This window comes from Megalops cyprinoides, chromosome 25 (assembly GCF_013368585.1).
Source record: "Megalops cyprinoides isolate fMegCyp1 chromosome 25, fMegCyp1.pri, whole genome shotgun sequence".
NCBI classification, from domain to species: domain Eukaryota; kingdom Metazoa; phylum Chordata; class Actinopteri; order Elopiformes; family Megalopidae; genus Megalops; species Megalops cyprinoides.
The window spans coordinates 20280974-20413686 of NC_050607.1; the positions used below are offsets into that span (position 1 = coordinate 20280974).

The window sequence follows — 132713 nt, forward strand, 5'->3', positions numbered from 1 at the left end:
TTCCCTTCTGCACTGGACTGGAACTTTTCAATTTTCTATGTCACTTTTTACAAGCTTCCTGAAAAAGTTCTTTTACAATTATAACATATGAATACACATGCACAATCCAAATATATACACTTAATAAACACAATACATACATTATAATTCTTAATGCATGAATGTAAGATGTATCTATTTTAGGTGTTAACAATGTTAACATCTGGGCTAATTGTCGATTTCAGCCTCTCATCTTCAGCTCCTTGTTGTCTCTTTGGACAGAAGCCACCAGGTTGTCAACATTGTCCTCATGATTTTCATGTTGTTTCATCTAAGATGTAAAGGCAAAAGAAACCAGACAATCTAAGGTGTTCCCAATAACTCCATTTAGAGGAAACAGACTTACTTTTTCTTTAAGCTGTAAAATCCTCATTACAGCCTCATTCTTCTCCTCCATCGGTGTATTTATTCTCTTTGCCAATTCCTTTTCTTTGGCTAGAAATAAATAAATAACTAAATAAATAAATAAATGGAAATCAAAACACAACAAAGCAAACTTGTCTTCCTCTTTTTATTAAATATGGTGTTATAACACGATAAGCAGCCATGAATCTGGTTAGATGACTTTTGAACCCATGCTTCAGAGACTTGCACTTTTCTCCATGTTTACATACGTTTGCATAACATGATATATTAACAATTCAAATGACAATTTGAGCCAGACCTTACAGAGTGCATTTGAGGAAGAAAATCATCAACCATTTATATCCGTTAATACGGCCGACAGCAGTAGTGAGAATAGTTTAAAAAGTTAAAAGTCTTTTTTTAATAAACCTTGAAATTTTGCCATTCCCAGACTACGTACTATTACGGTAGCCATTCGCAAATGGGTTTCAAGTGAAAACTAATTCCAGAGCATAAGGAATTTCCGTACAGTGTACGACAAAACTGATAAACTAAAACGCATAGCTGCAGGGTCGCCTGCAGGATGTCAACCTAGGGTACACACAGACACCTGTTCCGCACACACGTCGAGAGAGCTGAGAGAGAGAAACGCTAATGAATCATTAAATCTGGCCTACCTATTTACTCTCCTTCTCTCTCATAAAATTGTTTGAGAACTTCCTCACAGACCAGACATTGATCACATAGTCTAACTGAAGAGTGTTTACTCGGAGGAGAAATATGAAGTGAATTTGCACTAGGGTTGCCAACTTCCTGAAATGGAAATAAGGAACGTGGGGGGGTTGTTGGACTGAGGAGCTCCGACGACTGTGGACCTATAACAAATATAACGGGTCTTACACCTGCATTACCTGCATTACCCGCATTACCCATCAGTAGTAGACTTACTGTATTTAACGATATAACATAAAATACCCACATATTTGGTTGTGAGAAGTCCTAACCATACCATACATAATCACATCAAGGAAACTAACGGCTTCAACCATTTACCAGGCATCTATAAGCCCATGTATTAAGACAAGCAAACACACAAACCTGAATTTGATCATTTTTGTATTTTTGAGCGATAGGAATACCTATGTAACAGATTATCATTCATGAATTTTATTTGGGCTGTGTAAAACAACAGTTTAACATATATTGTTTTCTCATTTGTTAGAATGAAACAAAACTGTATTTTAAGAAAAGCAATATATATATATAAACTACGTTTGAATGACTCTGAAAAGCTTCTTGAATCCGTCATTTTCGACAGTGCTAATGGGAAAATGATGATACGATCGTTTGCTGCTGGGTAGTCGCACTGGGTACTGGCTGGGTGCTTGTCGAGGGTGCAGTAACAACACTCGCTTGGTAATGTGTAATTTCTTACTTTCTGCGCGTTCTAACGGGTGACATTGCTGGCGCAATAATGCGCTGATCTACATCAGAGACATTATAGCCTATAGGACGTTTGCTTGGTACCTAATATTACTACTCATTTTGTAGATTTGCCCCGTTTGTGTGCTGCATACCTATAATTGTGACAGTAGAGTGGGCTGTGGGTATTCATTTTCGCTTTAAGAATATGATAGGCCTGCCTTTTTCCAGGTTACGCCTTTACCAACAAAGCGATTGGCCGTTTGGTGTAAAAGCGGGACTTCTCTTAATGCAACCACACTGAGCGTTACGGCCAATGCCATTCATGTTTCAACGAGTGGTCTGTCTCCTCCTTTTTAATGTCTGACACCTCTCTCTCTCAATCTCAATTTTAAATTTCAAAATTCAGTTCCAAAGAGCTTTATAGGCATGACAAATATACACAATACACGTCTTACTCTCTCGTGGAGCGCTCAAAAATCGGCAATCTCGTGGTACTGTGCGTACAGCCGTACAGCTGCAGGCGCCCGTGCATAGCTGTCATATTATATATGCGTCAAATACTTCATGATCACAAAGTTAACACGATGAAAGCAGTGGTAAGCGCTGGTAATTGCAATATGTCTCCGAAGTGAAGTGAAAAACGGTATCATGCATGGAGATATATATATATAGCTTAGGCCAGCAACCTCAGTAAACCGCAGCAACCGCAGCAAAGAACCTCATTTATTTCGTGAATCCTCATTCTCATGTGAGGTGCGATGCAGTTGCAAAGTAATGTGGTCCAAAAGCTATGATCCTGGGCTCATAACACAGCAAATCCCATATATAAAAACATTTTACTTCTCCTGTTTCACATTTCCCATTTATCTTGTTCAGATACAATTCAATTTTGTTTTTTGCTTTAAGATTTTTTTTTTAATGTAATAAATAATTTCACCAGAAACTGGTATTCAAATACAGGTGGCAAAGTAACGGATTACAAGTATCTTACTGTCGTTACGTCTACTGTACCTACTTGAGTAGGTTTTTCCGCATAGATAGGCTATAGAAACGTACATACCGTGTTTGCGATTTAACATGTGTCTGCGTGGTCGCCATATTGGGGCGGTCAACAGTCATAGATAGGCTAATAGTATCGATGATAGTCATAGTTATTGTCCAAGACAGGGAACTACTTTGACTCTTACCTACTTGCGCTAGAGCCCAATGATTTTATGTTTACATATGACTGCACTCAGTGACGGCTGGTGGTGATATTGGGTGGGTGGGCTAACAAATGCATTATGCCCATCAATATTTCATGCTGCAGCAACAGCAGCATCACATCCGAGATACCAAGTTACAGCAACAACACTATATACCTTGTTATACCAAGTGCTCTACAGTAACGCTATAGAGAAGTACCCACAAGAATGGCCTGATGCCAAAAAACTCTCTCTGTATCTTTCTCTTTCTCTCTCTCTCTCTCTCTCTCTCTCTCACACACACACACACACACACACACACACACATATCATTTGACTATTTTTCTCTGTACACATTAGCACATGCCATTTTTAACAAAAACAAAATATGCAAGAACGATGGAATGACAGGCTACATGGTAGAACAGAATGCTCTGTCATGTAGCCTACAATGTCAGAAAAGGGTCCACCTAGGGATGCACTACACAATGTGTTCCAACTGTAACGACTGCCAGTAGATACTGCAACTGTTTTTTTCACAACCGTTTTGCAAGACATTGTGTCAAACATTATGTCCCGAACAAAACAATTTGGTAACCACAGCAAAAATAACGGTCATTATAGAAGAGAGACAGGCAATATGTAGACAGGAAAATAAAGGAAACGTGTGTGATCGTCTTTTAAGAGGTCTGTAGGCTTGATCCTACCTTATTTGAAGAGATCCTACCTTATTTGAAGAGAAGGAACTATTCGAAGGCTCGAATAGTTCCTAATAGTGGCTAGTCACAAGCAGCGTTGGCTGTTCTTCGAGGTATAATAACAAAAAATATTCAGTAACAATGTAAAAAGTTGAATCATTCTGATTTTTTAATGTTCAACTTGCTAGATTTGCTAAATAAAAAGCTAAATTTGAAGAACAGTCAGGGATTCCTTTAACAGAGTATTTCCCGTCATTTAGCTACCGTTTTAAAAGCTTTGAGGGATAGGTTCAAAATCACCTCTTATTTTAACCAACAAACTAAGCCTTCAATATATCATCACTGTATTAGATTGACTGATAGCTATTTGACAATACTAGCTGGCTAACATTGATTGACAAATAGTGAAAAGGTTATCTAGCTAGAGAGCTAGTGATAGCTAACTAGCTACCTATTGACAGCCGCTCTTTTTTTAGCCACTCTACTTTTCCGTGATCATGTGATTATTAGAAGAAATGTGCAAAACATACAGTCAATAGGCGTCAGTTACTTGTATTCTAGATGAAAAGTATATAGTCTGATACAGTAAATGATCTAGTTTCGCCGGACTTTCTCGGTTCTATTTCAGTCCTTACGGACCGCCAGAGGCAGTCAATAGACTAATGGAAATCCTCATGTGCTCGCGCATTGGTCTAGAAATGTATAAACGTCTGTCACCACATGATCATGACAAACGCGAGGTATATATACACCTGCTCACGAGTCATGACTTCCTCTTTCTCATTCTCGCCGTGATCTTGAGATTTGGATTGTTTGGATTACTTCAATCATCTGAGACCAATGCAGCCCCTCTGGAGCCGTGGCTTCTGCCCTCCCCGGCTGTGTCTCAGAAGGTTTAGATACTCCGTTTGGATTTCCTCCCTTACGTGAGTATATTGAGTTGAGTGCCCGTACACTGGCCGGCTCCGCTCACTCAAGCCATTGCTTCTGCCTACGTGAATTGAGTGTCCATGTGTTGATCGGCTCCACTCGCTATTCTGTCTAGGTGAGTATTTGAGCTGAGTGTCCGCGTTTGAACGGCTCCACTCACTCAATCCATAGGCTTCTCCCTAAGTGAATTGAGCTGAGTGTCCATGTGTTGATCGGCTCCACTAGCTATTGTGTTGTCTAGGCGACTATTTGAGTTTGAGTTGACTCCACTCATACTTCTTTCTCCAACGATTCGGAGAATATTGAGTCGAGTGCCCGTGTACTGATCAGCTCCACTCGCTTTGCACCGGGACACCGCTGACAGCTGTCGCCCGAGTTGACAGCCTGAGGAACTGCTTATATTGGCATTGCAGCCGAACACCTGCTAAACCCGGGCTTGTCGGTTTGCTTTGTTTACCTCTCCGTGAGCACCCACACAGACGGTGAGCTTACTGGATAACTGACACATCGCTAACCGGATAACGCTGGAATCTTGGTAAGTGTGCTTGCTAGTCAACGCATTGAGTGCCCGTGTTTGAACGGCTCCACTCTAAATTTCCAGGAGATGCACCCTGTTGTGCACCCTGTCTGGGTATCAACCACCTACATGAGGCACTGATTGACTCATGCCCAGCCTGTAGCGTAATGCCTTTGGAGCTGCGCCGTTTGCCCTTAGCTGGGCTGGACCCAGGGTCAGACACCACCCTTCCCCCTCCAGGTGTGTGCGCTGGTGATGGTAAGAAGAGGAAATCTGGAGATATATCAGGCTCAAAAGTGAAAAAAAGAAAATTGTCTGCTGAATTAGCTTGTTAAATATCTGAGCTATCCTCCAGTGTTGAGCTCACCTCGTGAGCTTCGCATGCCGCAGTGCCCAGACTTCACTGGTGTTCTCACTGAAGCATACCAATCAGCTATGTCATCCAGACCGGAGCGGACCATTCGCGCACTGGTAGCAATGGTGGAGCCTGCCAGTGTGGGGCTCAGGAGAATGCCTACAGTGGAGCCCAGTGTTGCCTCCCTTATAATTTCTCCTGATGAAGCCCTACGTCAGGTCATTTGCTGCCCAAATGCAGAGTGCCGCCATACGGATGACCTGCTGGGTAGAGCTTACAGTGCCACAGCATCACTGGGCAGAGTTGGTAATTCATTGGCTCACCTGTTGCTGGCCATGCAAACATCACTCACATCCACTGTGGATACAACAATGAATGAGCTAATGGGCGCCTCTCTTCAGACATTTGGTGCCATTGCTAATGAATGTGGTCGTACACTAGGGCTGTTAGTTCAAGCCAGGAAGCAAATGTGGTTGGCTCAGTCCCCACTGCCAGAGCCATGTCGTAATAGCCTAAGGGCTTTGCTCCTAATTCCTGGACAGATCTTTGGTCCTGCGGCTCAGGAGGCCCTAGAACGGCATGTACTTGTCTCTGAGACTTGTAACCACCACATTAGCCCTCAACCAGCACTTAAGCATCCCAACCAGGCTCCTCCGTCACGGCGCCGTGACCACACCTCTCGCTTTCATGCTGCCCCCTATCGTGGCCCAGCTCCACACCCTGTTCAACATCATCCCACCAACGAGCGTGGACACACTCAAGCCCACGGGCAGCCAGCTGGCCGCCAAGGGCAACACTTCTCTAGGCCTTTGAGTGCTCCACTTTGTTGGTGCCCCCCCCAAGGACACACAAACCACTGCCCCGCGCCGTTGACTCCTTTGGGTCAACGGCAGGCCAGTTCACAACCCCCCAACTCAACCGGTGACAAGAAATCACCTCCAATTGTTCCTATGCACGCTTTCGGAGGGATATCATCTCCAGTTCTGCCATCGACCCCCTCTACATACAGTGGTACGACCCACAGTGCAACCCCAAACAGGGACACGTTCTTCACTTAGAAATCCTGGAGCTTTTACAGAAGGGTGCAATAGAACATGTAGACCCACATATTCACCCAGACAGGTTTTATTCAACCTATTTCCTTGTGAAAAAAAGGGATGGCGGATACAGGCCCATCCTGGACTTGAGAGGACTGAACCGCTATCTCAAACACTTACACTTTCGCATGCTTTGCATAAAGGATGTATCACAGGAAATTATGCAGGACGCTTGGTTCACTACAGTTGACCTAAAGGATGCATATTTTCATGTGCCTATTGCCCAAGAACATCGGCGCTTTCTTCGGTTTGTGTTCCAAGGGAACACGTACCAGTACTGTGTTCTTCCTTTCGGCCTCTCCCTAGCCCCACGCGTGTTCACACATTGCGTGCGGGTCGCTCTCGATCCTCTGCAGCGTCAAGGGCTACTGGTGCTGCCATATCTCGATGACTGGCTCCTCATGGCACCTCCTCCACAGCAGGCAGTAGTGCAAACCCAGCAACTGTTGCAGCATGTGACAGCCCTGGGGTTTACAATCAACTGGGAAAAGAGTTCCCTCAATCCCTCTCAGTCTGTGGAGTTCATAGGCATGAGTCTGAACTCTAGGAAAATGCTGGCCTCGCTCACCCCAGCCAGACAGCTTGCCATCAGGAGGAGCCTTGCCTTGGTCCGCAGGGGCCGTTACTTGCCTTACTTGACCCTGCTTCACCTTGCAGGGCTTCTAGCAGCAGCAACATCAGTTGTGAAATTCGACCTCCTTCATCTGCGTCCATTCCAGCAGTGGCTGATATCCAAACACCTGTCCCCGACACTGCACAGGTATACCCCCATATGGATTTCACAGAGTTGCGTCAGGGCGCTAATGTCATGGCGTCAACAGAGTCTTTTTCAATGTGGGGTGCCCTTGGGACCCCCTCTGGCATGAAGAGGTCGTAACAACGGATGCCTCACTGTCAGGATGGGGAGGGGTCTGGAACACCACCGGGGTGTTCAGGGCAGCTGAGGGTCAGAATTTCGCTCACAGCACATAAATCTGCTATAACTAATGGCAGTTTGGCTGACATTTCGTCACTTCAAAGCAGAGCTGACGGGAAGGCACGTGTTGATTCGGACTGACAACACATCAATGGTGTTCTTTATAAACCATCAAGGAGGCACCAGGTCCAGGCAGTGTTTGGCTCTGACGCGGAAGCTTCTCCTCTGGGCGGACATGCACCTCCTACCTCTGAGAGCAGCTCATATCCCAGGGATCACAAAGTGCACAGCGGACACCCACTCGGGGGGTGTACATGCAAGGGACTGGTGCCTCAACAAAGAGGTAGCTCAGGCATTGTGGAGGACTTATGGCAGAGCAGAGATAGATCTGTTCGCCACTCAGCAGTCGTCACTGTGCCCATTTTGGTTTGCGGAGACAAACAAGCCGGGTTCTCTGGGTCAGGACGCCCTAGCTCACGAATGGCCCAACCGCCTGCTTTATGCTTTCCCTCCCCCCTCTCTCATCCGGATGACTCTGAGCCGCATCCAGCAGACAAACTGTCAGGTGTTGTTAATTGCTCCTCACCAGCCGTCCAGGCCATGGTTTCCCCTGCTACTGTCCCTGCTAACAGCTCATTCATGTCCTCTGCCACCCAGATGAGACCTGCTGTCTCAGATGCAAGGGACCCTCTGGCATCCCCATCCGGAGAGGCTGAACCCCTGGGCGTGGCCCCTGGGGGGACACAACAGCTCATGGATTGTTCACAGGGGGTCCGGGACACTGTTCTGAATGTGTGTGCACCATCAACATGCAGAATGTACAACAGGTGGAAACTCTTTTCTACATGGTGTTCAGAGCAGTCTCTGGATCCACAGACCTGTTATGTTTCTCAGGTGCTTGAATTTCTTCAGAACTTGTTAGATTCTGGCCGGTCCCCATCTACAATAAAAGTCTATGTGGCAGCTGTTGCTGCTCAATGTGAATTACAGGATGGAATGTCATTGGGTTCTCATAGGCTAATTACAGCCTTTCTTACAGGTGCTTTTCGTTTACGCCCACCAATTACACCCTCATTGTATGCGTTGGGGCCCTGAGGATAGCCATGTCACCTTGTGGCCTAACCCGACTTTTCTACCCAAGGTTCTGTCGCCCCAGTTTATAAACAGGCCTTTTTATTTGCTTGCGTTTGATTCAGCAGCTGACCCTAGGCATCAGGCCCTGTGTCCTGTTTGTGCGCACTATGGCACTATGTTTCTGTTACCTCACCCTGGCGGGCTTCGGGCCAACTGTTTGTTTGCTTTGCTGGGAGACACAAGGGGTCTCTCTTTCTAAACAAACACTTTCTCATTGGCTCACTGAGACTATTTCTTTTGCTTATCAGCAGCAGGGGCATGCTGCTCCTGGATCGTTAAGAGCACACTCAACTTGAGCTATGGCAACGTCTTGGGCAGCTTTGCGTGATGCCCCCTTATCTGATATTTGCTCAGCTGGAACATGGTCTTGTTCGAGCATGTTCAACAGGTTCTACAATTTGAATGTTGCATCAGTTCCATCAACACATGTGGACATGCTGTCAACTGTTTTAAATAAAGATAAATAAAATGTCTTACCGGATCCTGAGTGTGTTTCCTCGTGATATAGTTAACATACGTCTTCCACTAGTCTATTGACTGCCTCTGGCCTTCTGTAAGGACTGAAATAGAACGCTGGTTACATATGTAACCGTGGTTCTATGAAGGAGTGGAAGAGCCTCTGGTCACTCGGAAGGGCAAGAATGGCCATTGAGGAAGTCATGACTCACGAGCAGGTGTATATTTACCTCGCGTTGGTCATGGTCAAGTGGTGACAGAAGTTTGTACATTTCTCGGCCAATGCACGAGCGCATGAGGATTTCCACTAGTCTATTGACTGTCTCTGGTGATCTTCCACTCCTTCATAGAACCATGGTTACATACGTAACCAGCAATACTTCTCAATAGTTTCCGATGGAAAACAGCGTTTAAATTAACGGGCACGTGACCGCCTGAGACTTCCGGGTACTGGACTGGATGAATTTAGCCCAAATGATCAGCAAATCAAGGGGGCATGCCACAACAAATGTCACTCACTTGACACAGAAGATGAATGGAAGCTGATGCCACTGTGCTTGGGCTGTAAATATATATCCTGTGTTTTTTTGTGACTATTTGGTGCTGTTGCTGCTCTAGGTTCCACCAAAATTTAAAAAAATCTGTTCTAAGGTTTTTTAACAATAATTTTCTCATCTTTATTGTAAAACATAGGGAGGGCTTAGCCCTGTTAGCCCATTTATACCAGCCGTCCCTGACTGCACTCTATGTCTGAACATTGGTCTCAAACACTTGATGCACTACATTGTATGCAGCATTGTATTATTATATTATATTATAGTATTGTACTGTAGTAGTATTATATTGTATGTGTCAGTGTCTAAAGTAAATTAATGAAGATTAAAATAAAATATTTGAAATGAACAATATTTGTGACATTGTGTAATGGCAGCTGTCTAGCCTGCAGAAGTGGACTTATCATATGTGTTTCAGGGTGTACGGATGAACTGACTGGCCTTCAGCCTTATGCGTGTTCATCTGTCCACGAATTAGATTAAAAAACAAGCTGTCTTTCGGATCATGGTAGCCTAAATTCACAGTGATACTGCTATTCTTACAGACTGTGCTCTCCCATCATAGGTTGCAATGACAATGTTTAACTTACTTCATCAGTGATTCCTGAGCGCTGTATAATGTTTGTTAAGTAGGCTGGCTACTCGGGGAAAAAAAACATGGTGAATTTTCTTGGTCAGTACAGCTACCAGTAACTTGCAGAAGCCTGAGGGCTTTAGGTGAAATAGACGCAGGTCTCTTATTATCGCCGAGACTCCAATAAACACCGGTAAAGTTAAGTAATTAAAGCAAATAAACGACGAGGCGTTTATTGGAAGTTTTACAGTATTCATTTTTGACTCTGTTACACCCACCCCCACTGAATTTCACCGATTTTGCATAACATGTAGGGTGGTCAAAGTACCTGGGTATCTTTCAACACATAGCTGAAATGCTTGTGTGGACATAGGCTTGAGTTAGACAAACACAAATAATATACTTGATTGACATGGAGAGAAAAAGAAAGCAGTCCTGGCAAGGTGCAGTCTGCACCCCACAGTGGCCCAGTCCCTAGTGAAAACGTCCCCACCATCACTTAAACATAGTGGTATAATTCAGATAGCAAAGGTACATATCCACATACTTTTACAATACATTGGGAATAATAGACTTGTCTTATAGCTCTATTGCATTTGCTGCCTAATTGATTGCAGAATTAAGCAATGTCTTCCTCCCAGGTCACTAAGAGTAACCATTTTGATCTGATTTGGCCAAAACATTTTTCTTTCATGCCTCTCCCCCTCCTTTGACCTCCTCAGGTTCACAGCCCATTCGCCACCTCTGCTGTATGTTAACAGTACAGGGAAAGGCCTAAAATATGAATATACAAAGTTCCATACTGATTAGCTAGCCATGTTCAAAAGCAATTATTTCCAAGGGTCAAGCAATATATTTGAGTTTATCATATGGTGCTTTGAAGAATGGACTGTTCTGTAGAATATCATTGTCTTTGAACATGGACAGGAACATTATTTTATTCTTGCATACTCTCAATCTAGATTTACATTTACATTTTTTTCTTTTGGCAGATGCTGAAGTGTGAAAATTCAGAAAAATAAATGAACTTCCACTTTGAACACATTCAGAACAAGTTTTACTAAACTATCCTTCAAGTCTGGGCATTTCATATGTGTATTTCTCATGAAAGCAGAATGCTGTTAGTCAGGAGCACAGGAGCACTTAGCAATGCAGCTCTGGTTCAGACTTTTCTCAGACTATCAGTCAGGCTACGACCCCTGTATTTCCCGATGCCTCCAGAAGCACAGTGAGGGCTGTGGTTGGAAACCAGGTGCAGCTTAATTGTGTTCGATGTGGACAGTCAGCAGAAGCTGTAAAGCTGAGATGCTTACCTCCCGTTGGGGCGTTGAAAGCTGATGGGTACAGGTCTGCATGGGGGACCTCTGACATAAAATGTTTGGTTTTAAATTGCTACTTAATAAACACACATAAACACAGGGAGCCTCCTTAAAAATCCCTTTAAGGTCAATTTGAAAAGCATGTGAAAAAATGTTTGAATATAGTTTGTTCTTGTTTTTGTAGAATACAGCCTTAATCTACAGTGCCTAACTGCTTCATTAACACCCTAAGGATGGGTTATTTCCCCAAAAATATCCAGTAATTGCAATCCTTATTTATTCATGCTTTGTGATGCTTGTTATGTTGCAGAAAGGACGATTCTGTGACATTAACATATTGTAGTTAATAAGGTGGCTGTAAGAACCAATCAATTTTCCTCTAGATGTGGAGGATGGCCGTGTGAGTCCACCTACGCCTGTGCATTTCTTTAAATAAAAATGACAAATGAATGTAGGAAAAGCTGCTAGGGTATGCAGTACCCTGGAGTATATGGCACTCTGTAAGGAGCAGTGCACAGTGTGTTCAAGACAGTACAGAGCAGCTGAAAGGCCAGAATGAACACAGTGTGCCCTTGCTAAATGCAGCCCTCCTAATCTCAGGCAATCTGGTTTTGGGTACCTATCTGGGTCTGAAGTTTATTTTCCATGTCTTAGAGGGTTCTGGGCAAGACCTAAAAAGAACTACAGATGAAAAGTTTGGTTTGAAATTTCAGTATTTCAGGTTTGTAGCCAGCATATGCCCATGCATATGCAATAGCCAGCTGTTAAATAAAGCAATCTGTCAGTGTTGTGGACGCATTTTCCAGCCAGAGCTAAATAGTTGTGGTCATTTGTGCTTCAAAAAAAAAGAAAAGAAATAAAAGTTAAACCTGCCTTTCACATCTTTGGCAGTGCTGCATTCAAAGCCTGCCAAGGAGGCAGTGCGGAAAGGATGGGGAACTTCAGTATGACATCAGGCAGTCTACAGTTGCATTTATCGTCACTGGGCTTAGAGACTAGGGATGGGGTATTATAATGTATTCCTGAAAAATGCAGGGCGGATAGATGCTTTCATCTGAAACCCCTCTGTCATACACATTTTGCAGGCCTAAGCACTTTCATTTTCCCTTTCCCAGCAGAGAGATAGCTTTGACCTTCACAGAGCAAGCAGAATAACACAGTAACCCTGTAAACCATGTAATCCTAGTGTAATGTTTGAGGAAATCAGAATGAATAACTAATAAGACGTTTTCATTCAAAGGCACGTTAGTGAAGGTGATATCAGAGCCATTTCCATTCCTAAAATGCGCCGTGAGCTGGATCAGCTCACACATGGAGCATAAATTATTCACCATGAAGAGAGAAACACTTGGAAAATTATGTTCTGGGAGCATTGTTTTGGATGGCCGCCCACTTCCATACCAGGACAGCCCCTCATCTAGGTGATGAAATTTTGTGACGCACTTCTTGCTTAGCTGGAATGAGTGATTCAGAAGAACGGGGGCAGGGGGTCAGTTGTCAGTTTTTCCAGGAAAATTAAAATCTCCCTATCAGATGTGGTGATGACCTCAGCCAAGAAGGAGCCAGTCCCAGGACGTGGATGACATCATGACCGTGGGCAGGAATGGACCCCTAAACACAGCCTTGGGTAGTAGGCGGTCAGGGAACAGGTGTGTCACATTAAATCGGCTTAAAGTGGAAATCGCACGGCTTTTGGTGGGTAATCTCTCGGATTTAATTAATGTTCAGTCATGGGCAAAATTTTGCTTGCCTGTGGTTAATGAAGAGAAAAAGTAATTAACTGCAGGTCCGCAGTGTTCACAAGCGGACACTCTTGGCAGCACAGTGCGGAGTAGTGTAGTGTGAGATCAAGGTTACTCACTCACAGAAATGTCAAAAACTTCATCAACTGTACATTACTTCTGAATAAATTTCTTCAATGTAGGACGCCCAGTTATCATCAAATCTTGCAGCGTCTGTAGTTTGTGATTTGAAGTGTCTTTCCTTTGATATGACTTGATGTAGTCTTTCATCACAGACTAAAGACCCACTCTTGACCCCAGTGTGATCTTTCGTCTCCTCTTATGCACAATTACAGTGTAATTCAGACTTTTATATAACCAGGTATGTGGAGCTTTACTTGCATGCGTAGCATGTGTTAGTATTATATTTGTCGTACATATTGCTTTACACTTGCATGTTAATCTTGATACACATTTGTGTCCCAGCATTATATTTGGCACTGATGCTCATTCACGTCTGGTTAGAGGTGTTCTGTCTGTACAACTATTCGTGCCACTTCATTAGACGCACTGTGTAAGTTGACAAAGGACAATACTGTAATGTAATGTAATGTAAACTGTGCAGGTTATGATGTAATGTAATGATCTGTAACTGAATTGATAAATCACTTCTGGCAGTCAGATCCTTCAGTTTGGAATCTGCCTCAGAGGCTGGGTATAGGTCACATTTTGGATGTAAGGCCTTTACACTCCTAAATATGTTGGATCGAGGTGCCTGATCTGTAGTAACATGGCAGAGATGGGGGTGCTGATGGTCGACTCCAGCAGACAGCCCTGCTTATGTTTCCAGGAGACATGAGCCTCCAGGACCTCACTGAGATCCTGGCCTCGTCTGTGGGCATGGCCCAGACTCCACTGTCTTGCCATCTCCACAGCCGCCTGCACCTGCGCTCTTACCCTGAGGCCCCCTAAGGCCACAAGTCGACTCTCACCAATAGTGTTCTTACCCGGGGAATGTCCAGTCATGCACATGTCCAGTCTGAAGGCAAGATCCACAATGCCTGCCTCCTGACCCCTACCTTGGCATCGCTTGATGTCCAGCTCCATGAGGAACCACCCCTCCTCACCTGAGGCCCTGCAACCTGGGCAGAGGGGCAGAGGGGCAGAGGTAGGCCCAGCCTGCAGAGGCAGGGTGAACATAAAGGCACTTTGAGGTGCTCAACGTTGGGTCCTCAGAGTTATCAGCTAATGCTACAGAAGGCACAGAGTACTGAAAAGTCTGCTGTGTTTCTGCTATCATGTATTAATAAATTACTGTGCGTGTGCAATCTGTGCATGGGCGTCACTTTGTTTTGAAAAGTGCTGGGTTCAACTTGTTCAGGCTTTCAAAAAGTGCTGGGGACGAAATGGGCCATGACAAAAAGTGGTGGGGACATGTCCCCAGTGTCCCCAGGGCAAATGACACCTATGAATCTGTGTCATGTTTCCCACAGGACCTGTCTACAAAACTACATACTCTTGCTTTCATTATTAGATTCAGGTGCCCCACTGGGGGACATTTTCAATGGAGGTCTTCACAGGAGGGTAGAAGCATGATTCTAAACACAGTATAAGGAGTCTTTTAAACGCTGAGTGGTACTCTCATAGTAGGAAGTGTTACACGTGATGAAACAGCTTTAAAATGTTGAGTGGTGCTCACAGAAGGAAGTGTTACATGTATTACCACTGTTTTAAAATGCTGAGTGGTGCTCTCACAGAAGGAAGTGTTACAAGATACATACTGAATAAAGGTAATTCTCCAAACATTTATTTTGCGTTGATGATACAGGAGGTGTATCCTGAGCAGAGCCTTTCAGACTCAAACTAAAGGGAATCGTTGTATTCAGGTGGCCAGGCACTAAGTATTCCTCTGGACTGACTGACTGTTAAATTTGTTAATTCACTTACAAACATGCAGCACATGCAAGTTTCTTTATTTGAGCTCAAACAATGCTGTGTATGATCAAACAAAACACATACAAATATTTTGAAAAATGTTCTGCAGAAGATAGCATAAATGAAAAGGTAGACTTTTCAGATAATTAGTTCTGAGGTTTTAAAGTTTGCTTATTGCAGTGAAGTGTTTGCTTTGTGTGACACTGGACCGAGTGCTGTTATATTCAGGGATGTGTCTATAATAATGTTACCTGGTTTCTCATGTGCTGTAAAGAAAGTTGTTTTCAATAATTTGTGTTGTGGAATGTAAAGTCCTTTCAACACACCTGCTTATCATGGTAGAGGTATCACGTGTGTTTGTTTACTTGTGAGACAAGAAGTTTCGGTCAGCCATTTTGTTGCATGTCAGGAGAGGCTCCATTTTAATCATTTCAGTGTTTTTGAGTAGGAGAGATGTACCTGCTGGCTTTTCACGCGGTGAATCTTGACTGCATCCATTGATGGGTTAGTTGGGTCTCAGCCTAGTGTTTTGTATGCATCACTTGTTTCAAAGGAGAAATTTTCCCAAATCATTGGCCATTCCCCTTATGATTATAATTTAAATAAAATTTCAGCTTTAAATGAATTCCAAAAGTCTTTAAGTGATTGTAAAATGTTTAGTTGGACATAGCAAGCACATACCAATTAAAGATCTCTTTTATGGCAGTTTTTGGTATATTCAAATAAGCACTACTCTTGGGTGGCATTGGCTAAGCTTTTAAACTTTTAAATATTATCAGACTTCTCTCAGCTTTGATGTATTCCATCCAATTGGGTTGTACAGTGTGACTGCATCATTCCCCTTTTTTACTACCTGAAGTCTGCTTTCCACTCAGTATTACAATATGCCACTCTCTGTAAACCATAAAATATCTATTGATCTATTTTCATCATTATTAAGATTTACTCAACTTGCATACAGTTAATACATGTTAACAAAACCGCACTTTAGCGTTTAATGTCAGTTTATGCATTTATGTAACATACCAAAATAAATGCAAAAATGTGACTGATTTCTTTGGAGCACTGTAAAAAGGACAGGATACTAACACACCACATGGGGGTTGTGTCTTTTTTGTTTTTGGCTTTACTGTAATAATTGAGGAACAGTTACACATTATTACAGTGGCATTCGAACTTGTCTCATGGCTACCGGCAAGCAGATGGCAGTGTGGAGAGAGAGACCAGTGGTCCTGCCCAGCTGAGATAACAGAGCTGGGGTGGAGGCTGAAGGCGTCCCCCATCACATGGATCTCGGGAGGTGCGCCGCTGTCCCAGTGCTTTCTCCAGTCACACACACACACGCACACACACGCACAGACACGCGCGCACAGTCCCTGAGCCAGCCTTAAACACTGCGCTGACAGATAAATGCGCCATGCCGCACAAAGTATTCTCTCCCCTCCTGCATTTTTTATACAGAAGTGTTGTGCGGGCCGTGGCTGTGTGAGTGGCGTGCTATTTCGGGCTGGATGTATTATTTGTGACTGTGTGAAAGTGCTCTCCCCTGCACGTGAGTCCACAGCTGAAGGCTATTATCGGCGCTGTGGACGAGCCAGCTTTAGGAATAGTATCAGCATAGGAAAGGGGGACAGGGCAGACGCACAGGAAACACATCAGGGTGAAACTCATGAAATACGGTCACTTCACTGGTTGTTGTTTGAAACCTTTGGGAAAGATATGCAAATGTCAGCAAGACTGATACTTCTCAAGTTTCAGGGACATGGGCAATGGGCTTACATCTTCTCCATCTGTTCTAAGCCCATGATGCAGACAGTCCCTCTCTTACTCACTGAAGGATGAACCCATGTCCAGTCAAATGAAATCAAACAGGTAATCAGAACACCACAAACCCACTTTGCATGCTGTTTATTCAACATGCTCCAACTATTCGCTCTGTGGAAGCAGAATGCTACAGATGCAAGGCCACTCGTGGCTGACAGAACTACTTCTTTATTAGTAAGAAACACTCAGAGCAACAACCCTTAAAGTGTACTGAAACCTGTTATAATGCTACATGCCAAATATACAGTCCTATACACAAAAGTGCAATGTCACAATGGATTAGCAAGTATCTATCATGTACTCTGTTATTTAAGGTTTCCATAAGTATCATTATTTCATTCAGCGTCCTATGGAGCTCGCTCAAAACACTGGTTGTGGAATGAGAACGCAACAGTTCATGACAAGGTTGAAGGTCCTCTAGAACATTCTCAAAGGCACTTTTCACACGTACGTGCTAATAATGTACTGAACACAGAACAGCGTCAGGCAGCAGACAGGGAACTACTGCAACTGCGGACAATGTCTGAAGGACAACGTGAATCTTAACAGGGCGGTGAGTGGGATGCACAATTCCAGGAGCTTTATCCGTCAGACTTTTCACCTCTGCTTTTAATCCAAAGATCTCTGTAGAAAATATCCTGAATAAATCAAATAACAAAAATGTATACAGTATAGTATTTATAAATCTAGAAAAGGTAAATAAGCCAGAATGGAAAGAGTTAATTCTGTACAAAATGAAATTTGGACAATAGTGAACGGGTGTCCGCCAGCCATAGTTTTGCTTGTGTTTACAGAGTAAAAGAAAACCAGCGTATTGCAAAAATCCTCATTTTGACCTGGTATGTGTGTTGGTCGCTGTAGCGCTCCTTCCAAAAGCTTCCGAAAAGTCTCCGACCCTGAGGCGGACACAGGTACGCCACGCCGCAACACGCAGGGTTTACAGGAGCGCGCCTTACGGTCCTTCCTCTCGTTTCCATTTTCCATCCCGGGGTGATAGCGTTCCGGGTTTTCACCCGGCGGCGCGCGCGCATTACATCACCTCTGCCGACAACGTGAGCTGCCAGCAAGGCCGCACGTGCACCGGCACACACATGAATCATTCAGCGCGGTCCATTTCGGATCCTCCCGGAGAACCCGCAGCTGCGGCTCTCCGCCTTTCAGCATGCACCCCCGTCCTCCGAGTCCCCCCCCAGAAGAGGGCCACTGTTGTAACTTAACTACCATGAGAATCCCCAAGCGAAAATGCAGCGGGAGTTTCGCCGTCGAGGCTGACGTGGAGCACAGTAGGAAGGGAGGACAGACGAGCTATTGAAAATAACAGTCAGAGAGTCCATGGCTACTGGCTTTATGCCTTCGACTGAGCAGCGACTGTGTAACGTTGTTGTGAGGCTTCAGTTTCTGTAAGGGCTGTTAGAGACTGCATGACACCAACAGAGGGTTCTCATTCAAGCTTTACAGACGGCTCATCTTTGGGGGCGGGGCAGAGCATGGGAGGAGTCTGTACCCAGTGTTGCATACACTCACTGAAGGCTCGGGTGGGCCGCTGGACAGAGCCAGGACTGGTAGTGATATCTCAGTGCGGTGTACTGGTGTCACAGAGCCAATGCTGACAGGGCTTCATGCAAGATGTCACATATGCGAGCTCACCTTGCCCATATCACAGAGCACCATGCACATCTCCTCTAGTGGTTATGCCCTCTGGCTTACCTGTAGATATCCTTAGACTTAGTCTGGTAATCTTGCAATATATTAAAGCTATGTTAAATCAACCTTTAGGCCATAGCGGCTTTCAAGTGTAGTCTATCCCAACTGTGATAGTAAACAAGAGGAGTGTTTTTCTTTCCCCTGATGTTAAACGCTAACTTGATGAAATAAGTGAGTTAATCACCTCATTCCATAAGTGCTCTTCACATGGCCAAGTGCACTGAAAAAAAAAGTTCTCAAAAATCCCAATATTTCCAACAACCTCAGCATTTCCCATGTCCCTATCTGTTAGTCAGGCAGCTCTGTACTTTACAGGGGCATGTCCTGCTTTGCAGCCATTAAAGCAACCAATGGTACAGCAGCTTTTCAGTGAACAAGCCTTTCAGCAAGGGCAAGCTTAAGTTATTGTGAGGCAACAAGGCCAAAAGATCAGTTCACTAAATATACTTTCACAGAAGAATGATTCTAAAAACCAAACCAAAAACTACATTTCCCAAGATTCCTCTGGCTGTGAAATGTAAACTAAAACTGAAAAGCCATGATTACTTACTGGTCTCAAGTTCTTTAATCGCTGCCATCCTCAACTTCCTGTAATACACCCACATGAAATTGCTATAACCCTCAAAGGAAACCCTTGTGATATCTGTTGCTTTATATATATAAACAAGATGAAGTATTTCCATCAGTAAAGCTGCAAAATCTAAATCCCCATAGTAACTGTCCAAGTACCTCTCTATGCCAATGGTTTTAGAGCTAAAATTACTGATTTCCTGACTGTATTCCAGTTCATAACAGAGAAATGTAATATCTTTTTCTGAAGTGTTTGTTAATATCTGTGCCTAAAACTGGTGGAAATTAAACCTCTAGACACAGACTGAAGACACACCAATCTTACAAAACACGTAACTCTCAGGGTAACTAGTTCCCTTTTCCCTCCAGTTCTGAGCTGTGTTTTCTTGAGCTTACTCATTGACCCATAAAGACTGTTAATATGTTGCTATGTAAAGCCACTCTGCTTGTGTTGCTAGGCTGCTGGGTCACATGGTGCAGGACTTATCCAGAGGGCCCTGGGGGGCGGGTGCGGGTGGCTGGGCGAGGCCAGTTTTGGGCAGGACCAGGGGCTTCGGACGCAGGGCGGGAGGCTTGAGCTGCACCCCCATGCGGGGCGCCACAGCGGGCCTGAAGGTGCTGACGGCGTCGGTGGAGGGCACGCGGCGGCCGGGTGGCTCGGACGGCCGCGCTATGAAGCCGCGCAGGGGGCTGAGGGGCTCGCCGGGGCCTCCTGGTGCGGGCGGGGCCCCGGGTGCAGGCGCGGGGCTGTTCTTCATCTGCTCCAGCGTGTCCAGCACCACGTCCGGTGCGTGCTTGGCCGAGCTCTGCCTTTCCAGCTCCCTCAGCTCGTTCAGGGCGCTGTTCATGGTCTCTTCAATGTCCTGGGAATGACAAGGGGGGGGGGGGGGGGGGGGGTAAGTGAGGAGGAGACCCTGGAGTCCCAAAAACAACAACCACACCCAGCCACACACTCCCAAGAAAAATCCAAGACGTGGAACGTTCGGGATCAATTGCCTATTTCTACAGCATAGCATTTGCTCAATAAACAAAGAAAGGTTCTAACTTTGGATTGCTGATGTTCAACTGAAGAGGGCATCTCCTCCCCTGGGAGAGTTCTGGGTGGTGTCGAAAACTTAAAGTAAAGAAGAGCGGCTGTTGCAGACTCTAACACTCAGACACGTGCTTGGCCTGGTGACTGTCAGGATATCAGCGAGGGGGAGTGACCAATCTGCCAGCTGACTACAGCACGCTATGCCACTGGCTCTCCTCTGCGCTAACGCAGCTAACACTTCACACTATCAGCTCTGATAAGGTAACTGAGGCCTGGGACACATCAAGCCTCTGACCCGGTCAGACAGTGAAGCACTCCAGATAATAATGTACACTAAGACCTTGTTTTCACAAAATCTGGCACAAACTGAATGTACACAAATCACCACTATACAAAAGGAAAGAACCAAACTACAAAAAATGGAAGTTCAGGAAGTGATGGACCTTTAACAACTCCTTTCATATGTGATTAATGATATTTACTAACAATTTGTGTATTAAGTACATTAATATTACTGTAAGTTATTTCCCCTGCCCTAGTGTCATCTTGTTTCACTATGCTAGTTGTAGCATAGTGGTTAAGGAGTGGGACTTGTAACCAAAAGGTTGCTAGTTCAATTTCCCACTGGGGCACTGCCACTGTATCCTTGGGTAAGGAACCCAACCCGCCTCAGTAAGTACCCAGCTGTATAAATTAGTTAAGATTATAAAAAAAACTGTAACTGATGTAACTTGCTCTGGGTAAGAGTGTCTGCTAAATGTCAATAAGATAATAATGGAAATAATTTGTCGAATCATGTACATTTTTTGTAGAACATTTTACACTGATTTGATAAATACAATTTATATTCAATCAATGGACATTGCTCTGGGTAAGAGCATCTGCTAAATGATTAAATGTAAATGTGAATGTAGTGAAGTAAGCCTTGGTATAACATGGAGAGTGTCTCGGTAAAGATCTGCGCTGTATCCCTGGAGACCAGGTGGCTGTGGGCACAGTGTGCGACTCACTGACCTGTGCGATGGTCTCGGGGTCCAGGGGCTTGCCGTGGGGGTGGGTGAAACCGGGGTACTGTCCGGAGGAGGTGGAGCGGCGCAGCGGCGGGCTCTCCGTCTTCTTCAGCGACTCGTGCCGGCTGATGTTGGTGAGGCTGCCGTGGCCGGTGCGGCGCCGGCGCTCAGGGCTGTCCAGGGGAGCGTGGTTGCGCCCGCGCAGCAGGTCCCGCGGGCTGAAGCGCCCCCCGCCGGGGGAGCCCGTCTCCGCCGCCGAGCCGTTGCCGTGGCCCTGGGGGGAGGGGTGGGGTGGGCAGTGGGCGTCGCTGGGGCGGGCCGGGGGTCGGCGCGTGGGGGGGTCCGTCCTCTTCCTATGCCTGCTGGATGTGGGGGGGGGAGGGATGCGGATGCATGTCAGAAACAGGCTAAAAGCGTCTCACCGAGGTCACCTACCTGAACTTACTACTACAAACCTATGTTTGAGACCACCACTAGGCTCTGCTATCAAATGACATGTGGTGGTCCCATCACATTGAGCCACAAAATCACTATCCCTAACATTCTCCGCCGTTGTCCCTTGATGGTGGAATGAACTTCATCAGATCTGCTGAGTCCCTCACTATCTTCAAGAAACATCTGAAGACACAGCTCTTCCACGCTCACCTGAATACCTGAATCACCTTACGGTTCTACACACTGCTGGCTCTGACTCTGGCTCTGTCGAAAGACCAATGAGACTGTGTGGCCAAAAGCATTATCCTGATTTAACTTCATGCGTCCGGGCCAAAATGCACTAGCATGCTTGAAACACGGATTTTATTTTTTATGTGTTACGTAGTGATTTGACCTATCACCTGTGTCTCACCTACCTCTCACACAACCTCCTACGGGTGTTCGGAACCACAGAGCAGCTAAAGCTGGCCCCAGGTCCTGTTTCTCTAATGAGGATATGTTGCAGTCATCACTGTGTTTTACATATTTATGAAATGTCAGCTTTGCGGGATACAGGCGAGTGAACTCTAATGCTTTATTAAACAGTATAATGAATGAATATCAAAACATATGCAATATTTATGCGACTGTTCTGAGAGAGAACAAAAAGACAGATACAGCAGTCAAAAAGATTCCTCTCTACTACAAGGGATATACAGTATACCTCAGATATGCAACCCAGACAGCTTGTTCCCTGGCAGATTTAGGATTGAAACGATAATGATCCAGGGAGGTTAAATAAGTGAAGCTTTTCTCTTATCAGTTTCAAAGTCTGAAGCTTTGCCACTCTTAACTTTACTCTTTCTATTGCTGTTCCTACAGCTTTAGACAGCTCAATAACACCAGCAACAGAAGACACAAAATATCACATTTCCTATCAGCTAGAGCTGTGATTGAGGAAAGATTTCACAGCAACTGATCCCAGTCCCTTCATATGATCCCACAGAATACCTTGGATGTTTTAAGCAGTATTATTTTTCATTTATTTTTTTATTTATTGCTTTCTACAGTAAAACTGTAAAACAAGTTATGATGATCTTGCGACATCCACTTTTTGCTCTTGCTTCTGATGAGTGTAATTGGACATAGTGGACATAATTATCCTTCATGAAAAACTCTCCACAACTCTTATCTTCCCGCTTATTGCTTTAGTGACCAGGAGGGAATAAACCACCCGACTCATCGCCATGAGTGATTCTGTGAAAAGTATTTTTAATGCAGATATGTGATAGGGAGCCCCCATCTAATGTGATTTCTCCTGACGTTATGAACAAGGGCTGGCGACTGAGGGTCTGTGTTACAACCAAGGACAACCGAAACCATAAACAAGTTACATTTCCCTTCGTAACCAGCAGGGGGAGCTCATTCACACAGACTAGTGGAGGAATTTAAAAAAATCAGTTTTAAGCAGCTATTCTTCCCCTGAGAAGGGTCAGTTCACCAGTAATTCAAGAAAATTCTCTGAATTCCATTAACACATGAATAGGGGAGAAAAAATAAACGCTCACAGAACTTGAAAATGAAAAAGAACTGCCATGACTCTGAGGAGCGGTGAGAGTACCAGCCTGCGGTTTATTTTTGAATTATGAATTATGATTTTGGCCTCGAGTGCTCAGGTATGAATTTTCTATATGGAAGGAGTGATAAATGCGTAAATAGAAAAAAAATAGTAGTTTTTAACTGGGGGCTTGGCCGTGTGGCACAGCGTGGAGGGAAGACATTGCTGGAGCGCTACATGTGACACTGTCACAGGAAATCACTGGTGGAGTGTGGGGGGGCCGGGGGAGGGCCGGGGGGGGGTGGGCACAGAAGATGCTCCGGGTGACTCAGACCACTGTATGATGAGCTCACTGTCATTTTGAAATCAAGACAGTTGGGCGTTTGGCAGGAGCCAATCATAGATACGCATCATAAAATCTCCTGCAGTAGAAGTGAGCTTCTGTGCGACCTCTGGCCTGCCTGCTTCTGAACATACCGACAGCACAGCGGCCTTTAGAAGCTCAGGCCCTCCACCACAGCGAGGAGAATGCAGGATGGGGAGGCAGATGGACGTAGGACACAGACAGAGGAGTAATATCGGTCCCTTCTCAAATAGCCTCAGGTCCCCTGCCAAAAAAGGCACCGTCTGCGCGGTGTGCGGCCAGCCACCCAGCCCAACTCTTTCTGTCAGTGACAGTGGGCTGACTGATTAGAGCGAGGGACCTAGGTGCTCATCAACAGGAAGGCATTTGAAACAAGAGGGGTAAGTGTGATTTCACTGTAAGGAGTGAAGGGAGAAACAGACAGCAGGGAAGCAGGTTTCATTTCACTCTCAGGGCTTTCAGTTTACATCCTGTAACTTCCCCCTCTCCATTTGCTTCTTCCCTTTTTTCCCTATCCTTACATTCAGTGCAGCCTCACATCAAAAGATTCCTGTCTTCATGAATACATCCAATATGATACTTTCAAAATGAGCACTTCAGTATCTAGACTTTTCAGCATTTTCTTGGATTCCCCCCCCCCCAAACTCTCTGCATTTGTTTGGAGAGTGTTTTGGATTGAATTTCCATTATTGTCATTTAGCAGATGCTCTTATCCAGGGCAACTTGCATAGGTTGCACTTTTTTTACATGTTACCCATTTATACAGCTGGATATTTACTGAGGCAACTCTGGGTTAAGCACCTTGCCCAAGGGTACAGCAACAGTTTCCCAGTGGGGAATCGAACTGGCAACCTTTCACTTACAAGTTCTGCTCCTTAACACTGTGCTACTGGATGTAAAGCGCTGGATGTAAAGTACAGGCATCAAGTGCACTCCTGAAGGGTAAAGTCAGGACACGATTGGATGAAGAGAGACGTGGGCAACGCGCTGCGTTTTGGCAGACCCTTGGTGCCCTCGGCAGGCGGTCCATTCTGCCGTTGCCGGGCCTTCCTCATTAGCTGATGCTGGCGGAGAGGAGCACCCCTCCAGCGTGACAGCTCGTCAGCGGCGGGATGCTGTCACCGCAGGAGACGCGTTTACGCACTCGCACCCTCTCCCGCTACTCTGAGCCGCACAGAGGGGGTCCATTTATCCATTCCCCCCACTCTGACCCTCATGCCGACAGAGGGTCCATTTATTCTCCTACTCAGAACCATGCCAGCTATTACAACAGAAATGTGCTTCTGGAGAGTGGCATTAGTATCTGCAATTTGTTATGTCCAAGGACTTAGAGGCGTGTGTTTCCCCGCAAGCCAGCCATCCAGACCCTCCCAGAACCATCCAGGAACCCAATCCCCCACTCGGTACCTCTCAGCGCTCGCTGTCCCTTACCTGCTGATGTAGGCCTCGGGGAGCCGGTCTGTGGGGGAGCTCATGTCCTTGCCCGAGCACCTGTCCTCTGCGGGGGGTCCGCTGCTCGTCTCGCTGTCTGCTTTCTGACTCAGGGAGTCAGAGAAAGTGTCGTCCCTGCGGTGGGAACACGGTCTCGACGTGAGAAACACAGCAAAACGAGGTACGAGGTCAGTCGGTCAAAGGAGATTTTCGGTCTGTCCATCCACCTCACAATCCCTTATTGGTTTGTTTAATCACCACGACACACAGCCCTAACAGGCTAATATTACATTGCTTTACATTATTAGCATTTTTAGCTGACTCTCTTATCCAGAGCAATTTACATAGGTTAGTTTTTTTACATGCTACCCATTTATACAGCTGGATATTTACTGAGGCAATTCTGGGTTAAGTACCTTGCCCAAGGATACAGCAGCAGTGCCCCAGTGGGGAATTGAACCAACAACCTTTCGGTTATGAGTTAATCCTTACCACTATGCTACACTGCTGTCCCTAATAGTGTGGAGGACACAGGGACAGAGGTGACTACTCGCAGACACTTTTAGCCCTCGGCTCATAGTGTCTGAGATGCGGAGTGTCCTTGCATTATTGGCCTTGCATTATTGGCCTAAGTGTGTGGCTATCAGGCATCTGCTCTCAGCACTGTCTTAGTAGCCCGTCTTTCCCAGGTGATCTCCTGGCCTCCTGCGATTACACAGTCGCTTCGTACATGTCCTGTATGATCACACATTCCAGCATTCACAGAGTAGTAAGCTTAGGCCTGGCCCTGCTCCATTTTCACCGTATGTTTTCTGACACCTGTGCCTCGGTGAGGGAGGCCTAGTCCCAGTGTGGCTCTACAGTTAGCCGCAAAGCTAAAACTACTAGCGTGCAGTGGCTCTCCTGAGCACGTTTCAGCCCAGTCTCCATGCTGCAGTGTTCAGCTGTGGAAATGAACCTAAAGGTCCTTCCTTTTCATCCTGCAGTCTGTACTTAGCCGGACCTTTCACCCTCTACTGTCTCCTGTGATTGAATGGGAGCCTCTCCCTTAGTCTGAGTGTGTGAGTGTATCAGAATCAGATTCAGTATCAGACTTTACTGGCCAAGCATGCTTCTATACATACAAGGAATTTGACTCTGGTTCCAATGTCTCTTGTAGTGCTTTTCATATAATGTCAAAGTGACAACAACAAATACCATCCAACAGGAGTGTTACAACAAACAACAACAGTCATACAGGACACATACATGGAATAAGGATGGAATGAATGGGGTAAATATGAACAGTTATTGCACAGTGAACATGAGTTAAAGTCTACATGAGTGCAGGTAGTGGGTCTGTACAACTATTAGTTATATTCAACTATTGCACTGTGTCATACACAGTAACAGAGATACAGATGTCACCTTGCTGGTTTAGCAGTTCAAGAGTGTGATGGTGTGTGCGAAGAAACTATTCCAGTGTATGAAAAAGCACTCTGAGGTTAGATTGAATCTGGCCCTTGATTTCTTGCATTTAACATCAGATAGTGCTCAATCTGGAGCCATTTTAATTTGCTAATTTACTTCTTTCACCCCCAGACCCCTCCTCCAATCAGGCTATAATTCTTTCCCTTCTCTCTCTGATTAAAGAAAACCGACGCTGGCGGCCTAACTGCTGATCCAAACGGCACAGCTACACATCCGGAGCAACGTGACAGCGGGGAGAATGTCAGCGGCTCAATTTGTGCTAAAACGCCTACTGTACATTTAAATTTCTCTCTTAACGAGAAACCAGATAGAATCAATTAGGCGGTGACGGTTGCCAAGGCAGTGCCGCATGGTCGTCAGAGCCCGGGAGCGAGAGAGAGGGGCTCGTTACAGACCCCCGGGGAACGATCCACGCAGAGCAAGGATGCAATGCACTCAAGCGCCACGCTTCGCCCTGCCAAGATCCTGCCACCAAGGCCTCTCTCAGAGAAGAGGGCCCCGGGGGGAACAAAGGACTAATTAACCTGACGGAAGGCTGATAATGAAGTCCTGGTGACATCACAGCCATGCCAGCCCTGGTCCCAAACAGGATTTGCTTGAGAGGGGAAAAATGGCTAATGTCGGGTAGCCCCATCTATGCCGAGGCCATGTTTTATTCATGGTTCCCATCCACATTGCTTTACTAAAGACGTGTCATGGCCATTCAGTTCTTACCATCAGGGTTTTGCCCGTCTGGGGGATGGGGGGGGGGGGGGCGCTTTGTACTCACATGTCCTGCACCACGATGTACTGGTGCGGCACCAGCCCGTCGATGCCGTTGTGCCGGCCCTCCCACCAGTCGTCCGAGGCCCGCTGGTACAGCAGCAAGGAGGCACCCTTCTTGAAGGACAGCTCGCGGGCCGAGCGGCCCACGTAGTCGAACTTGGCTATGGCTTCGATGGGCTCGCCTTCTGCAAGTGGACACAGGAAGCAGAAAAGTCAAACTCAGTACGTTTATTCATTTGGCAGACGCTTTTATCCAAAGTGACTTACAAGTTAGGCAGAGTACAACACAAGCAAAAAGCCATATAAGGAGTCAACAGTATTAGAAGTGCTGCATGACCAAGTTTCAGTATTTGGCCAGACAAGGTACAAGTGAGCTGGTAGAGATACGAGTGCATGAAACCATAGGTTTGAAAAAAAAAAGATAGAGAGTTTAAGAAATTGCTTTAAGTGGTAGAGTTTCAGGTGTTCAGGTGAGCGCAGATGAGCTGTGTCTTCAAATGCTTCTTGAAGAAAACACAATCCGCTCAGGATCAAGTAAACACCCGCTCGATTTCCTTCTGAAGGACACATCCTAAAGGAGCTGCCGGCCTGGAGCTTAATGATTCAAAAGTTTTTTCCAAACCTTTGGTTTTTCTCCTGTGATTTTAGCATCCATTGATTCATGATGCAGTGAAACTCCATGTCTTTCAGTACAGAAATGAGAACAGCAGTGGAGTCTTTCAGTTCTGTTCATTTGGCTGTAGGCAGTAGCGGAGCGAGCTTGGGGGGGCAGAGGGTGCGGCTGCCCCGGGCCCACGGTTCTGCCCAGTAACAAATGGGCCCACCTTGGGCTTAATCTGCTACTGAACATGCATTTTTGTTGTTTAGTTTAATATTTCGAATAAAGTTGTGTCTTGACTGCCGCAAAAAATAAAAAATCAGACTGAGGGCATAATGGTTTCGAACGACCTCTAAGTTTCTCGCCGCGATATTTATTTTGAATGAGCAGCGACACAATAAAGTTACAGAAAACTTTATTCATTGTCCAGTATCCTTGTGTAAGTGTCCAAACAGAAAAATTACGCCCTCTGTTCGAGTCCCAAAGTAGGAAACTAGGCGATCGCCGGCTGTCTTATTTCCCATCGCCGTCACTGCTGATGGAGCCGTGGTTTTTAAAAAAGGCCCACGCGAAATAGCACTGCCGTCTCCGTAAGTTTCCCCTTGGATCTGTCTTGCATCTCCATACAGCCTATAATAGAGGTTATGCACTTACGGGTTTCCTGATTTCAACGCCGGGGAAATACACAAAGCAAAGCCTATTGGACGCTATTTTGGAACATCAAGCCGCCTCAAGCCTTTTCCTTAGCCTATAGGCTAATGGGCGTCAATGCAGAGGAAAGCGCTCAATGTAAGAACGTCCATACTCATAGAATTTTGGTTTTGATTTTTTGACAGGTGGAAGTGTTTCTGGGATGTCAGAGAGAAATTTGGTGATCATTTATCGCTGTTTTGGAACATTAAGCCGCGTTAAACCATTTCATGTTAAGCGTTTTGTCCGCAAAAGCCTTGATGCTTGGTCGTACTTCAAAACGGGAATTGTTGGTAAAAGTGACGAGGACACCAATGGATATTCTGGTTGTATGTGGACTGGTTTGCACAAATATTTTTATTTTATTACAACTTTTATTTGGAAAAAAGTTAGGAAAAAACGGTTTTGGTTTTTTTGATAGGTGGAAGTCTTTATGACAAGAGATGTCTGCGAGAAATCTGGTGATCATTGATCGCTGTTTTGGAACATTAAGCCACGTTAAGCCGTTTTAGAATGTCCGCAAAAGCTTGGTCGTACTTCAAGGCGGGATTTGTTGGTGAAATCAAACTCACAAAGAAACGAATGGATATTCACGTTTGTATGTGGACAGGTTTGTACAATATTTTTATTTTATTACAACTTTTATTTGGAAAGCTGCAAGCTACACGTTTCAGTGCCTGGATTCCAGGCGTTTCTGCGAATTGCAGCGATCCATTTGCTTCTCTTTTCTTTAGCTTTCGGCAGTCTGCAAAAAGATAGCTCCCATTTCTTGTTGAATCTATTTGTAGCCTACAGTCAATCGCACAACAGCACTTTCCCATTTTAGACGTGCACTCAGTGAGTGTAACCCGCAGTGACCCCGCCTACTGTGACGTCACGTGCATAGCCTATATTGGCTGTATATGGGCCCACTACAGGTCCTCGCCCCCTCTGCAATGAGCCATCGGCTCCGCCCCTGGCTGTAGGGTCACCTGTGACCTTAAGTTGGTGTTTCAATAATGAGCCAATCATGGCCAAATCCAGCTAAAGGATACCTACAAGCAGTTTCAAGGCAATTAAAGAGGTAATACACCCTGAACACATTTACAAGGGAAAGGCACTCATGTTGGTTTTCAATGTGAGTCCTCAGATCAAGTAGGAAGGAGAGGCAGCCTATAGTGCTTTGGTTAGATTCTGAATTGGGGAGTGCGTGAGAAAGAGTGTTGGGGTGAGAGAGTTCAGCGCAAATAAAAGAGGAAAATGAAGCAAATGAAAAAGTGTCCTTGAGATTGAGGGGCAAAAGAATGAATTAAAGTGAATGTCTTTGTCAGCCTGAAACAGACTGTTGGACCAGGACCTTCACTCCACCAAAACAACCCAAACAATCCTAACAATCACACCACCATCTCCAAACACCAATTTCCACAAACAAAAACGCAAAAAGACACACTGCTTTCTCCAGACACAAACTAATCACTCACTAACAGTGAGAAGCAACTAAAGAAACAAATTAGCGGCTAAGAGGCGATCTGCATCGTGAGTACTGTTCCTATCACCACAGTGATTTAAATTACCTCAGGTGAACACTCCTGCGCACACCTGCCCTTGACATCGCAACACATTCACTACACTACCTGAGATCATTGTAGTTCTTCTGCATTTACTGATGGGTGCCTGTTATATCCACAATCTACCCCTTGAGGCCTAGCAGTGCCCTGGCCTGGTAAACCCACAGTTAACAAGATACCTCTCCATCCACTTGTACGTTATTGATCTGTTGCCATGTCCTACTTCCTATGCTAAAAATCTGCTTTACACAGCACTGAATGTTCTCATAGACAAGCTCAGAATAGGCTCAGTCTCCAGGCTCTCAAAACCAAACACTGATCTCTTTGTCCCCTGTGTGGAGGACCTGACATTTGTGACGCTACTGCTCTCGACCAATCGGGAGACATAAAAATAGCACTGATTCTGTGGTCTCCTCTCCCACCATGCATTAAGCCACACATGGAATGCCTGGATGCTGGTATTTTCTGTGTCTCCAGAGCAGTGCATGTTCTATATGTAGAGGATATTGAGTCCTGGAGAGAGCCTATGTGATCTGTGTCTCCAGCTGAGAGTAATGGGAGTGGATGTAGAGTATTAGTGGAACATAGTAGCCTAAAATTTGGCTTGTCTAGATAGGGCTGAGTACTTGTCCTCTGGCTGTACAGGGGCTCCCGAGTGGCTCAGTCATTTAATACTAATACCTCAGCTAGCATCTCAATCGCCGCCTCCTAACAACTCCTACCTCTAGTATTTGATGCTTATTTTTTGTGTATTGCGATGTATTTTGGATTCTGTGTTCTACTGACCGATATACTTGGCTTCCATTGCCTAGTCAGATTGCACAATTTAATTAAGGGTAGGGCCTGAATAGTGTTCACACTCACTGTCTGGGAGCGTTGTTGGCTGGGTCTGACACTGTTGCTCATTGAACTTGAATGGACACAGTTATGTTCTATTGTGCTGGAAGTCGCTCTGGATAAGAGCGTCTGCTAAATGCATGCAATGTAATGTAATACACTGCTTCTGTGCTATGACCTGGGCTTGAGTCTGAGCTGCATCCCTTTCCAACAGTGACCTGGAGTCTGACGAGAAGGGAAACCCTGAGCTTGGTCCTGCTGAGGTTTATTCACAGCATCCTGCCACTCAGTTGCCTAGCCATTCAGATGACACCATGAAGATGTGTTTATCTTCTGTTCGCCCTTTCCTTTCCTTGTGCACTGTGGAACTTGTAGATTGAAAAATACTGATTGTTGGCATGCCAGCGTATTAGAGGATGTTGAACTGAGACAAAATTGCTGATTCCAAAATCTGGAAAAAGTATAAAAGATAGGACTGTGCTGCAGCAGAGCTGTCTTTCAATAAAGCTGAGAAATCAAAGCAGCTGCTTCCATTCACACAAATAAAAGTTTCCATCTCACTGCTATGGTTAAATTTATTTAGCACAAATCCCATTCAGAGCAGTGTCCTACAGTGAAACAGCGCTGAATCCAAACCAACACACAGAGAGTTAAGGTCTCAGTGATACAAGCAGTGAGCCTTTAGTCTCGGGATGAATGGAAAATCAGAGAGCAAAGACTTATGGGTAAACAGCATGGGTTTAGGATGAGAGGGCAGAGACCTAAGGGGACTACAGCCCATAGTGTTTCTGATGCTCCTGTACTGCACCCAATGCCAGCAAATCCACTTTGACACTTGGGAAAGACAGCAATTGATGCAACTGATGCTGCTGGTTGCGGTGACTGGATGCACAATGTTGAAGGGGAGTTCTGGGAAATCAATACCATGGCAATGGGGGCAACAATTTTGCCCTAACCATGCCCAGCCTATTGTCCAGCTAACTGGGCTTTAGATGCTAAATGACAACAATTAAATGTAATGTAAACTACCGATACATTGTACTGTTACATCAGTACGGCGGGCCGTTCACCTCTGACCTTTTTGGGTATTACCAGGAAATAGAGTTCTAATGTAGAGACGGCAGAGGGGGTGAAAAAGGCCATGCTTGTATTACAAAGGCCTGTCATGCGCAATGATATTACAGAGAAATAACACAGCAAAGGATCTGTATAGCATCTTGGGTACCAGTCTAGACCCGTCTTATACTCCCTCCATGGGACCTTCCTCCTTGGATCAGTGCTCTGTGGCTCTCTGGAACACATTCCAGTCCAGCCAAGGTCCATCACTTAGTACAGGGCTCTGGCTAATCCATAAACAGGCTAACTGGGCTTTCAGTGTAACAAGATGGCTTACTCCACACTTTTGAAAGGAAAAAATATGGTTTTGGAGTAGAAAGAGGAAATGGTTTGCCCCTGAAAAGCTCTTTAAGTCATGAAACTCCTGCCAGCTTCCAAATTCTGTGGTTAAAATGAAGGCTGGGTGACAGACAGAGGTGATTGAGGATGATTTCCTTGAGTGGCATAGCAATTGGGTGGCCACATCTTACAAAATGGAGTTCACATTACATTGTTGGCATTTTAGCAGATGCTCTTATCCAGAGCAACTTACACAGGCTACAATTTTTTGCATGTTACCCATTCATACAGCTGGATATTTACTGAGGCAATTCAGGGTTTTTTTACTCAGGCAATTCAGGGTTAAGTACCTTGCCCAAGGGTGCAACAGCAGTGCCCCAGTAGGGAATCGAACTTATGAGTCCTGCTTCTTACCACTAAGCCACACTGCCGCCCCAGTGTAGCATATTGAGTTTTCAGATGGGATTCACGTGCATTCTGATCTGAACACAGTCCTTAGGGCCTTTTTCAACCAGCAAGGCACAAATATTTACAGCAAAACCATGGCAGCGTAAGACTAGATCATTCGTGTCAGTGAATTAGTCTGCAGAATGGAATTGTTATCTGTCATCTGTGCTTTCTGTGGAATTTTGAGATGCATGCAAATCGTTTAAGAGGATATCAGGTGTCTCCACTGGTCAAACAAGAAACATCAACAAACCAGCCTGCTGCATTTATGAATGAATGCACTGAGTATATATACATATACATATATATATATATATATATATATATATATATATATATATATATATATATATATATATATATATATATATATATATATATTTTCATTGTAAACCATAAAGAGGAATGATAGTTTATTATATTAAAAAAAGAAGATAGCGGAAAATGACCAATTAGGTGCTGAAAGACCCTAAAATCAGGGGACACGGACATGCGTCTGTTTGTTTTGGTCCACTTGTCACTCGAGGTGTGGGTGGGAGGGAGCTCAAAATTTGTGCACCATCTGTTCTCCCTTTCTGAACTTTGACACTGGCTCACCGCCACTGTTGCTGAAGGCGGCTTCAGTCCAAGGCCTCTATGGGAACACGTTATAGCCCTCTAATGGGGTTGCTGTGTTTGACTTCAGTCTCATGGACACCCTTCTCGTCTCCAAAACCCAATATGTCTACAAAGTGCAGATATTTCAACTAACTTCTCTATCTGAGGGAAGAATATAAAATATACTACCTGCATTGGTCCTGGGTTTAGCAGTTAACCATGCTTTTTTTGAAATCTAAAAGACAGGAAACTGGAAGATACAGCTGTCCTTTTCTTGACTGTATAAGTATGTATGCAACAGTAGAACAGATAGCCCTTTCTCTATTGCTGTTTTAAAGTGTAGGGCAGTGAGCACAAAAGAGTGAGCTCAAACCAATGACGTAACTGAATCGGATTGGAATGACACCCATGGCATGGATGAGACATGCCAACCCTGTCCACATTCTGGTGTGCTAAGGACAATGGAGACTTTCCATGCAGGTTTTAGGGACACCCTTGAATGAGTGACCCAGTACCCACAATGCATCCCTCACCACAGGGGTACCATGGAGTCCAAACAGCCCTTCTCACTGGTCTCCTTCAGGGTGCTTGGAGGTTCAGCTGAATTAGAATATGAATGAACCTGATGCCCAGGTCCTTGGGGCCTGTTTCCCGTGTTTCCAAGGTCACTTCCTTTATGGGACTGAAAGGCAGGATTACCCTGGGAAGGGGCATACATGCCGGCCAGGGTTTGGCATTCTAAACACAGGCACTAAAGGAACTCGCTCACAAAAGATAACTGTCCTGCACTTGTGACAAACAGAAAGGAGTGCTTCTGCGTTAGCTGGGATGGAAGAAAACACACATTTCCCCACTGCCTCTCCCTGGGGACTGCTCTGTCTGGGGTTTGATGGAGAATTTTGATTTGAGGATTGCTGGTTAGTGAGGGGATATGGTAGGATTTCAAGGTGTACTTCAAGGTGAGAGAGCAGTAGAGACAGTGACAGGCTCTAGTTCCCCAGGGGACGAGCTTCAGTGGGGAATGTCATGATGCTGATGGCCCTCTTATATATATTACATTATCATTTAGCAGACACTCTTATCCAGAGCAACTTCCAGCACAATAGAACAATATCAAGTATTACACCAAGGCTTTTGACAGTGGTATTGGTGAAAAGGGGAGGTCCTGGATGGGATGAAAAGCATCTCAGTGTTAGCCAGGCTAAGCTTTAGGCGGTGGTCCACCATCTACTGTGAAATGTCTTTCAGGGAAGCTGAGATGCACACAGAAACGCATGTGTCAAATAGCAGAAGAGACAGGAAAAGTTGCATGACGTCAGCATAGAAGTGATATGAAAAGCCATGGGAGGAGATGACAGAGCCGAGAGATTGCATGTAAAAGAGAGAAAAGGAGGTGGCCGAGTACAGAGCCTTGAGGGACACCTGTAGGCAGGCTGTGGGGTCTAGACAACCCATTGTTCCAGGACACCCTGAAAAAGCGTCCATAGAGGGAGCCAATACCTGCCGGCATCTCCTGGCTTCAGACTGCCGTTCGTTCACCTGCATCCCCATGCAAGACAGAGAGCACACAGGAAGTGTGCGCGACAGCACCTACCGTCCTCACTGGTGTGCGTCTCAGCCCCGCCATCCTGGTCCACCTCCTCCAGGGCTCCGTGCTCACTGTAGGGACTGTCGCTGTGGGGCACAGACAAAGACATAGATATAAAATGATTGTGCTGTTGCCTCCCCCTGTCAGCAGTAAGAAGGGAGACCCTGGTCTTAGTGGCTGATCTGAAAGGGTTCTAAAGGTAACTGTATGCTTAATAACCTTCCTCATGTCATTCATAGAAGCAATGCACTTATGCACATGAAGCTTAAACAGTAATCTTCACTGACTCGTCTCACCTTCATCTGCTCAGATATGACCTCTAAAGTGCTGCAACCTCTGAAGGAGCCAATTTCTAAGCCCAATTTTAAATGGCAGAGCCAATTAACTTAATACTAACTACATCCAGACCTTTAAACAGTAGCATTGGTAAGTGTGTCTATATCCATAAAATGCCATGCAAATAGAAGAAATTCAGTAACATGTAAAAAAAAAGCTTCTAAAAATCTGGATTTGAGAATATCTTGAATTTGCAGCTCTTGAATAAGTCTCATTTCCTGGAGTAGCATGAGGAAAACAACTTCAGTCACAGAGTGTCACCATCTCTCCAACTGGCTGTGATTCAGAGAGCTGGCAGACACAACACAAAGACCTGTGTCCTTTGTCCTGACAGATCACCCTGCTCAGTGACAGAAAAGGAGCCACACTATGGATCCACATTTCTTTCTCTGTGTCTGTAAGTGTAATTACAGACCAGCAGTAAGCCCTACCCAGCCTACTGGAGCCCTACTCTGCCCACCTGGCAGTGTCCTTGTGGAAAACAGCTTGGCTCCTGTGGGATGCATTCCGAACACTGTACTTACCCTCCCCATTAGCCACCACTGAACAGAAATAGAAGGCCACGACAGCATGCTAGTCTGACCTGACTTACATAGCAGAGACCACACCTCATATCCTGCTGCAAAGCCAGATTAGTCACAGCATTAAAGCTGGCTGACTGTCATCATTACTGACTGGCATCATCTTGGCTACGATTTTTTCAGATAGTGGCTTCCTGCTAATTGACTCTGGTCGCCTTCTGGTCCTTGTATGCTACAGTATACACAATATTGTAATTGATTACATTCCGTTTGTATTGTGCACATCATATAACACAAGGGAGTCCAGAAGAAGGCCATGAAAAGGAGCAGCTGCATGACACGGGCCTGGACCGGTGGTGTAGCATAGCGCTAAGGAGCAGGACTTGTAACTGAAAAGTCACTGGTTCAATTCCCTGCTGGGGCGCTGCTGCTGTACCCTTGGGCAAGATACTTAATCAATAATTTCCTCAGTAAATATCCATCTGTACGAATGGATAACGTATATGTATTGTAGACTATGTAAGTTGCGGTCTCACACCCAGTGGGACAGAGGACCTGCATGCGTGCCTTCACTCCCTTCTACATGCCCTGTACTGCACTGGACTCCACTGCTGTACTGTGGTTACTTCTATGAGATGGCTTCTTTACCTTTGAGACAGTAATCACTGTAATGGCTTTGCTCTGACTCACTCAAGGAGACTGTTTAATCACCAACCAACAGGAATGTGTGGTCATACTTTGTGACCACCAGCAGCTCTGGTGAGCATGATCAACTCCATTACCCACCAACAGTGCTCTTACAGCTGGGTCTCTGAAGAGCCCCACGCAGGGACAATATATACAGAACCAGTCCAAAGTTTGGACACACTTTCCTTTCTTTGTTTTTATTATTTCCACATTTTATAACAATAGTAAAGACATCACAACTATGCAACAACACAAATAGAATTATGCTGTGACCAAAAAGTGTTATAAACAAATCAAAACTATCTTATATTTTAGATTCTTCAAAATAGCCAAAAAATATTTAATTTTTTTTTTTCATAAAGAAATTCATATACAGGCATTAACTTCAAGATACATATTTGTCCAAGAAACAAATTTCAAGCATTTAAGCTTACATATTTACATCAAAATGTCTTTGAATGCATGTTTAACATTATCTTAATCAGGTATGTCCAAACTTTTGACTGGTATTGTACATACCTATTGTATTAGTCTTGGCCCTGATTAATGACCTATGAGCTCTGAGTCTGCAGGCAATTCACAGCAGAGGAATGAGTAAACACAGCTGAACTTCCTCCCTCCCTAACTGAGCCCATGTGGGTAGCTCTGTGAAGCTCCTTCGAAACTGGAAGCCAATCTGGCTGGAGACCTGGCAACCCTGCAGTCACCATGCTGAGGCCTCCCCGTGGCACTCACCAGTAGTCGCCCCCCGCCATACACTTCTCGTACACAGGGCCATCCAGCTCCTTGGCGTCTGGGAAGATGGTCTCGTGGTGGATGATGATGGTCTTGATGATCTCGTTGACGTGAGCCTGGCAGGACACCTGGTCCTGGATGTCAGGTGTGGGCATCAGGGTGGGGCCGAAGCAGATGGCCAGGTTATAGGGGTCCATCATGTTCTCGTCGCTGTACTGGGACAAGCTGGGGGGGGGACAGAACAGGGGTCAACGACTAAGGCACCGAAGAGGACGACATCTCGTACACTGAGGAAAATGAACACCTACAGCTGACAGAGAGGAAAAAAGAGAGCGCGGTTGGCCAAATCTCATTTTCCACAGCAGGTCTGTATACTCGTGGTTAATTAATTGAATTATGCAATCTGGCAGCTGGATTCAGATGGATTACCCAGCAGCCCGTGATCCTCGCACACGCTGCCGATTAGAAATTCTCAGACCTTTTAATGACTTGACATCCCCTCGTGCAATACAATTATGCCTCCCACTTCATTTCATAAAACTGTAAATAAAGACTGGAAGGCTTTCTGTAGAGGTACATTAAGCAGGTCATTCTAGCTGTCTTGTCACATGCTTGGTGCTGTTTTGTCTCTCATGTCAGGGGAGCCCCAACAGAGATAAGAATATTCATTTCCTGTATAAAACTGCACCATTCCATCAGGCTCGATCTGTGACACATTTGCTCCAGCTCATCGGGGACGCATAGCATTCCCTCTTTTGTATGTCACACGACAGCGCAAAGAGTCAATGGGATTGTCTGGGGGTGTGTCCTAGGCGGGTGGGACTTACTGGTTGAGGAAGGCGAAGAGGTACCGCATCACGACGAGGACGGACCTGGGCACGGTCAGCAGGATCTTGCGGATGTAAAGGGCTCTTTCGTAGAGATTGTCTGTTCCTGAGAAGAGGGAGGCACGCGAGGGGTTAGCTTTCCAATGCACATACTGCGACCATCCGCAACAAGTCACACCCAGCTTGATCCACGCCATCTTTCATGTCACAAGCTACAGTGGGCTTGCCTGTTTGTCATTTGCATGTAGCCATTTCTAATGTTCTGGAAGTCACCCTGTGTAAGGGCATCTGGAGGATAAATAATGGCAATAATGAGGGAAAAATTTCTAGAGTGGTTAGCCTGTCACGGAGAACCACATGACCTTCAGGAGAAATTTATGAGCCTCTCTCCCATGAAGTGTATCAGCCACGCTGCTTTTCCAGGCTGAATATGTAATGACAGTTATCCATCTGAATCTGCCCGCTCATTGATACCCACAGAGACACGGTCTCTGTCTATGAATGGAGGGAGGCAAAGGCAGCACCGACTCTGCAGAGCCTGGGTGAGGGGATTTATACTTACAAATAGCATTATTTGGAGCAGAGCTCCTCCCAAATTATGCATGCAGCACTAGCAGATGCTGACAAGTATTAAACAAAAGCTCTGCTGTGGAAGATGATTAATAAATTTCCCTTTAATATGAGCAGGACTGCATCACCCCCAACTGCACACAATACATAAAACAAAACAGACATCAACAGTGCAATCAAAACTACTATGCTAAAGCAGCAAATTAACCAATATCATAAATATAATCCCATGCCAATATTCAAACTAATGCCATAGAAGATTGCCAAAGAAGTTTTTTTCAATGCAGGTAAATCATTGGCAAGAACTTTCCTGGCCAAGTCTGAACATTACTCAAAATGACATGCTACAATACACATCACAGACATAGAGGAACTGGGATTTGTAAACATGCCAGAAGAAATCTGGTCTGTAAGAAGATCATTTGACAAAGTACTAAAAAATGTCTATTGAGGTGCTTTTACGGTGAAGGGGGTCCTCCAGTCACAATACTAAAATGAAAAAAAAGTATATAAAATGCATAAGTTAACTTGTGGTAGGGCTTGAATGGTGTTATGCTCACACTCACTGGTCTGGGAGTGTTGTTAGCCTGGTCTGATACTGTTGCTCATTTAACTTGGATGGATACACTTATGTTCCATTGCGCTGGAAGTCGCTCTGGATAAGAGCATCTGCTAAATGAATGTAAGGTAATGTAATGATATACTAGTGAAAAGAGGAGCTCTCAGTTGCAAAGACCAGTGGTATGATCAACACAGATCACATACCTGATGCTACTGTCACAGTGCACGGGACTCTGGGGAGGACCTACCTCTGTCCTCATTCACACCTCTGACCATGCCCGTCACTTTTCATTACATACTCTGGCCTGATTCAGACTGATGAGTGTGCACAACATGAAGTAGTGCATTTCATTCACTGAGAGGACGTAATTTTCTGAGACCATCTTCATTTTACATATCACCCACTCAAATTGTCCAGTTGAGTGAGATAAGTGCTACACCTGAAAATTCTTGTAATGTTTGTCTGAAAAATGGAGGTTAGTAACCATTGTTAGAGTAGGACTGTTAGGACTAAGTACACCTTGTAGTACCACTATTCAGGGGTGTGGCTTAGCAAAGAGTCTATTTATTCAAGGCTACACCACCAGAAGTCCAGCTGGAATTTGAACTGGCTTTCTTCTTGTTAAAGGCAGCAGTATGGTATAGTGATAACCAGCTTGATTCCCTGCTGCTGCTGTACCCTTGAGCAAGGTATTTAACACATTGCCAGTTGTATAAATGGATAAAATATAAGTCACTCAAGAGCCTCTGCTAAATGACAATAATGTAATGCAATGTAATGGTCCAGTTCCTGAATGGCTACCCCACACCGCTGCCCAACAACCAAATGTTTGGATGTGGCTATTTCTGACATGTGGCCATGTTGGACCCATTGATTCACATTACATTATATCCATTTAGCTCTTATCCAGAGTGACTTCCAGAACAAAAGAACATAAGTGTATCCATTCAAGCTGAATGAGCAACAGTGTCAGACCAGGCCAACAACACTCCCAGACCAGTGAGTGTGAGCATAACACTATTCAAGCCCTACCACAAGTTAACTTGTGCAATCTAACTAGACAAGGGAAGCCAAGTATAGTATGATTCATCAGTCACTAGATCAAATAATCCAAAACACATGGCAATACTACACGTAAAATAAACAGCAAGTATTACAGGTGTTAGGAGGTGGGCACTGAGGTAGAAGCAAGATGCAGTCTAAAGAGGTGGGTCTTCAGTCTGTGTCGGAAGACGGCCACTGTCCTGACCCCCCCTCACTCCACCACTGAGGGACCAATACAGACAGGGATTGTGTTTGAGAGGAGCAATGTGTGAACCCTGTTTTGAGTGAGATGGATGAATGAGGACTGAGGCACACGCCCTGTCCGGGAGAAGGAGGTGGCGCGGGCCGTAACCCTTGCCCCACGTCCCTCTTACAGCGAGAGCCTCATTGCCCAGTGGGAGGGAGAGGATGCCATCCCCCAAATCCAGAAAGTGCGCTGTCGCAGATACCATGTGACTCCCATCACTGGCGAAGCACGTGACACGCCACGTCTCTCACCGTACACCCTCACAGCTAAAACCTGGCTTGCAAACTTCTGTGCGCTTTCTTCTTACACTTGAAACCAGCACACAAAAAACGCTGACAAATGATCTGTCAAGCGTTTGTGTCTTTCCCATCTATATGGGAGACATTTGAACACCCCTGTTCACAGGGGTGATTTAAAATAGCTGCAACACCAAGAAATGAGTCACTGAATCCAGGTGGCATCTGGGAAAGCCTTTTGGGACTAGTTTCGACCTTATTCGTCCTACACAAGTGCCTGAGCTGGATTCAACAGAGACAATTTTCAGCATGTCAAAAATCTGCTATTTAAAGCAGAGACTTCTTCCTGTCTGGGATGAAAAAGTGAGAAGCTAGGCAGCTGTCTCCAGCCCATGAGAAAATGCTCTACAGAAATGCTCAAAACTGATGTCCCAACAAATACAAATGAAACCAAAGGCTCCCTATTTATAACTGAAGGTTAAAATGGAAGGTTATACTTAGCAGTTCCTTTGTAGTTCCTTTTGAATTCTGTAACACAGCAATGTTTGTTGAGTCTTAATTAGATGTTGAATCTGTCTGGGTTGGGTATCCACACTCATAGTACTCGTATCTATGTGTATATATGATGAGGAATGTCTGCCTTTTACAGGTTGGAATCCCTCATACTGGGTAGTACATCAGTAGGCTTAGCCCATAGACACTGCACTTGGGTCCATGACTGGACTTCAACCTCATAATATGGAAAAGTTCTACTCTGCTGCTCACACACATTCTTTCTCTCTCACAGACACACACACACACACACACACACACACACACACACACACACACATACACAAAGTCACAGAGGGTTAAGTTACTGCATGAGTAAAGAAATGATGCATTCATGGCACAACTGAATGAACAAGGTGCTTTCCACACAGGAATCTGTGTGATACAGAGCTACACATTCCCGTTCACAATTACGAGTGTAAGGACAGCTTCGTGTCCTCTACAACTACTGCTGAATGCTGTAAAGACAACAACAATGGACTAGTGGTCAAACTGGGACAAAAGGCAAAAGACTTCACATGTCACCAATATACACGCCCATCATAAATGAACGCCTGTGTCCAGACCTCTGGCTGCTTTCTAACATCCACGTCAAGGGCAGGAATCTGACTGCATGGACACAAGGGCTGCACAATGAATCACTCAGCTTCATCTGGCAAACTTCCGGTCAAAGGGAAACGGCAGCCACTTATATTGTTCAGAGAAAAGAATGAGTCACCATCTTCTCTCCTGTTCCAATGAAAGCTCTTTCCCCAGAAAAGTCACACGCTGTCAGAAGCCCGGGTGCTCAACGAGTTCGGAGCAACTTACTGACGCAGGAAATGAGGTCGTTGAATCTGTCCTTGGGAAAGAGGGGGTTCTCCAGGCCGCGGAAGTAGAGTTTGAGAACCCCAGCGACCGAGTTGATGTCATGGTTGTTCTCCTCATCCGTCAGGGGGTCATTTCCTGTGGGACAGGTTTACCAGGTAGGTATGTAGACATGTTTTCATGGTATGATCACACAGCAAATTCACAGATTATAAAATATTTAGGCCATGTGTTTTCAATTGACTTTAAAATCCTCTCACTTCTTGACAGAAATGCAGCTTGTGCACTTGGTGATGGGTGAATATGAATATTCTTTTTTGTTCCTTTGATCCATTTTTGTCAGTTGGACAATACCATACAGAAAAAATTCATTTTATGCTGAAAAAGACCAGCACACTAAATGGCCATCAAATTTAAAAAATTTGAGTGACTTCACCTCCCCAGACTTCAGTCTCTCCCACTCACTGTTTTTCAGAGCAGACACAACATGGTTAGTATGAAAAGGAATTAAAATTTAATTCTCAAAAGCTTCACTGCTAATTATATTTTCCAAATGTGCAGAGGATTATAATGATTAGGAGTTAAAAGTACATTTCATCCCTTAATAGGATCTTGCATCTCCTTTCTTGAAGTGGGGTTGCCAGAGCGTGGCTATAATCCTCACCTCTCTCAAATGAGTTCTTGATGTCGTTGACCTCAACCTGAGACCCCGACACCCGGAATATGCCCTGATGCTGGAGGCCTGAAAAGAGGACATTAGGAGAAGAGGAATATGTGTGGGAGATCAATCAATCAACCAATCAATCAATTTTTATTTGATACCTTGACAAAAGCGTTGTCACTGACTGCTTCACAGATTGCATTTCATATAAATAATTCAGGTAATAGTGGATATGTGTAAAAGGAATGAGAGATTCAAAAAACACTTTGCATATAAAATAATTTAGAATGATGAACAGTTCACTCTCAAGAGGATGAAAAACTAATAAAAAAATATGGACCAAAAATAAACCAAAGAAAAGTTTTGCTCCCATTTGAAAGCATAATCTGGTCCGACTTGCCCAAGTGAACCCTAGGGGATTTTGCAAGTTTGCTCTCCCCTCATAGAGAATTCCCAAAGAGAGGCAAAAATGATTACAGTCTGCTAAAGCGCACTATCATTTGGATTAGCATTTTGTAATGAAAGTGGTCAGAGTTCAGTGCTGAGCTAAATTAGCCCGAATTAGCCTTAATTAGCCTTTCAGTGCCCTCCACAGGATAGTTACATAGCTTTCCCTGGAGGCGCTGCTGTGTGGGAACTGAATGTCCTAACTGCCACACCTTCGGTAGTCATGCTAAAGATGACGTTCTGTGGAAGGACTTTATTCACTCAAACACTCTATTCACTCAAAGTGCTTTACATATCGTCCAGATGATTCAGGGTCATTCGTTTGGTTGTCTCTGTTGACAGGGTGACTGAGCTTTGTCGCTGAGAGGGTAAACAAGTCAGAATCTGCACGGACTTTACCGTGACTGTGACTAAAGTGGGGCGAATTCAACACTGCCATGCCAAAAGGGGTCCCACCCACAGGCTAATGCCACCAGCTGCAGGAATGCTGCCTGAAGCCAAGCTGGCCGTGGTTAGGGAGGACAGGTGCTGCGCTGTCCGGGACTCTCCTCAAAGTGGGCCCCAGTTTCCCCTCTCCCCCTCATGCGGAGGGAAACAGTTCCTCAAAGCGCTTTGTATATAACTTCCAGAATTCCAGCAAGCGCCTGCATTTGCTTTAAAGCACTGTTCTTTTTTTCGGCCGGTCAGACGGTAAGAGATGGACACGGCACACACAGTGTTGTTTCGGGCCAATCAGACGATCAGGTATGAAGACGGCACACGCAGTGTTTTTTTATTTGGCCAATCGAACGGTCAGGGATGCAGACGGCACTCGGCAGACTCACCGTAGAGGTTGATGAATCGTATGCAGCTCTCAACCACTCGAGGAATAGCCTGCCCAGAATCCTTAAAAAGAAGACAATGGTTGTAAAAGGGTGCATCTGTTTTAGCCTTGAGTTTCTGGGACATAACAGGAGCATATACAGTACCAGTCAAAAGTTTTGACACACCTGATTAAGATAACAGGAAACATGCATTCAAAGACATTTTGATCTAAAGACTTATGCTTGCCTGAAATTTGTTTCTTAGACAAATATAAATCCTGAAGTTGATGCTTATGTATGAATTACTTTCCAAAACAATGTAATTTAATTTTTTTTTGGCTAATTTGAAGAATCTGAAATATATAATAGTTTTAATTTGTTTATAACACGTTTTGGTCACTGCATAATTATGTTATACTACATACTATGTTATTTCATAGTTTTGATAGCCTTATTATTATCATAAAATGTGTAAAATAATAAAAATAAAGGAAGCAAAGTTTGTCCAAACTTTTGACCGGTATAGTATACGCATATCTGCAATTTGCAGTTGGTAGCCGTGCCAATAATCCAGTGAGCTGAAGGTTTACAGAAGCTAACACAATCCAGCCTGGACCTGCAGTCTCATGCTTGACAGTAACAGTCATAAAAAACAGTTAGCTATGCAGCATTGTGTTTTAGTGGATGGAAACATCAAACGTGCACAGGATAGCTGGGCTTCATACACAGCCTTCATACACAGCCATAATTTAGCAGCAGATACAGCACTATAACTGGGTGCGAACCAGAGCAGTGTCACATAGACAAATTCCATATGAGAGCAAAGATACACAGGATAACGGGGTACCAATCAGGTAGGATACATAAGATCAATAGGAACCACACGCTAAAGTTACTTTTGGAACTTTTGTCTGAGCTGGCAGCGAAACCAGATCCACTGCAGCTTCAGGTTTCTGTTTATCCAGCTGTATCAACATTTGGACAAGTATTAAACGTGTGTGAAAAGATCATCTGAATATATTTGACAATGCTGCGACATTTAAACCAACTTGGGTGTATTCCCACAGTTGACAAATATCTCAAGTGAAGTGAAGTCAACTTTATGAGCTGTAGGTTTCCTGTTATCCAGCTGTTGGGAGAAATGACATGAACTCCAGATCCAAGGTGAACGATGCAGTCTGGGTCTTTGTAAGCCTTCCTGATTTAATTCTTAACATTGAAAACAGAGACACACACAGGCAAGGGTGACAGAGAGCAGCCATTCTATCGGGCAAAGAGCAAGCACACGGAAACAGGAAGTGCAGGCAGGAGACAGGAAGTGCAGGCAGGAGACAGGAAGAGCAGGCTGCAGTTGAGCCAGCAGCGCTCTATTCTACCTGGTGTCGGATGTGCGAGTTCCGTCGTCCACGGCTGCAAGTGTCGGCGAGAGAGCGTGAGAGGGGGAAAAACAGAGAAGTGAAACCCACATCAAACCCTCCCCCGCTGCAAGCCACCACCCATGTCCCGAGCTGACTGCTTCTCTACCTTTCGCAAACACACCCCTCTTCAACCCGGGAAACAGGTGAGCTAAGAGGCACTGGGAAGGGTCTGCCTTCTATGCCTATGAGCGTTCGCTCTCTCTGAAATCTAACTACAGCCTGTCATCACTGTGGGGGGGAGAATGCTAATTCCAATGCCTTTCCACTCTCTGAACTCCTGTCAGTTGGGCCTCTCAGGGGGGGACTGTAGAAGACAATACCCCACCACGCTGCCAGTCATATCAGATCCCCTGCATGCAAACTGACACTGTGCTGCTCGCGTGTTTCCCTGAGCTTGAAGAAGCGGTGCTATAACCAGAAGCAGAAGCCCACTGACACACAAGAGGCATAGCGATCAGGTCCCAGGAAAGCCCGAAAGGGGGGGGCGGGGGGAGGCGAGGATCAGTTCGGCAGATAGAGGTGGCTCTGTTCGGTACCTGCACGAACGACACCAAGTCACCGTTAAACAACTTGGTGTTAAATATGGAGCGCGGCCTAGGTTTCCGGGATTTGGGGGGCACGTGGGGAGGCCTAGGGAACGGAGGGAATGGAGAGGGGGTTATATGCGCTCAGGATTTCGGCACCTTCGGCCACAGTGCATGCTAACACTAGGACGTGGCCTCTGGATGACGTGTGTTTAGAGGATGTGTTCGAGTTGGCCACGGCGTGCACAGGTGATTTCGAGTGTGGAGGAGGTCGCCAGCTGGCAGATGCGATTCTGTCTGATAATCTGGCTTTTCATTTCCACAGTGCGTCAAAGGTCAGGGAAATGCCAGGCCTGCTGGGAGCTGTGTGATGACAGCGGCCGCCTCACGACAGCCTCCTGTCAGCGGTGGGGGTGGGGTCGGGGAATGGCATGTCACTGGGAGACCTGGCAGCAGGTTTCGGGGGGGGGGGACTAAGCAATGAGCCTCCCCACCGCCCCCATTTTTCTGTACCTCTGACATTCATACTCAACACACAGGGGGGGTCTTCAACCACAACCCTTTATGTGCAGCGAGAGAAAGAGTGAGATACTGCATCTATTTTCTGTACCAAGAACCCCAACACATTTAAAGCTAATTCAACCAACCAGCCAATCTATCAGGGGGCGTGTCTGATTCGGTAAAAGGAGAGTCACCTTCACACACTCCGTTGGGCGTAAGGCCATGTCAGAGCGGTACAGGAGACAGGAACATCTGTTCAGCTCTCCTATCAGCAGGCTGACAAAGGCAGAATGTGTGAGTCTTTTACTAATTCCCCACCAGCCAGGGCTGGTTTTAAACAGGGTTTCAGATACTCTAGGGCCACAGTCTGGGGCTCTGATGCTTTTTGCTGGTCTTAAATGAAAGGCAGAGCTTTAAGAAAGAAGTAAAGATGCAGGTTGGTTCCTCTCCTACCTTGTGGTCATGTACTCGGCTCGGTGACCTGTGGAGACAAGGAGGAGAGGGGGGGTGAGGTGGAAGGACCCCTCCCAATTGATCGCACACACTCAGTAAAGCATACAGCCAACCATCTGCCTGCGTGCTATACATACTCACACACACGCTACACACACACACACACAAACACACACACACCAGACTCTAGGGAATGCAGTGGATCACCTTCCAAAAATGCTGAAAGCCACCGAGGGGGAATCTGGCCATCTGTTGAAAGCAGCTACATGATTCCACTCATTGGGATGTAGAATGTCTCTCTTTCCTCTATTCAACATGAGCCCGAAAAACAGAGGCTGGCAGCAGGAGCTCTTTCGCTTTCTTTCTGCTCCATGTAGCTGCCAGCCAGTTTTCTGTCTTTTCAAGTCTATGCAGCTGACAGATTTATGGAGACCACCCTGTAGTCTCCATTGTTGCTATTGCTACAGAGGTGGGCTGTGTTTACAGTGTAAGGCCACCATCTCTGACACTCCACTACAAAGGACTCACTGGTAGAAATGCAGCTGGAGCCACAGGGGCTCTCTACATCACACTCACTACATTTGGGAATTAACACAGTGCGACCTCTAAGCAGGACCAGCCTGTTTCTCTTTCAACAAGGTCATACGGTTCTATTGTACTGAGAATGGTCTTAATGCACGGGGCCAAGTGGAAGAACACTCCAGTCCAATCAAGTACTGAGACTTCTGGGAATTTTTACATCCTGGATGAAGCTCTTTTTTTTCACAACCTAACCCTAACCCTAACCCTGATGCTAATGCTAACCCTAACCCTGACACTAACACTAACCATAACCCTAACCATAACCTTAACCATAACTTTCTTGTTCAAAACCTAGGGCAAACTGAGTTCACTTCAATGACTTTACAGATAGCAGTGGGACTACATGCTGGTCTCCAGGCTACTTCCCCAAAAGACACAGTTACTGTGCTGTGGGGAGAAGCAGAGGAACTCTACAGCCCTTTAGACTGCAGCAATGGTTTATGTTACAACGGACAGGCTGAGCTGGAGAGAGCCGAGACACGGGACACAGGAGAGAACAGGGCGGGCCGCCTTACCGTCTCCCAGCGCCTTCTTCAGCAGGTCGTGCTTTGCCTGCAGCTTGGAGATGAGGTTGCTGCCCTCCAGAAATTCGCGGAATTTCTGTGGAGAATCGCAGGGTAATTAGGCACCTTGATTAGACTGCCGGCGGTCATGGAGCTTCTGTCGCCAATCGCTGAAATGCTGATGAAGGACAAAGGAGACGGGTAGGGGCGGGGTGTGTGTGTGTGTGTGTGTGTGTGTGTGTGTGTGTGTGTGGGGGGGGGGGGGGGGGGGGGGGGTATGGATCTCTAAGCAATTCCACCCTAGAGTTTGCATCATTCACCTACCGGAGTGCTCTCAATGTGTGCTGCAGTGAGCTTCTGTGCCCTCGCTACAACAGACCCTTTCGGCAATGAATTCTCAGGATATTTGGGTGACATTGGTGTGGCAGCTTCATGCATAATCAGGTTGCACAGATTTTCTCCACCAATCAATAAATACTTACTGAAACATTTTTGCCTTGTAAGTTTGTTAGATCTACTTATACAGCAGCAATGTAGCATAGTGGTAAGGAGGAGAGCTCATAACCAAAAGGTTGCTGGTTAAAATTTCTGTAGGGGCATTGCTGTTGTACCCTTTGGCAAGTCACAGTTGCCTCAGTGAACATCAAGCGGTATAAATGGATAAAACAGTAACCTATGTAAGTCACTCTGGATAAGAGCATCTTCTCAATGACAGTAATATATGTATAAAATGCCACTAGAGAGATGGTTAGGATAATTACTCATGCTTTGTTAGTGTAAAGGCAGATGCATACTCTTTTTCACACTAAAACTTAACTGAATGAAAGTCATATGAACAGCCAATCAAACTGCAGTGATGAGTACCCCAGCTACAGAGATGCTCACATATCTGGCCTGAAAGCGCTAAAGCTCTGTTGTACTACACAATAAGATCCTGCAGGTGGCGCTCACCATGAAGTAGAATTGCTCGGTCTCCTGCTGGTTGGCCCTCCTCTTGGCGATGCTGGGCTTGCTGAGGTAGGTCTCGGACACGGTGGACTTGACCGACTCGGTGGAGCGGCTGTGGTGGAAGCACTCGGACACGTCGTAGTCCTCAATGGTCACCATGTCCTGCAGGGTGGTGAGCGTGGCCTCCGAGGTCTTCTTCACCTGAGGGGACAGCAAGGGAGGGGACCGTGGAGGTGAGACCTCACAGAGGGTTACCTCTGGTGTCTGTAGGGCCCTTCGTTCTAGAGTAGACCAGATCGTTCCAGAGTAGACCAGATCAACTGGGGTGGCAGTGTAGCATAGCAGGACTCGTAAGCAAAAGGTTGCTGGTTCGATTCCCCACTGGGGCACTGCTGTTGTACCCTTGGGCAAGGTACTTAACCCAGAATTGCCTCAGTAAATATCCAGCTGTATAAAAGGGTAATATGTAAAAAATATAACATCATTAGGTCACTCTGGAGAAAGGCATCTGTTAATGACAATAATGTAATGTAATGTATACAATGCAGCTACATTCCTTGGGTCCACACTGGACATTTGGTATTGGCTACTTAGGATCAGGCTGACCACAATCACATCCAAGTTAACATTCACCAAGCAGAACCACTACGGTCATGAAGGTAAGTGTGACAGAGTGCCGTCACTACGGTTGAGTATGCACTCTGACTGCCATACCAACGAGCCAGGCTCTTTGGCGTCGCGATCAAAGTCGCATGGTTGGTACCCCGTAGACCCGGGTTCTGCTCTCGCCCTTCGCTACAGTAAGGAATAAAGGCTATGCTCATATCTAGACTTAAACCACCACGCTGCTTCTTAGTGACTGTTCTGCAATACTGTCAAGCCATTCTACTCCCATTTACATCACTGCACAGTGAAGCTGAGAGCGTAATGGAGTCACACACACAGATTCTGGAAGATGTCTGTTGACTTGCTGGAGGGAGGAGACTGGTAGCTCACGGAGGAAAGAGGAAACGTGGAAAAGAGGCTGGCATCACATGGAAACTCCACAGTCACAGTCTCTGGCACTCAGTCTCTATCACAGTCTCAGTGTTTACACAACACTCTAGTAAAATCTGAGCCAAACAGGAAGTGGCATTCCTCACAGGGGTAGGAGGAAGAAAACACATCTTTGTTACAGGGACACTGAGATCTCAGGGGTAGCCCTGTGCTGTCATTTGGAAATGTATGCATCTTTTAGCCCTTCAGGGAAGAAGTTTAAATTCAGCACATTTCGCTGGTACTGGACCGGATTTCCATGTTGACAGCTAAACAGCTAGGGTAAGAACCTACAGAATGGAAGCAAAGCTATCTTACTTAAGTCACGTAAACTACGCTTAAAGGGAATCTGGGCTAATTTAATGACCTCGGACAACAAAAGACCAACAGACACAAGAACTCTTCACTCATCACTGCACTACCAACTACAATGCAAAAGGACAACTGCAGACCTTTGACCGACTGACCTATGACTCATTTGACTTGTGTCATCCCTAAAAAAACAGGGTGAGTTCAGCTCAATCCAGTCCTCCCATTTTGGTGGCAGTTTTAAAAAACGGCATCGCAGCTTCGCTCTGTGCGGTTGTGGATATCATTTCAGTACTTAAGCCTCATAAATCCCATTACAAAGCAGTCGCCGAAAGGTAACCTACAGGCCAAGGCAAGACTACTGAAAGTGTGTGAGAGGAAATGGGAATGCTGGGTAATCATCACTCTTTCAAAACACCAAAGCCTGAGCCGAACAGCTCTACAAAGGCAGCGCCAATACAAGGATATAAACAGTAATTATCCCAGACGTACTAAAATCACTTTGCAATCTCCACATCAGCAAACATCTGTAATGACATGCTGGCACACCGCTGTAAGCATGCAGCATAAACAGGCAATAGTTCTAGAGTGCAAATTAGAAAAAAGACATTTTCTGAGCCATTCACTCTGAGTTCACAGACAGATTTACATGGATAATAGTTAGCTTAGTGCAATGCAAAAACACAACAATGTTGAGGTGAAGCAGGTACACAAGACTATGTGTGATGAAAGTATCGGTGTTCAGTACAGTACATACAGTACCAATTAAAGTTAACTTTTTTGGAAAGAATTTCATACACAGGCATCAACTTCACTATTCATATTTGTCTAAGAAACAAATTTCAAGCATTTAAGCTTACATCTTTAGATCTAAATGTCTTTGAGTGCATGGTTCCCATTATCTTAATCAGGTGTGTTTAAACTTTTGACTGGTACTGTACTTTACCATTAGTGAAAATGTAATAAGCTCAATGTCACCGTAGTGATCAAATTCCTCTGGAATGATCTAAACATCTGAATTCAGTTTCAGACCTCCTAATTCTAACATCACAACTACATATGGACATTACATCCACAAATCACATTTCTCCTCTGGCATCCCATCTAAATATTGTGTTCCCCCTTTTTCCGTTACCATGGAGACATCACCTGCACTAGGGACCCTTCCATCTTCTGCTGTGAGAGGAAGAGTGGGAAGGAAACTCCCAAAGGAGTTTAGCTCTTCCGCTGACCAGAGGACCAGTGTGGTAGATGACTGTAGCTACAGAGCCAGGCTTGCTATTAACTAAGTGAGCACGTAAAGCACCTTACACTTACAGTAAGGAATCATACGGGTATTTTACAGTTCTAAATAACTGGGTATGTGGAAGTTTACTTGCATGTGTGTGGTATGTGTTAGCATTATATTTGGAAAGGCATAGTCCTTAAGTCGCATTTATGATCTCAGCACTACGCTTAGCACGAGTGTCAGTGTGTTCATGTGTGCTTACTGGTGCCCTGTTTGTGCAACTTTTCATGTCACTTTATTAGATGCACTGCCAAACAACAATACTGTAAAGTAATGTAACGAAATGAATGCGCTATCCTATATGTGCATTACAGCTGCACACTGCTTCCCCTGCCTGTGTCCCACCACCCACGGCTCTGCGCCTCGCCAAGTCACCCTCACTCTTGGGGAAGGGACAGCACTGTGCCCTGGGGGCCTGTCTCAGGGCGGGACCTGCGCTCTCCAGCTCTCCGTCTGGAGGAGACGGGGGCGGCCAGCTGTCGGCATGCTGAGGAGCCCGACTCGCGGGGGAGAGAGAAAGCGCTCCTAGCAAAGAGCTGTTAAAATGTCATCTATAATTCAAACAACAACTAGTTACCACTGTTGACTGCTGGATTCAATTAAACCTGGGCTTTTGGAAGCTTGCTGGATAACGCGTGCCTGCAGGCTATGAAGCTGAGGGTCCAGAACAGCTCCTTTCATCGAGCTTGCTGTACGCATCCTCTCTCTTTGAATACCCGTTACTTCCAAGCAGCTAACAGTTAACAGGATCTGATATTGAGTTTATACTGCTGGGGGTGGAGTGAAAAGAGCTCCCAGTGCTTTGATGAGTGTGCCCCCATGCTCAGCTGGAGAGTATCCACTCAACAAAGGGAAGTGACACAGAGCTTGTGTGGTTGGGTGAAAAGCAGGCAGTCACCCAGCAAGCATGACTGTGAAGTGAAGTCTGCATCTACAATGCAGAAAGAAGACCTGGTCATGGGTTGTTTTATACCCATTTTGGTTGCCGGCTGAATCAAAAATGATTTTCTGTGCTTAAAAAACAAAGAGGAGATGAAAATCAACTGACACCTATTAAGGAAGCAGGGAAGTAGAAAGGCAGCCAATGGGGTCTCATAATTCCTGCTCCAGGAAGTGCAAGCTGAGGCTAGAATGGAACATCCAATGGAAAGCGGGATGCAAATGCATCGGTAGAGACTGATCAAATATTCATCAGCTGTTCTCTGCCCTTCATTTCTGAGGGATTCAGGAAACAGCTGCACTTTGATTCACATGAAAAACATGGCCGCGGGAGACCTTGGCCTCCCACGCAGCTATCAACCTGGCTGCTGAATGTCACGTCTAAAAGGGGGAGGGCTTGCCTTGTGAGGGGTTCGGACCTTCAAATGCCCTTTTCAAAAACCCGACATGTTCGTGAAAAGGGGAAAGATCCTGAATCCAATGAAAGGTAGCTGCCACGCTTTCTAATCAAACAGGAAATCTGGTCATGCTCTCACCATTGCATATTTTTATAGGCACTCATAAACTGCGGAGGCAACAGAAGGGAATGCCAGCCCTTTACTGCATTAATGACTTCTGAACTACTGTTTCAATGACTAATCTATGACAATGCAAGCTGTGAAAGATTACTATAATGTGTTTTTCAGGGATAAGCAAACAGAAATAGATGAATGGATAAGATGTTAGGCTTTTAAAGGTTGGCCTCAGCTCTGTCTCTGAACTACAGTGTTTTTGTATGTGACTAACTCGTGCTATAATCAGGGCAAACTGCCCGTCCTGTTAAAGTAACAGCTGGCTGGCAAGCGGACCGACTTTTTTCCCTTCAGTAAGACATCTCAGACGCCGTCCTGTGAGCTGTGGAGGTGAGCGAGCAGGGAGGAGAAGAAAGGTCAGACGCGAGTCGCGAGTCTCCCCGAGCCGAGCCAGACCCACGGACGTGATTTCACTCCCCAAAGTCTCAGCCGGCTGACTCACTTCCCTTCCATCTCTCTCTCTATCAGCGTCTTTTATTTAGCAAGCGCTCGGGTGTGCCAACAGCCAGATTAAAATGTATCAGTCCGGATGAGCCTCAACCCACTGAAGCCCACTTAAAAGTCACCGGTTGCTGTGAGACTCAAAGAGGACACAAGTAAGGACATTACAAGGGTTACAGGAGCTCTGTGTGGAACGATTTTCTTGTTAAAAGGAGAGAAGGAAAAGTTATCGTACTTGGTTTTCTGTGTAGAGTATGGGAGGTATTAGACACTGAGAGATCGATTACCTTGAAGATTATCTACCTGGCTGACTCTGGACAAATGCTGACAGCAAATTTATTTACTGATGTGAAAGATATTACAAGGAAACAAACGACAGATGCAGAGGGCTTGTGAATGTGTGGGCAATCTATGCTGAAAACACTGTACTTCAGATGGTTGCAATGATGCAGTGGTGCAATTAATGCCTGCATGCCTGGTAATGCCATGGAACCAAGGCATTCTGGCATTCTTTACCCAGATGACCACATATTCATACTGTTCCATGGAGCTAAGGGACCCACAAACTGCATGCATTCCAGCTCATTAAAAGCAAACAATGTGAATGACCTAAAGGAGCACACCGTCCAAACAGATATGCTGTGTAAAAAAGTACTGACCAAAACCACTCTTAGGTTGGTGTAATTAAAAACTCCCTTTGAAATTATGCACCAGTTTTTTTCAGGTTGCTGGAACAGCAGAGTGAGAGAAAGGTCCCATCAAAGCTGGGAGGTGAGACCTGAGTGAACACAGTACAGGCGACATCCAGAGGTGGCGCTCACCTCCTCGTTTTCAATCTTGAGGGTAGCGAGGCGGGACTGCAGCTGCTGGAACCTCAGTATGAGCTCTGCCTGGACCGGGGGCTGTGCCGTGATCTGACACACCTGTCAAAGGAGGAGGGAGAGCTCGTCAAGTGACAGGAAACCACAGCCTGCTGACAGGATGTCAAAGCTGCTGTGCAGAACAGTCACCACAACGCTGGCTTAGGTGGCAAAACCATAGCATTTCAACTGTTCCAGGTCTGAGTCCAGACATCTCAGCAAAGGCCGACAGCAAACGCAGACATGATTTCAGTGACAAGAGAGCCAAGTTTCGAACGAACCTTAATAGACTCATGACAAAACACAGCTTGAAGGTAAATGAGACCGATTTGGCTTGGTAGTTTTCCCTCATCTTTCCCTCATAAATGCATATTTGGCTACTCAGACTCATAAAAACATGGAAAAACAGTCAGCCAAACCGCATCTTGTTTAACTCATTTAACACATGACATTCTTATTAACATTTCATGCTGTTCTGTCTCCTGCTCTGGACACACGAAATGAGCATTTAGGAGGCACTGCGGAGACGTGTGGGTGCCGCGTCTGTGTGCGTGACTCGCCTCGTCGCCCATGTGGGGCTGGAACTCGAACTTGACGGGCGGGCAGAAGGCAGTGGGGTACATCTCCATGAAGCGCTGCCGGTCGCTGCGGGGGTCCAGGCCGTCCACGGCGTTCTCCAGGATGTCCAGCCCCTCGTGCCGCGACGTCTCCAGGTTGTACTCGGCCGAGAGGTAGGTGCGCAGCGCCCGGTTCAGGCTGGCATGGTACCCCAGGTCGCAGCACTGCCCGACACATGACCAACAAACACATCACAAGCTGTGCACACTCAGAGAAACTTGTCACATAATTCTAGGTCTCGTTGTACGTCCCACGTGCTATGCAGAATCTGAGCTAAAACCTGATACACTGCTGCCAAAAGCATGTGTACAAAAGGAGAGATGTGATCTAGGCAGCAGGCGCTCACTGCCACTTTAGCTCCATAGGCAGGAGAGCAGAACATCTTTGACCTGGACATCTTTGGCTTCTGGTGCTGGCATGCTTTCAGCCTCTTGCTAAAGAACGATGAACTGGACAATGATGAACACACAGCGCAAAAGACTCTGCCAGCTAGCTGTCACTCCATCAGATGGCCAAAGGATGAACAAATCTACCAGCTCTGTTACAAGCTCCAGTCACACTCAGGAAGGAAAAAGGACGGACAAAATAATGGTGAAAACCGCTCTGAATGCCACAAATGCTGCCTCATGGTGGCTTTGGGAAGGGAGAGGCTTGATTTCAGACACTATGTCACTGAAGCTAAGTCACATTTCTTCTCTTGTTCAGTGCTGTGCAGTTACAAAAGGTTACAAAAGACAAGGGTGCTTTGCTTTTCTCAGGTTACTCTGGTAACATCGGGAAATAGTAAATTTATTTTTGAGGTAAGAAATAGTATTCCAGGTTGGGCCCCTGTTATAAATGAATGATTTTAAGGTCAGGTTCTAGATAAGATAACCAAGCACTTTGCTGAGTGCTGAATGCACACAGGGCTCATGAGTAAATGATCATCAGAAGTACTTCATAAAAGTATACATAAAAGTACTTCATAAAATGGGTTTCCATGCAGGTCCTCATTTTTATGTTCAAGACACAAACACAAAAACAAAATAACTGTATATTTAATTGTATGTAATTCAGGAGCACTGCACTCAACTTCTTTTATATACTCTCAAATTAGCCATTACCAAGGCTCTCAATCAGAATCAGAATCACAGACGTGTAAATATTCTGTAGAAAAAACCTTTACCAGAGGCCCTGGGCGATATATACAACCATAGCCATTACCAGAGGCCCTGTATGATATGTACAGCTAAAGCCTTTACCAGAGGCCCTTTGGGATATATACAGCCAAAGCCTTTACCAGAGGCCCTGTGGGATATATACAGCCAAAGCCTTTACCAGAGGCCCTGTGGGATATATACAGCTAAAGCCTTCACTAGAGGCCCTGTGGGATATATACAGCTCTGAGTCTGGCAGGTGCCATTGGCATTTCTCTGTCAGATATACTGCAGGAGGGCACGGAGCCATACGCCCCATCTGTACCCAGGAGCTGCCATCAGGGCGCGGTCCCTGGGGGTTGGCAGGAGAGTGACAGCAGGGCAGAGACATGCCAGCGGGGCGGGTAACAGATAGCAGTCCCTGCAGACTCAAGGGAACAGGACACCCGCACTGCCCAGCACACCTCCGGCAAAGGCCTGCCGCAGCACCCCCGCACGATTAGCTGACAGGCTGGGTATTCAGCCCAACTTCAGCATTTTTAAAAGCTCGGATTGTGATTCCACTCAGCAACAGGACCAGCGGTCCTCCAACAGCAAAATAGCTTCCTTAATAAAACGGCAGAGAGGCACTGTGGGGCAGGGGGTCTTCTGCGTGAGGACTTAGCTGTCCCTACCTGACCTTTTAAGCACTCATCTTAAACTCATTATTCCCACAGCCTCTGATAACCTCACCTGAGGTCAAATGAGGATCCATATACCCACTGAAAACACAGCTGAGGGAGTGGATATCCTTACCTTACAAAACTGACTTTCATGCTGAAATAAAGTCTACAAAAATACGTGTACAAACACGTCAATCTTGACTATCGCCTTCACTAAACAATATCAGACAGATTGCTTGTTCTAATGGGACTGTCCCAGCCGGCTTGTAAAATGCAGTGAATTTCCTGTAATCAGTGACTAAGACCATTTAATGAGACATCATTTATGAGGGAAGCCGTGAGGGAGGATTCTTGGACAGGGCTGTCAGTTTTTACCTCTCAGCTCAACTCGGAAATTCATTTATGGTAAATAAATGAATGTTCCACCTCCTAACTTAAGGTAACTCTTACCATAAATTAGTCGGATGTGACACTTTCCTGGTACTTACATCGATTAAGTCAGACAGGTCATGGATGTAATACTTGAAAACGGAGGAGTTTGTGGCTTCCAGTGTGAGGAGGTACTCGTTGCGGGCTTTGATTGACTTCAGCTTGTTCTCTGAGTACTTGGCCTGCCGCTGATGGGGATAGAGAGGGAGAGAGCGAGAATGTTAAGCCAGCGACGGTTCCACTGTTTGACAACCGAGTGCATTTCCACGTCTGGGAGAAAACAGCGGCTGCTGGGGCCGAGTGATTGGCAGATGCAAGCTTACACAAAAAACCCAGCAGAGTGCAAATCGGTCAATATGTTGAAGGGAGACAAAGGAAAAAAAAACCTCCCGCTACACTGAGCTTGTCTGAAAAATTGTCAAACCCCCCCAGATGTGTTTCAGACTCCTCAATAGTCACACTCCCCTCACTGATAACACACATTAGCTGGCCTCCTTTTCCCTGTATTGGGTGCCCCCGGTGCACCCTCACGGACAGAGGCTCGTACTCCCAAATCCTATAATTCAGCAGTCCCCTCAACTTCGTTTCAGGATGTGTTTGTGAAGCTGATGCTATGCCCATTAAACCACCAACCATAGAGTTTAACAGAAAAAAGACCCAAAATGCAAAAAAGTCTGGTTACTTTTAAGTGTGTTCAACAGACTGCTAATAATATCTACGGTATGCTGTCCAGCATGCATGTCATTACATTATTGACATATTATATATGAGGCCCAGAGGTTACAATTTTATCCATTTATACAGCTGGATATTTACTGAGTCAATTGTGGATTAAGTACCTTACCCAAGGGTACAACATCAGTGCCCCAGAAGTGAATCAAACCCCACTCTTTACCACTATACCATACTGCCACTCATGTCCTCAAGTTTGAGATGAATGGTAGCTATAGAGGTCTGATGCATACAGTACCAGTCAATGTTCAGACACACCTGATTAAGGTAATGGGAAACATGCATTCAGAGACATTTTGATATAAAGACTTACGCTTAAATGCTTGAAATTTTGTGCCTTAGACAAATATAAATAGTGAAGTTGATAACCAAGTATGAATTTCTTTCTTAAACAATTTCTTTTTAAACAATTCTTTTGGCTACTTTTAAGAATGTAAAATATAAGATAGTTCTGATTTGTTTAACCCCTTTTTAGTCACTGCATAATTTCATTTATGTTATTTCATAGTTTTGTCAGACAGACTATTCTAAAAATGTGGAAAACAGTAGAAATAAAGAATAAAAGTTCTGTCAAACCCTTTGACTGGTACTGTATAACCAGGAACATGGACACTGACAGCAACATGGCAAAGCTGTTCTGTTCGTGTGTGGGTGAGGCTACGTGGACCCTTGACATGTGATTCCCCCGGCCGTACCTTCTCCTTCATCTTCTCGATCTTCTTGACGGAGCTGCGCCGCTGGTGCTTGTCCTCCATGCGGAGTTGGAAGACGGGGTCTCCCACACGCCCCATCTGCTTCTCCTCCTGCCTCTCCGCCTCCTTCAGCTTGTACTCCGCGCTCAGGCTCTCCGTGTGGTACATGTGGTACGTCTTCATCACCTGTGTGCAAAGGTCAGAGGTCAGAGGGCGACCGCAGATCCTCAGGCTTTCAACCAACAAAGCTTTCACCTACAACCCCCCCCCCCCCCCCCCTTTGAAACTAATTACTGACTCTGCCACAAGAGGAACGCACTGCGTGCCACATAAAATGAACTTTCTAACATGAGGGTCTTATACAAGCTTTGAAACCGCAATGCTCATCAGTGTAATTCAGCATACTGCGCTGAGCCTGAAATGCCATCTTAAAAGCAGTCATGGTCGTCTGCTGGAATTACCACCATAAAGAGGATGACAATACCATACCATTCATGCAGGAAACACAAAGTCTTTAATGGGACGCAGAGGGACTTCAGAAGAGGCACAAACCCCCCCCGACCATCTTGCAGAGACCGCAGATGAAGACTCTCCCCAGACTGAGTGACAGGTGTTGACAGACGGACAGACTAAACCACTTACGCGCCCCGATCCTTGCGTTTGAAGTCAGGCGGAATGAGCAGAGAGCCCACGGCTCACGGGTTCTGAGGTCCGACCCACAAACAGCCAGACCCTTAATGCAAATCCATATGAAAGAGCTCAATATGATGTGTGATGTTCAAGTGTGGGCAGGTCTCTTTTATCCAGCTATGTCCGATGGTGCCACAAACATACTAATTCCTGGATGACATGCTGATAAAAGCCTCAGTGCCATCAGAATGTGCTGTTAATTGCATCCATATGCATTAGCTTCTACATTAACACTTAATAACCAGGTCTGTAGCAGGTAACAAAAGTAAAGGTCTTTGTGGAAGAGCTAACTGAAGGAAATGGACACTGTCATACTGTAATTCCCCTTTCTGTTCAATTGTTTCAGGACGTATTCCAAAAGTCTAAGTGATGCGCCTTTCACAGAGGACTTTTTAGCGTTCCCTCTGATCAAGCCTCTGACCTGCCAGCTCATCGTTCCCTGTTCCAGAGAGAGAGGGGGAGCCATCCAGAGGCCTGCGGGGGAACCTCTTCATTATGGGCCCTTCTGCTCCTGCAATCAGCGACCTGCTCGGTCCGGGTGCAGCCGGGGCCGTTCCAGATGACCCTGGTACAGCGGAAAAAATACTGGGGCTGCACCCAGGCAGCGCGGACGGCGCTTTGGATCGGTATGCTCTGCGCCATAAAAGGAGTCACAAAATTTCCCCTATTCGAGTCAAACGCATCTTGCCTCTCAAACCATAGGTCTTCCCAAAATAAACCAGGCCCGCGTGAGTGTAGCGGACGACTGTGCCTCGCTGCGTCTGTTTATTTTATAATGTTGACTGGAACCACATAATTGGAAGCGCGGCTCGGACGGCCGACCGAACTTTGGCCACGCACTGCACTTACTGGTCTGGACCTGCAGAGCCCTGTTTACTGCCCTTTTTAGAGGGACAGAATTAGCACAGGACCAGACCTGTTATTTTGTCTGCTGAAAGAGACCATGGAAAAAGCAGCGGCTCGCTGATGCAACAGCCACTTGCAAGGGTAAATCAAGTCAATATGCGCATTTCAAATGGTCTGATTTAACCTTTCTCCAGTGGAGCATTTGCATGCAAGCTAATGAGCAACACCATCACTGACTCCCGCTGCTATCTGCAGGACGAATTAAGCGAACAGGAGCTGCTGAGCGAATCAAATGAATCAAATGAATGAATCAATGAATCAATCAATGAATCAATGAATCACTTTACTATTGCAGTAATTTACTAGTACTTGTTAGCATTGATGTTAATGTTGTGAGCCATATCTGACTTAAAAACTGTAATGACCTGTAATGTTGTTTCTGCATCTGAGCTAACAAACGGTTCAGATGCGGTGGGTTTCTGTAACTTCATCTGCTAGCTCTTGAGCGCTGTGGCAGAGACTGTGTTGAGTTCTGAGAGGATTGGGTTGTGTGTCCATATTTAAAAATTGTGCAGTGCTGCTGACAGCAACAGTGATGTGATGACCTCATAATGGTGTGAACCCTGACATGCACCTCCCATTAAAAGACAAGATATCTGAGGACAAATGAGACACTCACCTCGCCCTCCTGAACTATGACCTCTGTGTCATTTACATATCATGAGGGCAAAGCTGCTCAACTTCTGCTTTGAGCTGGAATTCAAAGAGTATTACAAATTCACTGCAGTCTCCTTGTCTCCCCAAACAGATTGTCCCCAGAGTGTTACGTCTTGGGTGAAAACTGCACGGAACGCTTTGACTCACTGCTTTATTTTGCAAACTCATAAACAGTCCTCTAGGTTGAAAGTTTTAATGGAGCTCCTTTGGCAGTCGAGCCAATGAGAGAGGGGTGGAATGCAGTACTTAAGGTAAAAAATGTGTTCCGAAAGGTGGCAGTCTGGGTCTCCACACTCAGCCAGTGGCCAAAAGATTAATGGAATTGTTGCATAAATTATGTAGTATAAATCAGAGATTTACACGACAGGAGGACTTGGCTCTTAAGACGCGCCAGGCATGAAATCTCTCATCTCGGCGTAGATTTGCATGCGAATAGGGCCATCCGTGACACGCGAGAAACATGAATCTCACCCAGCCTTGAGGAAAACCTGACAGTAATTAAAGCCACAGAATTAATTAACGATTGGTCGTTTGGGTGCCCGACTCTGCCAAGGTCATAGATCTGTATCCACGGTATGAGGTACGACTTACGGAATTACAATTATTCAGTCCATTTCAGGCACATTCCAGGACTCAGTCATTAACAAACATGGCAACCCTGCCTCCAGTCATGTGACAGCCTCACTGCCTTATATGTAGGGTTGCCAACTTCCTGAAATGGAAATGAGGGGGGGGTTGGTGTTGGACTGAGGAGCTCCGACTTCTGTGGACCTATAACAAATATAACGGGTCTTACACCTGCATTACCCTTCAGTAGTAGACTTACTGTATCTAAAGATAACATAAAAATGCCCACACACTGGGTTGTGAGAAGTCCTAACCATACCATACATAATCACATCAAGGACACTGCAATGGCTTCAACCATTTATCAGACATCTATAGGCCCATGTATTAAGACAAGCAAACACACAAACATGAATTTGATCAGTTTTGTATGTTTGAGCGATAGGAATACATGTGTAAGATTATCATTCATGAATTTTATTTGGGCTATGCAAAACAACAGTTTAACGTATATATATTTTTACAATATATTATTTTTGACAGTGCTAATAGGAAGCAGGTCTTTTGCAATGCAATATGCAATTGCATTTGTGATGTCTTTGTTGTAAGGCACGGTGCTGGAAAATGCTGATACGATCGTTTGCTGCCGGGTAGTCGCACTGGGTACTGGCCTGGTGCTTGTTGAAGGTCCACTAACAACACTCGTTTGGGACTGTAAATTCTTACTTTCTGCGTGTTCTAACGGGTGATATTGTTTCAAATGATGAAACAGGTTTGTGGTATTGACTTTGATGGCACGTGTCTTCCGCACAGTTTGCAGTGCAAGCTGCTCAGATTGGTCAGATTGTAAATAGCCAAAATAGCTCCAAACTACTGAAGTTGAGTGACCTTTCTTGTCGACGATGTCTTTGTCCTTCGAGCTGGACATGGGTACTGCTTTTACCTCAGTGTCGCTCATGTCGCTTATTTTTCTTATTCTGCTCCAACTACAAGCCTGTCAGCCACTGTGCCTGTAAACAATACCACGTGCTGGCCTAGATTTATACCTCTCACCGTGCAACCTAACGTGCACAATGCATACCTCTATTCCTGCGACATGATTGGCATTTCGGGATTCATTTCTGTGCATACTATCTAAGCATGGAAAGTAATTATATCGAACATTTGTTATATTTCTATTGTGGAAAATTATATTGTGATAATTATTGTTATCGTTTTATCGCCCAGCCCTTTTTAAATAAAACAGACCTGGTATTATGAAAGAATTTCAATCATTATAGCTGTCAGGCATATCGTAGCAATGCTGACAGTGCTTCTTATTGGTCGTGACTCACGACCAATGAGAAGCGCATTCTCTGTTTGGGTAGTGAAACATAACATGACAGACCGGCTGAGGAAGAGCAGCAGGGTTTCCTTCTATCTCATACAAATCACCCTGTCTTAATAGTCTAACCTGTAATATTTCTCTCCCATAGATTTGCACTAAATTGATTCTCAAAAATACGGAACAAAGCACGTCCCGTATCAGTTCAATACAGGACACATCTTTTAGTTTCCAATTACGGGATGATTCCATATTTTACGGGATGGTTGGCAGCCCCTACAGTTATATGGTCATGTCTTCCTGAGATGGCGTGGGTTTATTTATGGTACATGCTGGAGGCTTTACAGTCAGCGGTTCTCGCTGCAGGCCGAGTGGAGGTTAAAAACTGTGTTTGGTAGCTGTTCTTCCTGTGTTTGCACTATGAAAGTCTGACTGTGGCATTGCATTGTGACTTTGCTAACTGTGTCAGCAACAGGGAGAAAAGGACAACCAATTTGAATGTTCACAAAATGTTCCCTGTGGTGTGTGAGGAAAATCATTCACTCTGGCACAGTGAGTGGTAAAACAGTGACACTTACCGTGTACAGCTCATTTAGGACCTTCATCAAGTCTTCCTGGAGCTGAAAGGTTATCTCTTTGCTCTGAAAATGAAGAGAAAAGAGAGATGACATCATGCACAACACTCAAACACAGCCCTCTTTACACTCAGTGCAAATGGAAACGAAAAAAGGCAGCTTAAGTCCCAAGAGGATTCCCTTTGACAGTCAATTATAACTGTATGTGACACGCGGCCACACCAATGCTATCTGCTTGGCTTGAAAATTGGATGTTTTTAATGCAACCGTAGGCATGCAGCTCAAACTAGAGATCTCTGGTGCAGGGTATCATCTGACCCACACTACTCACTTGACGAAATCAGAGACGAGGTCTGCAGGATGCAGTTTCGTGAATGAGATAACTCAAGCCAGTATGTGATGCAGAAATTATAATCAGGTACCGGTTTGAGCAATAAATTATAATTTGTAGCTCAAACCAGTACGTGATTATAATTTCTGCAGACGGTCACACATCTTCAGTAGAGAGAGGTTACAGTTTCGCGGCAGTGACCCAGGAGCACCTCCCGTTTGCTGCCAGCGGGGGACTCGTGTCCAGCAGTCTGTTCCAGCCAACAGCTGTTCGCTTGGACCGGCCGAGCGCGGGGGTCAGCCTTAATCAACACTCTTGCTCTAACCCAATTACTCGAGCACTAATCTCATTGTGCAGCCACTTCCCAGCAGCGTCGGAGGACCCTGAGACTGAACCCTGAGCTCCGATAACAGCAGAGGCCGGGAGCGCTTCAGGCCTGCTGAGATGGTCCTTATTGGTCCTTAACAGGGACACTTTTAATTCGAGCACAAATGATAATCATAACATAGATGCCTGCCTTCTGTGCATGGAGCTAAAAGAATCAACATACTAACACTACATTACATGACAATTACAAAGGCACTCAACCACAGCAGGGGACGGTAAGACAGACAACACCATCCACAGGCTGTAATACCAGGATTAAGCCGGTTTCATTACATTCTTCTAGCAGATGTTCTTATCCAGAGTGACTCTGAGCACAATAGAACACAAGTGCATCCATTCAGTTAAATGAGCAACAGTATCAACACTTTCAGACCGGTAACACATCACTAGCACATCTGATCTTAAAAGATGAGGCAGTTAAAGTGCATTCTGATGGGCCGTCACAATGTAGAATTTTCCTTCACAGGATGTCTCTGCATGTCCTATGATTATTTAACAAGGTAAATGACTAAATAATATAAGCTAATCACGCAACAGAAACAGACCCTCCGTGTGGTTCATTCACAAAGATTACCCCTGAGGCCGCTGTGGTGGCGAAGTGACACAGAGCAGTACACTATCATGTCTCTGTGGGACTGTGATGTGCTTCCTGTGTTGGGGTGAGTGAACCAGGGGTCGTTAAAAGTTAGAGAGACTCTGCACTCTCAGTTCTTTCCCCGCTTTGGCTAAAGGAGTTCCTGTCACACTTGAGGTTGTTTGAGGAATTAGGGAGTCCTGGTGATGCAGCATGTGGTTGAATATTGGGGACAGTATTTTCCTTATAAATCATGACCAACACCTTGTTGCTATACTACTTGTTACTAGTTGCTGGTCAAACTGTAGAGGACACTGAAGGTTCTTCGGGATGAGGGATGTTCTACTGGATGGAGAACTTTCTGTTGGACGGGGAAGGTTCTACTGTGTGGGGAAGGTTCAGTTGGGTGGGTAGGGATGCAGTGGAAGGTCATGGTTGTCCTGAGTGCAATGACTGCACTGATTACTGACAGCAGTACCTGCTCAGTAAACCTAATGCTCTGGGTCCTGTCACGTAGGTGGTCCAAATCAGAGATGGCTAATTCTGTCTCTGCTGGAGCCCAGTTTGGAAGGAGTATTTTGGGGTGTCCCCTCAGGGCAAACCCCAGCTCTCCTGCCGAGCCCCTTCTGTTTTACTTACCTATTTAGAGCAAACTAGTAAATGGCATTACTCTGTATAAATAGAGCTAAGTCACATAAGCCAATTTAGGGTTTGCTTGCACACAGCATGGAACAGGACTGTGGGCAGTGAAGGGTGAGGCTCAGGGCCTGCAGGAAAGAGGCATGTGTGCAGAGGTTCTGCCTGAGATCCTGGCCCTGCCAGCCTGTTTATAGAGGCATTTCTTCCCCTAATCTAGTCCATTTTATTCCCAAATTTCATATGATTCAACTGATGACAGCAGGTGCTTATGACGCACCCTGCTGTTCCCCACAGGTCTGTCCACTTCAGGATCATTTACAGTGGAGCACTGAGGATTCACTCTAAGCTTCATGTCTGTGGAGTCCCTGTAAGACCACCCTCCTCTCCCTCTTTAGTTTGAGATCTTCATCTGACAAAGACAGATCCTATGAGAGCTCGTCATGTTCTCTCTTTATTAACAACCGCATATAAATGATTATAAATGGCTTTCAGTAATGGCATAGCCTCGTTATTAAAACTGAGTTGGTCTTGGTGCTGCTCCACTCTGGTGTAAGCCTGCGTCCCTGGAAAGAACAGCTTTTGTTGTGAATTTGCTTCCAACAGGATCGACTGCACTAATGGGAAATGCACCAAATTAAAAACTTCGCCAATGCCAGTGCAAACTCCTACTTATCATGCAGCCCTTAGGACAACTACACAGTGCAACTCTCAGCGAATAGGTAATAAAGGTTAATAACTGGGATAAATCATACGCACACTGGCACTCGAAAATTACCCAAGACTCCCATTGGCCCTTTAACACACAACTTCATAACTGCACCACATCTCATTGGTTCATCTCCAGGCAAAGCTAGCAAAAGACACCCTCCATCATTTCACTCGTCATGAGTACTCTTTTGTGCTGGTAACACCCAGCTTTTGAGCTTGTCTCACCGGTTGACACGACCTTTGTGTCCTATTTGACTTGTACTGAAATATTTGTTCCTCTTTAATGTGGCTTATGATCTTCTCTGTTGTACCAGAACACCCTCAATGGCTACATTCATTTGAACAAGGACCACAGCTGCCAGTTTCTGGGTCTTGAAAAACACTTATCCATCCCTTTTTGGACTAATGCGGTGTATCAAGTATATTCATAACCCTGTATGGGAGAATAAGTCATTCCCCATAATGCAGTGTGGAAAATCAAGCTGAAACAGGCCATTCTACAGGGAGTAACTGGTGATATTACTCATTTCAGAAGAAGGAGCTGCTGCTGCAGCTTTCTGCGGATGACGGTCCAGACCACGTTCGAAAGCCCTGACCGCACGGTTGGTCTTCACTGGCGATGCGGTCAAGCGACCAGGTCAGAGTTGGCAAACAAAGACAACAGCTTCCATCACTCCGCTCGCCGCATGAGATGAACATTTCAAACCAAGACGCTGAACACCGGGAGCTGCACGCAGAACTTAATGGGAATCTATTACCAGCAGACATAAGCCTCAGACACAGCTACTGCCAGCACTCACGGCTCTGTGCTCTTTGTAATTGGTGGGCTGCCCAGTGTTATAATTCATTTTACGAGCCCTTTCAGTTGGTAAAACGTTGAGCGAGGTTATGAGTAATGATAATTGATTAGTTTAATCTTTGCACCCAAATCGGGTATATACTGCTTGCCTGCTGGCCGCATCATAAAACAGGGGTCAAGCACATGTTTGAGGGCCGCTGGTTTTAATAGGGGGATTACATCACCCGGCGCTTGGCGGGAGGGCCTGTTTTTAACCCAGGCTCTACTACAGGCCCACACCAGGAGAGGCCATGTGCCTCATTCCCAGATAGCCACTCAGGGGCCAGTGAGAGACTCCGAACACAAATCTTTGGTGATATACACCCATGCATGCTAACCCATGTGACCTGAATAATGCGCTTCATAAAACCAGGCAGTAAATATCAGAGCTGTAATCAGAACTAGGTGCTGAAACATGTGCGCTAATTTAATCAGACGCCAAGAACTGTTCTTCTGGTGCCGTTCCTCAAACTGACTGCATCGGAAAGAGTGGTCCAGAGGGAATGACGCATACACTAAAAAGGAACTATAAGTGGCCGCATCATAAATAAAACATTTAATGCGATTTGTAGTAATCCGCGTACTTATGGAATGCATTATCACTGAATTTGGAAATTATCCCCCATAATTAAGGTACAAAGCCACAAGCTTCAATACTAATACTGCTAGCAAGTCAATTTACAATTCAACACACGAAAACAGCATGTGTAGCCCAAATCCCCCCATTTGGCATACAGATAACCATACTCAGAAGCAGGGGCTGTCTTAAAAACGCAGATCGGTCCTTTGGCGGTTCTGATACGGTTAAAGCTTTTACGCGCTCAAAAGACTCGCCCCGCAATTCCAGAGAAACTCAGCTTACATAAATAAAACACAACGGCGTTAAACAAAGAGCAGGCTGTATGAATAATAAACAGAAAATACATGTGATAAGATCTTCCCAACCGTGAAGCGGTGCTACGCGCTGCGCTCCAACACGTGAGCTCCGGCGCTCAGAGGACAGCTGGGTTTAAAGCTTCGCTGCGGTCCGTGTTCCTGCCGTTACAAAGCGTTTTTATGTCCTGTGTGGGGAAAGCCCATAATGACAGATGTTCTAGTACCAAGCTTTCAAGCCCGTCCGCTTATTTCGCAGCCCCCAACCCCCCACCCCCCCGCGCAAAAACCTCCTCTCTGAATTAAAGCTGACACCTGGAGACAAGGCACTAACAAGCTGCACCACAGTATAATTGCCCGTGTAATGAGGGGGGGAAGCTATGAATGCAGAGGCCTTCTGCATTTACCTCCCACTCTATGGGCTCCCTGCTCACAAGCCCAGCCTGCACCAGGAGAGACACTAGGGACAGCACTCTAGGGAGCTGAATCCTCCAAAAAGTTTGGAATAATTTCTATTGACATGGTGGGGTTTCTGTTGTCTTTAAGGAAGTGGGTTGTTGCTGGGTGGCACAATGATAGGATCAGAGGGGCAGAGGGGGCATAAAGCGTACATTACCCAGCTGGATATTTACTAAGGCAATTCTGGGTTAACTACCTTACCCAAGGATACAGCAGCAGTGCTTCATCAGGGACTTGAACCTGCAACCTTTTGGTTACAAGCCCTGCTCCTTACCACTATGCCACACCCCCCCCCCATGTGCATCTGGGATTCATAGGGAGCTCTCCTGGTGTGCGTAGAGCTGTGGCTTGGGATAGAGGAATGTGGAGGAAGACGCTTTGCTTCCGAATGCAAGGCTCCACATCCTGGGTTTACAAGACCTCCCCCCTCTCCGCTGATCAGCAGTGAGGACACACCAGCTCCGACGTCACACGTGAGCTGAAGTCAGGCATCACGCCAGCCCCCGGTGAGCTAAATGACAGCTGAGGTTGTACTTGTGAATGAATGAGGTTTCAGCATCAGAGGCGGGTGCGAATTTTGTGCGTGAGATCACTGTAAACGTCATTGATTTGAACTGCTGTGCCTTTCATAGGGAGTGTTCCTCTCTGATGGTACAGAGCTACAGAACCAGTCAAAAGTTTGGACACACCTGATTAAGATAATTGGAAGTTTGCATTCAAAGACATATTGATCTAATGACTTGTGCTTAAATGCTTGAAATTTGTTTCATAGACAAATATAGTGAAATTACATTACATTCTATTACATTACCTCATTTAGCAGTTGCTCTGGGATAAGTAGGATAGAGAGGAAGGTAGACTAGAGAAGAAGCTTGAAGACAAATGTTGAAGTTGATGCTGATTGAGTGATTTGTTTTCAACAACATTTTTTTGGGTCACTGCATAATTCCATTTGTGTTATTTCATAGTTTTCATGTCCTCGCTATTATTCTAAAACGTAGAAAAAGGTAAAAATAAAGAATGAACGCTGTGTCCAAACTTTTGACTGGTACTGTATGCTGTACTTACATCTATCAGAAAAGCTGTGCTCATCAGATCCCCCCTGGCCTCCCTCCCTGCTGCAGTCACAGAAAAACTGTTACCTCCTCCTACTGCTCACATATGTGCTTTACTGTTACATGTGCCACATTGGTAAACACCATCAGGGGCCTTGTATTCAGTCAAACCCCACACCCTCTCAAACTCAAGCTCCTATAGTAACACCAACCTTTATTGTTAACTTTATTGTTACTACACTCCCATCATGCATTGGGTGTCTGCTGGGCATCAACTTCCTGTGATTCGTTAGATAATTCCAGCAGTGGTCTGCTGTCCTTTAGGGCATGCCGAATGCTGTTTGCATGAAACTACTGACCAGCAAAATGACGGAGGAGTGTTCACATGCTCAGCTTTAAATGGGTGATTCTACAACAGCTTGGGTTGGGTGTGTGAGACCCACTCAAGCCCCATATGTGACTACACAGCACCCATCATGGGGTGGGGGGCTGGGGGCTGACTCTACTTCCCGCTCCCCCCGTCCCCCCGGGGGACATGACCGTCCCTCTTTACGATCAGACGAAACCACCAACATCACAAGACTTGTTTTTCCTCTGACATGAATGAGATCTGGACTCATTTTCCCTGCCAAACATGAGTGCCCCCCCCCAACCTCACCCCCACCCAGCCCCCCTTCACAGTTCCTCATTTAGCACAGAGGAGTTGAAAGAAACCTCAAGCCAGTCCCCAGAACATCCACGGCCTGTAATTTTGCACCGTGGTTGGCGTGCGCGGGCCCAGCGCACGGGACCCATAATCAGTTTTCGGGCGTGTTCCCCTCCGTACGGCTGCGTCCTGATTGATGGCAGACCAGTGCTGATCATGCTGCCGCAGACTGTAACCGAAGAGGAGAGCACATGATAACCGGCGCGGGGCGCGGACTCTCTTTCAGATTCCAGAACAAAGGGGCTATTCAGCTCCAGAGAATCATACCGCACAGCTGGCAGTTCCACCACTGAAGCCCCTTTTATACTGTACAACGATCTGCTGATAAACCCTGATGCTAACTTCATTAAAAAGGCTACGCCGGCTGAATGTGTGTTAAGTCTCAATGCCAAACAAGCTCGTGTTTTTCCTCTGAGCGTATTACCATCCGGATAGACCCCCTCTCCTCCACAGACAAGTTAACATGGTGGCAGTGTGGCATAGCAGTAAGGAGCAGGGCTCAAAGGTTTCTGGTTTGATTCCCCGCTGTACCCTTGGGCAAGGTACTTAACCCAGAATTGCCTCAGTAAATATCCAGCTGTATAAATGGATATGTGAAAACTGAAACCTGTGTAAGTCTCTCTTGATACGAGCATCTGCTAAATGAATGTAATATAAATGTACATGTATATGATAGTAATGTAATCTCTGTGCCATACAGCTGGTAAAGAGGGTTGAGACACTGGGGTTACAGTGGGGGTGTAAGGGTGAGGGAGGGGTGCTCTCACCTTCTTGAGAAGGCGCGTAGAGTCTTCACTGATCTGCATAAAGCGCATGATGACGTTGTTCAGGTAGATGTCGCTGAGGGTGGCGTGGTCCTTGCTCTCCCTCCTCACCTGGTTGAGCAGCAGATACCAGCAGTTGACCGGGGACAGCAGGTTCTGGTCCTTCCTGGCAGGGGCGAAAGGGACACGCCATCAATGACACGCTAGAGCAGCATGAGCTAAGTGGACCAGGCCCCGGGGGCCCCTTGGCCCTGTGGCCCCGGGGACCTCAGAAGCCCTCAGCCCCCTCCTCCAGCCTGTCCATGTAGCAGTGTGTGTGACGAGATGTTTAAGCTGACGTTCAAAGTTTGTACTGGGTTTGTAGCCCATACTCTGAGCCAAACTTGTCGTTTGTGGGGAGCCAAAGTCAAGGTGGCAGTGTAGCAGTGTAGCGGTAAGGAGCAGGGCTTGTAACTGAAAGGTTGCTGTTTTTATTGCCTGCTGGGGCACTGCTGCTGTACCCTTGGATAAGGTACATAACCCACAATTGCCTCCGTATATATATACAGCTGTATAAATGGAATTGGAACTTATGTAAGTTGCTCTGGATACAAGCATCTGCTAAATGACAATAATGTAATGCAGAAGGCAGCCATGAACCTAAAGAAAAACTAGCTTCTGCATTCTGCATGCTGAACTAAGTGTGCTGGTTCAGTGAAAGAACTGTACAGTTAGGCTTTACCATAACTCACAACACAAACCAACTTCTTTTGTTTCCCGCTAGCACAAGTTGGTGAGGAGAGCAGCTTTAGGTGTGAGCTTGGCTAAACCACAAGCACTGTCTCCGGTCTGTTCTAAATAAAACTGGAGCCTCGAGGAGACAGGGAACAGTGACCCCCTGTTTCAACTGTCTCTGTGCAAGGACATTCGAATGGGTCACAAGATCCAGTCAGTCCTTATTAAACATGTCAGGCCACACAGAGACGGAAGGCACGCGAGGCCCAAACCACATTACAGCCTCCCCTTCCTGCAACCTCTAACAGGAAGGCATTAATGGCAGCACACATACAGCACCAGTCAAAAGTGTGGACACAACTTTCATTCTTTATTTTTACTATTTTCCACATTTTAGAATAATAGTAAAGACATGAAAACTATGAAAAAACATACATGGAATTATGCAGAGACCAGAAAAAGTGTTAAACAAATCAAAACAAATCTTATTTTAGATTCTTAAAAACATTTTTCAAAAAAAAAATTGGAATCTTCATCAGGTGTGTCCAAACTTTTGAGTGGTACTGGGGACGTGGGAACTGGAGAGAAATCATGTCAGGGAAGACCTGATAAAGCCCTGTATGTGCTGTGTACAGAATGAACAGAGCAGGTTCACAGGCTAAAGTGCTCTGACAGAGGGCTGCTTAATTGGTTCTTGCTGTGACTTAAGTTTCCAGCGGAGAGGAAAGACAGGTAAACAGGTGTGTTTACAAGACAGGCACCACAGATCTCTAGGGGGTTTCTTAGGGAGAGACTCCGAATAAATGACTCAATCCCCCAGGGTGTCTCTAAATATCTGTTATGATAGAGGTGGGTTCAGTATTTATAATTAGCTTCCTGATAAACAGCGTTTGAAGTTCTTATTTAAACTTTAAAAATGCTAAAAAGATATGCCATGCCATATCCACCCCTCCCCCTCACAACAAAAACAAGCTGTTGCAGGTTTGTTAGATTTTGCTCCATTTCATGACTTGACTAACCTGAGTATAATCTCAGCCCTGTGTGTTTCTCCATTGCATTTCCACTAAATTTACACTCACCCATGTTTCAGTACAACAGGCTTGTTTCAGTGGGACGGGCCTGTTTCAGTATGCCAGGCCTATTTCAGTATGACAGGTCTGTTTCAGTGGGACAGGCCTATTTCAGTACGACAGGTCTGTTTCAGCGGGACAGGCCTGTTCCAGTATGACCAACAGGGTGTCATATACACATTCAAGTATGCAACACACACACACACAGAAGCATGAGCACATACACACAGACAAATTGCAGGTGTGGGAGAGCTCTACTGCTGGAACTTCCTCTCTGTAATGTCACACAGTCCTCCCACTCTGAAGGCAAGAGAAGAGGAACAGCCCCTGAGTCCCAGGACAGGGGACCTCACCCCCACGGTCAGTGAGTGAAGGCTGAGCCACCCTGCTGTCTCCACGGGTGAGAATGTGAACCGACACCCTCGCCCCTGAACCCTGTACTCCGGAGGCGTGTAGGACTGCGCGAAATAAAGCACAGACCATCAAAGCATCCTGCCGGATTACAACAGGCATTCTGAGCTGTCCCAGACACGGGAAAAACAGGAAACTGTGGGACAAACCATATGACCTGATGCTGAAACAATGTGATCCAAATGTGTCCACATCAAAGACGTCCGCACCAAATGTGTTCAATCCGAACGCGTCCTCACTAAACGTGTTCACTCCAAACATGTTCATGCCAACACGCTCACACCAATTGTGTCCATGCCAAACACGCTCACACCAAATGTGTCCATGCCAAACGCATCCACTCCAGACATGTCCACACCAAAAACATCCACACATAGCGCACCCACTCCAAATACACATCCACACCAATTGTGTTCAAACCTATCGCGTCCATGCCAAATACATCCCCAAAAACATCCCCACCAAACGTGTCCCTTCCAAACACTTCCACAGAAATAATGTCCACTTGAATACGCACACAAAAAATGCGTCCACATTCACACCAAACTCATTCAGACCAAACATATCTGCTCCAAAACATTTTCACACCAAACGATTCCATGCCAAATACATCCACTCAAAACACATCCGTGGGAAACTCGTCCATTCGGAGGTGAATGCTTTTGGAGAGTAAATAAAATGCCTAATCTAAGTGTGCTAAAAATTAAGCGATGGCATGCCCAGCTTGTAGCAGGCTGCTGGTGTGCATTACACATGGTTCCCATATGGTTGTCATGTTAGTTATGAAACAAGCCTGTGTGAGTACATCCACAGCTCTCCCTCTTCCTGCTCCCTTTGTGTCACTGTGCAGAGCTGCATGAGACGGGGCTTCTGGGAACACGGGCGTCTGGGAACACGGGGCTTCTGGGAACATGGGGCTTCTGGGAACACGGGGCTTCTGGGAAGGGCTCAGAGAGGTGGCAGGGGAGGACACAGGCACAGGGCATCACTGAGCTGCACCTCCACTCCACAGGAGCTGGGTCCGGGCTTTGTGAACATACTAACCCCGTTAACTTATTCACCTTGTGAATAAGTTATTCACGAAAACAAGCAAAAGAAAAACAAAAAACGAGGTAAAAGTCAATGATCGCTGCTCTGCCCCAAATGCGTGCTGATGTGTGTAATTAAATTAAGGGTGCTTGGCACGGTGGACGTCACCTCGCTGGCACAACCGGAAAGCCCCGGCAGTTCCAAAAAGACACATGTGACACTGAACGAGGAGCTGGCACTCGGGGCTGGACAGGACAGCGCATCAATCTGATAAATCAATGGCTTCCACGCTGTCATGCTAATGCTAATGAGATTAGCCCCTGCCCACAGTGGCAGCCTGCACTGGGCAGGGAATGACACAGGCCAGTGCAGAAATATGACTTTCTGGAAGCGTGACGCTCCAGTTTACGGCGCACTTGACGGCAGCATTGCCAACCCAGACTTTAATGAGGCCACAGGGACCCTGGATGACGGCAGCAAGCAAGGATATAGAGAGGGAAGGCAGTCAGGGAGAGCTGCTCCTGTATCTGTCCACAGCACTGTCCGACACAGACTTAGGGCCTTTACATAACTGCATTCCATTTTAGTATTGAGCAGATGCTCTCACTCAAACTGGCTAAAGAAAAGAAAGGAAAGCGCACCTAATGGCAGTAGCATTGGCCTCTCACACTGTGCTGTGCTAACTAGTGATAACTATTACACATGTGCTTCAATAAGTTCACCAGTGCTATATGGCAATGCTATATAGTCTACAGTAAGCCTATACCCATAAGCGGAGGCTGAGTTATGATTGGATCTGAAGAGGTGGGGCTTTAGTCTTTAATGGAGAATGTCTGGGAACTCAGATGCTCTGATCATTACAAGAAGCTTGTGTCACCACATGGCGATCAGAAGGGCAGAGGATATGGCCAGGAGGTGGGGAGGGCCAGGCATCCTGTGATTGCAGAGCAGAGCGACCAGGTTATGTGTAGACTCTAATGATTCATCGCAGATACGTGGGAATACAGATTCCCCCGCCTGCCTGGCAGACCTGCACTAGAGTTTTGAAAAGAACGTGAGCAATTACCAGTAGTCAGTGGAGGTAGGTAAGGAGGGGTGAAGCACAGGCCCCAGCTCTTCTTTGGAGATAAGGATCTGAGCTTCTTCACTGACTCTCCTGCACTCAGGCTCATCCGTAAACAAAGGCAATCAACCACAGCAGGAGACGGTAAGACAGACGAGACCATCCACAGGCTGCGCTCCCAGAATTAACCTGGTTTCATTACTTTGCATTTGATTACATGCATTTAGCAGACACTCTTATCCAGAGTGACTTCCAGCACAACAGAAGATAAGTGTATCCATTCAAGTTGAATGAGCAACAGTGTCAGACCAGGCTAATAACACTCCCAGACCAGTGAGTGTGAGCACAACACCATTCAAGCCCTACCCCAAGTTAACTTGTGCAACCTGACAAGGCAATGGAAGCCAACTATACTATGATACATCAGTTACTAGATCACAGAATCCAAAAGATGCCGCAATATTACACTTAACATAAACAGCTAGTACTACTGTGTCTCAGAGGAGTGACCCCATTGGAATAGGACAATCAGTTTCCCCTGGTTCCAGAGCGTAGTGATCTTGGCAGAGAATAGGGTTTGAAGACCGAATGAGGTTTCACCGAGCTTCATCCACACTCACCAAAACCTCATTACTCCACGACACCAATCACCCAACACTGTCACCCTCTCTACCAACGACAGATAATCACAGCCACCCTGTCAATCATACCCTTAAAGACGCGCAACCGGCGTTTAATTTGGCAAAGCCGTACAAAGGCAGACAGAGAGAATCTTATTAATTACCAAGCCTCCGTCCCAGCTGTTATGGCTGTCATTTCAATTTGACAGCAGTTGGCTTTATTCGTGCTGATTCTGCAGATCAGAGTAACACGGGAGCTAGCAGAGTGAAATTCCCGCGGAGAACTTTCCAGAACCTCTGACTGACGCAGATATGAACACAACTGCTTACATTTACCAGCCACCTCTACAGAGACCAACGGGCCCTGCAAACAGCACTATAATAATTACAAAATAATAGCTTTGGCAGAATCTTTTTATTATGACAATAATAAATTATGATCATCCCTTAGAGCAGTCGATAAATGCCACGCGGGTATCTGACCCATGCAGCAGACAGCGAGTCCAGGAGAGGGACTGCACCAAGAGAAAAAAAACTCAAATCTATCGACCTGACGATTTACGCAGCGGTCTAGCTCTGGGGAGTTTGATTTTTCACCATCTGTGAGAGTTACTTACTGAAGCCCGCAAACATAATGACACGGTATCGATGTTCTGCGCTTCACAGACTGCAGGCTGGGTAATTACACATCTTGGCTACTCCTGTCAAGGTCTTGAGAAGCTTTCATAAATAGCGCTGGTTCACTGGAATGTAATATTTGTACCGTAAAAGGGGAACACGCTGAGCTCGCTCTACAGTCTGACAAATGAGGACTCGATTTTGTGACACACACGGGAAGATGAGTTTGCCATGTCTGGTGGCTGGATGAGGTATCCTTCTCCATAAGGGATGGCACTTTCATTGTGCATCTCACAAACACTGTAGCATTTTGCAAAATGAATTGCCATAACACTGCAATGACAGCCTAATTCTCAGCCACACAAATAAAACCCGGATGCCTCCGCCAAGCATAGGTGAAGTGTAAAGTAATCGCCCCCCCCCCCCCCCCCCCCGTTTAGTGAGCCATTCCCAGGGACAGCTGTTCAATCATGCAATTATCCCTGTGTTCGCTGCAGTCCCTCCCTAAGCAAACACTGGTTAATGTCCACCTGCACAGAAGAACAATGCAGGGATGGCCGCCCCTCCTAGCACCTGGATCTAACAGTCTTGCTTGGGCCCTGGGCTCTCTGTGCAGTGCACTGTGGGAAGGGCACAACCCTGCCGAATAAAATCTGCTGATGCGGCTGTAATCCTTTGCGCTACAGGTGTCTTATCTGGCAAGAAGGAACCGCAAAGTGTCTACACAGGAGAGCACTAAACACACTGGGACTCTAATATAGCTCCTCATTCCTGCACTTCTAGACCAGTGCAGACATGTTCACAGTAGCCCCTATTCCTCTATTGCAGCCTGAACTGGCAGGAGCTGCAACTATAAAGTTGCTGTCTGTGTTTCTACATTATATTACATCCACTATGTTATTGGCATTTAGCAGACTCAGACTCTTATCTAGAGCAACTTACATAGGTTACAATTTTTACATGTTATCCATTTATACAGCTGGATATTTACTGAGGCAGTTCTGGGTACTTTTCCCAAGGGTACAGCAGCAGTGCCCCAGCAGGGAATAGAACTGGGTAGAACTATGCTACACTGCCACCCCTATTGCATTTTCTACATATAAATGATATGCCAATCAGGGGAGGCTAAGAGGTAGCAAAATGCCATAACAAGATGGCAGACAATCGATTGACACTCAAAGCAGAAAACAGAGTTACACTTGGAAAAACAGCTGCTATTACTTTGCCAACAGTCTAAAGCACTCAATTTGTCCTGAGACTTGCCAGCCAACACATACGTACAGAATGTGCTCGAATTGTTAAACTGTAAAATTCCCCACTGGATAGAAAGGTTGCTGTGGTCATTGGCAACTTCTGACTGTCCTCAAACCTGCCCCCTCACTGGGTTTAAACTCAGCCTACACGAGCCTGAACGACTCACTGGTTAGATGGGCACCGCTGCTATTCTGACTAGATTGGATGAGGGTAAGCAGCTGTTCCTCTTGTAAGCTGCTATTCACTTAATTTTGTCAGAAACAGAAAAAAGCACTTGCTCACCTCAAGGGGGGGAGAGAGAAGAGCTTAAATAAAGTGCAAAATACCTGTCAACACTTGTCAACCTAGGAACAGATTTTTCAAAACAGCTAGTTGCCTTTCTAACTTTTACCAATACGTTTTCCAAGATTTTAAAAAATACTCCACTCTGTGACCTGACTGGCTGTGCCTATTGATAGGTTGTTAATGCTTCTTTATTAGGTGTAGAAGCAGTTTTATGCATTGCACGGTTCCAATTCGGCAAAATGCAGGAGGTAGTGGAAGCACACCTGGAACAAGAGCGTCAAATTTCAGCCTGGTTCCGGTTCCAGAGAGAGAAAGAGAGAAAAGTGGAACACAGAGAAAATGTTTTGACCAAATATACAAGTGGATATAAAAAGTCTACACACCCTTATGAAATTGCAGGTTTTTGAAATGTAAAGACAGAAATAACAACAATGTAAATGCCAGACTATCACACCACAACACCCTGATTGCACAAGTTTGCACACCCTGCCCAACTAATACTTTGTGGAAGCACCTTTTGTATTTATTACAGTAGCAAGTCTTTGCGAATAAGTCTCTATTAACATTGCACATCTAGACTTTGGAATTTTATCCCACTCTTCTTTGCAAAAAAGGGCCATTCCAAGATTTTGATTTTCATTTTCTGAAGCCATGACTTGGTCGACTTGGATGTGTGCTTTGGGTCATTGTTATGTTGGAATGTGAAATTCCTCTTCATCTTCAGCTTTCTGACAGAGGCCAGCAGGTTTTGTGCCAAAATATCTTGATATTTGAAGCTATTCATTATCCCATCTATCTTGAAAAGAGCCCCTGATCCAGCTGAAGAGAAGCAGCCCCAAAGCATGATGCTACCTCCATCATGCTTCAAAATCAGTATGGTGTTCCTTTGGCTTTGCGCCAAACATATCTTTCACAATTTAGGCCAAGTTCAACCTTTGTCTCATCAAACCTCATCAAACCTAGCACATTTTCCCACATGGTTTGGGGTGACTGAATGAATTTGGCATAATTTAGATGGGCTTGGATGTTCCTTCTTTGCAGGAAAGGGTTTCCGTCTTGCCACCCTACCCCATAGCCCAGACATGTGCAGAAAACGAGAGATGGCGGTCACGTACAAGGAGCGACCGGTACCTGCCAGAAATTCCTGTAGCTCCTTCAGTGTTGCTGTCGGCCTCTCGGTAGCCTCCCTGATAAGTTTTCTCCTCATCCTCTCATCAAATTTGGAGGGTCGTCCTGATCTTTGCAATGTCTCTGTGGTGCCACATTTTCTCCACTTATTAATGATGGTTTTGACAGTGCTCCATGGTACATCTAGTGCCTTGCATATTCTTTTATATCCCTCTCCTGATTGGTACTTTTCAACAATTAGCTCTCGCAGTTTCTTTGACAACTCTTTGCATACCATGGCTCTCCCAGCAGGATGCAACCCCAAACATTCAAGCAAATCCTACAGCAACAGCTGACTTTAATCTGGATTGTATAACACACTTGTATAACACAGTTTTATTTTGTAGGTTTTGGTTATACTGTAAGTTTTTTGTAGTTTTGTAGAGTTTAACTGACATACATGCATTCTGCCAGGTGTATATGATCTCACAATTTGTTTTGTCAGATCCATATGAAATGGTTGTTTACATTTTTGTGTCATTTCCTCAGTAGACTACCCATATGATATACACTTTCCCAGCTTTTCTTCAATGTGGCAGCAACATACAGAACATACATGTCCTTTTTTGTAGAGTTCATGCTGTTTTGTTCAATGCACTTTGTATTTGCACATTAGAAGTCGCTCTGGATAAGAGCATCTGTTAAATGACAAAATGTAAATGTAATGCAATGTTGCATGTAGGCCTACTCTTCCTGTATGTTGCTCTGGATAAGAGCACCTATTAAGCTACAAAACGGAAAACTACCAGGATTCACTGCTGTCTTTGTGTTGGTTTCCTCATGACCGTTTTATCTCAAATTCCCCACGTCTTGTTGTTTGTCCTGGATGCTTAGTAATTAGCAGCACATGGGTTAGAAATAGAGCATCTATCAGACCTCAGATTGGACTTATTAAAAACCTATTAGTGATGCTGCTGTCAAGGGGAAATGTGATGGAGCAATAGGGGGAATACATGGTGGTTTCCCTGCTAATGAAGCTCAACATGCACTGGGATCTGTCCTACCAGGAGAAATAAACAGCCAGACAAAGACACGGGCTTAAACGCATGGGGAGTGGCCCTCTACTCCTGCTCTACACAGCGTATGCGCCACAGCTTGCTGTCAGTGCTTTGTGCTGAATCCTACCTCAGCTCCGTGCAGTCAAACTGCTATCCTCCAGTCCCCGAGACCCAGCTTCAATCTGTCATGCTATCCGCTAAGGAGCTGCAAGATGCTACACCTGCATTTGTGCGCGGGGAAGATTGATTCTGCAACCAGAGATGTGCGAGCAACCCCCTCGGTGGCTCAAACAATGTGCCTTTTGTGGGAAACAGGCACTTTGTCTCCCTCCAGAAGGAAGGGAAGAGCCGAAATGGCTGACCATGCACTCCTGGGCATGGCGTCTACAGCGATGTACCCGCCCTTAGTTTTAACCAGCTCTGCTGGAAAGAAGATCACAGCTTTAGGCTTCAGTGGGCTCCATCTCTGGGGTGCTCTACAGGGCTGAGAGCTGCTAGCCAGATGGCCAGAGACAGCAAGGTGGCTACAGAGCAGATTTATAGACTGCGGTCCTACTTTATAGACATTCCCAGATCACATTAAACCACATGAATATACTTCCTGAGCTGACCCGTCTTCAAACCGCACTAAAACCCCTGGCCGTCCGACTGGCCTCTGTTCTCCAACGGCGTTCAGCACGGAAGTGTTTGCTACTTATGGAATGATTTAAGTGTTTGTTGCTTATGTTAATGCTGCTTGTGAACCACCAGGGAATAATGTTGCTGCAGTTTCAATGATCTTTCCTCTCTTTCAAATCCTCAGTGGAAAACACAGGCCGCACAGTTCAGCCTCAAGTTTGGACAGCTAGCATCTTCTGCTTATATCTGTTCCCCTTTTTCAGCGCTCTAGAACATGTCTTTAACAATTCTGCAAATGCTGACCCACAGAGAATAAGGTGTGTTTTTTATTTTACTAGTTGGAATGCCACAGAATAGCAGGACTGGATCTCTTCACACAAGCCATTTGGGTGTGGTGTAGTGGTAACAAGTAGGGCTCATAACTGAAACTTTGCTAGTTGAATTCCCCACTGGGGCACTGCTGTTGGACCCTTGGGCAAGGTACTTACCTCATAATTGCTTCAGTAAATATCCAGCTGTATAAAATGGACAACATATAAAATTGTAATCAGTGTAAGTCACTCTGGGTAAAAGCGTCTGCTAAATGACAACAACATAATGTAATGCATTGCAGAAATAAATCTGTGAACAGACTGCTCCTATTGTGAAATGACATTGCAGGTGCCATCTTCGGAATGGAAGCGCTCTGTGAGGATTCTCTCGCTCAGAGGACATTTCACACCGAAGTAAAGACCTTCATTTCCTCAGCCTGCGATTTGCACAAGGGCCCTCAAAATGATTTCCCTGCTAAAGTCAGCTCTTCTAAACCGTTACAGTTTCTGGTGTTTTGCGGAGACAGCACCCCGAGACCTGGCGTGTGCGGGATTTCTGCCGCCTCCGAAAGACTGTTGTGGACCCAATGGCTGGCCGCCCGCTCGGTCAGAATGATTATGCCATTACCATGTGGTTTTACAGTGCAATAACCCCTGTGCTGTGGATGTAATAACTGTGAGAGGGAAATGGAGCCGATATGGGGCTGTACCCTGCGGTGCGAAATTAGGAGTGCGCTTTACTGGTGCTGAGGCAGGCTTTTGCACCTCTCCATCTCCCTCTTACTGCTCCCCTAATCGCCATTCCGCCCCGGACCCCCATCTTTAACCGGGAGGAGGCTGCGGAATTTTAGAGCACATCAGAAAACACGTATTAATCTCAGACGTTTTGTTGTAACAACAGCGACAAAAACGAAACAGAGACATTGTGCAGAGGTGTGTTGGTATTGGGGTGGCAGTGTAGGGGTGGTAGGGAGCAGGGCTCAAAACTGAAAGGTTGTTGTTTGGATTCCCCACTAGGAGACAGCGGTTGTAAGCCTAGGGCAAGGTATGTAACCCATAATTACATCAGTAAATATCCAGCTGTATAAAAGGAACAACAAATAAAACTGTAATCTGTGTAAGTCACATTGGATAAGAGTGCCTGCTAAATAACAATAATGTTAGGGCATGAGGGTGTATCAGTATAGACCTTTATTAAATCCCCTCCAAATGGGGAGTTGAGCCTGCCTCAAAGAACATTTTATTCTCATTACTTGTGTTGCATTTATTCACAGCATAAATAAATATATTTTAAAACACAGAAAATAATAAATGACACATTTTATATCACTCCCATCATCTTATCTCAGGAAATGAGCAGTCTCATATTCCTGTGAAGGTGTGTATTAATGGGGCAAAAACACAATATATTATTGACTTTCATATTTAGGCTTGAAACCTCAATAAAGGTTTGCCGAGGCTGTGAAACGGACTGCAATTTCAGCTGAGAGTGTTTAAAATGGGGCTGTCTGACGAATGAGACCACGATACCAGAGGAGGTGTGTTTCAGGCCCAGGGTAATAATATGTATTTAAGAATCAACAGAGCAGAAAGTGCCAGTCACACAGCTCCACCTCTAGGGCCACGCCTTCTGAATGCTCCTTTCTTATGTGTTTGTCTCAGACTCTGACAAGGGCTAAAGCGGTGTGGGATCACCCTGTGATAAAAGGCAAAACACAGTAATCACATGTAATTGCACGCACATACACGCACGCTCGCTCGCGTGCTCACGCGCACACACACACACACACACACACACACACACACACACACTCTCTCATGTGTACGCAGTGCCCTCACTTGTACTGCTGGTGGTCCTTGGTGCTGCGCGTCTTGGCCATGAAGCGCTCGGCCAGCTTCTCCAGGTTGCGGGAGTACTCCATCTCGATCTCGGACTTCTTGCGGAAAAAGTCCTGCAGGTCCTGGAGGAGCTGCACCCGCATCTCCGTCTGCTGCTCCAGGCATTTCTGCTGCTCCACCAGCTGGGCCCGGATCTCTGCGGACAGAACCAGGGAGGGAGAGGTGAGGGGTCTGCCACCACGGCCACAGAGCTACAGCGTTACCGTAACCAAGGGTACCACACCGACATTAGGCCAAAATCTTGCAAAAAAGACACTGGTGCATTTTCAACATGAGAACCAGAAAATCAGCAAGTACAACATGGAACGCTTTTTTAGGGTTTAGGTCTTGTAAGTGGGCACACTCAAATAAATGTTTTTAAACTCAAATATTTAACAGGCAGAATTAATATTTGAATGGCTGGCTGAAACTCTAGTCCAACCCCCCAAATATTTAAACACAGTGTAAACACAGCAGTCTTTCAGAGGGTCCCTCTGTGGCATTCTGCACAAAAACAGCCAACAAGTGGAAACTGAAGACTTACAGCCCAGTTATTTCTGAGTGAGGCCTGGAGAAATGCCACTGTAATTACAACAATGGGCTTCATTTCAAAAGTGCCCTGAGCAGAACAAGGATACATTCGAGTTTGTTTTGCTGGAATCAACCTGCCTTTAACTAAAGGACACTGGGAGAGAAAATCAAATATTTGAAACAGAAGGTGAGAAGGAATTACAAAACACCTGAAGCACCAGTGCTGTTTTCAACTGACAACCCTCAAACCACTGCGATATCATGGACTAAATAAACATACTTGTTTATTACGCAGGAAAAAAGCACAGAGGGTTCAAATTAATGCATCTGCTTATTCTTGTTACTTTCCCCTTTACTTGGTTTTCACCTGGTGTTAAAGTTCAATGAATACTGTGAACCTATTACTTGGAAGTGTACACAAGGATCTCCTATCTAGCCCAAACAATGTTGTTTTAAAAAATTACAACAAAAAGTAAAATTGCAGTGTTGTCAAATTTGTACAGCATTCTTAAAAAGTGCCAACTAACTTACATTCATTGAGCTAGCTATCCTGCCAATACAAATTCTAGATCCAAAGGAAACATTTATACTGTTTATGCATTTATAAAAAATGTTTATACAGCATTTCACACTTTTACAATCCTGCAGGGAGGGGGACCAGAGGTAGACACCTCAACCGTAACCTGACTGCAAATTTAAGCAGTGGTGAAAATGTGTGAATATGTGGAATATGTGGTTTGCATGTGGCTTTTTTTTGGGCTATATCCAGACCCACCCCCCAAGGCTCGGGGGGGGGGGGGGGGGAGGTGTCCTGTCACCCATGTGATAATGCAACTGCCATGAGGCATCTCATTAAATTTACATCTCCCGCAAAAGCCCCATCTTTCCGGCATCATCACCCATTCTCCTGCAGGTCCCAGGGTTCCCAGGGGACCTGGACTGTGTGTGATGCATTTCTCAGAATGAGCGTTTGACATTTCCTCTCTGGCCCAGACCTCAGATTAATGGGGTGATCTCAACAGCACACTGACGTTTGAAAGAGACAAGATGATGGTGTCATTTGAATGGTAAAACCAATAAAGAACTGCACAACTCAATCCTGTCTCTTCTGTCTGCAACGGAATAGCATTTTCAAGGGGAGCAATTTGCAAAACAATTACAGGGAATAATTCATTCTTAGTTGCCAAATGGTTACAACTCAAAGATTACAAAATACAAAAAATTGGAGAGGAAAAAATGGAGAGATTGTCCATGTGAGTGTATCGCTGTCCTTATTAAAGGTCACAAAGCTCAAAATCTTGACTTTTTAAAAAATGTTTTTATGCCTGACTGGAAGACACTGGTTGCAACCACTTTCACTGGATTGAGGAATCATGATTATAATGAGGAATTAAACTCAGGCAATGAGCAAACAATCCCTGATGAGTTTACAAAAGCACATTGTGAAACCACTTAAGGAAGAATAAGAGTGAGACTCTCTCTGACAATGAATTCACAAGGGAACCGCTGTCTTTCATTAAGAGCGACGGAACTCGTTGGGCAGAAACTATTAGATAAGCGCAAGTTGACGACAATCCAGAGGAAAATACTCAGCATTATAAAGGCAACCCTTTTGCTTTCAGAGGATTTTATTTGAACAAACTGCGATTACACGCTTAAAGTAGCTTTACGTGTGAAGAAAATCTGTTCAGCAACAGTGTAGCATAGTGGTTAAGGAGCATGACTCATAACCGAATGGTTGCCGGTTCGATTCCCCATGTGGGAACTGCTGCTATATCCTTGGGTAGGGTACTTAACCCAGAATTGCCTCAGTAAACATCCAGCTGTATAAATGGACAACATTGTAAAAACCTGTAATTGATGTCACTCTGGATAAGAGTGTCGTAATGTAATGTTCGGCTTCCTCGCTCCCATTGAGAAGCCAGTGCTCTGTTGCTGGGATGGGGAGACTTCTTGCACCTCCATCGAAAAACGAGGACAGCTGAGCAGCCTGTGAGCCCAACCACGCGGGCTGTCGCAATCCGACCACAACCCCCAGGGACCACAGGTTTAGCAGTCAGCCAGTGTGACCGGCATGCTCGGGCACTGTCCCCGAGCGGCACAACCACTAACCGACTTTCAGAAAATCGCACGGGACCAGGCTCCTCAGGGTTACGCATGAGCTCGTCACCAGCATTGCGTCAACGTGACGGACTCGCTTAGGTGGAACAGGAAGATGGCCTGGACATCTCTGCAGACAATCAGGCATACAATGCAGGGCACTACAACACAGCCCGGTACAGAGTCTCTGCCTTTAAATTCATTAATACAGAGAAACAACCTGCAAGACTAGGGTGTCCCAGCCAAGCTGTGAGGGCACCCTAGGTGCTTTCAAGAGATGTCCTAAATCGCCAACATTTGACACTGTCAAGATGGGTACTGACTGATTAAGTAAGAAAAAAATGACAATTGAAGACTAAATGACAAATTGAAGGATTACTAGCCTGGCTGGACAACTACTGAAACTTGGTCATGCAGCACTTATAATATTATACTTTTAGGGCTATTAGCTTGCGTTGCACTCTGCCTCACTTGCAAGTCGCTTTAAATAAAAGCATCTCCCAAACAAATAAATGAAAATGTAAACATAATGTGTTCTCTCTACCCATTCTAGGGGAATCACCACCAGTGCTGGCCATACTCCAACATGGTGCAACATGGTAACCTTACTGTAACTTCATTAAGGCAGATCTAATCATGTATGTCTCCAGGATATGCAGCGTATGTTTGTTCCAAATAGTCTCTGCTCTATTCGTGAACATTAAAATATCCTTAGGGTGAATGGATGATTTGTGAGGGGGTGTATAAGACATGGCAGATTGGAGCTTTTCAGACCCAGGGCTGGAAAGTCATTCCGTGGTGCAGTTCTTTAATTCTGACACTGGTTCGCTGGCTCTGGTCCGCAGACAGAGCAGAAGGGAAATACGGATGGTGTTCCTGAAGACAAACCTGCATCTCAAAGCTGAATCTAATACCTCGACCCCCCGCCTGTGAGCTGTGCTCAAACATTCCATTCCATAACCACAGTCATCCTCAATGCTCAGCTGGCCTCTCCTCTCTGTCCCGCATCTGTAGGAAATGCAGTTTTTCAGCCTGTCCTCAAAGCACAGATGAAGCTCAGCCACTCCTTCCCCTTTATTCAATGGGCCACATATTCGGGGCTGGAGCGTGCTGCAGTACGAGGCCCCAAGGTCCTTCTGCGAAACGTGCAGACTCACTCAGACTGATTACAGCTCTGACTGGAGGAGACAGGAGCTTTGGCTGGGGGGGGGGTGGGGGGGGGGGCTTTATACACATCAAAGATCATCATGTTTGTTAACAGCTGAGCAGCAAAATGGCCATGGGAATCATTCAAACAAGACTTAAACAATGGGTTGCACAAGTTAACTTGTGATAGGGCCTGAATAGTGCTATGCTCACACTCACTGGTCTGGGAGTGTTGTTAGCCTGGTCTGACACTGTTGCTCATTTAGCTTGAATGGATACACTTGTGTTCTATTGTGATGGAAGTCATTCTGGATAAGAGCATCTGCTAAATGCATGTAATGTAATGGATTCGGATATTGAAATAAAACATTAAAGACGTTTACAAGATGGTGGGTAGCAAATTAATAAACACCATCTCCGAGACCTCCGGTGAGATTTCAGCACAGAGGCTGTAATTAACTGCTTTGGAATGTGAAGAAAGAAAGAGTGTGACTGTGAATGAAATGCACTGTGAAATAAAACAAGAAGCACAACAGTTTTACTCACAAAGTTTCAACCAACACGTATTGTCACTGAAACACTTTTGACTTTTCAGTTTGATTCAGAACATCCAAGAAAACTGCACGTACCTACCTGAGCTCACTATTGCAGCCCTCCCTCCACTACATTCCCTCCCGACCAAACGTCCCATCACATCGCGGCACAGAATCACTATCCAGAACTTTCTCAGCTGTTGTCCCCCTATGGTGGAATGAACTTCCACACTTCCATCCATTCTGCTGAGTCCCTCACTATCTTCAAGAAACATCCTAAGATGACCTCCACGTTCACCTGAACACCTGAAACACTCCCACTGAAAGCAATGTCTTCAACTTTGTTCTTCTAATTATATATATATGGTTTCATGCACTTGTGTCTCTACCAGCTAGCTTGTACCTTGTCTGGCCAGCTACTGAAACTTGGTCATGCAGCACTTCTAATATTGTTGACTCCTTATATGGCTATTTGCTTGTGTTGTACCCTGCTTCACTTGTAAGTTGTTCTGGATAAAAAGCATCTGCCAAATGAATAAATATGAACGTAAATGAAACGCAAAGCCCTTGCCTTTTCAGTCAACACCCAGGTCAATTCGGGTTGCATCACCTCATAATGAACATGCTTTAAAAAAACAACAGCTGAATGACTGTGAGCATGGAGTCTTTCCCTGAACACAATCAAAATTTGCTCTTTAGTCTTGGGATAAATCTTGAGGCTACTGCACTGCATTTTTCACTGAGACTAAACATTAAGGCTAAATACTTTAATACTTTTCTCAGCTTGGTGTTAAAAAGACATGATTTTTTTTGTAGAACAAATCCTGAACAAATTCAGCTAAATGATGCACATTTCTCTCTATTCAGCAATCAAGGGGGCTGAACTCGCCAGCTAGAGAGCTCTTATTGATTCTCCTAATTTATCCAGGATACAGCCCAGGTGAGTTCTGCAGCCCGTTAGAATACTCTCTGTCAGACAGAGTCCACACAGATCTGAGATCAGCTATTCTCTATGCGGCAGAGAGTGAAACCTGCTGGGCAGATGCTTCTCTATGATCAGGGGAACTGATCTGATAGTACATCAAGTCTCCAGCAGATCTGGCTAAAATCAAGCGGTTGCCATGGGTTTCTCTCAGTTTTCACAGTCCTTGCACAATCAACTGGACAGAGTTAATTTAACCTATGATGATGTTTCACAACACTCAGTTAAAGCTTCACTTTCAGGACTCATCTTTGTTCTCATTTGTTCCAGATTGAGGCTTGGGCCTATGCAGTCTGCATTAATGAACGTCTCTCCCAAGCAGAGCTTATGGTCGAAAACCCAACCCCCCTCTACCCACAGGCTGTCCTGCTGTATCGGGTTTCAGTCAGGCGCTTTGGCATTCCTGGACCTGGGAGTTCACCTTCCCGGTCTGCACCTGCATGCCATAGACGTGTTTGAATGGGGGGGGGGGGGCTGACGTTGAGATCAAAGTCCTCTGTGATCACTACCAAACAGCACCTGCGCGACACTATGACTCTACCGCAGGCCTTTGAAGTAAGCCATCCTGTGGAAGTTCTTGGCTTGTCAGCAGGATCTTTGAGACGTCGTGGGTGGGAAGAGGGGTGGTCATAGCCCCACTGACGGTTCCATAGAGGCACCAGCTCCCCTGAGCCCCAAAGCGAAACACATGGACTTTGAAAAGGATTTGTTAGATACATAAAAGTCTGTGACCCAACAAACAACATGAAGCACACAACAAGCCCTTCAGATGGAACAGTTGACTTCAAACCAGATCCCTTTCGTTCCCAACCTGAAGGCAGGCTGTCCTCTTGGAAGACCACAGTACAGGGGAAACTACCCACAAATCCTTTCCCTATACTCATACCTGGCAGAGCTGCAACATGAAACTTCTGCCATGGGCCATGTGTGCGTGTCCTTACAGCAAAACCTCTGGAGGCTTGTGGATGCAGGCAAGACAGTACATCTCAGGATGGCCAGGCCTCAGATGGTTGTATGCATCTTTCACCAATTTAATGCTTCAAACATGCCTTCTAATTTGGGCTGGCCAAAGCTCAGTAAGTCCCTTAATTACATCATACAAGCAAAACTGAACCATTTCTTATTTTTCATCAACTTACTTAAATATAGAACAATGTTTGAAGGAACAGGCCCAAACATGGACTTCCTTAAACTGCCAATGATACCAGGTCACCAAAGACAGTCACATTGCCCCAAAAAAGGACAATTCATTCCCGTTAACAAGCAAAATTAGATGCCAGCAGACCTTGTACAAATCCATTTAATAGTAACTTGGTTCCGAAGTGGATCTGAGTGCAAATCTCATTTCCTATCCTCGGAGTAGCACTGAAAGCACCTAGTCACCTGACACAGCTAACATATTTACCATCGTTGCCAAGACAACAGGTAGAATAGAGAGTTCCCTGGGAATATCATTGAGCGTTCTCGCTGTTTGCCTCGCTCTGAAGCCCAGGTGCAGAATATCATTAAGCTTCTCGGAGACAGCCGAAACGCACTCCCTCGTCAGGTGACTAGGTGCTTTCAGTGCTCCGTTCTGCTCCGCTGGCTTGGAAAGGGCTGTCACTGCCCCTTACTGACAGCATGGGGCTCAGATTAGGGCTCCTTCCACCTTTGAAAGGGAAGGGTCTCCTCGTTAGGTCTAATTGCTCGCAGCCCCGAGCTTCAGGAGTGGAGATGTGAAGGAGACGTGTGGCCGCTGATTGCTGCAGGTTGTGCCGTGTCCATCTGTAAACGTCAGAAGCCTTCTACTCTTAAGCCAAAATTAAGAGCCGAGTCCCACACACACAATGCTCCTTCTCTTCCTGCAAATCCATGGCTTCATAAATGGAATCAAAAGCTGTCAAACAATGGCAGTCAACATTTCAACTTCTTCTAGCTTCAGATGGAAGAAGTGGTGCTACTGTCAGTGTCACGGTCACAGATGGAGTGGGAGTGTGTAAATGCCGCCAGAGCTGTGACAGCTTAGGGTGTGGTGATCTCCTTCCACTCATCCCTCACAGCAGAGAGCGCGACTGCACCATCCACAGCATGGGAGGTCACTGCACCTCCAACAAGCACTTCATTCATTCATTCGTCATCCATCCATTCATTCATTCATCTATCCATCTATTAACTCATTCACCCACCCACACACCTATTCATCCATCGATCCATCTATCCATCCAATCATTCAATCATCCAATCACACTCGCTGGTGATGTCTTTATAAATCCATCCTGAAAGCACACAGCTGCTACATAAAATAATGCAACCATCTAAAATGACTCCATTATCCGCTGCTGTCACTGTTCAGTCCACCTCCATCCTCTCAGCTGAAACACGTGCCACAGAGTCACCCAGAGCTACAACGAAGCTGTGGAACACTAGGTGGTCCTTCTCTCAGAGGGAGGGGCCCTCACCTCCCAACCTGACTGAGAATGCTCCACTGTGTGTGTGTGTGTGTGTGTGTGTGTGTGTGTGTGTATACATTAGCAGGCATCTACAGCTGTCAATCACTTCATCTGTGATTAGCATTTCCAGAGAGACTGCGTTTCTGCATAGCCACCATGGGCAAACTGCTCTGTGTGCCTCCCCGGAGGCGGGACATTTTGACAGCAGGAGTATAAGACTGAAACCTCTAAAGAGCGCTGGCAAACGAAACGCATCTCAAATCTGTGATCCTCACTCAAAAACTTCAGGCTGAACACACCATATATCTCAGCCGTACTGAGCATATTTTCCTGATCAATGCCCAGATAGTCATACAAAGACTAACAAAGAAGGTCAGCGTAAGAGGAAGAGGGGACAGTGCAACACACAATAATGTGAAGTAAGCACAGAGAGACGCGAGGAGAGACGCGAGGACCGATCCCTGGTCCGTCCCACGTGACGAGAGGACTGCCCAGCATTGTTATTAGGCTACCTTCAGCAGAGTCCTTCATGCATGACAGCTGTTTGTAGGAGCTTATTTGTTAGTACTCAAAAGGTTGCTGGTTCAACTCTTGTGCTGGGGCACTGCAGCTGTACCCTTGTGCAACCCTTGTTGTGTCAGTAAAAATCCAGCTGTATAAATGGATAACAGGTAAAAAATGTAACCTATGTAAGTCGCTCTGGATAAGAGGGCCTGCTAAGTGACTATAATGTAATGTAATGTACACTTTCTGAGTTCCTGAGTGTCCAGCTCTCAGTGTTTCCTGCTGTCCTGCGCTCCCTGGGCAGGAAACGCGGCTCCGGCAGCCTGCTTCACGCTCTTTCGTTCCCCTGTGTGCTGCAGGATGCTGGCCTGCTGACCCAGAATGCTGTGCTTCCTTCCCGCTCGCTGGCTATGCAGGGTAATTCAGAAAACGCTGCAGAGCAGAATCCCACACGGCTCCCTCTCTGCCAGCTTCAGAGGTACGACAAAGACAACATTCACGTTGTCAGCAGTAACACAGTTGGCCTTCAAATCAAATCAGCCAAAATTTGGAACTCGATTCATCTCTAGAGTGAGGCCAGACTGTGCTCTGAGCATGGCTTACAAATCAGCAAACAGCAGCTGCCACAAAAAAAGAGACACCAAACGCAGCTAACAGCTCAAGACGTTTTGATCGTTTTTCGGTGCAGTGAGTAATTATCTCATGGGGTAATTGCATTCTCAGTGGCAATAACAAAGACTTGATAAGCCCAATCAGTTTTTGGGGCATCTCAGTGGCGCGTTTGTGTCACGCTGTTGCTATGGCGGTGCGCCACAGCAACGGACGCCAACGGGCCAGACGGCAGGACCATCGCTCTCGTGGTGTAATCGGGGCTTGGGGAAGGCCATCAGTCAAGTCCAAACTAAACACAGGAGTGTCCCAACAGTGTCTGAAGAGTGTGTGTTCATACAGCTGTTGCGTAGCTGCTAGGATGCATGGACATAGCTGGCAGAGCTGAGAGAGGGAGCTGTGAATGAGCGCACTCAGACGGTGCTAGCCATACAGACCACACAGCAGAGAAGAAGGACGCTCCCCACCTCGCAGGCCTTTGGGGGGGTCTTCTGTAACTGAACCCAAACATCTTGACTGAGGATTCACATCAGAAGCACTCCAACCCCAACCATTCCAACCCCAGTCTACTCAATTACAGTCAAAAGTTTGGACACTTTCCTTTCATTATTTTTACTATTTTCAACATTTTAGAATAATATAAAAGCCATCAAAACATGAGATAAAACAACTGGAATTACGTAATAACCAAAAAAGGCATCAACTTCACTATTTATATTTGTCTGAGAAACAAGAATTTAAGCATAAGGCTTTCAATCAAAATGTCTCTGAATGCATGTTTCCCAGTACAATCAGATGAGTCCAAACTTTTGACTGGTACTGTAGACACCCAGGCTGTTACCATGAGCTACAAAACAACACTGCATTTCATCCCTGACTAGGCTTTGTGGGTCTGTTTTGGGAATTCCAGTGATGGGGGAAATAAGGGAGGTGAGGCAGGGGCTCAGGTTTCACCTGGGAGGGGTTAGCCTTCACTTTGCGCTCCCTACCTCACCCACAGGGGGTGCCTGTTGGGACATGCCCAACCCCAACAGTGGGCCACATTTACGGGCGAAGCGGAACCACGCATTATCCAGGGTTTTCAATGTCTCTGCATCCTGGAAGGAATGCGAGTGTCTACCCCCCGCGGTAGCGCACAGTGAAGCCCTGCTTTGCATAGGAGAGGCAAGGTAAACCACCGAAAGGCATGTTAGAAAGACACTTCAGATACATTAAAACTCTCTAGCGGGTGCTTCACCTGTTAGCACACGCTGAAATGTGAAATGAACATTGTGGGAGAGGTCTGTGTGAAGAGGACTTGCGGTGAAGAGGCTTGGTGTGTGAGGGGCCCTGGAGAGCAAAAATGAGCTGTGTGCGCATACCTGCACAGGTCTGCGCAGATGAGTCATCAGCCATCAGGCCAGGATGATCCTGCGGCTGTTCTGCCTGACTGCGCAGCTGGGTCTCTTCACTGCACAGGTGGACAGCCCAACAGGGCTGCACCAGCAGCGCTCTCCATGCAATCAAGGGGAAAGCAGGGTGCCCCATGCGGTCTCTGCCCAGATGTCAGATAATGCTTCTGTAGTTTCACTGAGACTCACCCCAGGAGAGGCCTCACTGAGCTCTCCCATATTCCTCCCTCCCTCTGCAGAGCGACACGCACGTCTCACAGTACAGCAAACACCCCCAACCCCCCCGCGCTTCAAGCTCAACGCTGAACCCTTTTAACGACACATGCGCTCAAAAGTCAATTACAGCGTTGATGTACACATCAGGGCCATTAATATTGATGCTGCCTGACGTGTGTGTCACTTATTTTATCAAAGTTATGAATTGAGTGATCAAATTATGTCAAGGATTTCACCTTGATGGTTTCTCACCTTGAGCTTTTAATCAATGCGTTTAATCAGTGGAGCAGCAGGTAGGTGCTTAACAATGTTTCAAAAGTGCATTATTTATCGACTGGATGTGGAGGTTCTGATTGGACGCTGCACTGAGACAGCCCGGTGTACCACTGGATCAGAAGCACTGGGGGGAGGGGCACTGCAACCCAACCTGAACACTAGCTGGAGGTCACATGCTTCGCTATCTCTCAAGCCACCAGTAAAAGCACAGCAAACATCTCCGTTAAACAACGTGCAAGTTATCTGCGCAGTTCTGGCCTGGCACTTCTCTGACTGACCCCACGCCTGGACTGACTCCCTGTCCGGCTACTCCCCAGTCTGTTTGCGGACTCTTCCCTGGCTACGAGGACCAGCAGAAAGCCCACACCCTGAGACGCTGCGGCCCCACGGCGCCGTTCAATAACCACTTACCGAAATGAAGTGCTCTAAGAGAGGCCGTCATGGTGTAATATTACTAAAAGGCCATTGCCAGCGCAGATGACAGTTCCAGAAAGGCGCAGATGTTGGGGGGTTGAGGGATGGCTAATGCACACATTTCTGGGAGCAGAGGGAACCCTGGTCGCTTAATTAATAAGCACGACACGAGGAGTGGAGCAGGCCAGCCCTGTAGCCACATCGGCCCCTACAGATGGAGGGCTTTTCCGAGAGGTTGACGCCCCTAATCCGATTCTGGTGACTAAATCGATGCGTGCTTTTAATTTGGTAAGGTGGTCTACAGCAGTGATCTTGTGACCTGTGAAATCTAAAGCTACCACAAAAAAGGTGTGGTTCCATTTAGCAAGTAACTCCATTAATACATGTCACTCCCTTTGACTTCTTGAAGTGGAGAATTATTCTGGTTCACTCACAGGCCGTGCCAGTGCCTGAGACCAACAGTCCCTAAACTGCAAAGCCTGAGGAATTAAACACTTAAAGCTGGTGAATGTGAAAGAGTGAGAAGCTCTTAATTCCGGTGGAAGGGGATTGTCCTTCAGGCAGCCTTCCTGATTTGGGCTCGACCTTGATCTAACAGAGAAAGGGGTCCAGGAACCGTGCCCGTGACAGAGAATCAAGTTCAGACTGACCTGAGGTCAGTGCCCTCAATCCGTAATCTACCCATCACTTTCAGTGCAGTTACACAATTCATTGGGTAGTGTGGTGTAGTGGTAAGGCACGGGGCTCGTAACTGAAAGGTTTCTGGTTCGATTCCATGCTGGGGCACTGCTGTGTCCGAAGATGCACGACACACAGAACATGCATTCAGCAGGTACTTACAAATTACAGCTTTTACTGTTTGTTAAGCGGCATAGAAATGACTTCACATGCAATGTCTCACATTTTTCATAATATAACGGTGACTGAAATATATGAAAATATCACAAAGCAATGCTGAAACAGTTGGGACAGGCTGTACGTCCTTTATCAGTTCCCTTCAAGACTGTAACACAGCGCTGTGCTGTTTGCACAAGCAATGCAAAGGAGCAATGCAAAAAAATCCATGCAATCACAACTCCCACAGCAGCAACAAGTTCAGGTGGGCTGGCCCAATGGGTATATTTACTATACTGGATAGGCCAGATTATAGACCACATAGCAACCAGAGGGGTTAAAAACTGCACACAGTTCATACCAGGTTAAAGAACCACACACACACACACACACACACACACACACACACACACACACACACACACACACACACACACACACACACACACACACACACCTGTCTCATCAATCTTATAATCAGACAGAAGAATCCCCCTTGGACATTAATGTAAATGTAAGATTGCACAAGTTAACTTGTGGTAGGGCTTGAATGGTGTTATGCTCACACTCACTGATCTGGGAATGTTGTTAGCCTGGTCTGACACTGTTGCTCATTCAACTTGAATGGATACACTTATGTTCTGTTGTGCTAGAAGTCACTCTGGATAAGAGCGTCTGCTAAATGTGTGAAATGTAATTTAATGTAATGACTGGTTGCCTGCATTTCCAGCATTTAAGAACACAAGTCTATAAACTATAAGAAGGCCAGCAACTATAATACCAACCCCAGGGTGACTGCCTTTGTTCTGCACACAGAACAGAACACATGGATGTTTAGCTCTATGTATGATTTGAATCCTAGCAAATTAAAGGGGAAAAGGGTGCATATTTGCTGACAGCAGATACACATGTATGAACACACACCTATGAGATGCTACCTTTCTCCCCAGCAGGGGAGCAGAGGCATCACCATGGCAACACACCAGAGCACAGCTTCACCGCTCAGCTGTGGTGATGTTTCTGGATTTAGCATGAAGGAGAAGGGCGTGATCAAGCAGGCGAGAGACGGGGAAGAGTGACTGGTTAACTGCTACAGTAAACATTAGCCTGTGCTGAAATGATCAAGGTCTTTTAATAAAGCTAAATGCTCCTTCGCCATGAAAACAGTTACCATGCCCAAGCCAAAGCATCCCCAATATTCAGCTGTCAAACTTTCAGCTCACAAAAACGCAATGTTAACCAAGGCTCTTTCAGCACGAGATCGGATTCCATGAAGTGAGATTACATTATTGTCGCTAGGCAGATGCTCTTATCCAGAGCGACTCATATAAGTTGTAGTTTTACATATTACCCATTTATACAGCTGGATATTTAGCAAGGCAATTATGGGTTAAGCACCTTGCCCAAGGGCACAGCAGCAGTGCCCCAGAGGGGAAGTGAATCTGCAACCTTCCGGTTACAAGTCCTACTCCGTACCGCTACGCCACACTGCCGCCCCTGTTAGGAGGAGCATTGCTGACAGCATAGGCTGAGGCTGGGGCAGAGAGAGGCTTTGTCTGACACCGCTGTTAGTGAGCACAGAAAGGCAGGGAGAGGCAGCAGGTAAATGTGGTTAAAAGCCAAACGTGCTCATTTACATCAGATACAGCCAGATATTTACAGAGGCAAATGTGGGTTAAGTACCTTGCCCAAGGGTACGGTAGCAGAGCCCCAGAGGGGAATTGAACTGGCAACCTGTCGGTTATGAACAATGCCCCTTAGCACTATGCCACACTGCTATCCTGTATTCCTCTTATTCTTCTCACAGAAACAGGAATAAGTAGGATGTGTGATTAGTGCCTCTTTGAATTGGGCTCACCATGGCAAGGAAGACAAAGAAGACTACACTCATCGAAGACTCAGCATGAGACCTCAGACCACCTGACACAGTGTGGGAGGGGCTGTGGAGGAGGTAGGTAAGTCAAGGCTCTCAGAGTGTTTTTAATGCAGAGGCTCTGTCATGTGTGTGTGTGTGTGTGTGTGTGTGTGTTTGGGGGGAGGGGGGGGGGGTTCATCATGTGTAAATGGAATCTGCTGCAGCCAATGTATACAGAAACATACAGAAGAAATCACCATCCACCTAATTTCATATGACCCTTCTTTTTCCAGCAGGTTCCCGCTGTGCTTTAAAACATCTTGATGGAGAGACCTAAACACAATTTCAAACAATTGAAAACAAACAATAAGTTAATATAACCACAAGAAGAAAACATCTGGAGAGGATTATGTAACAGAGTAAAGTGGCCTTCAGTGGGAAGTCAGTCCATTGTTTTTCAAGTATATTAATTCATTCCGGTGATTCAGCGCCATATATTTGATGGCATACAGCTGTGTAAGATACTTGTGTAATCAGAGAAAGCATGATTTCAACCTCTAAAAACAGGAATGAAAGCAGGTGGACTGGATGGCTGGAAGCAAGCTGCCAGTGTAATGAAGCCATCTAGATTTACTGATAGAGATGTTAACATCGCGTAACAGCTGGAGCCGATGGCGTACACAGTGACATCAGCTCTGCTCGTTGACGCTCGGCCCAACAATGTCGGCTCTTCTGGGCGAAACACAAAGCCTTTCTTTGCTGCTTTCGCCAGCCCCGGCGCTAAATCTTAAGGGTCTTTCTTTCTCCTCTCGCATCTTCAGATCAGAACATGCTCTGTGCATGGCCTGTAGGCAGCTGGTCTCCACTCGCCCTACCAGCATTCACGCAACAAAGGCTACCCTTCAAACGCAAGACAGATGGGCTGTGTGCAGCTCGGTCTGCACACGCCCGTGTTCACTGGGAACGCTTTTGTGACTCACTTTGAAGGAGGCGGGACCTTGAAGGGTCAGGTCACAGAGGACACGCCACGCAAGGCCAGGTGTTGATAAGACACACGTGCGCCTCTCTGTCATGTCTTTCATGGATAGCTCTTACGGCTTCCTCTGCACCACACTGGTGCCTTTGATTAGTGCTGGAAGAAGCAGTTTTTAAGTAAGCCATTCCGAGTCATACACTGTGCTGTGTGTCACAGTTTATCAATTTGTGTCTGTGTGTAAATGTGTGTGTGTGTGTGTGTGTGTGTGTGTGTGTGTGTGTGTGTCAGTGTGCGCATGTGTGCGTTTATGGGGGTGTAAGTGTTTGTGTGTATGTGTCTGTGTGTGTGTGTGTGCGCATGTGTGTGTGAATACATGTGTGTGTATCTGTCTGTGTACTTACAGTAAATCCAGCCTTGCACCTAGAGATCTGTTTTCAGTTTCGCTGCAGTTTCTTTAAGCCCCGTGGGTTGTGTTTTCCTGACTAACAGATTAGTGTGAATGCATAATGACTGAAATAAGCTCTTTTACAGTTGTCTAGCTGATAGGCTTAATTGGCTTTAAGGTATACATGAGAAAAGCGTGAGGCTGGGTAAACTCACACTGTAGCACTGCTGCTGTGGAAAGGAGAAGCTGTGGGACCCCTGTACAGACTGCCCTCCCAGCTAAAGCCAACCTTGAACTACACTGTGTCTCTGTCTCACTCTGTCCTGGGTCAGATCTGTGTCTTGGTTATTTCTGCAGTAGTAACTAGCAGTGAGACCAAATATTTCATTACTCGCATGCTCAGCTATGGAATCACTCACCACTTACCTGGGTCAGTATCCAATGCTAATTAGCATTGCTTATTGATGAAAGTGGAAATCGCTCCTTGATATTCAAAATGCATTCAAAAATCAATATCGATGAACCTGCATAAAACAGGACTGATTTACCGAGATTATTGGTGATATATTTAATGCCTGAAAGTGCAAGTGAATACAGACCTATGTCATTTCTTATACAGAAGAGCATACTGAATTCCATATGGTGCTCAGGGGGGAAAAGCAACATTCTATTCTTTAAATATTCTATGACTCCTAAGATCAAATATCGAATTAATCAAAATGCTCATCCCCCACACGGCTGCGCAAATCCAAACACACTGAACTGGAGTGCGTGCCTTTTCTTTGACCTTTGCTAGCAGCGCTCAGTCTTTAATAGCCACCTGTGACAGAGATCAGGGGCGGAGGCCTCCCACTGTCTGGGCTTGTGTCTGACAGACAGTAACAGCACCCAGATCCTCCTGCAATGAGAGACTGAGAGAGGTGCTCAGATTACATCCCACTTCTATTTGTTTCTGCAGCAGAATTACAGTACTAGACAAAAGTTTTGACACACTATCCTTTATTTTTACTGTTTTCTACATATTAGAATAAAGACATCAGACTATGAAATAACACAAATGGAAATACGTAGTAACCAAAAAAGTGTTACAAACAAATCAAAAGTATTTTATATTCTTCAAAATAGGCAAAAAATATTTTTTTAAATAAAAAAACTGGAAAGAAATTCATACATAGGCATCAATATCACTATTTTTTTTATTTTTGAAACAAATTTCAAGCATAATTCTTTAGAGCCAAATGGGTTTGAATGCATGAAACATACATTATCTTAATCAGGTGTGTCCAGACCTTGGGCTGGTACTGTATGTGCAGCAGAGTTATGCAGGGTTATGTGCAGTACTTGCATGTTTGCAAGCGGGTTTTTTACTGACCCGTGGCAGGATTGGTACCTCTGTCTGAGCAGCTCGTCAGCTCATGGACAACGACCCCCCACAGTCCCCTTTGGGATCAAAGATCATCCGCTGTGCTAAAGGCTTCACCACACCGGAGGGATTGGCGTTTCTGATCATATTCCACAAGCAATGTTGATTTCATACAGGAACTGTTACCCACTGAGTAAGTGCTGGGAAATTCACTGAACTGTAGTCATGAATCACTGTAATTGGCCTTGCCCTTCAAACCGAACTCATTTCTCCTCATTGAATGACAGTTATAATCAGTGCATTTAATTTGTTTTTAAGATTCTGTTTTTAAAATTGACAACATTGTACTCAAAGACCTCTGCTTTTTCATACTGGTTTTTCAGCCTCAGCATTACGTTGTCTGACAAAGTGGAATTCAGAGCAGAAAAACAAATGCGCCACTGAGTTACTGATTAAAATTCTGGAATTCTCCCTTGTTATTGCCCCGCCCTGTTATTCCATTTTTAATATTCTCATGGCTCTTCCACACCATTTATTTCTGGTAACATTTTGCTATGTGCTATCTATCTATCAATATTTATGCAGTTTGTTTAGCCAATTGCAGCACAGCTCCGTGACATTCCGGTGTCTCTTCATTGAAAACAATGACTCACAGGATAGTCAATTGACAGGTTGATGGTGTCACAGCATTGCTCTGTGAGTAGTCAGTCTGCAGTGTTTGTCTATGCTCAGCTCCCTGCGGAGCTGGGGTGGGGTGGGGGGTTGGGATCCAGACAAAAGAAAAAAACAGGGCATCCGAAAACAGGCTGGCTCACCAGGGGGTCCAACACTCAGATTGCCAGGCTTCTAGTACCACGCCCTACTGCCCGATCAGAAGGGCCCATTCACTCTTCCAGAACAACAGCACTAATGGATCTGGATGGCTCCAGGTGACGTCCGCTGCCTCGACGGAACTGACAGCTGTCTCCAACAGATAGTCATTGGTTCTAAGAGCATCCATCCCCAATGCAATCTAAATACAGTACCAGTCAAAAGTTTGGACACACGTTTATTTCTTTATTTTTACTATTTTCCACATTTTACAATAATAGTAAAGACATCAAAACTATCAAACAACACAAATGGAATTATGCAGTGACCAAAAAAGTGTTATAAACAAAACAAAGTCTTATATTTTAGATTCTCCAAAGCAGCCAATTTTTTTTATTTAAATTTTTTTGGAAATAAATTCATACGTAGTGTACAGTGATTGTGTGTGTAAAGTGTGTGTGTGTGTGTGTTTCAAGTCCGACAGTATGGTGCTGAGACCTGGGCTCTGAGCTTCACGTCCTTTATGACAACAGAACTAGGATTAGCTCTGTCCGACCCCGCTCTGAACCCCGGCCGTTTGGTGCACAGTTCTGACCGTGATCCAGGATCTGCTGAGGGCAGGAAGAGTCACACAGGGATCTCTGGGGAGGCTCTGCTCATGCTGAAATGCATTATACTCCCACCTGCCCCCACAGTAACACACATGCACAGCCAGGTTAGTGAGAGCACTGAGTTACACCCAGGAGTATGAGTTCAGCCAGGTTAGTGACAGTACTGAGATACACCCAGGAGTTCAGAGAGTGTCACAGTGCTGTCACAAAGCAGACATTCAGGCAGGAGGCTGAATTCAAATTAAATTTCAGCTTTTCCGATCATACACAGAGCTTTCGCTGGGGTGAGTCAAATGAATTTTTAATCACCACTACATGAGGTGACTCTGCCTCGATGAGCAGGCCAATGAGATCAGCATCAGAAACAAGAGCCCAACACATTAAATCGCCTGGCCAATGACATATGCACGCTCACTCAAAACACTGACTCAGGGACGCAGCTCTCAAATGTACATGTCCTTAAAAGGAGAAGCCTTTACCTCATTCCACCTGAGAGAAATCTTTCTTTTAAACAGCCAGGCTGCACATTAATCATGACAAGAGCCTAATGAGATGCTATTGATTGACACCGAATGACATAACCAGGCTGTGTGTATACAGGGACAGCGATATCTGAGCATCCCAGCACAGTAAGAGCAGACAGAGCATGAGGAATTTCCTGAGGTTCAGAAGGCTCGTTTTGGTGGAGGTAACTGCAGTGTTTTTTGCCGTCTGTGCGTCTGCACACATCCCTTGTGTTCACCGCACAGCGTCTGTGCACATACTTCATGTCCAATGCGTAGTGTCTGTGCATACCACTTGTATCCACTGTGCAGCGTCTGCACAAATCATACACACTGCGCAGTGTCGGCGCACATCCCTGATATCCACAGCACAGAGAGACAGACAGACCATCTGACAATGTAAGAGGTGGGGGAGAGGCACGACAGCTAGCGCCGGGGATGCTGGGAAGGAAAGGCTAATTAGCAACACCTGCGCTCACACCTGGCTAGACAGGCTGGAATGTGTGAGGAACAGCAGGTTGCTTTCTGGTCAGACCTGCTTTGGAAATCACAGCGCATGAGCCAGAACCGCTGTCCATTTGAATCAAACGAATTTGACAGTTCAGAGAGTTCAGGCAATTAATGTGGTCCTTTACAGAAAGTTAGAGGCAGCTCACGCAGTAAATCATATTCTCAAAATAATGTGTTTGCCTGATTTGTTTACTAGAACAGAGATCTGCATACAGCCTGTGTTCAGCTGTACTGTAGTAGCCTATGAAGGACATCCCAAACTAGGCAGTAGGGGGGGTTGCAATCTACATCCCACTCCCATCACTCCAGCACCCTGCTGCTCCTCCCCTCACCCCCCCATCCCAATGCAGCCCATATTGATTTCCCAAAATCTGAGACTGGGGGGCCCCTAAAACCACTGCTGCAAGGGGCGTAATCTGCTGCTTCCCTCCCTGACAGCCTTTAACAGCAGCAACAGGCCGGCAATACACTGGAGGTGACAGACAGCCAGGCAGCCCTGCCCTCCCTTCCTCTCTCCCATGCCTCTGCCCCAGAATGCTGTGCGGTCTGCTCCTCAACCGCATGGCCGGAAAGCGGTACAAGGCTACATTTCCTGCAGGTCGTACCATCAGCAGAGCTCTCCTCTGACCGCTCCGATCCCCCGACCTCGGAGCTCCGCCCTGCCAGCGGCGTGCCTGTCTCAGGAGGCACGCCGGTCGTTAATCTCGCCACCGGGACATAATTCGACAGGACATGCGGCGTCACCCCCCGTGATGAGACACGCGAGGTGAGCGCACAGGTTTAACACTCTGGAGTGATGCCCTGCACACTGAGAGGGAGAGGCTGTGTCTGTGCCTGTGTGAAAAGTGAGACACACTGCACAGGACTACAGAATCTCACTCATGCAAACTCAGCTGTGATTTTAGTACCGGAAAAAGAACAGTCCAGCGTGTCTGAAAACACTACTACTCTTCCTCTACTCTAGCGGCAACATTGAATGGGGCAGCAGTGTAGCATAGCAGTAAGGAGCAGGACTTATAAATAAAAGGTTGCTGGTTTGATTCCCGACTGGGCACTGCTGTTGTACCCTTGGGCAAGGTACTTAACCCAGAGTTTCCTCAATAAATATCCATCTGTATAAATGGGTAACATGTAAAAACTGTAACACGTGTAAGTCACTCTGTATAAGAGCGTCTGCTGAATGTCAATAATGTAATGAATGGCAACAAAAAAAGACCATTTTCTTTTTTACAACGTGTAAAAACATTTCCTTAGATGTTCAAAGATATCAATCTAAATTACATTATCTAAATTCAACTTCATTAGAATCTTTAAACATTTCCCTGTTTGACAGATCCCTTTATGTAGGGTAGTGGGTATGTTAACCCCAACAGTATGGGGTTAAATTGCTTATGGCTTTAATATAGCACGCTGCTAGAGTTTAATTTTATAAGTTATTGATTTGTACGGTTGAATATTCACTGAAGCGATAAGATCATGTTGCTAGTTCCTTGCAGGACACAGCTGCAATGCCCCACCCCGGATTCAAACCCACAAACTTGCTCATTTCCATGCCATGATGACAGTATTTATACAGCGGTGAACCAACTTCAAACCAGCTTCAAGGTCCTTATCCTCAGAGTCAATAATCAGGCGACGCATTTAACAAGGACTCGTAGAAGGACAGAGTGCCTTGAAGGTCCCTGTCGCTGCACAGCAATCAGGACATGATTAATACTGACAGGCATGGGTACCGTTCTCTCCCTCCCCTCCTCCGGCACATAGCTTTATTAAGCTGCTTCAGCATAAACTGTACTTTCGTATTGTATTGTATTGTAAAATAGAGCTTCTAGTCCTCTTCAACATACAGTTCTCTACTGTGCCAGTAGACTGAAGCCACAGTCTCCACTTCAGAACAAAGGAGCTTTTTTTAGGTGCAATGTCAGGCGCTGTGCTGATCTCAGGTCAGTGAATGGGGACTGTCATAGAGGCGGAATAACCTTGTATTGCTGTTATTCTGGCTCTTACAGCACTTTGTTAGAACAAGCTGGATTTGTGATGGTGTCATGGTGGGGAGCTATATTTATCTGGAAAACATTCAAGGGAGAATAGCTGGACATGGCTACACTCACAATCAGAGTAACCACACAGCCGCGCCCACGTGGTTCAGCCAAACCGGCCTATTACATTACGATGAGGCCAAGTATTGACAAGGGCACCCCCTCTGATTAGAAAAGGACATTACACCCACCCCCCTGTGCCCTGAAGGATTTCCCACTTGCTCAATAAAAAAAAAAAAAAAAAAAAAAAAAAACTGTTTTAAATTTGACAGACCCTTTCACCGTTTATGTAACAGTGGGACAATTACCTCATTTCCACAAAAATGTGCTGAATAATTCATCTGCTGGTCCTGGGGATATCTGCAGCCACAGCTGTCAGTGCTAGAGGGCCCCGGTTGGAGGCAGGAGAAGGCAGCAGGGGTGAGTGGGACAGTTCGGAGGGGACAGAGGGGGAGCCCGCCTGCCCAGTGTTCTGCCAGCAGTCCTCTCTCTGCTGCTAATCGGACAGGCTTCCGCTAGCATTGCACAACTTAACATCACATATTTAACACTACACTTAACACTGAACACGCTTACCAGTACACTACACTGGGGCAGCACTGTTGCATAATGGTAAGGAGCAGGGCTCGTAACCAAAAGGTTGCTGGTTTGATTCCCCGCTAGGGCACTGCTGTTGTACCCTTGAGCAAGGTACTCAACCCACAATTGTCTCAGTAAATATCCAGCTGTATAAATGGATAAACCTGTAATCTACTGTATGTAAGTCACTCTGGATAAGAGTGTCCGAAATGAAACTTCAACGACTTTTTAAGGATCAATACAAAATTTCCGATGACTGGTCTTAGCGTTCAAAGCGAAATACCAGCAATATTGGCCTAGGCTGATGATGAAGACTGAGAAGGACATATGTTTTTAGACATTACTTTCAACGTACTCTGTGTCTTGATTAGCACACTCGTGAGTGATCTTGCTAGCGAATACAAGGCTCAAATTACTTTTGCTAGTGGGAAAACTGTGCACACTGACAGGCAGCCAGTTTAACAGAAATATCCACACACTCACATCACACAAGCTGACAGCAACTGACATCAAGCTAGTGAGTATGGGAGAGCTACAAAAGAAAAAAGTAGGAATTAAGTGTTTTTTTTTTTCAGATTTGGACCATTTTCCATGACTTTCCAAGGACATTTGGATGCATGACCATTTTCCTTGACTTCTCCATGATACCATTTGCAAAGGTTTTCAGGGATCGTGGGAAGCCTTCATGTTTCCATCCCAGGTGCTGATGTGGGAGTAACACTATCTGCTCTTTACTGTATCCTTATGCTCCAAGCTACAGGCCAGCACCCTGCAGTAGCAGCTCCAGGCTTCTAGCACTTTCTGCAAACAGATGGAGCGGAGCAGCAGGATGCTACCAGTACCAGTATTTATAATGAAGCGTGAAGCATGAATAAGGAGTTACAGCAGTGGTGCAAAGCCAGTGAGGGTCAAAATGCTGGAAGAGCTGAGGTGGCGCTATTGCTATCAGCAAAGGAGCTTCAGGGTGTAACTTCCAAACATTCAGTGGACTTGAAGTTAAAGGATAGGGGAACAAAAGCAGTCCCAGTGCAAGCTACAGTGTGAGTGCCGGGAGAGATGTGAGAATCTGAATGCCCATCTCTGTGTGACCGCAGGCTTACAAAGAGGAAAGGGAGGAAACAGTCAACCAGAAAACAGCACCCTGTCCCTGCTGCACATGTGTGACTGGAAATATACTCACATCTCCCATTTCCTCCTTGGGAAGAGTGGGAGCGGGGTGAGGGTGGGGTTGGGGGGTGGGGGTGGGGGGGGTGGTCGAGAACGGCCCCATGACACAGACCCGCCCACCTCCCCCCACAGCTGACCAGCTCCGTTCTCTTCAAAGGCCTTTCTTAACCTGACAGAGCCTAAATTGCCTGTGGAAATGAGCAAAACCAAAGCAAGTCGTTCCCCACAAAATGACTAGTAGACTGGCGAGGGAAGCCACATGAAACGCACATTTAAACCACAGCACCAGTGTCTGTAGTAATGACAGGGACAGCGCGGTGAATTTCTCCCCAAATAAAGGGCAGGCCTCTCTGTGGCTTTGAGTGATGATCAATCAGGCCTGACAGAGACAAAAGAGAGAGGAGGTCCTGGCCTGACATTTCTTTGACCACAACTCTTCAGAGACTGGGCCCCCCTGCCCCCCTTTTCTGAAGGAGTGATCCTCTTTTATAGAGCGCCGGGGTGAAAGGGTGGCTTTAGTCATGGACTGCTGTACTGCTCTGCTCCGGCCCTCCACAGAAAGAGTTAAAGGTCACAGTGGAAGAAAGAGTCACGCATCCAGTACATAAATCCCTTCTCCATCATTGCAGACCAATAGGAAACAGCATGTTGCAAAGACCTTTGCAGACCTTGCAAAGGTTTGCCAGCTGTGCTTGTATGCTAGTTGTAGGAAAAACCCATTGATCACTGCACAGAGGAGCAAGTGCAACCTATGGGAGTGAACCACAAGGAAGCTTGTGTTAGCCACTTAGCTTAGCTTAACCAGGAGCGTATGTTAGCTCAGCTAGTATTAGTGAGCAGGGCACTACAGTACGGCAGCTCAGCTAGTGTTAGTGAGCAGGGGGCTACAGTACGGCAGCTCAGCTAGTGTTAGTGAGCTGGGGGCTACAGTGCGGCAGCTCAGCTAGTGTTAGTGAGCAGGTCGCTACAGTACGGCAGCTCAGCTAGTGTTAGTGAGCTGGGGGCTACAGTACGGCAGCTCAGCTAGTGTTAGTGAGCAGGGGGCTAAAGTACGACAGCTCAGCTAGTGTTAGTGAGCTGGGGGCTACAATACGGCAGCTCAGCTAGTGTTAGTGAGCAGGGGGCTAAAGTACGACAGCTCAGCTAGTGTTAGTGAGCTGGGGGCTACAGTACGGCAGCTCAGCTAGTGTTAGTGAGCAGGGGGCTACAGTATGTCAGCTCAGCTAGTGTTAGTGAGCTGGGGGCTACAGTACGGCAGCTCAGCTAGTGTTAGTGAGCAGGGGGCTACAATACGGCAGCTCAGCTAGTGTTAGTGAGCAGGGCACTACAGTACAGCAGCTCAGCTAGTGTTAGTGAGCAGGGGGCTACAATACAGCAGCTCAGCTAGTGTTAGTGAGCAGGGCACTACAGTACAGCAGCTCAGCTAGCGTTAGTGAGCAGGGGGCTACAGTAGGGTAGCTCCAGCATTAAGACAGGACAGTCTAATTAGGAGCACACCATGCTTCTGCAGCGGCCAGCATCCCTGCCCAAGCTGTCAACAGATTGGCAAAATTGACTAACTCCAGCAAACATGGTTACCTCTGTAGTAACGGTGAGCACGGGTTGCCTTTTCGGTGCAGTGAAAAGCTGCTGTGTTCACTCTGCCCAAGATCTGATTGCTCTGAATTGCACTCATTAGAGCGGGAGCTGCAGAGGGATGCTGGTGAGGAGGGGCACCAGTTTGGGCAGGATTCCACCTCACTTGGGGATCTGAGAGCATAGAACTGAAACATGTCAGCCTCCAACCGCCCCACTGCCTGACAGACAAGGCACGAGGAGACAGAGCATAACTACTATATAAATGAACACTAGAGAAATCATAATTTAGAGTTTAACTACATCTAAGGAGCAAATACAACTGTGACAACAAGGCCTAAAACAGGGTGTGAAAGTAACTAATCATCCTCAAGATTTACTGCATTGCGCAGAGTTCTTTGTTTGACAGTTTCTCAAGTGCTTAACCTTGAGAATCTGACAATTATGTATGCACTTGTTATTCTGTGCCAGGAGGATAGGACCCAAGCAGGAAGCGGAGCGGCTGACCTTTTGGTGACACCAAGGTCACCATGTGTTTGTCTCAGTTGAGGGGAGCATTGGGTTTCTCAGTGAGAAGAGAGTAAATTCATTAAAATGGAATCAGAGGAAACCAAGGCGGTCGAGGTGCCTTAACGTGTGGGATCTCTCTGAAAGCTGCACTAGGAGACCAGAGATACTACAGAGCTCTCAGAGAGGAAGCAGAGGAAATGCTTTCTACTCCAGAGACATGCAGCCATGGAACATAAAGGGAAGAGGAACTCATTAGACATTTTAACATCACACACATCTTGGCAAAAACAATCAATGGAGGTCACATTTCTCCAATGTATCAGACACAATTTCTTTTAATGGGACTAAATACAGGAATTTCTGGGGCACAATCATTGCTGACTAAGTACAAATACGGCAATTTAACATCTACGCAGCAGTAACAGTAGATGTTCTAATGAGCAACGTGTTGAAGGATATATCTGTTTTTCTAAATACAAAACATTCAGACTTCTTAATGCTGAGACATTTTATGGGTTTACATTTCAACAGCAAAACAAAACTCTCACCTTACATGAAGTGGGTGAAAAAGAACACACTGAAAATGTGAACACTTTAAACAGGCTTGCTCAACATCACCAGACTTCACTTCCATTGCTATGCATGTCAGCACTACCATTGTCCGCAGAAGCTCATGAAGTAGTGAAATTATGGAGAGTTACTCATTGATCTTTTATTGTCATTTTATTGTCGGTGTGCCTCTTTCCAGCTTAGGACTGATGGTACATGTCATGTCCAAACCAGCACACCACCAACCGCTTAGCTTCAGTGGCGCATCTGTGTACATCAAGCTCAGATTCCATGAAAAGACATTCCCTGATACTGAACATACATTAACATTCTACAGAACAAATGAAAAAGATGAAAAACAATCCATTGCGGCTCAACTGAAAAACGGTCCCAAGCAGGACCAGGCATGACCTGATTATAAATTACATTTATCAGATGCTCTTATCCAGAGCAACTTACATTGGTTACAATTTTACATGTTACCCATATATACAGCTGGATATTTACTGAGGCAATTCTGGGTTAAGTACTTTCCCCAAGGGTAAGGCAGCAGTATTCCAGCAGGGGATTGAACCGACAACCTTTCGGTTACAAGCCCTGCTTCTTACCACTATCCTACACTACTGCTATATGTTGAGGATGGAATGCAAAGCAAATGAAGAGACCCAGCTACCCTGCGACCCACATGCCGGGGGCTTACAGAGCCCCTCCACACAGATTACTGTAAAATGGGATGCTCATATATGATGTCCCCTGGTATTGGTGCTGAACAGTGTGGATTTGGGACCAGATGAAAGCGATTACAACAAACTGATTTGTTCAATCCGCTGGAATGAGCGGGTCGCTTTTAAACACTGCGGATGGATTTATAAGCCTCGGTGTGGGAAGGCTGTTGATGGGGGGAGTGGGGAGGTAAGGTGTCAATCAGTGTAATAATTCACACCCTTCCATCTCCACAGCATCCGTCTCTTTTTTAATAGAGAAAATCTCATTAACTGGGCAGAAAATTATTCAGCAGCTTCCAAAACTGTGCTGCTTTGAGACCTGCATGAGGAGCAGATTGGTGACCTTAGATCGGTGTCAAACAGGCATTGCTGTCCACCAGGGTGGTCCCATTCATTACATAACATCACATTCATTTAGCAGACACTCTTATCCAGAACAAATTCGAGCACAACAGAACAAAAGTGTATCCATTCAAGCTAAATGAGCAACAGTGTCAGACCAGGCTAACAACACTCCCAGACCAGTAAGTGTGAGAATAACACCATTCAAGCCCTACCACAAGTTAACTTGTGCAATCTGGGTATGCAACGAGTCGCATGAGTATGTAACAGTATGAAGCCAATTATACTATGATAAGACTATGATACTATGATCAGTCACTACATCAGAGTCCAAAACACATTGCAATAGTATGTGTAAAATAAATGTCACATACTAGAGGTAGCCATCTGAAGTCATCTGTTCTACGTATGAGATGCCCCTGATCCTAAACAATCAGTAAACTAGCTAGAAAGACATTACATCGACGGCTTGGATGGTGCCTTTTCTTCTGGACTGCCGACGGGAACCCAGGACAGACAGTTACACCTCCCACAGTCAGACCGTTAAACTCACGGGCTGCTCTCCATTCAGAGTCCGGAGTGTGGTCACTAAAGCGTGAGTGACAGGGCAGACAGCCTGTGGCAGAGTCAGAGGACAGCACACTTCCGGAAAGCTCTGTACAATGGAGAGGAGGAAGCGGAAGTGGCAGGCGCGGCATTGTGTCGGGCGAGGGGACGTGGGAAAGCCTCTCTAGGAAGTTTACATGGGTCCTGGAAGGACGCTTCACTAAGGAGCATATAAACAGTTTAACTGGACCAGAGGAATTGGCTGAACATCACAGATAAGCACTGATTGTAACTGTACACGGCTTGATCTCTCCGATTACTATCCTTTACCCTTAGCTCTTATTCTTCTCTGTATTAGCTCCATCCAATATAGAACCCTATCTGTTACAAACACTGCAAATTCTCTGCACAACAATACCACTTGAGGCTCAGTTTTATTGTTGGGCTTTGGAAGATGGGGTGTGGAAGGAGCCCCCCCTCCTCTCCTGATGGGTTTGACAGATTGGCTGAAAAGCACCGGGGGGATGGGGTTAGGTTGCCTTGCTTTAGCTTGGCTGAGTTCATTAAACAGCTCACAGAGGACAGGCGCAGAAGGCCACGCCTAAACGTCCAGCCTCCAGCTCACTGACAGTGGGGCCGCACTCTGAGCCTGGTAAAGCTTTACACAAGAGAGGAGTGGAGAGGGGCTGTGGGTGTCCCATGCTGTCACTGCATGCAACATGAAATCTAAGTCAAATACAGTCTTGAAATACCGAAGAATACAGTGAATACTGAATACAAACAGAGAGGAGTGTTTCAAGTTGATGAGGCAAATTCAAACACTACGAGGATTCCAGCTAGTTAATTGAGTTGCAGATGAGAGTGTTCAAATGGGGACAGTGGAGCTAGGTAGCTAGCCAGCTTAATGAAGCAATAATATTAAACAATACAAAAGGGGGTGTGATCTGTTACAGTTCCCTGTGTAGGACATTAGTGCATGAGGAACCAAAAATTAAAATATAATGAAATGACTAACTGACCAAAAACAACGGATAAACTGCAAAATTGCATCACACTCATTGCTGGAGCTGCTGATCACTAAAGCAATGAGGGTGAACAGTCAAGGTCACATCCTGGGACCAACTGACAGGAGAGAAACACCTGAGAACAAATAAAAACTGAGGAAGAAAGGAGGAGAGCGGAGGACTGAGGGAAAAGAGGAGAGGAGAGTGTTATTATTAAGAAGGGGTGACCTTCCTTTCCCTCAGATATCTGGCTACAGTAGAATGGGTGGTGCTGCCAGTGACACTCAGCACTGAGCACATCATGCTCCACTGCAAGACAGTGGATCAGATTAAAAGCACAAACCTTAAAAAGAGACTGCCTCTTCCTGCTCTCTGGTTCCATGCTGAGCAGAGACTGTGATTGTGAGAGGGTTGGGTCACCCAGTGGGATTTTGGAAACATGCTGTTTTTAACTGAAAGTGTTATGCTGCTAAATGAAAGTAATGTAGTAGAAAGTAATGTAAATGTAATGCTAAGATGCTATGAAGGAAAGGCCCCATGCTGCTTCCTCCCAGGCCCTTTGGAGAACGAACATTCCAGGTAGTCTCTGAACGCGATGTAATCCAAATGGGCAAAGGGCAACAACAACAGCAGCTCAGCCTACTCAAGACAAGGACAGCAGTCATAACAAACCCAAGCACCCTGAAAATTGTGATTAAGTGCAGTTTTCTGGGTTTTATGAGTCAATGACACATGGCTAATCTGTGTCTGTACACACTGTGCTGTCTGCTTCCTCTTTCTGTAGTGCTTGGTGTATATGTGTGTGTGTGTGTGTGTGTGTGTGTGCGTGTGTGCGTGTGTGTGCGTGTGTGTGTGCGTGTGCGTGTGCGTGTGCGCATGTGTGTCTGTGTGCACATAACAGACAGAAAGTTATAGAATACACTTCATTCTGAATTGACAGTGTCAGAATAATTAGAGGTGTAGATACAGCCCATGTCTTACACTAGGAAAAACATTTCAAACAGCTTAGAGAAAGCTCTGGATCAAACCTCTTCTACCAGCACAGCACAGGCATCCCTTATTTTATGCCCAGTCATTCAAAGTATTGACTGCATCAGAATGCCCATCATTTTTATTCATCATTATGCTAAGTGGGGCAAATTATATGTATTTTGGACACATTCCAGAACTGGGACTGGATGCAGCAAGCTCTGCAAATGCAAATCTACATTAAATCAAATTACTCTCTAGAAATGTCACGGTCGTCACTGCCAAAACACCACTGCTTTTACTGTGCAAAAATGAACTTATTTTCAAGACAAAAAAGTCAAAGACAAAGAGAAAACATAATATGAATTCCTTGTCAGTCATTAACTAACATGAAAAGGCCTTGGTCCTCAATTCACTCAGACTTGATCATATCTCCCTCTAAATCATATCCGCTAATTAGGAGTAATTACTACTCCCAGACTAGAATGAGCCAGCATTTGGGCTAAGATAAGGACAGGGCCTTTTGAGACCTGAGTCAGCTTTGTTGTTGTTAGCTTGGTGCTGTGTTGATCCAGGTCAAAGTTCCCCATTTGCAGGGGTCTGGTTAGGAACTGAGAAGTGGCAACCATAAGACCGCAACAAGACCGACAGTACTGGGTCACGTTCACGTTCCAGTCAGCCCAACTGGTTAAAACAGAACCAAAACATCTTGTCCCTGACTCGCACCTCCTGCAAGCCAAGGACACCGACCACATACTCAACATGGACACAGACATTATACAAAGGGACCATCTAAACCACCTCTTAAAACTGCCAGAAACGCTGAGGCAACTTCTCATAAGGAATTGACCCACCAACAAATTCAATTTCTTATCATCTTATCATTCATAAGCCAGTCAAAAGTTTGGACGCACATTTCTTTACCTTTACTATTTACCAAATTTTAGAATAATAGTAAAGACAGCAAAACCATAAAATAACACAGATGGAATTATGCAGTGATTTAAAAAGTGTTGTAAACAAGGCTATTTTACATTTTAGATTCTTCAAATATTTTAAATTAAAATTGTTTTTGGAAAGAAATTCACATACATGAACTTCACTATTTATATTTGTCTAAGGAACAAAATTCAAGCATTTAAGCATAAGTCTTTAGATCAAAATGTCTTTGAATGCAAGTTTCCTATTATCTTAATCAGGTGTCTCTAAACTTTGGACTGGTACTGTATGTCAGACCCTCATTAGGGCCAAAAAAGCTGAGAGATGAGGAATAGTCCAGACTTCTCTGTGATAGAAGCCTCGGGGCAGCAGCGAAACAGTGATACAGAGTGTCAGCATGTCAGACAGCAAACAGCGGAGGATCTGCCAGCACAATACACCACCTAATCAGCCATTCACGTTCACAAACAAGCCCAGCGATAACCATGCCAGAACACACACGTGAAGATATGCTATTGTAGCGCCAGAAATAGACATTCAGAGGCTGTGTGGCAGCGTCACCAAGCTGCCCGCCGCGGATTCCAGAGGAGGCTGAGGGTGACGGGCCCACACACAGCACGGGTGGCACGAGGACGCGCGCGGACACACAGGGGTGGCGGTGGCACTCCGTCAGTGTGTCTTGGGAAACCGCAGTAAAGACCCAGCTGGCATGAAGACGCTCCAATCGTTATATGAGGATGCAAACACTGTATTTCAACTGACAGAAGGCTTTTTTCATCAGATTAATGTCAGAAAAATCAATGTCGCTGATCAATTGAATGATAAGGGATACACCCTCGTAGACCTGCAGAAGAAGATAGCCAAGCAGATAAGAGACTAGATAAACAGACAGACAGACAGGGAGGGAGGGGATATCTGTCCTAATCATTTCCCTTTTGAGTAATGTAGACCTGCAGAGTGACGCTAACAGCTATACTCCAGTAGCTCCTTCAGTGAGAGACATCATTCAGTGAGAGACAGGTCATTCATCCCAACTGTGGTCAGACTGTTTAATAATACCATTGGGTGATAAACCCCATCACTCAGTAAATCAATACTATGGTGTAGTTCTCTACTTTAATTTTTCTACTTCACTGATTATATATGTTGCACTCAGTGCTCATTTCTGCACTGTATTTTTTTTACTTTTAATGTACATATATTTACTATTTTATTGATTCTTGACCTCTTACATAAAGATATTTCTTTGTATTTTCTTTTGTATTTTTTAACTTATTGCACACTGCCACTTTGCCTTTCTACCTCTGTCTTAATGCTGCTGTGACATGTGAATTTCCCCACTGTGGGATCAATAAAGTTCTATCTAATCTTATCTTATCTTATCTTATCCTATCCAGCTGTCGGTGAGTGAAGGGAGAGCTATTTGAAGTTTGAGTGCAGAAGCTGCAGAGAAATAACAGGCTCCCCAGTATAAATGCAGCTGGGACTGTTGCACCGGGCATAACAATGGATGACGTGGGGCCTGCTGCTGATGTGGCAAACTGGGCCCTCACTCTCGTTTTACAAGCTCCGCTGCCCAGAGGCAGGCCTCAGAATCAAACGGACCTGAGCCCGTCTTCAGAACTGGAGCTGCACTGAACCAAGCCCAACAACCTGCCAGAAACACACTGACCCACGTAAAGTTTAACAACCAGAACCACACCTAACCAAGTCCAGCTACCCTGCCTGAACCATGCTGACCCAGGTACAGTTTAATACCCAGAACCACACCTAACCAAGCCCAGCTCCCCTGCCTGAACCATGCTGACCCAGGTACAGTTTAATACCCAGAACCACACCTAACCAAGCCCAGCTACCCTGCCTGAACCATGCTGACCCAGGTACAGTTTAATACCCATAACCACACCTAACCAAGCCCAGCTACCCTGCCTGAACCATGCTGCCCAGGTACAGTTTAATACCCAGAACCACACCTAACCAAGCCCAGCTACCCTGCCTGAACCATGCTGACCCAGGTACAGTTTAAACCCAGAACCACACCTAACCAAGCCCAGCTACCCTGCCTGACCCATGCTGACCCAGGTACAGTTTAAACCCAGAACCACACCTAACCAAGCCCAGCTACCCTGCCTGAACCATGCTGACCCAGGTACAGTTTAATATCCAGAACCATACCAAACAAAGCCCAGCTACCCTGCCTTAACCATGCTCACCCAGGTAGTTTAATACCCGGAACCACACCAAACAAAGCCCAGCTCCTCTGCCAGAAATATGCTGACCCAGGCACAGTTTAACAACTAGAACCACGCCAAACAAAGCCCAGCTCCCCCTGCCTGAACCATGCTGACCCAGGTACAGTCAACCGCCTGGAATCACAATGAAGCAAGCCCTGCCAATGCCACACTAACCCTGGGATAGTTAAATGCTCAGAACCCTAACGACCCAAACCAAGCTCAGCCAACCTACCAGATCCAGACATGCCAAGTCTCCAGTATCCTATCGGCCTGTGGATCAAAGGGATAGCAGGGTTTTCATGCGAAGTGTGTTTACTGCACTGTTCACTAAGCAATCAATGCCTCTGGCTATAAAGACCGAGACTCTGATAGTGCTTCAGTACTGCACAGCTGAATTCTCAGGCTATCACTGTCATTACATTACATTTCATTACATTATTGTCATTCAGCAGACGCTCTTATCCAGAGTGACTTACATAGGTTGCAATTATTTTACATGTTACCCATTTATACACCTGGACATTTATTGAGGTAATTCTGGGTTACGTACACTGCCCAAGGGTACAACAGCCGTGCCCCAGCAGGGAATCGAACTGGCAACCTTCTGGGTACAAGTCCTGCTCCTTACCAATTTGCTACACTGCCATCCGTCAGTTTGGATGCTGGGACATGGAGTGCTCAGCTCACGCCTTGAGTGTCCCGGCGTTCGCAGCCCCACAGGGGCCTCTTACGTCTCATGGCACTCTCCCGCAGAGGCATACCAGATGGCCCATAATGCACAGTGACAGCCATCTACAGCTTCAGACAGGGCTTTTCATCCTCTCAGCTGCAGCGGTGCTGTCAGTAAGTTCACAAGTAGTGGAGAAAGTTTCCAAGCTGCAGTAAGCGGGAAGTGGTTGGCTTTCGGTTGCCTTGACTTGTGCTGTGCCAATCTCTCCTGGATGTAAGAAGATAAAGAGGGGTTCCGCGTGAAAGCCTCCTCTCTCTCACTCCCCATCGTGGCACGGAGCAATCATCTCTGGCCAGCCCAGCTTAAACACGAGCCACTCATTTTTACTGCAGTCACTCCCTTCACTAGCCTCTCCTCAAATCATGTATCAACAGCGTGTGCAAGACATATCCATCAGCATCTCCTCAAACACATACCACAGCATCTGCTAAATCACATCCACCAGCATCTCCTCAAACACTTCAAACCACATCTCTTCAAACACATCAGCCCTTAGATCACATCTGCTAGCACCCCCTCAACCATACCCACAAACAGAAGACGTTTAGTTCAACAAGGAGAACTGGCCATCCAGTCCAACTAGGCTTTGTCATTCTGCCTGGAATCAGCAGCGCATATCTAGCACAGCATCGAGCCTTAAAAGTATCTGCCAGCGTCTCCACAGACACATGATCCGATGATATGACTTCCAGAGCAGCGTGGGAGGCACTTCCCATTCGGGCTGGCTCCAGCGCTCAGCCCACGATCACCCCAACCCTCGGCTGCTTCCCATCTGGCAGCGGCAGCAGCCACGAATGACAATGAGACGTCCAAATTGAAATGACAACAAATGGAGTTGGGGTCAATTCCTGCCCCCCCCCCCAATGTGCTCCAATTCAACTTCCTCTCTAAGTGAATGTTATTTCCTCTTAAGGCCGGCGGGTTTGCGTGTATCAAAGCCAAGGGGGAATTGAAGACTAACCTGGGGAAAAGCTTTGAAAAATACAACTCTCAAAATACAATCCTGAGCCCAGGCCGACAGCTGCCCACCAGCTATGACCTCCATCACAAGATTAAGAGGCGGGGCACACAGAACATGCATTCAGTAGGTACTTACAAATGACAACTTTTACTGTTTGTTAAATGACATAGAAATGACTTCACATGCAGTGTCCTACATTTTTCATAATATAACAGTGACTGAAATATTTAAAAATGTCACAAAGCAATGCTGAAACAATTGGGACAGGCTGTACTTCCTTCATCAGTTCCCTTCAAGACCGTAACACTGTGCCGCTGCAATTTGCAATGCAAAAGAGCCCCAACCCCAAACCTGATTACAGCTGTGTAATGTCAATGAGAAACCTGAAGTAAAAAAGTGAATGGGGCGGCGGTGTGGCACTGTGGTAAGTAGCAGGACTTGTAACCGAAAGGTTGCCAGTTTGAGTCCTTGCTGGGACACTACCGTCATACCCCTAGACAAGGTACTCAACCTCAAATTGCCTCAGTAAATATCCAGCTGTATCAATGGGTAACATGTAAAAACTGAAATCTTTGTAAATCGCTCTGGATAAGAGCATCTGCTAAATGACAATAATATAACAAATGAGGGACCACCTGATGAAAAAGACTATATCGAAAAACAAGAGTGGAACAACTGTTAGAATTTAAATGTCTCCTGATTTTAAAATTTAAAAGTAAAGGCTTCATGCATGTCAGCAGATGCCCAGTTCACCACTGTACAGTCACAGCAAATGGCATTTAAAATAATTTCGACAGACCAGCATCACACAATGAATGACTACTAATCACACTGAGATTATGTTACATAACTGAAGCGCACTTCTTCGTTCACAGGCCAGTCTGGTGAACCAGGAAGCTCTTATTGCCCCACTCTGTTGATGAAGGGCAGATGAATATGACTGGGGACTGGACTCTGTAAGAGCATACGATTACCCGTGTCGGTTTACTGAAATAGCCGTCTGAGGCGGGCCGTCCTCTCGCCAAAAGTAGCACTGACAATCCCAATAGTATCAGCATGTTATTATTACCCCCCGGGTTTGCTTTGCATGACAAACCAGAATAGCAGCGCTCCCAATGAATCACGCATGACTGTGCATCACACAGCTATTAAAGAGCTGAAAGGCCTTAGTCATCACAGGGGAAGGGTCCGTGCATTCCTGGCACATGACAGCTTCTGCTACAGCATACACAATCCCGTAATTCCCTAAGAATGAAGCCCCCTGTCCCCGTGCGGTCTCCCCCGGTGGGGGCGGGGGGGGGGGGCGCGGAGACGGTTTGCTTTTGAGGGATGAAAGGAATATATTTCTGCCTGTTTCTGCCTGCTAACGGCTCCGGAGAGCAGAGTTCCTGGCTCGGGGCCAAATCCCCATGGTTACCACCGTGCACCAACTGCCTCTTTGCTCTGCTTATTGCGAAGATTCCCCGCTCTGTCTGCAGGGCACCGGAGAATACGAGGAGAGCGACGCACGCCCCACTGAAAGAGCCTCTTGCCGACCGGACTTTGTAACTATTGCAACAAACGTTCCTTTTGGTGGGGAGGGGGTATTTACAATCACAGAGGTTATCTTTCGGTGCTCCCACTGTCTCTGTGTGAAAAACCAAATAAACGTATGATGTTATGTTCAGTGCGTGTCGTGGTGCGGTTAAATTGGGGCCAACGACCCTGTTCGGTGTTTGGGCTGGAATACGGTTCGACGTCTCTGCGTCTTAATAAAACGTCAATAACATTCACCTGTTTATCGATCTGATGCGGGCTACGACGTGTAAACTAAGACCAGGCCCAGTTCCCACGCAACAGCGTGAAGCCAGTGAGAGCTATTTCAGAGCTACCTTAGCACCCTGATCAGGATTAGAGCACGACCGAAATAAAGCATGAGGATGTGTTTACTGACCGCCAGCAGGAAGACGCCGAGCCAGCTGACTGCCTTTGAATGAATCAAACCACAAGTGAGGCCAGTGCAAAAAGAACTCGCACACTTCATCAAGTACGCTACTGCACATGTTGAACAACTTAAACACATGCCAATATACTTTGATGTACAGTATAGGTTTATAGTAATTGACACTGATGAGAGAACCTATAATGTCTGTTACAATCATGAAACGGGTAATGCTCTGCAGTCTAAACTACCGGATGCTTTCATTATTGTAAGGTACAGGCCACAAGTTCTTTAGAACATCGTTAGTATCAACACAATGTGCAAGTTTACGAACATCGGACACTCTGCACCGCTTCAACGCTATTGAAACAAACATACAGTAGGAACCGGGGGCAAGTAGCTACGCTTCAAGTCAGGTCGGAGAACAAAGTTAACTGACCAAGAAACACGAGGAGACGGCTTTACCAAAGCGCAGTGTTACTATATATATTCTGTGTAGAATTACACTGAGGAACGCCGTGAGAATACCCGACAGAAATGCAAAATGACCAACAGTAGCCTCATAATCACACTGCCTAGATCAGAAGAGAGACGATGTTAATCTTTACATTAAAATGCACACCACCCCTAAACATGCAATAATACGCCGTCGCAATAAGTTCTGTTCGAACCCTCAAGCGAGGAAGGCACTTCAGATATGTTATTTACATATTCCAACAAACTAGGGAGCACCAAGCAGGTTAAACAAAATCTCATCTTCAGCAATGGGACATACTCGCAAAATCGATCTGTTTCGATTTATTTTGCAGAGGAACATTGATTACACTGGGATAACGAACAGCCACACCGACAGGTGACAGAAGAGTCCCATTGGACACAATACATTGAATGAGTAGGCTAAACAATAATAACTTACCTTTTACTTGACTCTCGTACTCTGCAATAATTTCTTTATCCTTTTTGAACCTCACTGGATTAGACATCGTGGATCCCCTTTGCACAGTTACTCGAAGTTCGTGTCTTGCAGTCAGTAAAGATGTAGCTACTGGTCCCGTTGTAAACCTAACATAACCAGTACATCCTTCACATTTGGCATAGGAGTTCACAAGAGTGGCCAAAGACAACTGGTTGTATAGCCTTCACCGACTATCTATAAACTTGTCCTCGGGATAATATATCTAACGTTCTTGGTTATAAAACATAGCATAGGGTCCGAAAGCCCATTGTTCTGGGTTGAACAAACTAAAAGCCGCCGCGAAATCTCATCAATGAATTCAGCGATCACTACTAAGGCAACAGCGAAAAGGACGGGTTACAGAATGGACAGCAAAAAACCCTGTTTAGCTAAGCATTGAAATTTAGATTGACCTTCTGCTAAAGTGCCCGCGCTCGATATACGCGTCCTCAGCTGCACACTGGAAATGGAGTACGAGATGATCGTGTGGCACCACGTACTTCCTCGGGCGCAGAGTAATGTTAATGACTCCAGCACTTCTCAGACTCGCAGCTTCCCAGACGCAGACCGACCGCAACGCAGCTGCCGGAGAATGGGTGGGATCCGGGCGGCGATCGGAGCGGAAACATAGAAAGGATTGACAACCGCTCCAACCAGTCGAGCCGACTGTGCTATCTGGGGGACCGTCAATCAGGGATTCGTTTCCAATGGGTAGTTTTACCAGGCGTTGCGCGGGGTGTGATTTCTCATTTTACTAAAGCGAGTGTGTCCCATGGAAGTCATGATCAGAAGGTGCAACAGCCTCGCTCGAGAGCGACTGTTGGGCGGGCGAGTGCTGTTATTTTTTCGCACCAGTTGCATTGCAGTTAGAAAAACGGTTTCATGGAAATTAGTAGGTTATGTGATCTTTTCTCCGCGATCACTTCTACGACAGAGGCCATTGACCACGCTACCATTAAAGAAGATATATTTTGGTGCTGTTTTGGCATGGTGTCAAATTTCGTCCTTCAATTCACTTAATAAGACTAATTAAACTTATGAACACGCTCACCAATTCAAGCGAAATACGGCAGAATTGGTAAGCATGAATTCAGGCATTTTTGCAACAGGTCATCCACACAGATTTGCCTCCCCAGCGCAATTAGAACATGTTGGAAACTTTGGGTAAGTCTTGGGGGTCATGGATGCGTTCACTTCGCTAATAATCATATAAGCATGTTTCATACTTGACTTAGCCCCGAATCTTTTCAGCAGCTAGAAACGTCCCTGGGCTGGGTTTCTAGCTATTGAAAACATCCAGGGCTAAGTCAAGTTTGCCTGGGGCTTGTCTTTTTTTGAAGGGAGATCGGCATCGGTAGGTTGGAGAAGTTATATCTACCTAAATAAATATTATCACACCTTCGGACGCTGCAAGTCAAGTTCCGATCTGTTACACAGTCTGTAGCCTATGTTGTTTTGCTATCAACACCTCCTTTTAGCAAACGTTCTTCCCCAGAACGACTTCCAGATAAGTGTATCACTATGCCACGAGTAGTCATCGACAAGTATTACAAGAGGTCAGTAAATTACTGAGTTAAGTACTAAACTAGTATAGAGTGTTTTTTTGCATAGAAATACTGTAGGTATGGATAGGATAGATAGTCTGCTATTGCCTTAGGGGGTGCAGTTTCCACGAGAATATATAAAAACTGGATCAGGAGACAAATTCTTAGTAATGTACAAATATGTGTATAATCCATGTAGGTAGGATCATACAATGAAATCACAGTAAAACAGTGATTTTAACTGCAACTCTATGGAGCAGTAATAACAACAGCGCCCTCCTACGTACAATCATGAAACCCTACATTCCTGTGGGATTACCTCTGGTCACCAAGTTGTCCCCTCTGGGAGGGCTCTCTCATCTCCCTCATGGTCCTTCTTTATTCGGGTTCCCAAGTGGTGGAATGAGCTAGCTACAACAGTCAGGAAATTGAGGTCACTGTCCAATTTCTGACATAGACTGAAAGCCCACCTTTTCATTACAGGTAAATGCCTGCTGAAAGTGTAGGCCTTTGCTCCAGAAAAAGCTCAGCGGTCAACATTTTGCAGTGGTAGAAGCTTGTGACCACACAGGCTTTGGTATATGTTTCTGTGCCTGAGGACAGCGCTAACTGTGGCAATGTTCCCCACAATGGCACTAATGCATCTTACAAGCATGGCAGTAATGATTTAGTATCTATCTGGCTGCATGCCCAACCCTATTGAATGCACCTTTTTAAAGCAGTTCTGGTTAAGAGCATCTGCCAAATAAATTAATTTAAATGTAACCGAAAAAGGTGTGTAAGCTGAATTTTCTAATCTTGCAGCCACACACAGTTAAAAACAGTTTAGAGAAGCATAATAATTAAAAATAACTTAGATTGATCTCATTAGTATTGGAAGTCTTGACATTTGTCCTGGTCATATCCAAAAGCACATAGCCTAAATTTTCATCACAGCATTTAAGTTGAATGCCAGTATGGCGAGACTGCCATCTAGTGACAAAACCGTTTACTTACAAGTATCTATATTTTTGAAGTACAAACGGGAAATGGTGAAGGTCAATGAGGAATATAATAAGTAAATATACCTGACTGAATATCAAAATGACATCACCTTCCTCATTAGTTATTTGCAATTAAGCATACTGGTAAATCAGAAAGAAGCCTTTTATTAAACAACGTTAACATTAATATAGTTAAGAGACTGTGGAGACACATCTGATAGTGGTACTTGACTGACCTTTTGAGGTCATCAGCATTTAATCTGGACGAAGTATCTAGTGTGCATACACAGATCCAATCGTAGTAAAATAAAATTTCTTCAAAGTTCTTTTTATTTATTTTATCTTCATATTACACACAAGACAATCACACCCAACAATACCCTCCACCCCCAGACAGATGAAGTGTGGAAGTTCATTCCGCCATTGGGGGATAATGGTGGAAAGTAATTTGGCATCGCAACGAGACAGGACCACCAGACGCCGTTCAGTAGCAGAGTGTAGCAGTCAGGAGGGAACATGGTAGTAGTAGTAGTAGTAGCTAGTGTTGTAATAGGAGTAGACATGATCTCCCTCTTATCCATATGCAGCCCACTAATAACCTCCCACTAATAATTTCTCTAGGATACATTTTATAATTACTCTGTTATTTACTACTGTCTATCAAAACTCAAATGTCTTAAAGTACATTGTACAATTTCAAGTATTCTGTGTAATCCTACCTGCCCAGTGCCGGACAGAAGCAGATGGGCTCCGCCTCTGAGCTGGGTTCTGCTCAAGGTTTCTTCTTGTAAATTAGGGAGTTTTTCCTTGCCACTGTTGCCTTAGGCTTGCTCTCAGGGGATCTCAGGCCTGGGAACAATGTAAAGCTGCTTTGTGACAACTTGTGTTGTAAAAAAGCGCTATACAAATAAATTGAATTGAATTAATAATCTGTTTGGCTCAGATGCCACATAGCTGATTAGCTAACAGCTTCCCTGCTTTCTCACTATGTTCTTAATAGATGCTCCTGGACTTCCACAGAAGATTATCTACTTCTTGGGTTGAGAGCAAGTCAAATTCTGTTTTAAGTGTTAAATGCTCTTTATACAGGTCTGGCATGAAACAACAGGCATACATTGCTTATCTTACAGCAAGCTCCCATTAGCAACACGTATTTGCTTCCCTTTTGAGTGCTTTCTTTTTTTAGCTGCATATGACAGAATTTGTCCCCTTATATAAGCTTTAAGGGCCTCCCACACAGCTGAGTCTGAAATGTCCACAGGTTTGCTAGCACTTAAAAACAAGGGTCTCTGTTCAGACAGGAGTTTAACAAAGTCCTCCTCTGCTAAAAGAGAACAATTAGAGGTCAAATTCCAACTAGGGGAATATGAAATAGGGAATATTAGTGAATAATAGGTCAAGTGTTAGAAGGGCATGATCAGATATAACATTATTTGGATGGCTACAGCTCTTGCCTTTGCCTGGAAGAAGAAATGGAAAAGCTGCCCCACCTATCCTTTGTGAATGTGAGAATGATCTGTACAGCGCAAGTGGGTTTCTTGCAGGAAAGCCACCCCTGTTTTGAGCTGCTGAAGGTGGGAGAGGACCCTACTCCTCTTCACTGGATAAGCCCTTGACATTCCAGCTCATAAAGTTGCTGCCCTTTGGAACTGACACTGAAGCTAAGCCTATGTGCATGGATAGGGATACTGGGATCCACCCACCATGCATTTGGCAACCCTCACCACATATTATGGCAGTCAAACCAGAGATGTGGCTATAATATTGAAAAGAGTCAAATTATAAAATTGAAAAAACACAAAGAACTAGATTAAAGTCAGTTAAATACATCCCAATGGCCACCCACAACCCCGGACCCCATCTAACCCAAATCCAGATAGCTACTGTATTAAGCAGCAGCAGGCTTTTCAGGACTTTCAGTAGTCTACACGTACACTTCCCTGGGCTTTGAAACTGCCTCTGGCTGAATATTATATTAGCTCCTTGCGCCTGATTTAAAGGAAAAACAGCTAATTTAATAACACCCAGTGAAGGCATGTTTTAATTTAGGCACAAACATAAACATTATTTCTATATCTACCTGGTTTGCACCTACCTCAGTAAATCAGGGGGCGAGTCTTTATTTGTATCGCAAAACTGATTAAAGCTTACCTACAGAGCGAACTCTCCCGTTCTCTGCTATACCTGTCTTAAACAATTCCTAATCGTTATATTGTTATTAACCCTTTTCACCATGTCTAGCCCTGCACATTTAACCATATTTCATGTATAGGAAAATTATAATCAATGCATTATTAATATTGTAATTACTAGAGGAAACTCTTGCTGATGTATGTTTTCAGTAACGTTATTAAGCTTATCTTAATTTTCAGTAAGCATTTGCTATATTTTTTAACGTTAAATCGCTGTTTCTTCAAAGCTAAAATTCGCCAGACTTTTTTCAATCTCGTGTTGAAATCACACCGGTTTTAGCATACGCGCTAAGGGGCAAATCTTTTTAACAGTGGATTTTCTTGAACCTTAAATATAATTCAACTGAAATACAAATAACCGTGAAACTGAACTACAGTTTCACTGTAGACATCGTCATATGCCAAGTCGGTGGACATCGCCCAACCCTAGTACATACAGTTTATTTTCACAGAAAAAATGACATAAATTAATGACATACATACAATGCCTTAATTCATGTGGGTGAAGTTCATGACAAGAGACACAAGAAAAGATTAAAAAAAAATACATTCAATACAACTATTTACAAAGCCTTGTGATGAACAAAGTATTTAAGACACAAGGTGAACTATATACACGAATCACAAACAACATTGAGGACTCTCAATATGCTGTTAGTAGCCGAATTAATCTGGTTAGGGTTTTAACTGATCCATACGGTGAGCAGTTACAAAGCATTCTGAGGTCATGTCAAGTCTTCCCAGAGAGGCACACAATTCTTTTACTCTGCTTCTGTGGCAGAGTCACACAAGGGCGTACACAAAGGTGTGATTTAAAAAACAAAGGCACCTTTGTGTTGGTGGAGGAGGGGAAGCAGAGAGGGGGAGAAGGTTACACTCATAAGCTGTTTTTGCATATGAACTCCGGACAATGTCCGGATAGTTGCTCGTTCACACATGTAGCACATAACAGTAGACTGTCCGTGTCAGACGCCTTCTCACCTATTGGAAATATTCCGTCTGGTTTAGGTGAGGGGCGGCGCCTGGGTAGAGTATGCAGGAGACAGGACATGACGCAAAAAGTGCGCTGCAGAAATCGCAGTGGCTGTATTGGAAACCGCCTACTACATACTGTGTATTACAAAAGTATATACTGTATGCTATTTTTCAGTGTAGTACCCAGTATGCGACCATTAATCATTACATTTGTAGCATGTTACATTGTCGAGTGAAATAACTGCGAGTTTAGAAATGTCCAGATTTTGTCGTAGTGTTTTCCAGTTAGATGCCGTTAGCGTTCTCACGAATGAAAAGTATTGAGTTTACGAAAAGTATTCGCGGTTTTTTCTTTTCAATGTCTTACCTTTCGGTGGTACGGGCACATAATGCGGCACGGAGGAGGAGAAGGCAAACATAGCTATTGTACTTTTGGGTAGCCTATAAAAATATCACACTTAGCCATCCAAATGGTGCTACCGATACACATCATTTATTATTAATTATACACTTATAATAACAGGAAGGTAAGTTTTTGTTGTCCGCTATGTAATCCCCAGTTCACTTATCTCACTATACCTATCACTATTGCTTAGCTACAGCTTAGTTAGCTACTAACCAGATAATAAACTACTAATCAACGTTATTAATGAGACAAGTTTTAGCAGTATAGCTATAGCTAACTATCTCTTTAACGATCGTTGGACTATTGAATAACATGTATTTGGATGTATCTGCAATATCGACGAAAGAGTGGAAAACAATATAGAGGCACGCAGAAGAGAGTACGGAGCTGATGTTTGTATTCTTCCGGTTTCGCGCCAGTCGCATGATAGAAAGGTCATCAACACACCCACTCGCTCGCTGTGGATTCTCCGGAACATGACCTGCTCTATTCATTTTCATACTCAGACAGTATAACAACCATGTTATTTCTACACACGTCTGTGTCTTCTGCAGAGCAGAGACATGCCCCCACCACTGCCAAGGGGTTCTCGTTTTATGCAGCAAACAGCACCAGCAGGGGCACTGTGGCCTGTTTGTATTGTTGTTGATTTCACCCCCTTATCTGTCTTTGCATCCCTTCCCAGGAGAAGCCAACCATTCACACTTGGCCTCAAGTGACTGTAATAGTCCCCCTCCCCACTGTCAAAGGTAATGGCCCATCAGTCTGGAAAGTTTGTGAATGGCAAGAAAAGAAGAGACAATAAAAGCCTTATAAGCCTTTATAACTTGTTAGTCCTGATCAGGATGCCAAGCTTCAAAACAGGTTCTGTCTGGTTGAAGGCAAAGGTAGACATCACGTGCTTTGCACTTCCAAGGGGTTTTTATTTGCCAAAAAACACCTCCAACGACTGTCGTTTACACTTGGCATCAGGAGACTTCAACTTCAAGACTCCCCCCCCCCCCCCCCACACACACACAGCCTGAAAATGGCCCAACCCCACCTCACCTGAAAGGGGCTTTCAATGAAGGTGATTGGTTCATTCCAACTACAGCTATCATGACATCACAATAGGTGATCTTGACAGAATTTTTGGTATAAATGCAGGAGGTAAATTCAAGTCAGCCCATTGTGTTTTTTGACAAGACACATACTCTGTTCCTGTGATTGCTTGATTTTTTGCTCGCGAATTTGCTTAACTGCTTTGACAATGGCTGAACAAGCTCAGAAGAGGTAAGACTTATATTTTTATTCCTTAACTTTATTTGCTTATGTTATTGGTGTTTCCTTCAGTGGAATTTTTCTGCATTTTGAGCTTCCTTATTTCACTGTTATGAATGTCTGTCTTTTTGTAATTATCTTGAAGGTCTGCTGATCGCAACATTGTGCACTGTTTGCGGTGCAACAAGCCTCAGGAGAACCTCCCTGTACACCTGGCTAGAGTTTGTATGAAAAGGAACACGCCAGAAGAAAGAGCGGCTGAGTTGCAGAAGGCCAAGACATCCTCCAGGGAGTGGGTCTGGGCCAACAGGACCTGGGATTACCACAATATGTGTGAGATTATGCCCCACCGGCCCTCTCGTTTCAGGTTGGTGAGGGAGCTTATTAAGCGTGGTTTCTTCATCACCAATATGCCCCACGAGTCAGATATGGTCTTAGACTCTGCAGGTGATGTCGCCACTGCCACGGCTGCCACTGCCAACGCCTCTACTGCCACCTCAGCAATGGCCACCACCGCCGCCTCCACTACCAGCTCTGCCCCCTCTTCACCACAGACTGATTCCAGCAACCTGTCATCCTCTTCTGATCAGGATAAGGGTACAAGAGACACTTCCAGGCAAAGAATAAACCAAAAAAAGAGAAAAAGAGAGACAGGTTATTAAAAACACCACACTCAGGATTGTAGTAGTGAACAACAATAACATTGGTAATAATAGGATAAAACAGAATGAATAGTAAAGGCAAACATTTACCTGTCCATGTTTAAAATATGTGATAAAGTATTATCATGATGTCCACCCACATAATTTATTCTCTGTCTCTGTCTTGTTTACTACTATGAAACACATACGTCCATTAAAGAGAAAATGATTCCCCAAGTTGTTGCTGTATAATAAATCAGCGCTGATCTATTTTTGTATTTTGAAAGTAAGGGAACTCCACCACAGTCATTGCATTTCCCCCACCCCAGCACACACTATGGACATGCTAATTTGGCTGGCCACATCTTTTGTTTTGCTTAATGGTCCTCTTCTGCTGCTGCTGCTTCTGCTGTCTGCTTCAGCAGGGAGCAGTAAGGTTCTGAACTTTTCAAGGAACTGTAAAGTTTTTTAGTATATCAGGGGAACACAGAATTTTTTAGGTTACCAGGGGACCAGAGGCATTTTTAAATGAAAACAGGGTTCATTTTCACTTCATACCCTATGTTCTCAAATCGGGCTACCACATAGATTTCAGCCAGAGCCAGTTTCAAAGCCCAGGGAAGTGTACGTGTAGACTACTGAAAGTCCTGAAAAGCTTGCTGCTGTTTAATACAGTAGCTATCTGGATTTGGGTTAGATGGGGTCTGGGGTTGTGGATTGGGATGTATTTAGCTGACCTTATTCTAGTTCTTTGTTTTTTCAGTTTTATAATTCATAATTAATTATAAATTTCAATGTTATAGCCACATCTCTGGTTTGTTATAGTCACATCTCTGGTTTGACCACCAGAATATGTGAGGAGGGTTGCCAAATGCATGGTGGGTGGATCCCAGTATCCCTATCCATGCACATAGGCTGAGCTTCAGTGTCAGTTCCAAAGGGCAGCAACTTTATGAGCTGGAATGTGAGAGGGGAACTCCACCACAGTCAACAGCTTGACCCGAAATTTCTTCCCAAAATTTTTTTTTCTCATATCTTGGTGTCACTGCAAAGCAATGAAAACTGCCATATCATTGCAACATTTTTTTCTAAAACTAAATAGACAGCTAACATGCCTTTATGCTCACTGAATTTAGCATATCAAGGGCTTGAATTTGGTGTATAGCATTCCTGTGCTGCTTTTAATTTGACCTGCAAGGCGGCATTAAATCTGTAGCACTACTTTAGGCTTTTTTCACAAAAATGAAAAATGCCATAATTTGACTGCAGACACCTCCAAAAGTGTACTAGATAGCAGACTCTCACCTTTAGTGAAAAGACACAGCTGAGAGGATTGTTTTCATGTGCAGTTTGTTTTTGTGAAATTACATTTGGGGGATACACAGAGGTCAAACGTTTTGCACCACTGCAGGAACATGGAAAATAGACATAATATTTGAAGCTGCTCCACTAGAAGTATAGGGCCAAATAACATGTGTTTATGCTCCCTGAAATTAGCAGATCAGGAGCTTTAATTTGATGCATAACTTTCATTAGGGCTTTACTCTACCAGCTGTACTACCTAGTACAAAGTCCATGTGTAAATAATAGTGATGTGCAGTTTGTGAACGAACAAATGCTTTTGAACGAATCTTTGAGGTGAACTGAATGTACTGAATCCCTAGTCTAAAAGCTTCCTTCCTTCCTCTTTGCAAACATGCACACTGATTAGCTGGCATAGCAGCTATAACTCTCCCTCCAGTGGATATTAGATAAGCGGTCCTTCCACGAAGCAGCCTATCACAAAACTGTATCAGCAGTACGTTCATGATGACAACTACCATAGTCAATTGCATTCCTGGAGCCAGAGCTTCCGACATAGAAGCCAATTTGAAAGTGCTGGCTAAAGCTAAAGGTAAAAGAAAAGCTAAATACTCTAAAATTGTTATTCACGTCGGTGCTAACGATGTCCGCATGAGACAAACGGAAGTAGCAAAGTTAACTATTAAATTGGTGTGCAGGATTGCTAAACAAATGTCGGAATCAGTAATTTTCTCTGGCCCCATCCCCATGCGGCGCGGTGACGAGATCTATAGCAGATTAACGTCACTTAATTGTTGGTTGTCTGAATGGTGCCCCTCTAACAACATGGGTATTATAGATAATTGGCACAAGTTTTGGGGGAGGCCTGGTCTTTTAAAATGAGATGGCATCCACCCCTCGAGGGAGGGTGCAGCTATCATCTCTAGAAACACGGATCATAGTCTGAATTCCTTTAAACCTTGACTTATCAAGGCCAAGGCCAGGCAGCAGACTTTCTGTCCTACACAGATGTCTGCTTTTTCCCTGGAGCCACCACTTAAAGTCAATCCCATAGAGACAGTGTCTGTTCCACAACCCTCGGTCCCAAACTTCTTAAAACCATCCAGTGGAGGCATTTGTGCTGATAATTTGATAGAAATTAAGTTTGACAAACCTGAAAGTAGTGCCTGTAGACAAATGGTCCTTAAGATTGTGTTAATAAATATCAGATCGCGACAAGCTAAAGCTATATTAATAAACGAATTGATTACTGATCACCAATTTGATATCTTATACCTGACTGAAACATGGCTTAAACCTAATGACTTTGTTGCTCTCAATGAATCAACTCATCCCAGTTACTGTAATGACCAGGTCCCTCGACCTACTGGTAGAGGTGGCGGCGTTGCTGCTGTACACAGCTCCAAACTCCAAAACCCTTAAACCTGGCTATAACTTCCATTCATTTGAACTGTTAGTACTTAGCTTTGCACATCCTGACAAGACTGCATTTCCGCTATTTTCCCTTGTAATAGTTTACAGGCCACCTGACCCTTACAGTGTTTTCTTATCGGAATTTGCCAACTTTTTATCTGACCTGGTTGTCAATACAGAAAAAGCTGTGATAGTAGGCGACTTTAATGTGCATATGGATAATGAACATGACCCGTTCAGAACAGCATGTTTGTCCATCATCGAACCCATTGGACTGTATCAAGCTGTGGATAAACCCACACATTACCGCGACCATACTCTAGATTTGGTCCTCACACATGGAGCAGATATTAACCAGGTAGAAATTATGCCACACAATCCTGTGTTATCCGACCACTATCTCATCTCTTTCAATTTACCATTAACGTGCTTCACATACTCGGAGCCTAGATTTTCTTCTAGGCGCATGCTTTGCTCTCTTACAGCAAGTGCCTTTATTGACGAGCTCCCTACATCATACTACCTGCACAACAAAATCTCCTCTAGTTTATGTTCAAACCCTAGCTCAGCTGAAATTAACCTACTCGAGGACAGTATTGACTCTACTTTGCGTAAAACTCTGGATGCCGTTGCTCCCCTCAAAAGGAAGAAAATCACAGACAAGAAGCTAGCACCTTGGTATAACGACTGCCTTGGTATAACGACCATACTCATGCTCTCAAACAAGCTAGGCGAAAACTCGAAAGAAAATGGCGCTCCACCAAATTACAGGTTTTTCTCCTGGCGTGGAAGGAAAGTCTCCTAACCTACAAGCATGCCCTCACAGCTACCAGATCCAAATATTTCTCTACCCTTATTGAGTAAAATAAGGACAATCCTAGGTACCTGTTTAGCACTATTGCCAGATTAACCAAGAGTCCTGCATCAGTTAACCCTACCATACCAGCAATTTATAGTAGCAATGATTTCATGAACTTCTTTGATAGTAAAATCTTAAAGATAAGAGACACAATACAAAAATTCTCATCGACTTCTGCCTCCTGCCTGGCCAGTCCCGTTCCAGATTATGTAGGTATGTCTATTAGGCTCGCCTCACGCTTTGACTCTTTTATACCCATTGAATTTAGCGACTTTTCTTCTTTTATCAATTCATCTAATAACTCTACCACCAACTTGACCCCATACCAACTGGCTTCCTAAAACAGCTACTGCCTGCAATTGGCACACTGCTATTAAATCTTATCAACGCCTCCCTTACGTCTGGACACGTACCTCAGCCCTTCAAAGTAGCAGTTATCAAGCCTATTCCGAAAAAGCCCAATCTTGATCCCAATGACCTGTCAAACTGTAGGCCCATCTAGAACCTTCCATTCCTCTCAAAGATTCTGGAAAAAGCAGTATCAAAGCAACTCTGTGCCTTTTTACACACTAACAACATTTTGGAAGTTTTTCAGTCCGGATTTAGGCCTCACCACAGTATGGAAACCGCTCTCCTGAAAGTGCTCAACGACCTTCTACTCTCCTGTGACAATGTATCTCTCTTCTTGTGCTGCTAGACCTAAGTGCAGCCTTTGATACCATTGATCACCGTAACCTCCTCGACTGCCTACCTGGTTGGCATAAGTGGACAGGCCCTATCTTGGTTTAGGTCTTATCTATCACAACAATATCAGTTTGTCTCCATTAACAACAAATCCTCCGCTCGTTCCAGAGTAAGATATGGTATACCTCAAGGATCTGTGCTTGGGCCTCTGCTCTTCTCGTTATACATGTTGCCTCTTGCCGATATCATCCATAAACATGACATTAATTTCCGCTGTTACGCGGATGACACTCAGTTATACATATCAGTCAAACCCGATGTCCCTCTGAATATTTCTCACATGGTGGCCTGCCTAACAGATGTAAAGAATTGGATGGCCCGAAACTTTCTCCACCTTATCCCGGACAAAACAGAAATATTGGTCATAGGCCAAAATTCAATCAGGAGCAAACTCATTCATTTTACACTGGACCTTGATGGTGTCTCCCTTGCCCCGAGTGCAGCCATCAAAGACCTTGGTGTTGTTATTGATCCTGAGCTCTCTTTTGAAACTCACATAACTAACACCTCTAGGACTGCCTTCTTCCATCTGAGAAATATAGCTAAAATCAGGGAAATCGTATCAATTAACCACGCTGAAAAATTAATCCATGCCTTTGTAACATCCAGATTAGACTACTGTAATGCCCTCTTGTCAGGATGTGCAAACGTCTCATTAAAACCCCTTCAGCTGGTGCAAAATGCAGCTGCTCGAATCTTAACTAAAACTAAACGCTTTGAGCACATTACCCCAGTTCGGGCTTCTCTCCATTGGCTACCTATTAAATACCGGATCATTTAAAATATCCTTACTCACATTTAAGGCTTTAAATGGGCTTGCCCCTCCCTATCTTAAGGACCTTCTTCACCCATATCGTCCGCAGA

The 132713-nt window shown here is 45.4% G+C and overlaps 1 protein-coding gene across 2 annotated transcripts; it reads right to left on the minus strand.

Annotated features, from left to right (window-relative positions):
- Positions 1-19685: 19685 nt before the first annotated feature.
- Positions 19686-120038, minus strand: LOC118771923 (SLIT-ROBO Rho GTPase-activating protein 1-like). 2 transcript variants are annotated; one of them, XM_036520097.1, is made up of 22 exons: positions 119492-120038; positions 82769-82964; positions 70775-70937; positions 63441-63503; positions 58722-58904; positions 57354-57482; positions 55010-55231; positions 54411-54512; positions 49009-49206; positions 48070-48154; positions 46973-47000; positions 45453-45486; positions 44098-44158; positions 42830-42907; positions 42169-42303; positions 38148-38253; positions 37321-37545; positions 35048-35127; positions 27347-27527; positions 25108-25242; positions 21345-21702; positions 19686-20160 (listed from the first exon to the last, which is right to left on the minus strand). In XM_036520097.1, exons 1-22 carry the CDS (start codon positions 119556-119558, stop codon positions 19765-19767), a joined length of 3225 nt encoding a protein of 1074 aa, XP_036375990.1. In that variant the 5' UTR covers positions 119559-120038; the 3' UTR covers positions 19686-19764. The 2 variants fall into 2 exon arrangements, with proteins under 2 accessions (XP_036375990.1, XP_036375991.1); XM_036520098.1 differs by lacking the exon at positions 45453-45486 and adding an exon at positions 46031-46124.
- Positions 120039-132713: the final 12675 nt, after the last annotated feature.

What these genes read in the sequence shown, in the direction of transcription:
- LOC118771923 (XM_036520098.1), bottom strand. Translation starts at nt 119,558, where the DNA reads ATGTCTAATCCAGTGAGGTTCAAAAAGGATAAAGAAATTATTGCAGAG. An exon ending in GTACGAGAGTCAAGTAAAAG is followed by an intron (nt 82,965 to 119,491) that starts GTAAGTTATTAT and finishes TTCTGTCCGCAG; the next exon opens with AGATCCGGGCCCAGCTGGTG. An exon ending in GACGCACACCAGTGAGGACG is followed by an intron (nt 27,528 to 35,047) that starts GTAGGTGCTGTC and finishes GTCCACTTGCAG; the next exon opens with AAGGCGAGCCCATCGAAGCC.